Source organism: Phocoena phocoena, chromosome 5 (genome assembly GCF_963924675.1).
Source record: "Phocoena phocoena chromosome 5, mPhoPho1.1, whole genome shotgun sequence".
Classification (NCBI taxonomy): Eukaryota; Metazoa; Chordata; class Mammalia; order Artiodactyla; family Phocoenidae; genus Phocoena; species Phocoena phocoena.
The window spans coordinates 117,168,314-117,306,574 of record NC_089223.1 but is presented as its reverse complement, the minus strand read 5'-3'; the positions used below and the strand labels follow the sequence as shown (position 1 = coordinate 117,306,574).

The following is a 138,261-nucleotide window of genomic DNA, read 5'->3' as shown; positions in this document are numbered from 1 at the left end:
GACTCTGAAAAGTAGGACTTTAAGAGGAACTCTTTTTGAAAGAATGAAAAGTCATACGTAAAGGCTTAGAAACAGGAAAGCATCTGTTATTCTCAGGAAATAATGAGTTCAGTTGGCTGAAATATAAGGAAGGCACCATTCTCTCCTGCTTCTCTTGTTAACTCTCCCTCTCCCTCTCCCTTTCTGACTTTTCTTTCTCTCCCACTCCATAAATCTTGATGCTTCCAACAGTTTTGTCTTTGGATCTGTCTTCTCACTCTATATGTCTCCCTCAACAATCATGTCCATCTTCAAGATTGGAACTTCACTTCTTGGCTGCAGAATCCCAGATGTTTATCTCACATTCCTTCCTGAGCTCTAGAATTATATGTTCTGGACATCTTGAAAGCAACAAACCAAAAATGGAATAAATGTTTTCCCAGAAGCCACTCCCCCTCCTATATCCCCTTTCTTGGCATCCCCCCATATTCAGAAATAACTCAGGTGAAAAACAACAGAGTCACTTTAATCTTCACTCTCACCTTCCTCCCCTATCTTCTTTCAATTTCATCCCCTTCCATCACCACTCTTCCTTGTTTTTCTTTTCTGTACTATTATGGTATTTTCTTAGTTCTATTCTGCCACTAGTCTCACAACCTTCCATTTTATCCTCCTTATTACTACTAAAGCCAATAGTACAAAAGCAACAAATCTAATCATGTTTCCCTGTCTTGAAACCCTTTGATGCCCGCCCCCCTCCAAGGATTCCCTAACACCTTGGTGGAACATAAAATGTCATCCATTACCTGGCCCTTGATTACTTCTCCATCCTTAATGCTTGGCAGGTACCCTCCACAGCCCATAGCAAACCTATTTCTTGATTCTGCCATATTAAAGAACTTGTAGCTCTCAAAATGACTCCAGGTTGTTTTACTTTTCCATGACCTTGTTCAGGTGTTTTCTCATCCAGGAATGTCTTTTTCTGTCCCCTCAACAAAGGATACCAATTCACCTTTCATCATTATTCTAGAGATACATTTCCTCTAAGAATTTTTCTCTTCACATTGGCTTAAGTAACATATTTACTTTCCTCTTTTAATAACAACATTTAAAGTGATTATTAGCATGTGAAATCTGTTTCTGAAGCTGTTCTTAATTGATTTCCCCTCTTCACAGCACAAAACACTGAATAAAGCATTTTGCAAGGGCTCATCTTGTTTTAAGTAAAAAGCAAAGAAAATTTAAATATCTAGCAGAAAGTACCCAAATCCATATTTCTTCTAATATTTCTACATATAAACTGGCAAAAAAAAGAGCCAAGGTTTACAAAACACATGTCCAATAGCCATGTGTGTATTATGTCCTTTCAAAACTTTTTTTCACAAATAATTTTATATTTCTGGAATTCCTTGAATATTTTGCAAATTTAATTTTTGATAGACTTGACATTCTTTTATATCAGAGGTATTTTGTTTTGAGAGGTTTTTTCCTCAAACTGAGTCACATTTCTAGTCTTTAATATTAATATAGCTGGTTATTCACAGCTCATTTTAAAAAGGATTAAAATTCTTAAGCAGAAACATCATAGCTGTATTTGGCATCCCCTGAATTCAAGTGATATCAGAGGTACAGATATGCCTGCCAGAGACTTGCTTCATTACTGAGGTCAAGTCCCCAAAATCAGTGAGCATCCAATCCAGCAGATAGAAAGAAGCTCTGAGCAGCTGCACAAAATGAAAGGCTTTTATAGGTAGAAGGGAGTGGGAACAAGGAAGTTTTATCAGGCAAAAAGCAAATTGGTTACTGCAAGGTTATTTTCCTTTAGGGGATGGCACGGGTCTATCAGGCAGCACGGGTCTATCAGGCAGATTACCTCACTACTCCTGATCAGGCAACTCCTGATTGACTGGTGTGAGATTCCATTTCTGGGAGAGCCCAAACTGTAATTAAGTCTTGGTTTGGTGATGTGGGGCTTAGTATGAGTGACCCCATTTGAGGCCTGTTGTCTTATCTTAAAAAAAACAAATTTGGATGGAGATATACCGAGGAAATGCAAAATGTTCAAAGCTTTTATGCCTAATTACATGAGGAAGACATTATCCCAGTTATAGAAACGGCGGGTCACACATTTACACAGGAGCCTAGACTTCAGTCTATCACACTCATGCAAAAAGCAGAAACAATGATTATAAAGACAGGGAAGTGCCACTCATTTGCTAACTCAGGTGATTCAGTGATAAGAGATTTTTTTCATCAGTCTGTAATTGCAGCGATGTTTTTCAGGGCCTTGTAAGCACCTGATGCATGGGAGGAGAGAGCTGGTTCTTTTCAAAGGGCTTAACAGAGGTAGGCAAGAAATAAGGAAGCAAGGCAGTGACGAATTAGAAAAAAAAAAAAGGTTGTGTGAGAACCATCTGAGAAATTAGCCAACATTTGTGGAGAGAATATAGAATGTAGAAGTTAGGGTTCTTTATGTAGATAATGAGACTATCAAGATTTAGTGAAGCCAAAGTTTTAAGACAGAGTGGTGAGATCTAACAAATCAGATTTTCCCTCATTTATATTACCATTTAAAAGATTTTGTTTCATTGTAAACTGTATGGTTAATTTAGTGGGGCAATAAATGGTTTAAAACCATAGTAGAAACAGTAGATACATTAGTGATACATTTAAACAGGACAGAAAGTTCAACCTCAGAAATAGGAAAGAGGAGGCGGTTCCTCCTCTCCAAGAGAGTACATGGAAGGTCATCCTATCTAAGGAGAAGGTTTTGATTTCCCACTTTCTGCTTCCCACTCAGTGACACTTTGCACCTGCTTTCTGTAAAGATGAGATCTTAAAGCTGAAATTTGGAGGCAGAAGAATTGGCTTTTAGAGTTAAAGCATTGTGCTACAGAAACAGATTTGTATCTTCCCTTGGACGGCTTGGAAACTGTCAGTGCAATCCAGGGTAAGAAGGTGTGGAACCTAGAAAGACAGAAGTTAAGAGCCAAATTCCCAGGAACTCAAGGACTGTGTACAGTGTTGGGTTAAAGTGAGCCATAAATGGATGACCTCCCTTCCCCTCCCCTCCCTTCTCCCCTCCCCCTTTCTATTTGTTACACATTTTAATGTGTATGTGTGTGTGTGTGTGTGTATATATATATATATATATATAGAGAGAGAGAGAGAGAGAGAGAGAGAGAGAATTCTTTTATAAAATTTTGCTTCAAAGTATTCTCTTGGGGTTTCCCTGGTGGCGCAGTGGTTGAGAGTCTGCCTGCTGATGCAGGGGACACGGGTTCGTGCCCCGGTCCGGGAAGATCCCACATGCCGCGGAGCGGCTGGGCCCGTGAGCCATGGTTACTGAGCCCGTGCGTCCGGAGCCTGTGCTCTGCAACTGGAGAGGCCACAACAGTGAGAGGCCCGCGTACAGCAAAAAAAAAAAAAAAAAAAAAAAGTATTCTCTTGAAATGTAGTTATAATTCAAATTTGCTTAACTCTTAAAATAGGCTTTTTTTTTTTGGCTGTGTTGGGTCTTCGTTTCTGTGCGAGGGCTTTCTCTAGTTGCTGCGAGCGGGGGCCACTCTTCATCGCGGTGCACGGTGCGCGGTGCGCAGTAGTTGTGGCTCACGGGCCTAGTAGCTCCGCGGCATGTGGGATCTCCCCAGACCAGGGCTCGAACCCGTGTCCCCTGCATTGGCAGGCAGATTCTCAACCACTGCGCCACCAGGGAAGCCCAAAATAGGCTTTTTGACGAAAATATAGGAAATGTGAAGGGAGTTTGGAATCATGGAAAAGGCACTGGAGTGCAGATTGACAGTTCTGGATTCTATTCCTAGCTTTTCAGAATCCATGTGACTCTGAGCTTGACTATCTGAACCTCAGCCTTCCCGTCTGGAGAATGAAAATACTGGATAGACTGGAATGATTTTTTTTTTTGTGGTATGCGGGCCTCTCACTGTTGTGGCCTCTCCCGTTGCGGAGCACAGGCTGCAGACGCGCAGGCTCAGCGGCCATGGCTCACGGGCCTAGCCGCTCCGCGGCATGTGGAATCTTCCCAGACTGGGGCACGAACCCGTGTCCCCAGCATCGGCAGGTGGACTCTCAACCACTGCGCCACCAGGGAAGCCCAGACTAGAATGATTTTTAAGGCTTCTTCCAACTCTGACATTTGATTATCCTATGAAATCTGGGTTAAGTAGAGAGGCACCTTCGTATAGCACATTAACATCTGGTAGAGGCACACCTGAAGTGTAAGAGCAGAGAGGGACAAAATCAGCTTCTGAAATATTGAAATTGCCCCTCCTCAACAAATGAGTAGCTTGCTTTGTAACAAAGTAAGAACAAAAAGGATCACATTATAGCAACAAGTAGAATTTGTTACAAGTGAACAGGGCTAAAAGCAGCAAAGACAAAGAATACATAGGTGAGATCACCAAAAGACAAGTGCCCACATGTATGCTGGGCTGTTCTTATTCAATCTTCCAAGTGAGATAGATAATGCAAATAAAATTTAGATAACAAATAATGCAATTACAATACAATAATAAATCCAATGAGAAGCAATCATGCTCATTGGGACAGTGTTTTGACCGATATACTTGTGTATATTTATTTGGCTTGACCACTTACCAGCTATGTGTACTTGGGTTAAGTTATGTGTTCATTGTAGAAAATTTGAAAAATATAGAAAATATCAAAGAACGAAAAAAATCCTCAATGCAAGGAATTCTGGAAAATATTATTTTAGCTTTCCAACCTTTATACTTAAGGAAAGCAAACCAGAACAGGTGTTTCTGTATTTATGATGTTTATCACTTTTACCTAAAACATCATTTGAATACATGTGCTAAAGCCATTTCCTTTAAGAGCGCAAACAGAAATGTTCACCATCGTTTTTTGTTTTTATTTAAATTTATGTATTTTATTTATTTTATTTTTGGCTGCGTTGGGTCTTAGTTGCTGCACATGGGCTTTCTCTAGTTGCGGCAAGCAGGGGCTACTCTTCTTTGCAGTGCGCGGGCTTCTCACTGCGGTGGCTTCTCTTGTTGAGGAGCATAGGCCCTACGTGCGTGGGCTTCAGTAGTTGTGGCTCATGGGCTCTAGAGCGCAGGCTCAGTAGCTCTGGTGCATGGGCTTAGTTGCTCCACATGTGGGCTCTTCCCAGACCACGGCTCGAACCCGTGTCCCCTGCATTGGCAGGCAGATTCTTAAGCACTGTGCCACCAGGGAAGCCCACCATCATTTATTAATCAACATTATTTTAGAAGTTTCAATGAGAGCAATAAAAAATGTTAAATGAAATAATTTGTAAAACCACTGGTATAAAAAATATATAGAGCTGATGATGTAGTTGTACACCTAAAAAAATCAGTTTTAAAGTAATAAAAAAGAGAATTTGATAATTTGATCCCATATATATTTAAAAATCAATAGCTTTTCTTTCCCTTACTGTCAATAAACAGACACAGAAATGAGAAAAAGCAAACACACATAAAACAGATAGCAATAAAGAATTAAGCTAAAAAGAAAAATAAAGGACCAATATTAAAAAAAAAACCAACAAGAAACAAAAACCAAAAAAATCTATACTAACTTATTGAAGGGCCCAAAGGCAAAGCAATCAACTGAGTATGGTCTGGGTTGGAAAATCTTAATATCACAAAAATATCAAGCCTGTAGAAAAAACAATAAATTCAATTAAAAGTATGTAATTAAAATACAGTTAACTCTACATAATTAAATACGCAATTTGAGATACACAGACACGCACACCACACACACACACACCTGTAAAACCATCATCACAATCAAGATAATGAACATATCCATCAACCTCAAAAGTATCCATTGCCCCTCTATAATCCCCCACTCTGCCCCCTCCCCATTTCTAGCAACTACTGATCTACTTTCTGTCACTATACATTAGTTTTCATTTTTTGGAAATTTATGAAAATGGAATCTTCTGTTCTCCTTTTTGTTTGGCTTTTTTCACTCAACATAATTATTTTGAGATTCATTCATTTGTTGCATGTAGTTCATTCCTCTTTATTGTTGAGTATTTTACTGTATGGATATACCACAGTTTGTATACCTATTCACCTGTTCATAGAAATTTGGGTTAATTTCAGCTTTGAACCTTTACAAATAATGCTGTTATGAACATTTGTGTACAGACATGTGTTTTTGTTCTTGGAACTTTAAAGTCTCTAGAAGAAAACAGGAGAAAAGTATTTGTGATCTAGATTTTAAAGTTTTAGGTTTTTCATTAAGATCTATGTTCCATTTTGAATTAATTTTTTTTTTTTTTTTTTTTTTTTTTTTGCAGTACACGGGCCTCTCACTGCTGTGGCCTCTCCTGTTGCGGAGCACAGCCTCTGGACACTCAGGCTCAGTGGCCATGGCTCACAGGCCCAGCCGCTCCACGGCATGTGGGATCCTCCCAGACCGGGGCATGAGCCCACGTCCCCTGCATCGGCAGGTGGACTCTCAACCACTGCACCACCAGGGAAGCCCTTGAATTAATTTTTAAATATGATGCGAGGTAGGAGGTACAGATTGAAGTTCATTTTTTTGCATGTGAATATCAAATTGTTCCAGTACCATTTATTGGAATGACAAGAAAAGCCTGTTCTCCTTTTTTAACTTTGTTGAAAATCAATTGAATATAAATATATATATTTCTATATAAATATATCCAGAATCTCTAATCTGTTTCCTTAATGTTTTTGTCTATTTTGTTGCTAATACCATACTGATTTGATTATTGTAGCTTTATAATAAGTCTTAAAGTCAGATGATATAAGTTCCCCAACTCTGTTCTTTTTCAAAGTTGTTTTGATTTTTTTTTAAATAAATCTTATTTATTTATTTATTTATGGCTGTGTTGGGTCTTCACTGCTGTGGGAGGGCTTTCTCTAGTTGCAGCGAGCAGGGGCTACCCTTCTTGTGCAGGCTTCTCATTGCGGTTGTTTCTCTTGTTGCGGAGCATGGGCTCTAGGCGCACGGGCTTCAGTAGTTGTGGCATGTGGGTTCAGTAGTTGTGGCTCGTGGGCTTAGTTGCTTCGTGGCATATGGGATCTTCCTGGACCAGGGCTCGAACCTGTGTCCCCTATACTGGCAGGTGGATTCCTAACCACTGTGCCACCAGGGAAGTCCCTCAAAGTTGTTTTGATTAATATGGGTATTTCATATTTCCATATGAATTTTTGAATAGCTAGTCATTTCCTCAAGAAAAAACCCTTGCTGGGATTTTGATTCAGATTGCATAGAATCTACAGATGAATTTGGGAAGAATTGACTTCTTAACAATATTAAGGCTTCCAATTCATCAGAGCCAAAGTGAGAAAGAACCCTGCCCTACTCACCTCTAAACAATTGCTCTCAATGCCTGTTTGTGGAGATGAATGGGACTCAGAAGTGCTCGTAGAGGCTGCAGGGTGCTCCAGAGGAAATGGGCTTCTGCTCTTACTGTTGCCACCAACACAGGACATTTGTGGCCAGGATGAGCTCTCCAGACCTACTCCCCAACTGGCATAGTGGCAGACTTCTCTGTGTCTCTAAGTCTAGACTGAACTTTTAGACCTAGGAGAAAGGGAGAGGGAACCCTCTCCTTCCTCAGTCCAGAAAATCACCTTAGTTCTTGGCCAATAAAACACTATCCACTTTGATTAATGATAGAAACATCTGCTCCCTTCAAAAGAAAACTCCACCCTTACCCATCAGGGTATGGTTTTAATGCTAGACTCCATCAAAGCAATAGAATCACCAAACTGTCTCTACATTTTCTCATATTTGGTTAATTCAGTCTTATCCATAGTACCCTTGTTATTCTAGTATATATGCTGATCTGTTGTTTTTGACAAATTTACTCTGACTAGTATAATTATATATTTTAAATTAGTATATTCAATGTACAATTGACAGGTATTACTTTTTTTTTTAATATACTAATTTAAAATATATAATTATTTGTTGTAAGAGGTCCCTCCTCCACCCAAAATCACTGGCTCAAACTAGAGTTTATTTTTCTGTCATATAACAGCTCAGAGGTAGACATGAGTTTCATGGAGATATCCAGGGACCAGAGTTCCTTTCATCTTATTTCTTGTCATCACCCCTAGAGAATTGTCCTCATCTAGATGGCTAATTTGCCTTGATCGCTACCATGTCTACATCTCAGCTTGCAGGAAGGTGAGAGAATTGGGATGGAAACTCTAAAGATGAGACAAAGAAGTTGCATACATAATTTCCACTCTGGTCAGTGCATCACAGAATGAAAACCAGTTGTAAAGAAGGCTAGGGCTGCGGTCTTTGGCTGAGTAATCAATCACACACCAGCTGAAACTCAGAAGAATGGATAGTATCCCAGAAAAATTAGCAGTCTCTGTCACAAATATAATATTCCAAAATCTAAATTTCTGATATTTTAATTTATAATTAACAATATAGAATTGCATTATTTTTCTAGGTAATCAAGTAAGTGGATTCAAGGAAGGAATCAAAGGAAAATCATTTCTTCTTGTTAATGATCATACATTCAAGCACTGACTTCAATTAAGTTGTGAGTACCATTTCTACTTCTTCCTATTTTAGTGAATTATCACCTGCTTTTTATTTCTCAATTCAATGTTAATAGCAAGATTGTGATATCTTGCTATCACATAATAAGCTTTCAATATTATGAAGGTGAGAGTACCTTCCTTATAAGCCCTTTGTTACATAAAAATTCGGTTTCATTCACCTCTTAAGTGCCTGTTCTCCTGACTTTTTTGCTTAGATCAAGAAAGTCAGTGCAAGAAAAACACTGTCTTATCTCATTTACTTCATCAATTGGAAAACCTTTCAAGTCACCAGGAATATGGTATAAGGGGTGAGCTATGAATACAGAACTATGGCCATGCAGCCGTCATGACTCAAGTTTTCCTCCTACTTTTATAGTAGATCCTAAAGCTACATTTCCTGTTCCTCCTCAAACCTTAGCCAGCACTGAGAAAACATGGGAAACCAAATGACTGAAGGATAAATTTCTGAGGCCTAAAATCTCACTGAGACTTTGTAAAATAAATGTTTTCTGAACACCAGATTCTCTATGAAGAGATGCCACCTCACATATAAGTAAAAAAAAAAAATTGAAAAGCAAATCAGATCCTACCATTCCTCAGTTCAAAACTTGAAATGACCCCTTTAAAAAATCAGAATAAAAATCAAACTCTTTTAAAATGGCCTAAAGTATCGTATACCATCTCCTTCCCCACTTTGCCCTTCTATCCTACAATTTTCCCTCATTCCCTCAGCTCCTCCCTTGCTGGTCTCCTCCTCCTGGAGCATGCCAGGCACCCTCCTTCTTAACATGGGGACTCTGGAGGCTCTCCCTTCTGCGTGGAATGCCAGGCCCCCAGGTAACCTGCATGGGGGCCTCCATGACCTCCTTCAAGGCTTTGTTCAGATCACACCTTGCGATGCTGTATCAATTCAGGCCCCCTGAAAAGCAGTCACCAATGTGGAATTAGATGTACAAGAGAGTTATTGGGGAAAACACATGTGAAGGATGTAAAAGAGGGAACAGGAGGCAGGTGGCATGCAGATCTGACACCTGTGAAAAGCAGTGGAGGAGGTGGGAGGATTGGGTAGGATGAGCCTCAAATTGTACTGCAGCTCTCTGAGGAAGTCTTGGCCAGGGCAATAGGAACCCCAGAGAAAAGGTTTCTTACAGAGGGGTCCCATGTTGGACAGAAATACTGTGACTTTAGTATTCCACCATACTCAGCCATTGGCCTGGAACTGCTGAGAGGGCATTTGCTTTGGGATGAATGCCCTAGCAAGCCCAAAGGCATGACAACTGAAGGCTGTCAGTCCCTTACATTCCTTGAAGCAAGTTATCTTGAAAGGAGATCTGAGTGAACTGCCTCCAGGGCCCCCTCAGAACCCTACCCTAACTACCCTATGTAATACTATAATCACTTAATTACACCATTTAATACTCTCCACTGCCAACTCAGCATTCCCAATCCTCCTTACCCTGCTCTATTTCACCTTATTCCATAGCACTTCATTTATTTTATATCCTTTAATGTTCATGATCGCAATGAGAAGAATGTATCCGACATGTACAAGTGAGCCAAGATTCGTAAGCTTAGAAACTGCACCCATTGTAGGGTTCCCTGGGGTTTCATCCTTAGACTTTATCTACTTACATTCAATTGTCACAAATATGCTATTAATAATGAAGGTTATGACAATGGCACCAAAACATCATTGAGCACTTATTATGTGCCAAACACTGTACTAAGTGCTTTATCTGCATTATCTCATTTAATACCCAGAACAATCTTTGAGGTTACTATTATTATTACTCCCACTTTTATAGATGAGGATACTGAGGTTTAGACAGGGAACACACTCCCTCTACTGGGAGATAGCTCTCACGTTTCAAGTCTGGGCTAAGTGTCCCTTCTTACATTTTCCTGTGGCGACCTGGATCTTCTCACAGAATGCTAATCCACTGAACTAGAATTGTAGGTCCCACCAGACCAGGGGTTGGCAAGCTTTTTCTGTAAAGGGCCAGGTAGTATATATTTCAGATTTTGTGGGCTTTGTGGTCTCTGTCACAACTACTCAACTCTGCGATTGCAGTGCAAAAGCAACCACAGAGCATGTTAATGAAAAGTATGGCTGTGTTCCAATAAAACTTTATTTATGGACACTGAAATTTGAATTTCATGTAATTTGCATGTGTCACAAAGTATTATTCTTCTTTTGATTTTTTCAACCACTTAAAAATGTAAAAATCATTCTCAGCTCACAGGCTTTACAAAAACAGGCAGGTTGGCCAGGTTTTGTAGTTTGCCCATCCCTATACTATTCCATGAACTTTTAACAGCCAGAGCGGTATCACATCTGACTTTGTATCCACGGCACTTAGAATAGCATCCAGCTTATAGTGGGTGCTTAATAAATACTTGTTACATAAATAAAACTCACATAGCTGGTAGTGAGTGATAGTGTCAGGATTCGAACCTGAGTCAACTGGTTTGGCAGATGCAACATCATACTGCCCACTCTGTGGCCAAAGCCATAAGTGATGTAGCACACTCAGAGCAAGATACTGAGATACTCAGAAAGTAATTCTACCTAGGAGTGAAAGTACTGGGTCATATGGTAGCTCTGTGTTTAACTTCTTTTCTGTTTCTTCTTGAATCAGCTTTGGTGAGTTATATTCTCAACTGATTTCAATTTTAATTTGTTTTTTTTTTTTGTGGTTTGACATTGCATATTTTATTTTAAAAATAAAATTTCATACAGAGTGACAATATTGCATAGTTGCTAAGAGCACAACCTTTGGAGCCAGACTGTCTGGTTTTTTTTTTTAAGTACATTTTTAATTTGATTTGGGAATTAAATTCCTGAGAGAAATGAAAACATATATCCAAACAAAAACTTGTACATAAATGTTCATGGCAGCATTATTCATAATAGCCAGAAGGGTGAAGCAACCTAAATGCCCATCAACTGATGAGTAGATAAATAAAATGTGCTATATCCACATAATGGAATATTATTTGGCAATAAAAAGGAGAGAAATACTGATACATATTACAACATGAACTTGTAAAAGGATCATCACAAAGGGCCACGTATTATATGAAATGTACAGAATAAGCAAATCTATAGACAGAAAGTAAATCAGTGGTTGCCTAGGACTGTGGAATGAGGAAGGTAGGGGGGAAAGGGGAGTTACTATACCAATGGATGGAGTTTATTGAGGAGGGATGAAAATGTTCTAAAATTGATTGTGGTGATGGCTATACAACTCTGTGAACATACTAAAAACCATTGGATTGTATATTTTAAATGGGTGATTGTTAATTATATCTCAATAAAGCTGTTATTTGTAAAAAAGTAATTCCAGAAACACCTTGGTGTTGGACCTTATAGAACACCTGAACTCTATTGTTACTGTTATTGGTTGCTACTCAGCCTACCATGTACCCTTTCCCCTAGCCCCACTTAACTTGGCCTAATTTACTGTGCTTCCATGTATTTAACATAGTCCAAATCTTGGCCATTTCAGTTGTTTTTTTAAATATAAAGCTGCTTCAAACTGTAGCTTTGTAATTAGAAACCTCTTAAGTTACATAAATGCTTAGAGCATCATAATTCTGACTTTCCAAAGACCACCTGAGTATTGTCAGGAAATTCCTTCTTTCTGTATAGTCTTTGCAGAGTTGACTCTCTTCTTTCTTTTCCTTTTAAAGTTAGAACAGAAAGACCCTAAGAACACAGAACCCCAGCACATGGGCATTCCCTGTGACCTCACCTTTCAATTAGGATATGGTTACCAGGGTGACCTGGAATATCAGCAGCTGACCGCAGGTGGAAAGAGCTCAGGTCAGACCCAGGAGGGCTGGGAATCCAGGCTGACCCTCAGGTCTAATGAAGTTCAGGGACCCAACCACAGGAATAAGGTAAGAAGTTAGTCACTTAAGGGATGGGTACTGGGGGCCACGAGAAGGGAAGCAGGACTGAAACCAGAATTCCACGTCATCAGAAAAAGAGATTTCTGATTAGTAACTCCAATCACTGGTGGAATTGTGTGGTTAATTAATATTTTAGTTATTTGAAAGCTTGAATATAAAGCAGTAACAGGAGAAAAAGGCAGAACTAGTTAATAGAGAATAACAAATCAGAGTAATATCAAAAAGAAAAAAAATATGAGGTGAAAAGAACTTTGGAATTAGAATCAGAAGGCATGGCTTCCAACTGACTCTAAGCCTAGTAAGTCATTTTAATTTCCTGAACCTCAGTTTATTAAACTATAAAATGATTGGGTTGAACTCAGACCTTACTGAATATTGAGTTGAATATCCATCTCTCTAAAATCCCTCCCAGCTTTAAACATTAAGGAATTAAAAATGGTCTTAGAACTGAAACCACAAGTTGTTTGTCCTGGTGCCCTGAGTAAGGAGAGAGAACAAATGTACTAATTCAAATTTAATGGTTTTACAGGAGCTGCAAGCTAACGAAGTCATCACTTCCTATTTCCAAGTGACTCTACTCTCTCCTACATTGTGTCATGGCTGTGATATGAAAAATTTTTTTAATTGCTCTTACAAGTTGTACTGCTTCAACAAGGCAAAGCTTCCTAAACTCTATCAAATATTTTCCATCATATTGAGAATATAAGAAACAAATTTAAAACCAAATTTTCATTGCAGATTTTCAAACCTGACCAGTGTTGAACTGGACGTGGGCAGGGCATCACACCTTAACATCTTACAAAAGTAACATGCGGAAAGGGACCATTAGTCTTCACTACCCTGGAACAACACATAAAATGCCTGCAAAACTCATGGAGCATTTCAGCAGAAGCATCATACTCATGTAAGTTTTTACTAATACCTAGGCATTTCATCACTAAAGGAATCTGTCAAGTAGCTTCCACTTTCTTGTACCCCAGAAGAAAGTGTTTTGAAAACAAAACACTGGTCTGGTTTTACTTTTCTAAGTTTGAACAAAGTGGTAGTTACACCAAATATCGGGTTGTCTGAAGGTCTTTCTATTTAGCAGTGGGGGTTGTGAGAAAGCAGCCGGATGGTCCTGATTTGTAAGTCTAGAGAGAGAGGTCAAGTTCCAGGTCCCACATAGGTCGCCTTTCTTTCTCAGCTGTTTCTCACAGTACAGTGACCTAAACGTTGGGTGCTTATACATGTAGCGAGCCCTATTTTGGGGTGGGATCAGTCATCCTGCTTCACAGACAACGAATATGTAGACATTCGTTGAAGGAATACACAGAAATCTAGCAATCCTAGCTTCAGTGAAGACACGTCTTCCCATACTTTTCAGTTGGGACATCCTTTCCTCCCTTTCTGCGCCGCGCTGACAGCTGCCTTGGGAGTTCCTTCCTCTCTAGTGCATCGCACGAGTACGTCATCAAGTTGCCCGTGTACACGTGCCAGATTCGCCTTTAGACTGTAATCTCTTCGAGATCCGGGAAGCGTGTACCTTCCGGTATCGGCAGTGCAGTACCTGAAATATCCTAGTTACTCAAGTAATATGTAATGAATGAACAGCCGAATCTGCAACCTGTTGAATGAAAGAATGAATGAACCCTCAATACAAACTCCCTCCTTCCTACGGGGCTCCACGGTAAAAATGTTGCTCTGATTCAGCAACAGCATTAAAGTCTTTGACCTGTTGGAGGGAAAGGAACAGGCAAACATGACGGACAGGAAGGGGCAAAAAGACAAAAAAAAGGGAGGACGCGCGGCCAATACGTGTGCCGCGCTGGGTGGCGGGCGCCGCCGCAGGCCCCGCCCTGCCGGCGTTTGTGCGCGTGCGCCGGCTGGAGCGCGGCCGCTGGTCAGATCCCGGGCGCCGGGGGCGCGCAGCCGGGAGAGTGTTTGACGTGGCAGTTCTCAGCCCAGCTGCAACTCCGCGAGCGAAACCAGCCTGTGGGGACACCGGCCCGAGGCGAGGCACGGCAGGAGAAGCGGCCGCTGCGGGACCTGGGTCACCGGGGGCAACCGGCACTGGGAGCAGAGCGCAGGCTCTCGGAAGCCCGGCGGCGTGCGGCAGCCGACCAGGTAATGCCTCGCCCAGCCGAGCTGCGCTCCGGCGGGACCCTCCCCAGGCACAGTTGGAGTGGGGTGCGGTGCCCGGACGCGGGTCTGGGGTGGGCAGAGGCTGGATGCTCACCTGTGGCAGGGCAGCGGAGGAGACCTCCTACTTTGCTCCTTTAGCCCCTTCGTGCAGTTTAATAATTGGGGGTGGGGTGGGTGGGCGTGGGCATTTTTTACCCGCCCCCATCTTTGTGTCTGGGGATGCTGGAACTAACTCCCTGATTACGGCCCTCAGTAGCCACGGTGTTCCAGCGTCGCTGCCAGTGGTTTTCTGATCTCCGTATCAACTTAATTTCCCCTTCTTTGGAGGAAGGGAATGTTGTAAATTCTCATGGTAATATTGGTAGCTGTACCTTCAAGCTTTGGGACAGCCTGATAGTGAAACTGATTTGTCCAAATCCGAACTTGGCCCAGGGTGAGATTCCATCTTGGCTGGAATGGTTGAGTGACAGCGGACTGGGGGTTGTCCTGGGCTTGAAGCTCCCCAGATTTTGAGCCTCGGTCTGCTCGTGGCAAGTGGCTTTCTGCCATGTTGCCTCTTGAAGCTGAGTCAGGTTTCTGTTAACTTGGGGCTCCGTGTGAGGAAGTTTGACGTGGCAAACTGGATTGCGTGGGGAAGCAAATTCCTGCCAGGACCAGTTAAGAGGGACCCGACTGCTTCCTGCTCTTTGGAGTGAACATCCCTGCCTTTCCTTTCTGTCAGTCAGCAACAGGCTGCTACGTAGGTGTGTTCCTGCTGACTTCCTAAATGCGCTTGGTTGGATGAGCTTGACCAAAGCTCAGGCTGCCACGTCTCTCTCCGCTAAGTGGGAGGAGGGAAAATATATTGTCAGTAACACAGTGGACCAGCAGGCCTATCTCTCCTTTCTTTAGATCTCCCTTTCCAAGGAGAAGAAAGTGATCTTATAATATTTTTACTTCGTTGCTTTAATTTTGGAGTCTTTAGAGTTTAATATGAAAACGAAACCAAATGAAGAATGCAGTTTCCTGAATATAGATTTCAGACCTTAGCAGGTTGCACTGAACTTTTAGCGTAAAAGGTAGCATCATAAAATAACAAAAGGAAGAATATTCCTATGCTGGGTGAAAAAACTGGAGAGAAATCATAGAATCATTGTTTTATATCTGGAGAGGCTTTTAGAAGCTTTATTTTGTAAGAGGGACCTGATGCCCAGAGAGGTTCTTCAGCTTATTCCATGTCACACAGCCAAGTATTGGCAGATTTGTAGTGTAAACCCACTTCTCTTGCGAGGATTCAGAGCTTTTTCTATTATAATTTTTTTTTAAGAATAGTTCTATGAAATGTCTCTTATTTATGAAACTTGGAGAAAATGACAAATTTAAAACAAATTGATGTTTGGGTTCTGAGTAGAATCAAGATAGATCTGTTGTATTTGTGAGTTGTGTGTGTATGTGTGTGCCTAAACACATATGCAATTGGACTTTTTTCCTTAGTTTCTTAAATATATGTGCATATGTTCTTAGAGGTATGATATTTAAATCAGAAAGGAAGTCTGTCATCTTTGACCGAGAAACCACTGACAACTCTCAAATAGTTGTAGGCTGCCACCTGGCTTCATCAATATATGACTCATAAAGTCAGTCCATTATCACCTTACCTTCTGCAATATTTGTTGGACTTTTTTTTTTTTTTTTTTTGGACTTTTGATTTCTCTTTATCCTAACTGCCTGGTTAAAATGACTAATTAGGATAGCACTAAACTGACACAAGTCAAAACATCTGATTGCAGACTACCAGCAGTTCTGCTGGTCAGTCGATTGAATGACAAGGTGAACATTGGCAGTGACAAGCTCTGTGCTGTAATGGGGCTGTGGAAACCAAAGGCACCAAAAGAGTAGATACGTTTATGAGAGACTCTCTGTGAAACAGTTTAGTCTTACAATGAAAAAGTGGTTGGCAGCTGTTATTCAGGATTTCATGCCTGAGAATTTGCCTAGGGCTATAGAAGTGAGTTGCTGAGTTCCACAGAGCTATGGTTAGAGCCTTTTTAGGGGGTAATGATATGATATATTGTATGATATGAAGCTGTCTCATGCACCTGATAATTGTACCTTTCCTCAAACCATCATAAACATTTATTAACAGTGTTTATATTTTTAATAACGTTAAGTGACTCAAACCCTCTTGTTAACAATTTCTTTTATCTGTTGCAGGGTTCTTTTATAGAACTGTTCCTTGGAATGATATTTTCATAATGAGTCAACAAGGCTATGTGGCTACACCTCCTTATTCTCAGTCCCAGCCTGGAATAGGCCTTTCTCCACCGCATTATGGGCACTATGGGGACCCATCTCACACAGGTTCTCCACCAGGTAAAGTGCATTATTTTGACCCCTATGTGATTATCGAATTGCAGCCTCAGAGACATAAGATGTTCTGAAAGAGCTTTGGAAGAGTTGAATGGTCATGGCTTGAGATTATAGGATTATTTGGAAAAGCCTACCTCATTAGTTTGGTTATTGCATGGACCAGAATGAGTTTGTTTTTTAAATATAGATGAAAACAAAGACACTTGCTGAGTGTTTTGTTTTTACTGTTAGACTTGCTTTTGCTATTAATCAGTGGTGTAAGGTTATTATAAACACTAAAAACCCCCACAAATTATGTATGTATATATATATATATATATATACACACACACACACACACGCTATATACTAAATATATATATATTAAATATATACATATGTTGATATTGGAAAAATATCATTAGATTTGTATGCAGAAGATTACTCAGTGATGATAATAACAAGAAAAACATGGCCTTGTTTTGAAATCATTATTGAATAATATTGGTTGCCTTAAAATATGGTACCCAGCAGGGAATCTTGGCTTTGGAGCAGAGGTGGGAGAAAAAGGAGTAATGGAGTGGGATTGCTATTGCCCTGATGGCAGCTGACACGATGAAGTCACCTCCTGTTATCAAGGGGCTGCTCTGAGGGACCAAGTTTCAGTCAGAAGTGAGGCTAATACCAGCTTGTTTCAGTTCTGATGATCCTAGATTCCCTAAAAATACTTGTGTAAGACAGTTCTTGGGACTTCTGAGGGAATTCTGAGGAATTCAGTTCAAATCCTTGGTGGAAATGGGCTGTGTATAAATCAATGAGTGTCTCTTGGGGTTCACCAAGACTGACTCAGGTGTGTAGGATCGAGGCTGAGTAGCATGTATGGGTGCAGAGTCAGCCAGGGGTGAGGAAAGCCTCTGGGGAGGCTTGGTGGTAGCAGCCATGCACAGTTTGCTGTAGAAGATGCTGTGAGACTGTGAATTTCCTGTGGGAAGTCACTCTGGTGACTTAGTCTGCCCATAATTTTTAAAAACCTCCAAATGAGGCATCCTCCTCTTGTCCAGGACCAGTCCTCCCCATGACATTTCTAGGTCTGGATCCTGTAGGAACCATTTAATCCATCTTTCTCTGGTTTCTTTCTGTCCGGTGGTTCATTCCCGCTCAGCATTTATATATAATGATAATTATAAATTTCTGTTTGCATGCTTTCCATGTATCAAAAGCTGGTCCTAAAAGATTTACGTGGATTATTTTCTTTAATCCTCATGCAGTGCTACTCAGGACGTTATTAGCCCTATTTTGCAGCTAAGAAAACTGAATGTCTGGTATACAATGATTTATCCAAGGTCACAGAGCTGGTGGTGTAGCCAAGATTCATGCCCCGGTCCCTCAAGAAAACAAACAACAAACTCCAATACACACCTAAGTATAATATTCAGTATTATTCACTTTTCCTACCTGTCTTCACAGCCATCTTCTTAAACAAGTACTCACTTCACTCACTCACTCTCCATCCTTGCCTTGCAGCCCCTCCATGGCTCAGTGTGGTCTCTGCTCCATAGCTTGGACCCCATCCACCCTTCCCCTTCTCCCACCGGGGTCGTTGGTGGCCTCCTATTACCAAATGCAGTAGATGCTCTCCTGTCCTCTTTTGAATTTGACACCGTTTATTGCTCTTGTTTGTACAAAACTCTTTTCTCCTTTGGTTTCAGTGACACTATCCTTTTGTTATTTTTCTTGGTGGGTTTCTGGACATCTTCTAAGGAGTTCCCACCCCTCTACATGACCCTTAAGCAGTGCTGTTTTTCCTTCTTTCTTCTGTCTCCACCCGTCGTTTCCTCTCACTCTGTAGATTTTTTCCCTTAACTGTATCGTTCCATATAAAGTACTAGTCTCTCAGATCTATTTCTCCAGTTCACATGTCTCTCCTAAACTCAAATCTGTATTTTCAATTGCCCACCTGTTTACATAGGTATATCAAACTCATCGTGTCCAAAATAATTCCGTATTTTTTTATAAAACCTATTTTTTTCTGATATTCTGTATCTCACCCGGCAGCTATCATTCATTCAGCTACCCAAATTAGAAAGTTTCACTGTTTAAAAAAAATCTCTTCCTTTTACCTTCTCTAATCCAAATTCTTCTGGGGTAATCGTAAGTGTCTTTTCTACCTATTTCCTCCTTTTTATCCTGTTGTCACTATTCTTGTTCCAGCCATCCACCTCTCACCTGGATTACTAACATGGTCTCTTAACCCTCTCTGCCTTTCTCCAAACATTCAGCCCTGTGCTGGAGGGACTCTTATAGCCTGCAAATCTAATTCTGACTTTCCTTTGCTTCAGACCTTTCCGGGACCACCAGAAAGCCAACCCGTGCCTGTATGTTCTTCCTCCCAGCAGGGCGTACCTCACACTCCTCCTTCAGACTCAGTTCACGTGTGGTGCTTGCAGGCATTTCTGACCATTATTCGTCCTCAAGCTATTTGTAAATCCTCTTCTCCTGTGTTCTCTAACACCTGTGCAGCCTCACTACAATTTACCATACTGTGTATAATAGATGTGCCTGAGCAGAGAAGGTCTTCATTCAATGTATGTTCGACGAATGAGTGAATGACCAGCTGCTGCATTCTTCAGCAAAGCACTCAGGTGTTTACCAATAATTAAAAAAAAAACTGTCTTTGTTGGATTAAATCCTTCATGCTTTAATTTAAACCTCTTTCTCCTTATTCAATTCTCAGATGGATACCAGGCTATCCGACTCTGTATACGTACCTTTCTGTAAATTATGGTGTCTTTGTTTAATGATTCAAGGAGGTCACTAGATTACACTGGCCTCTATTTCTCTGTGCTGAATGACCCTAGATCTCTTAGTCTTTGGTCATCACGTGCCTTCTTTTCTAGCCTTTTGGTGATCCTTTTGTTATTTTTTGTGTGTGTGTGACAGACACAGGCAACTTAGCTGTGGTTCCTTGAAATATCTATTTTACTGTAGATCTGGCCAGTGCTAAGTCTTGGTTTGAATTTCCTACCTACCATATTGCCATTTGTGCCTGTTGTGTAATGCTAGTGCTATATAATAACAAATATAACAGATTTATTGAGTGAGCAAAATACCTGTGGAGATACGACAGTGAATAAAATGAAGCTAATCTCTGTCCTTATAGTACTTACTTGTCTGGCAGGACATGCATTAAGGAAATTGACAATGACAGTGCGGGGGAAGCACCATCTTGAGGAGGTAGAGGTGGGCTGGAAGCACACAGTGGGTGCACCTAACCAAGGCTTACAGGTGAAGGGAGTCTTCCTGGAAGGAAAGACCTGAAAGATGAGTGAGAGTTGGCCAGGTAGGGAGGCAGCTGGCTGGGGTTGGGGAGGTGCCACTTTTGAGGACCCGCAAGAGGTTTACCACGGCTGAGGTGTAGAGTATGAGCAGTGAGAGGTGCCTGAAGTGGAAAGTGGGGCCACTAAGGCTTTATTTAGGCTTTATTCTAAGGGCCGTGGGGTGCTGCTGAAGCATTGTAGGCTGGGAAGGGTCACGATCCCGTGTATATTTTTCAGTTACACTCCACATTAGGAAGAGTGTGGAGAAGGAATCAGAGTGGGCACACTGCTTTCTGGAGCAAGGTTTCTTGTCCTCAGCACTGGTGACATTTGGGGCCAGCTAGTTCTTTGTTGTGGCTGTGCTATGCATTGTAGGGCCTTTAGCAGCGTCTGTGGCTTCTGCCCATTAGTATTAGATACCAGTTCTCCCGCTCCTCCCCGAGCCCCTGGCCCCAAGCCCTGGCAACCAAAAGCCCTAGACATTGCCTGTTGTCCCTTCAGGTGCAACATCGCCCTTGGTTGAGGACCACTGGTCTGGAAGCTGAGGGGCAAGAACTGTTGATGTCCTGGAACTGGGGCTGGGGGCTCTGGGGGTGGTGAGGCTTCTGATAAATAGTGAGCTTATGTAGGTACAGCCCCAGGCACAGTGCCTCAGGAACAATAGTCATTACAGTTCTGCCCATATAATAGAGAGTTTATCTTTGTTTATTTTAGATAAACTTTTTTAAACAAATAGTTTTTAATTTTGGTTTTAGTTTGTCAGATCCAGGGCCAAATCCAAGATGTGCTTCTCTGCGATGTTGTTTTGGTCGGGGTTCTTTTGCCAATAACAGAAGCCAGTCTAGCAGAAAGAGATTTGTAAAAGGGTATCAGGAAGCTAAGAGAATATTAGAGAGTCAGAGAACCAGGCTTGGGACTCTGCGGTCCATAGAGTGTGCACCCTACATGGGGCTATTCCGTCAGCAGCCACTGCCTGTCTAACCTGGAGCCACCATCTCTGCCCCTTGGCCAGGGTCTCCCAAAGGTGTTTGGCTTTGCTGAATTTAGAGCACATGGCAGCCCAGTTTATAAGGGAGTCTAGGAAATGGAGATTCCATCTTTCCAGCTCAGGACCATACAGAAAGGCAAGCCAGAAAGGAATTGAAATTGGTATTGAATAAGCTGGTCTATAAAATCTGTCACTGCATTAAAGACCAGTTTATGATTTTAGATATTTTTCTTTGAGCATAAGCATAGTTAGATCTTTCTCTTGGTATGGTTTTGCTTTCCTATTACAATTCTCATACTGCTCTATAAAGAACCTGATTTCTCTTTATCTCTGATCACTTATGAAAATGCCAGTGATGTGGCCAGGCAAAGACTATGACTTTGCAGATAACAGTGATACTGACTTCCCTTTGCCCTGAGTATAGAGTCCACGTGGCACCCAGGACTTTGCAGTCTGACCCCAGCCAACCTGGGCAACCTCTGCTCCAGCCACTTTCACCACCATCTGTTCACACCGCACCTTTTGCCAGTCCCTGATCACACCATGCTCTCTCAGGTCTTCACTTGAGCTTTGCCTTCTGCCTGGAATCCCCTATCCTGTCTCTGTACTAAGACAACTCCTGCCTGTCCTTCAAGATTCAGCTCAAGTAGTCCTTCCTCTTTGAACTTTTCTTGATTCCCCTAGGAAGAGTTAGGTAGTCCCTCTGCATATTACAACACTCGTCACAGGGCACTGTCATTGTTTACATGTTATCTCTTCCCTAAGAGCTCTTAGTGCCTCAGAGGCACGTTGAATGTATGTTGAACAAGAATGAGTTTGAATCATTGCTATAGAGTTAATTTCCAAAAATAAAAGGGACTGACATGTACACACTACTATATTTAAAATAGATAACCAACGAGGACCTACTGTATAGCACAGGGAACTCTGCTCAATATTATGCAACAGCCTAAATGGGAAAAGAATTTGAAAAAGAATAGATTCATGTATACGTATAATTGGATCACTTTGCTGTACACCTGAAGCTAACACAACATTGTTAATCAACCGTACTCCAATATAAAATAAAAAGTTAAAAAAATAAAAGGGAAAGAACATTTTAGTAAGATTGGTGTATGACATTTCTGCTTGAGTAAGAGCTGTGTTTTGTTTTTTGTTTCGGTTTTGTTTTTAGAAACAAGTTAATATGTGCATCTCATGTACACATGACATGAGTAACTCCGAGGACAGTTTTTTGATTTTCTAGACATATATATGAGGGTTGTTGATGAAATTGCTGTTTACCTACTTATTTAAGAAACGAGAATATCTTGTAGTCTGTCACTGCATAGTGCATGTGATTGTTTACTGCTTTAGTGCTAGTATTGTAGATTTTCTACTTTGTCCAAAATAATGTTTTAAAAATGAAAATACTAGTGTGCATATAATTATGGTATATATGTCTTGTTAGAATATAAATCCTTGAAAAAAAGGGCAAGGGATATGGCCAGGGAGAGAAACTAAGATTTCTTGAGAGATTACCTTGATTTACTGGGCATTGTTCTGGATGCTTTTATACCCATCGCCTGATTTAATTCTCAGAACAATCCACAGAGACAGGGGACATTATTGCCATGGTACAGTGTTAAAAGCTTAGGTTTCGAAAGAACAACGTATCTTGTCAGGGTCACAGGTGTTTAATGGTAGGGGAGGAATACAAACTCCAGTCTGTGTGACTGCAAGTCTCATGTTTTTCTAACTTTGCTGGATTTGGGGTCTAAACTCTATGTAAAAATAAGAGTAATATTTGTTGTCTTTGTTCTTGGTATATGGAAAATGGCTAAATATACTGTGACTGTAAAGGTAATATAAAATTTTTCTTAAGTTTGAGGAATCCTGTTTTAAGAAAAGAAACCTTTGTAAAAGTTTCAATAATATTATTCACGAATACTGCCACCTCACTGGTTATATTTCATTCTGCATTACCCAGGCATCTGAGAGCATGCGCTCCAAAGAATTGGCCAAAAAGTTTGTTCGGTTTTAAGTAAAAATGCACATTTTTCGTTTCACCAAGAACTTTATTGAACAATATATTCATTAACGTATTCACTAACCAAACGAACTTTTTGGCAAACCCAGTGTGACAATGTAAGAAATTCTTTTGGGGCTACTGCAAGGTCATCCAGTCACTTCCCTTACTGTCTGAGTGAATAAACTTTCTAGAAGAAGATAAAAGCAGAAAGGAGATGTTGAGTATGAAATACCATCATGAGGTCAAATGGAGGAGTGCACAGAAGCCAGCCAGGAGGTCATTGGTGATGGTGCCAGAGAGGAAAATGGGATCAAAAGTAAATTGAATGGTAGAAAACAAACTTATGGTTACCAGGGGGTAAGGGAGGGAGGGATAAATTGGGAGATTGGGATTGACATATACACGCTACTACATATAAAACAGATAACTAATAAGGACCTACTGTATAGCACAGGGAGCCCTACTCAATACTCTATAATGGCCTATATGGGAAAAGAATCTAAAAAAGAGTGGATATATGTATATATGTAACAGATTCACTGCTGTACAGCAGAAACTAACACAACATTGTAAACCAACTATACTCCAATAAAAATTAAAAAAAAAAAAAAAAGTAAATTGAATGGCCTGGAGCAAAAACAAGCAGGATGGAAGTAGAGAGAGCAAATAGAAGAAATATACTTTTTCTCTTTTTTTTTTTCCTTTTAAAAGACCGAAAGAGGTGTCGCAAGTAATCTAGTCTAAGCCTCTCCTTTTCCAGTAAGGGAAAACTGAGGTCCACAAAGATAAACTTCTTTCCCAGAGCCATCCATCTGCTAGTAAGTGGCCAGATGGGGCGTCGAACTGCTCTAACCCAAGCTCAATGATTTTTCTCCTCTACCATGATTTCTCTAGAAGAAGGAGAGAAAAATGTCTGAGAATGGTTTTAAAGAGAAACCTTTAAAGATCTCTGTTGGAGAAGAGCTGCTTATAAATTAAAATGCCGGCACTGCCAAGAGCATCTCTTAATCACGTGTGATTCCGTATTTTGTGTTTTTTTTGTTTTTTTTGTTTTTTTGTTTGTTTGTTTGTTTGTTTTTTGGTACACGGGCCTCTCACTGTTGTGGGCTCTCCTGTTGCGGAGCACAGGCTCCGGACGCGCAGGCTCAGCGGCCATGGCTCACGGGCCCAGCCGCTCCGTGGCATGTGGGATCTTCCCGGACTGGGGCACGAACCCGTGTCCCCTGCATCGGCAGGTGGACTCTCAACCACTGCGCCACCAGGGAAGCCCTGATTCCGTATTTTGTATGAGTGACCGTGATGACTTGAGAAGTCCCTCAACTCTTGAGAATCCTGGAAAAATTATTAACTCTGAAGGCCGTGCTCTGGATTCATTGGAGAAACAGATGCTATTCTCCGTTCGTGTTCCTCCTGCTGTAACTCAAATAAAGGCATTTTCAGAGGTCTTTTTCCCCCCCATAATTAGAGTTAGGATGTTTTGTGATGCCTCATACTGTTTTTTTTTTTTCCAGATTTGTATTCTGATATCCAATGGACATTTTTCACTGTGTATTCTAGCATTCTTTGTGTGATAGTGTGTTCCATCAAGTTGCCTCTCTACCAAATGCAAATATTTATTTCTTCTATTTTAGTTTCTGTTTAGTGTCAAAAGGATTTCTGCTCTTCTATCATTGTGATGGTCAAATAGTGATGCCACAGCCTGGCATTGGTAAGCAAGATGGTTAAAGCAAGTGTGAAGGAGAACTTGTTCTAAACTGTTTTTCCTCCTCCCCCTCCTATTTTGCATTTTTAACCTAATATCTTTGTGTCCTCTCTCTTTGCACTTTCATACTCTTCTAAACTCATGTCCTTCCCTTGCAGGTATGATGAAGCCAGCAGGGCCTTTGGGGGCTGCTGCCCCTGGGGGGATGTTGCCTCAGGGCCATCCGCCTCATGGACCCCATCAGTTTGGCCAGAATGGAGCTCATGCCCAAGGTCCTCCTCTTCAAAGGTGAGCGAGATTCCAGCCCTCATTTGTATAATCTACTAAAATGATCTTACAAGTCCCTTCTACACTTGCATGTTGGTTGATTGAAACTTTGACCTCCTGATACTGCCCACATCCTCGAAAGGATCTACTGGAAAAGTGCCAGGAAACAAAGCATTTAGAGAATTTAGGCCAATGGTAAAGCCTGTGGATTTGATGTGGAAGGCGCACGGATGCCAGTGAGGGACTCTTGAAAGGCAGGGTGATAGTAAAAACAACACGGGGGATAAATCATCTGTGTTTATAAATTAAGGAAGGGAGAAGTTGGAGGCAGGCCTGGAGAAGCCAAGGTATGAGATGGGGGAGATGCTGGGACCATGCAACCCCTCAGGACTGTGCCCTGGGAAGGGAGTCCGCAACATACCTTCCCTGCTGGAATCCCATTGTTGTTTGTCCTGTGAGGTGTTGCTGGTGAGAATCCCAGTGCCAAGCTGTACACAGTGTTTACGTTGGAATTTCTCCCAGGATCACCCAGAGGCTTCATTTCCCAGGTTCCTTTCTCAGGTTGTCAGGCTGCAAGGTTGGGGTTGGTGGAGGAGTAACCCTTCTGGAGGGTTCTGGCCCTTGCTGATGGGGAGGCCATTTCGTTACCCTCTGAAGGAGCCTGTAGTCCCTGCTAGTGGGAGAACTCCCTCTGGAATGTTTTAAATTATCAAGTTCATTCACTGACAGGGCATTTGTGAGGTTGACATTCCCTGGCTCTTGTCTGTTGTGATAACATTTGCCATTGACGTGGTAGCTCTGAGATGCAGAGTGAAGGTTGATGTAGGAATCACTGGCTGAGTGAGACTGAGTAATTGGGTTTACATGGGATTGTGGTTTGAACAAGGAGCACGAAGTCAAAGGGCCTGACTCAGGACCTGCCCCTCCTGTCTCTAGCCTCAATAGCATGGTGGGGAGGCACGAGGGGAGGGCAGAAAGCCTGAACCAAGATGCTGCCTCTGGTTCAAGCAATTCACTAGCCTTGTAATGCTGGTGATGTTCCTGGGCCTCTAGACCTCATTTTCCTCACTTGTAAAATAAGGAAGTAGAATTCTCAGTCCAGAGTATGGAGGAGAAAATCTGTAGAAGTACATTGTTGTGAACTGCCAAGCAAGTCAGATTTTTTTTTTTTAAAGAAATGCAAAAATTGAACAGCCACTTTGAAGTTAAGAAAAGATTTGAGTCACTGGTATTAGCCTAGATTGGATTGATCTTTTTGGTTATTTCTACTTGTTTCACTTGAATTAGGTTGCTTAGGAGTAGGTAAATCACAGACGTTGCCATCAGACCGATCTAAGCTGTGTGATTGTGAGCTCAGCACAGCGTCTGGCACAGTGATGAATAGAGGCTCTGGGGTTGGGCACGTTTGATACCCTTGGCTCAGGGAGCTTTGGCTGGGTAAGTTACTCTGCCTCTATGTGCCTTGGTTTCCTCATCACAGTTGTAGCAATAATAGTGTGGTGGTGAGGATTTTGATCACTAATCCATGCAAAAAACCTTGCACAGTGCACAGCACCCATGAAAGACAATGCATGTTAACAGTTATCAGCACTGTTTCCACGGGATATGGAAAGTCTACGGTCTCTTACTTGCCCTTCCTACTAGCTCAGTGTTGCTACCCACCTCGGCTTGGTTTAGGAATCTACCTTATTGTGATTCCCAGGGAAGCACTGGCAGATTTTGCCCCATCTCTTCCTCCTCGACTGTTCACTTGCCTCAACTTGAACTGTGAATTAAAGGTTGGAAATGGGATTTAAAGATGGAAAAGTCTAGTATTCAGGCTAAGCCTCCATGGTGAGGCTACCTAGCCTCATGGGACATATTTCTGTGTATACAGTTCAGTGCAAGCACAAAGGGCTCAGTGACTCTGCAGGTGAATCACACCAGTCTGATAACAGGGGTTGTCGGAGAGCATAGATCCCATATGACCTGGCTGTGCTTATAGCACTGCAGGGAGTCATTTGTACTTAGAGGACCCATCATGGACCCATCATAGAAATCTTTTGATTTTTACCATATCTAAACTGTCGAATAAAAGCGTGATTAATTCAGAGTCATTATGTTGATTTAAATTTAAAAATTATAAGTTTTATTTTTAAATGTTGCTACTTCAAAGGTAATGTTTCCTAAAACTTAAAAATCATACCTAATCACTTGTCTTTTGATGTTGGCTAAAGCGGAATAAATGTCTTAAACTTGTAGGTGGTACTAAAGGTATCTACAAAGTGTTACTGCTGGGTGGGATTAATCTTCTAAATAAATTCTATAACCTAAAGTTCCTTTTTTTAATTATAGGGGGAAAAATCAATTGTAAGTGTTCTATTTTGACCAAGAAATGGCAAATTGGGTGGGAAGGAAGGTTGGAAGGAGACTCGTCTTCCCAAATCGAAGTTATTATTAGGGTGAATCTAATAAGAAATTGGTTGCAATGGAAAAGGAGAAAACAAGAAAAATAAGACAAATACATACTTGTTTTCTCATCCATTTGTGTGTGTATGTGTAAAGCAATGACACGATTGAGCAGAGCTTTTGTTTTTCTCTAGTCTATGGGCTAAGTATTTAAAAATCTAGATTTTGTATCAGTCAAATCTTGAAAAATTTGGTACCTTATCTCCAAATTCTCACAAACTTCAGCATACAGCTCACTTCTTATGCAATTTGAGAATGAAACTTGAAAATGAAAAGTATTTGAGGTTGAGCAGGCCACAGACAACTGAGTCAACTCTCTAGAGGTTTAGGGTTAAACTGAGGCTAACTTTTCATGTTTTGTTAATCCTCTGGTTATGATCCTTTATGGTTCTTTTTGGTTCTTTTTGATGGTGAATCTGCCCTCTTCTGACAGTCAATGAAACAGTTAATTAAAATATGTAATTGAATGTTTCTCAGCCCAGAAATATGTTAAATGAAGTAATCAATGAGAAATATTTAAATCTATATGATTGTTAATTCTAACCACGTTATATTTACAGCAGGGAAAGGGATTGTTCCATTTTTATGGATTGAAAGCTGAAAGCTACAGAGAACTAAGTGGCTTGTCCGTGCTCACACACCAGCTCTCCAGGCTAGGGTCAGGGGCCTGGATTCTCATCTAAGCTCTGACACCCACATGCTGTGTGGTGTTGGGTAAACTAAGTTAGTAAAGTAATGAAATTGAAAAATATTAAACCACTCTGTATGTTTAATATGTTTTGTTAATCTCTTTTTTCATATGTATGTCAGAGTTCTTTTAATTTTTTTTCTTTTTTTTTTTTTTTTTATTTGCGGTACGCGGGCCTCTCACTGTTGTGGCCTCTCCCGTTGTGGAGCACAGGCTCCGGATGCGCAGGCTCAGCGGCCATGGCTCACGGGCCCAGCTGCTCTGCGGCATGTGGGATCTTCCCGGACTGGGGCACGAACCCGTGTCCCCTGCATCGGCAGGCGGACTCTCAACCACTGTGCCACCAGGGAAGCCCTACAAAACGTATCTTTAAGACAGTTCTCAAAATCATTTCTAAGTGATCATAAAGATACAGTCACAAAGCATTTTAGTTTTCTTGACTTCTGGTCTATTGATCATTAGCCCTAGCATAGTTTAGGCTGTGATGGACTCAACTTCCCAAATTGATTTCCAAAACTTGTTCTTTGTTTATGTTAGAATTTTTTTTTTTTTTGGCTAGGTGTCTTGATATGTTTAGCATGTAAGCATAGATATGGGATGATGCTACATGATTCATTTTGAGATCACACTGAGGTTAATTAAAGATTTAGTGTATAACTGCTATATTTAAAATGGATAACCAACAGGGACCTACTGTTTAGCACAGAGACCTCTGCTCAATGTTATGTGGCAGCCTGGATGGGAGGTGAGTTTGGGGGAGAATGGATACATATATATGTATGGCTGTGTCCCTTTGCTGTGCACCTAAAACGATCACAACGTTGTTAATCGGCTATACTCCAATATAAAATAAAGAGTTAAACAATAAATAAATAAAAGATTTAGTGTATAATATCAGTCATTTTCCTAGTGCCACTAGATGGGCTGATTTAATTTTACAAGTTACTGACATTTGTTGTATGTCATTTGCATATGAGACTATGATATTTTGCATATGAGACTATATGATATTAACACCCCTTTTCTCTCTCAGATTTCCTGGCCCTCCACCTGTCAACAGTGCGGCCCCCTCCTATGCACCATACTCACCCTCTACACAATCGTCTTACCCAAGTCCAGTGTCCACTTCTCCTGTTGCCCAGCTGGGCACTCAGCTCACTGCTATGCACGTCAACAGCTATGGTAACAATTTCATTATTCATGCTCATTGACTGTCTTGTCTCATGAGTATTTTTACTAAGAAAGGTTTTCTTCAAGTTCAAAATAGACATACCTCTGGCATACCATATTGAAGTAGTATTTGGACGTTTTCATATAAATCATCTGTATTACGTAAGGCAATAATTAGTTTTTTTCCAAATCATGCTGCCATTTATTTCAAGATAATTGAAGGGCCCTCAGAATACCTTATGTTCAACACCAGATCAGTAAAGAACAAAAAATGCTGACTTCACAAATAAACATTAGACCAGTGAAATTATTTTAAGAAATGTGAGGATAGTTTAACCCTGTATTTATTATGAGGCCCCCAAATCAAAAATATAGTACTCTTTGTTTCACAGTGCTTTTTTTGTTGTTGTTGTTGTTTTTAATATAAATTTACTTATTTATTTATTTTGGCTGTGTTGGGTCTTTGTTGCTGTGCACGTGGGCTTTCTCTTGTTGTGGCGAGCGGGGGCTACTCTTCGTTGCAGTGCGTGGGCTTCTCGTTGCAGTGGCTTCTCTTGTTGCAGAGCACGGCTCTAGGCGCACGGGCTTCAGTAGTTGCAGCACGTGGGCTCAGTAGTTGTGGCTCGCGGGCTCTAGAGCGCAGGCTCAGTAGTTGTGGCGCACGGGCTTAGTTGCTCTGCAGCATGTGGGATCTTCCCGGACCAGGGCTCGAATCCGTGTCCCCTGCATTGGCAGGTGGATTCTTAGCTACTGCACCACCAGGGAAGCCCCACAGTGCATTTTAATTCTGCATTTAGATGATGGGAAGAATGGAAGCTCAGATGCTGTGGGACAGAAAAGAGAACACTAGGAGAGAAAACAGTTACAGTACTGAGATTAACATCAATAGCAATGCTGTATAAGAGCCATAGAAATTTTCTCTGGAACAACAGCATAGTCAGCCATTTATCTTGATGACAGATGTTTTCATTACTTAAAGTTAGTTTCTTAAAAGTATCAGTAAAAAAAAACCCTCAGAGTATTTCTTTTTACTGGTTTCAAAATGGCTAAGTCTCCAAAGCAGCAGCAGTGCAGTTTCACATAATCAAAGAAAGGAAAAAATAATCTGGTTTTATGATTTCCAGTATAATTCGGTAGAATTTTAGTGGCCCATCCCGTCTCCTTGGTTATTTCTACCTACTTCCTAAATCCATTCGATCAAGTCAAGCACAGGATGCAAATAATTTATTGACTTGAGTGAATAATGCTTGTCACGCAAAAAAATTTTTTTCTTCTGTATGATTTTCTATATTCTGTACCAGATAAAATTCCTGAATTAATGCCATGTATCATGAAAAGTGAATGCAACTGAGTTAAAATTTATCCTACTAATTTTCTCACTATCATTATAAATGTTGCTGCACTTGTATGCAGTACTCCAAATAGCATTTGTGTCACTTTCTGAATGATGATTTCATCTTTGGGGGAAAAAAATTGACTTGTACGGGTGCCTTCTTGCTTTATTCTGAAAAAGAAGTGTCCCTGTTGTATACGTGGTAGAAGTCAGAGTGTTGAGAAGTGTGGCATTTAGGTGGGCTGGTCTTTTTCTGGCCTAGGTTCGGGCATGGCTCCCCCCGGCCAGGGCCCCCCTGGCCCTCCATCAGCAGCAGCAGCATTCCAGGGTCCATCACGGTCTCCGCAGCCATCCATCTTGCAGCCTGGATCTCAGGTTCTCCCACCACCACCCACTGCACTAAACGGCCCCGGTGCCTCACCCTTGCCTCCATCAACGCACAGACAAGATGGGCTCCCCGGGCCTGCTCCTCCGAACGCCCAGTACCAGCCCCCGCCTCTTCCAGGACAGACCCTAGGCCCTGGATATCCTCTGCAGCAGGGTAAGGTGGGCAGGGCTCAGAGGAAGGCCTTGGGTCCCCTGGGGGTACCCTTAATTGGGAATTATCAGATTTGTTCCTACGTTACTAGGCATCTATCACTTACTGTTTTTGAATAGTGTGGCAAGTGCAAAGTAAAGGGGAACTGTAAATATTCACGTTTAACCCCCTGCCTTATTTAATATGAAAAATGCAAGGTGCTTGACTGAACAGTACAGTATTGTCAATGAGCCCTACATCTGGGTTTGGGGATTATAATAATTTCTTTTTAAAATTTTTTCTAAGCAGCCAACTATGGCCCCCAGATGGCAGGTGCACAGCTCTCCTACCCAGGAGGCTTCCCCGGAGGTCCTGCACAGATGGCTGGTCCACCGCAGCCCCAGAAGAAGCTGGATCCTGACTCTATCCCCAGCCCAGTAAGTGCTCTTTTCACTCTCACAGTCTACCTAACAAAAAACCATTCTTCATTCATTGTTCTCAGAAACTCTTCAGTTTGTTAGCATTTATCCTGTCCTTTATTGTCAAAGCACAATACCCATCACATGGATAAGGCTTGCTTCCTTCTGTGTATGTATGGGGGTGGTGAGGGTGGGTTATGGCATACCAGAGGTCTCCATGAGAGAAACAGCCTGTGCAGATTTTTTTTTGGTATCACGTAAACTTGGCAGTATCTATTGATGTTTATATTCACATATATTGGCAGTATGTATTGATATTCAATGAGTAATTAGTAGTAAGAGTATAGTCTATATAAAAATGCTATTTTAAGAAACTAAAGGACCCTTTTCAGGATACTCAGAGGAGTACAAAGTATTTGGCATATTTAAAAAAACTGTTTTAAATAAAATTAGAGCTGTAACTTAATTCTCCTCCACCCAAGTGATTTTCTTTGGAGAATTACTTTTTAGTAACTGTATCAGTTGGCTTTTATTAGGTTAATCTGCATAACAAACAGTCCCCAACTTGGCTTACATCCACAAAGATTTATTTATCACTTAGGTTACATGTACACTGCAGTAGCTGCAGTTTGGTTTTAGGTTTTGCTCCATGTGCCCTTATCACTCCAGAATCTAAGGTGAAAGGGTACCCCTTATCGGGGACATGTATTCTCATGGCAAAGAGAGGAAAGGAGGAAAACTGGTCAAAAGGTGCAATAGCTGTTAAAGCTTCCAGTCAGATGCGGGACATGTCACAACCACACACATGCCCTTGGCTGAAACAAGTCATATAACAAAGTCTGATGTCAATGGGGGAGGGATATAAACACTTCCCTCAGAAGAAACTGCGAGTCTTATGGCTTTGAGCAGGGATATAAAGTCCTTTGGAATAAGAATGAAATTGTCTACAGTTAACTTGCATCTTTGAAGTGGTTCTATATACATGAGTAGAAAAAGTTAGAAAGAGACTAAGGAGCACTAAGAGGTATTATATTTTATATATATATATATATATATATATATATATATATATATATATATATAGCCTAACTTTTGCATGTAACAAACCACCAGCAAACTTAGTAGCTTATAACCACTATTTATTATGCTCATGAGTCAGTAGGTCCTCTGGGCTGGGCTTGACTGATTTTGGCTGGGCTTGCTTTGTGCATCTGGGGTCCACTAGAGGCTTGACTGGAGCCCAAATGGTCTAGGATGGTCTATGAGTTTTCTGCGGTTGCTATAATCCAAGTACCATAACCTGTGACTTTCCAGCGTCTGGTGGCTCCAGGCATTCCTTGGCTTGTGGCCGCATCATTCCAATCTTTGCCTCTGTTGTCATATCACCTCCCCCTCTTCTCTGTGTCTTTTCTTCCGGGTGTTGACCTCAGAACTCCCTGTGCCCCTCTCATAAGTTTCATGTGATTCCATTTGGGGCCCACCCAGATAATCTAGGATAAGCACTATCTTTCAAGATCCTTAATTTAATCAATTCTTTTGCTATATGCAGTGTTAGTCACAGGTTTCAGGGATTAGGACATGGATGTATCTTTTTGGGGGGCTATATATTCAGCCCACTATAAATGGTATCATTCATGCATTTGGTATTTGTTACCCATCTGTTAGCTGGGGATGATTGAGTCCTGTCACCAAGCAGGATAGCCTAGGTTTGGTGGTGGCCAGAGATCCAAGAGGGAAAGTAGGAATATGCAAGGCCTGCTGAGGATGGTCTGCGGTGTTCTCTCATCCAAAGCAAGTCCCAAGACCACCCCAGAGTCAAGGGGCAGAAAAATAGACCCTGCCTCTGCATGGGAGGAGCAACAAAGTCCTTAAAAATGGCATAGGTATAGGTAGGGGTGGAGGATTTTGGCTATTTTTGTACTCTACCACTTATTCCATATTTTTTAAAATATAAACTTGAAGACTTGTGATAAAGTATCTGATGCTATGTTAGAAATTAATTTTTTTTTTTTTTTGCGGTACGTGTGCCTCTCGCTGTTGTGGCCTCTCCCGCTGTGGAGCACAGGCTCCGGACACGCAGGCTCAGCGGCCATGGCTCACGGGCCCAGCTGCTCCGCGGCATATGGGATCTTCCCGGACCGGGGCACGAACCCGTGTCCCCTGCATCGGCAGGCGGACTCTCAACCACTGCACCACCAGGGAAGCCCAGAAATTAAATTTTAATAACTCTTAGTGCCCTTATTGATGATCATGTTACCAGCCATTACTTTTCTAGTTTAATGTTATTTGATTATTCCAGTTGAAGAAGTATCATGTATTTACATGACTTACATTTTGACTTCCCGTTTCTCTGCTTGTATACAACATCTACAGACCCTTTGGGTTGTTCCATTTCATTCTCTGATGTTTCTAGCTCCTGGTTCATTGTTAGTTAATCTCTCCAGTACTGTTTCTGTTACAGTTATTGGCAATTTTACTATCCATCTGTAGAAACTTCCATTTCTCTGGCCTCTCAATTCTTGATCTTATTTTCTTCCAATGTTCTTTGTATCTACCCCACTTACTCCTATCGTTACCAGTGACTGTACACCTTCAAAGTCTCAGTTGAAAGCATCCCATCCTCCAACCACTGCCTTCTATCTTTTCAGCTCATTCCCTTTAGGACTCAAACTTCAATAATAATTCACCTACCAGGATTTACAGCCTACCACTTTTTCTTGACTCACGCCACCTTCATCTTCGCACTTATCCTCTGCAGCTTATATTATGTGATCCATGACTATAAATCTGTCCCTTGCATCTTCTACCCTGAACTCCTTTGCCCCCTCCCTCCACTGCATTCACCTAGAAAATTCCCATTTGTTTTTAAACCAACTCTCCACCTACGCCGTGCCTGCACCCCAGATGCTGAAGGCAACTTGAGAAAGATGCACACCACGCTTACTGGTCTCACTTTGAATTCATAACCACTAAACTAAAGTGAACCTTTAGTTGTGTGTTTCTAAAACCTAACTGCACAGAATAATAACTGGTAGAGCATTTAAAATTATTGATGCCTTGCTCCCAGCCCCCCAAATTACAATTTAATTGTACTGGGCATTGGAGTTTTTCAAAGTTCCTCTGTTAATTCTAACGTGTAGCAAGTTTGGAGACCATCACCCAACTCCGCTGACCCTCCCGTTTTCCTGGATGACTATCATTTCTTCTCTCTTGAAACTCCTAACACTACCTTTTCCTTTTCTGACTCTTTAATGATAACCTGCTCCTTATTACACTGAGAAAATAGAAGAAATCCAAAGAGGACCTCTGCATGTTTCATTTCCACATCTCGCTGCATCTGTGTTCATTTATCCCTCTTCCTCCTGTTAGTGTGGATAAGCTTGTCCATACTCCTGACCAAGGCCATCACCTCACTTGTGCCCTAGAATCCACCTCTACGGCCTTTCAAGAGTAGCCCTCCAGAAAATGTCCCCTGTATTAGAGTTCTCCAAAAAACAGAACCAATAGGATATATGTCTATATATGGAAATAAATTTATTTTAAAGAATTGGTTTACTCAGTAGTTGGAGACTGGCAAGGCCAAAATCTGCTGGGCTGGCCAGTGCTCTGGAGACACAGGAAGAGCTGCTGTTGCAGCTTGACTCTGAAGGCATCTGAAGCAGAATTCCCTCTTCCTCAGGGAGACCTCGGTATTTTTCTCATAATCCTTCAACAGGTCACAAGAGGCCTACCCACACTGCGGAGGGTACTCTGCTTCACTCAAGGTCTACAGATTAAATGTTAATCGCATTTTAAAAAATACCTTCACAGCAAGATCTAGACTGGTATTTGAAACTGGGTACCATGGCCTAGCCAAGTTGACACATAAAATTAACCATCACATCCCCTCTCTGCTGCATTATCTTTACTTATTTGAAGATAAACTTAAGTTTTTCTCTGTCTAGATCATTCTCATCAGAATATAAACCTCCCGAAATACCTCTTATTGTTAATGAAAGAAGCCTCCTTTGTCCCTTCCCCATATCTATCCAGTTTCCTCCCCAATTTGTGTCTCTCTTTTACAGCAAGAAATCTCTAGAAGGGTTGCCTTTACCCACTGTCTTGGTTCATCTCCTCCTATTCCCTCCTGAACCTGTTCCAGTTTAGATCTTATCACTACAACCCTACTAATACTATGCTTGTTCAGGTCTCCAGTGACCTCCCATTTCCAAATCTTGTGGCCAATTCTCAGATCTCCTCTGTCTTGACCTGTCAGCAACAGATTTGACACATCTGTTCATTCCATCCTCCTTGAAACACCTTTTCAGTGGGGTTACTGTGTCCCCAGCACATAGAACAGTGCCCAGTACATAGTATGCACTCATATTTGTTGAACGAATGAATGTTAACAACAAAAGCAATGAGCAGTATATTGTATCATCCATCCAAGACCCTTAAAATACACGCATACAAATCAGTCCAATATTATTTTATCTTAAGAGTAATGTCAACACCACCCACTCCTTTACATCTCTGCTTGTTTCACTGGTGGCTCTTTCCTGTCTCCTTTGTTGGTTTCACCTCATCTTTGCAACCTCCTCGTGTTAAAAGTGTCCCAGAGTCTTTGGACCCGTCCCCTTCTCCATCGACATTTACTCTCTAGTCAGCTCTACTCGAAGTGTGCTCCTAGGACGGCACATGAATATTGGCTGGAGCAACCAAAATGTCCATCAGCAGATGACTAGATAAGGAAGATGTGGTACATATATACAGTGGAATACTACTCAGCCATAGAAAGCATAAAATAATGCCATTTGTAGCAATATGGATGGACCTAGAGATTATCATACTAAGTGAAGTAAGTCAGACAAAGACAAATATCATATGCTATTACTTATATGTGGAATCTAAAATATGACACAAATGAACTTATTTATGAAACAGAAATAGACTCACAGACATAGAAAACAAGTTTGTGGTTACCAAAGGGGAAACGGGATGGGGGAGATAAATTAGGAGTTTGGGATTAGCAGATACAAACTAATATATATAAAATAGATGAACAACAAGGTCCTACCGTATAGCACAGGGAACTATATTCAATATCCTGTAATAAACCGTAATGGAAAAGAATATAAAAAAGAATATATATATATGTATAACTGAATCACTTTACTGTACACCAAAACGAATACAACATTGTAAATCTACTATACTTCAATAAAAAATTAAAAACAAAGCAAAACAAAAAAAACATTGGCTTGGAGCTTAATAGGAATGCATGTTCTCAGGCTCCACCCCAGACCTGAATCAGAATCTCTAGTAATGGGGCCCTGGAACCTGTTTTAACAAGCTCTTCAGATGTTTCTTAGGCACGCTAAGGCTTGAGAAAGTACCACTTTAGGGAATTCCCTGATGGTCCAGTAGTTAGGACTCCACACTGTCACTGCTGAGGGGCTGGGTTCAATCCCTGGTCAGGGAACTACCATCCCACAAGCCACACAGCACGGCCAAAAAACACATTAAAAAAAATAATAATAATAACAAAAAAAACCCAAAACGTGGCCCGAGAAGTACTGCTTTCGATGATTCATTCTCATGGCTTTAAATGAGAATGTAGATACTCCTAGTCAAGACCTTTTCCTTGAAATCTAGATTAAAACCCCATTCTTCCAGGTCCTCTGGCCAAAAAACTTGGAGTCATCCTTGATTCTCTCTTTCTCGCATTTAGTCCTTTAGCTAATTCCATTGCTTCTGCCTTTTGTGCTCATCCTGGTCCAAGCCTCTATACCCACCTGGATTATCATAAGAGCATCCTAACTGGTCTCCCTGCTATTCTGGTCTGCACAGCAGCCAGGGTGATCCTTTCACATTCTAAGTCAGATGATGTCACGGCTCATAACACACCCTCCAATACTCCTCTAGTTAGAAACCAAAGTTCTTACAAAGGCCTGCAAGACCCTACCGTATTTGCCACCCCTGACACCGCCCACCCCCTGCCACACACACACACACACACACACGCACGCACGCACGCACGCACGCACGCCACTCTGACCTGGTCTCTTACCACTCTTCTCCGTCACTGCTTTGCATCACACCAGCCTCCTTGTTATGCCTCAGCCACGCCAAGCGTACTCCTGCCTCAAGGCCTTTGCATTTGCAGTTTCCTGTGCCTAGATTCTCCTCCCCTACATACATACAGGGCATGGCTCAATCCTGCATTTCCTTCACGTCCTCATTGCTCATCCCCCATCTCACTGGCAGCCCATCCATATCACTTCATATCCACAGCACTTATTACCTGACATAGGATGTATCTTACTTACGCATTTATATATCGCTTGTCTTCCATACTAGAATGCCAGCTCCAAGAGGTCAAGGATTTGGTATTGTTCACTACTCTGCCCCTAACACATAGAACAGGGCCTGGTACAGAGTATGTGCTCACATATTTGTTCAATGAATGAATGTTAACAACAAAAGCAATAAGCAGTATGCGATGTGATTTATTCAAGACCCTTAAAATATGCACATATAAGTCAGTCCAATATTATTTTTATCTTAAAAGTAATAAAACAGCAATACCAGATGGAGCCTGTTTTTATATTCTTAACACCAGAGTAGGATGCGTTTGCTAACTAAATTAATTCTTCCTTCTGGAAGGAAAGATATGAAATCATGTTTACCGAACTCCTGTTGCATTCCAGCCCTGAGCTAAGTGCTCACTACAACTCTTTCGGATGGTGGTCTTAGCCATATTTTGGAAGTGAGGACACTGGTATCACCATCAAACTCTTCCTCACTCTTTGTATCAGCAGGAGGATTATTCAGCAGTTGAGATCTTCCTGTTCTCCTCTTTCTCTCACTGTGCCCAAGTGCAAATAATTCTGCTTTAGGCAGCCTGCCTTAGATGTGTACATGCATCTTATTATCTTGTCTCTCCCTTATCCTTTTTGTTCATTTATCTCAAGAGAATCACTTTCTTTTTTTCTCTTTCCTGATTCTATTTTGTGAAACTAGAATACTCTGTTCATAGCAGATATGTGTGAAAGTAATTCTAGTGGCAGAAAAAGAAATCTGTACATTTTGAAGTAGCATTGGCATTATTAGGAGTCACTGTCACCAAATTTGAAACCCTTTAAGAACTGAGACACAGTCACAATCTCTATTGAAATTTCTGTGTTTTATCTCTAAGCTGTTTTCCGAGAATATGGATTTGAGGTAAAAAACAACCACCAAAAAAACCCTTGTATTTTTAGAAATTACTAGAACTGTTATATTTCTCACTCCCTTTGTAGTATTCTAGCCAAGATGTGACTTAATTTAGAAATGTAGGGACTTCCCTGGTGGCGCAGTGGTTGAGAGTCTGCCTGCCAATGCAGGGGACACAGGTTCGAGCCCTGGTCTGGGAGGATCTCACATGCCGTGGAGCAGCTAAGCCCATGCGCCATGACTACAGGGCCTGCGCTCTAGAGCCTGCGAGCCACAACTACTGAGCCTGCATGCTGCAACTACTGAAGTCCAGGAGCCTAGAGCCCGTGCTCCGCAACAAGAGAAGCCACCACAGTGAGAAGCCTGTGTACCGCAACAAGAGTGGCCCCTGCTTGCTGCAACTAGAGAAAGCCTGCACGCAGCAACAAAGACCCAACGCAGCCAAAATAAATGAATAAATAAATTTAAAAAAAAAAAAAAAAAAAAAAGAAATGTAATTACCACCAATGACATTGTTTCTTTGGAGGCAGTGCTTTGTGAGTTGCAAATGGCTAATTTAAAATAAACTTTTTAGAAGTAGAGTCTATCTGAAGACTGAGAGCTATCTATGTTCAATATATACATTATTATGACTTTTACCTCGCTTTCGTATTTGACACTTCATTGGTTGAAATGATGACAGTAAATGTAAACTACTCCAGTTTTGAATGAACCAGATGAACCTTGTGGTTGAAATGTAGAGTGTAATTACAGTGTTTTGATTTTTCTGTTTGCTTCTTGTCTCTGCCCATGGTAGCTTTTAGTCTCGTTTGTATCTTAACAGTAGTTGTGTTTGGAGCATATTCTATATCCTTAATTTAATAAAAATTCAAATCCTATGAAATTAAAAAGACAGAAATGCATGGATTTAAAAGCAGGCTAAATCTGTCTCTGATATGCTGTAAAAACCAATGATATCAATGCCAGGTGGGGCCTGGATTGGATGAGATGGGAAGGGAAAATGGAGCAGGTAACGTTTCAGAGCTTGGGGGAAGACAATTTTTATATTAGTAGTAGTTTCTTTTTTTTTAATCGAAATACAGTTGATTTACAATATTGTGTATGTACAGTAAAGTGATTCAGTTATACATACATATATTTTTTTCAGATTCTTTCCCATTATAGGTTATTATAAGGTATTGAATATAGTTCCCTGTGCTATAAACACAACAGTAAATCCTTGTTGTTTGTCAGTTTTATGTATAGTGGTGTGTATATGTTAACCTCAAACTCCTAGTTTATCTCCTGCCCCTTCCCCTTTGGGAATTTGTTTTCTATGTCTGTGAGTCTGTTTCTGTTTTTTTTTTTTTTTTGCGGTACGTGGGCCTCTCACTGCTGTGGCCTCTCCCGTTGCGGAGCACAAGCTCCAGACACGCAGGCTCAACGGCCATGGCTCACGGGCCCAGCCGCTCCATGGCATGTGGGATCTTCCCGGACCGGGGCACGAACCCGTGTCCCCTGCATCGGCAGGCGGACTCTCAACCACTGCGCCACCAGGGAAGCCCCTGTTTCTGTTTTGTAAATAAATTCATTTGTATTATTTTTTAGATTCCATGTATAAGTGATATCATGTATTTGTCTTTATCTTACTTTGCTTAGTATGATAATCTCTAAGTCCATTCACATTGCTGCAAATGGCAATATTTCATTCTTTTTTATGGTTGAGTAATATTCCATGGTGTATATACGTGTGTGTGTGTGTGTGTGTGTGTGTGTATGTATACACGCACCACATCTTCTTTATCCACTCATCTGTTGATAGACACTTAGATTGCTTCCAAGTCTTAGCTGTTGTAAATAGTGCTGCTATGAACGTTGGGGTGCATGTATCTTTTTGAATTAGTTTTCATCTTTTCCAGGTATATACTCAGGAGTAGCATCACTAGATCATGCGGTAGCTCTATTTTTGTTTTTTTGAGGAAACTCCGTACTGTCTTCCATAGTGGCTGCACCAATTATATTCCCACCAACAGTGTAGGAGTGTTCCTTTTTCCACACCCTCTCCTGCATTTATTATTTGTAGACTTTTTGATGATAGTAATTCTGACCAGTGATACCTCACTGTAGTTGTGATTTGCATTTCTCTAATAATTAGTGATGTTGAGCATCTTTTCATGGGCCTTTTGGCCATCTGTATGTCTTCTTTGGAGAAATATCAATTTAGGTCTTCTGCCCATTTTTTGATTGGGTTGTTTTTTTCTTTGATATTGAGCTGTATGAGCTGTTTGTATATTTTGGAAATTAACCCCTTGTCAGTCTCATCGTTGGCAAACATTTTCTCCCAGTCAGTGGGTTGTCTTTTTGTTTTGTTTATGGTTTCCTTTGTTGTGCAAAAGCTTTTAAGTTTGATTAGACCCCATTTGTTAATTTTTTATTTTATTTCTTTTGCCTTGGGAGACTGATCTAAGAAAATATTGCTATGATTTATGTTGGAGAATGTTTTGCCTATGTTCTCTTCTAGGAGTTTTATGGTGTCATGTCTTATATTTAAGTCTTTAAACCATTTTGAGTTTATTTTTGTATATGGTGTGAGGGAGGGTTCTTACTTCACTGATTTACATGAGGCTATCCACCTTTCTCAGCACCACTTTCTGAAGAGACTGACTGTTTTCCATTGTATATTCTTGCCTGCTTTGTTGAAGATTAATTGACCATGGGTGTGTGGGTTTATGTCTGGCCTCTCTACTCTGTTCCATTGAGCTGTGTTTGGTTTTGTGCCAGTACCATACTGTTTTGATTACAGTAGCTTTGTAGTGTTGGCCGAAGTCTGGGAGGGTTATGCCTCCAGCTTTGTTCTTTTTCCTCAGGATTGCTTTGGTAATTCTGGGTTGTTTGTGGTTCCATATAAATTTTAGGATTATTTGTTCTAGTTCTGTGAAAAATGTCTTAGGTAATTTGATAGGATCACATTAAATCTGTAGATTGTTTTGGGTAGTATGGCCGTTTTAACAATACTAATTCTTCCAATCCAAGAGATGGGATATCTTTCCATTTTACTTTCTCTTTCTGATATTTCATTATTAGTATAAAGAAGTGCAACAGATTTCTGTATATTAATCTTGTATCCTGCTACCTTCCTGAATTCATTTATTAGTTCTCATAGTGTTGGTGTGGAGTGTTTAGGGTTTTCTGTATAGAGTATCATGTCATCTGCATATAATGACAATTTTACCTCGTCCTTCTAATTTGGATACCTTTTACTTCTTTTTCCTGTCTGATTGCTGTGGCTAGGGCTTCCAGTACTATTTGAATAGAAGTGATGAGAGAGGGCATCCATGTCTTCTTTCAGAATTTAGCAGGAAGCCTTTCAGCTTTTCACTGTTGAGTATTATAATAGCTATGGGTTTGTCGTAAATGGCTTTTATTATGTTGACATATGTTCCCTCTGTACCCACTTTGGTGAAAGTTTTTATCATGAATGGATGTTGAATTTATCAAATGCTTTTTCTGCATCAGTTGAGATGACCATGTGGTTTTTGTCTTTTGTTGATATGGTCTGTCTCACTGATTGATTTGCATATTTTGAACCATCCTTGTGACCCTGGAATGAATCCAACTTGATCATGGTGCATAATCCTTATTATGTGCTGGATTCAGTTTGCTAATATTTTGTTGAGGATTTTCACATTTATATTTATCAAAGATATTAGCCTGTAATTTTCTTTTTTTGTAGTGTCTGTCTGGTTTTGGTATCAGGGTGATGATGGCTTCATAGAATGACTTTGGGAGTGTTCCTTCCTCTTCAGTCTTTTGGAAGAGTTTGAGAAGGATAGGTGTAAGTTCTTTGTATGTTTGGTAGAATTCCCCAGTGAAGCCATCCATTCCTGGAGTTTTGTTTGCAGGGAGTTTTTTTAAAAGTTACAGATTCTGTTTCACTTCTAGTGATTGGTCTGTTCATATCATCTATTTCTGCTTGACTCAGTTTTGGCAGGCGGTATGTTTCTCGATATTTGTCCATTTATTCTAGGTTGTCCAATTTGTTCACATATAACTTCATAGTATTTTCTTATGATTTTTCGTATTTCTGTGGTATCGGTTGTTATTTTTCCTCTTTCATTTTTTGTTTATTTTTTAAATTTATTTATTTTTCTTCTTGGTGAGCCTGGCTAGAGGGTTGTCAATTTTGTTTGTCCTTTCAAAAAGCGAGCTCTGGTTTTATTGATTTTTTTCTTTTTCTTTTTTTTCTTCTTTGGATCTCTAGTTTATTTATTTCCTCTTTGATCTTTATTCTTTCCTTCCTTCTGCTCACTTTGGGTTTTGTTTGTTCTTTTTCTGATTCTTTTAATTGGTAGTTTAAGTTTTTGAGATTTTTCTTGTTTTTTGAGGAAGGCTTGTATTGCTATGAACTTTCCTCTTAGAACTGCTTTTGCTGCATCCCATAGGTTTTGTATGGTTGTGTTTTCATTGTTGTTTGTCTCAAGGTATTTTCTGATTTCCCCCTTGATTTTATTGTTGACCCATTGGTTATTTTAGTAGCATATTGTTTAGTTTCCATGTAATCATTTTTTTTCTCACTTTTCTTTCTGTGGTTGATTTCTAGTTTCATACCATTGTCGTCAGAAAAAAATGCTTGAAATAATTTCTATCCTCTTAAATTTGTCCTAGTATGTGGTCTGTCCTAGAGAATGTTCCATGCATGCTTGAAAAGAATGTGCATTCTGGGTTTTTTGGATGTAGTGTCCTGTAGATATCATTGAAGTTCAACGATTCTATTGTGTGATTTAGGATCTCTGTTGCCTTATTGGTTTTCTTTCTGGAAGATCTGTCCATTGATGTCAGTGGAGTGTTAAAATCTCCTGCTGTTATTGTATTCCCCTCAGTTTCTCCCTTTATGTCTGTTAGTATTTGTTTTATGTATTTAGGTGCTCCTATATTGGGTGCATATATGTTAACCAGTGTAATATCCTCTTCTTGTATTGATCCTTTTATCATTATATAGTGTCCTTCTTTATCTTTCTTTATGGCCTTTGTTTTAAAGTCTATTTTGTCTGATATGAGTATTGCTACCCTTGCTTTCTTGTCGTTTCCATTTGCATGAAATATCTTTTTCCATCTCCTCACTTTCAATCTATGTATGTCTTTCACCCTAAAGTGGGTCTCTTGTAGGCAGCATATTATAGGTTCTTGGTTTTTTTTAATCCAGTCTTCCACTCTATGTCTTTTGATCAGAGCATTTAGTCCATTGACATTTAAAGTAATTATTGATAAGCATGTATTTATTGGCATTTTAAACCTTGTTTTGCAGTTTATTGTGTAGTTCTTCTTTGTTCCTTTCTTCTTTTTGCTTTTCTTTTGTGATTTGATGGTTTTCTTTTGTATTATGTTTAAGCTCCTTTTTGTTTTTTGTGAATCTATTGTATGTTTTTGATTTGTGGTTACCCTGTTTTTCAAGTATGTTAACCCATAACTATTTCTACCTTCTTTAGACTCATAGTCATATAAGTTCAAATACATTCTAAAATATCTACATTTTTTATGCCCCTCCCCCACATTTTGTGATTTTGATGTCCTATTTTACATCTTCATGTTTATTTTATTTGCTGTTCATTATAGTTATAACTGCTTTTATAAAAATTTTCTTACTGGCTTATTTAAGTGATCTTCAATCTTTTTATATATTTGCCTCTCCTATTGTGTTTTCCCCTTTCCTATAGATTATTGCTTCTTTTCTGCTTAGAGAAGACCCTACAATATTTCTTTTAGGTTAGGTTTAGTATTGCTATCTTCTTTTAGTTTTTGCTTATCTGAGAAATTCTTAGTTTCTCCTTCTATTCTAAAGGATAATCTTCCTGTGTAGAGCATCCTAGGTTGCAGGTTTTTCCCTTTCAGGACTTTGAATGTATAATGCTACTCCCTTCTGGCCTGCAACATTTCTGCAGAGAAATCAGCTGATAACCTTATGGGGGTTCCCTTGTACTGACTGTTTGTTTTTCTCTTGCTGCCTTTAGAATCCTCTCTTTATCTTTAACTTTTGCCATTTTAATTATGTTATGTCTCATTGTGGGTCCGTTTAAGTTCATCTTGTTTGGGACCCTCTCTACTTCCTGTACCTGGATATCTGTTTCCTTCTTAGGTTTGGGAAGCTTTCAGCCATAAATTCTTCAAATACGTTTTTGATCCTCTTTTCTCTCTCTTCTCCTTCTGGAACCCCTATTGTATGTACGTTGGCATGCTTTCTTTGTATTATCCGGTAGATCTTGTATGTTCCTTTAATTTTTTCTTTCTTCTTTCTTTTTTACATTTGTCTTCCTGTCTGCTGTTCTGATTGGGTGATTTCTATTATTTATCTTCCAGATCACTTATTTGTTCTTCTGCATTATTTGGTCTGCTATTCATTGCCTTTAACTTGGTGTTTATCTTGGCAGTTGAGTTGTCTAATTTTGATTGGTTCCTCTTTATAGTTTCTAGTTCCTTGTTACAGTGACCTGCATTTCTATAGATAAATTTTCTTAATTCCTTCAGCATTTTTATTACCTCATTTTTGAACTTGGGATCTGGTAGACTGGAGTTGTCTTTTTCATTGTTTATTCTTTCAGGGGGTTTCTCCAGTACTTTTAATTGGGAGTAGTTCCTCTGCTTTTTCATTTTACTTAAATTTCTCTGACTCTATGAATTTAGGAGAAACAGTTATCTACTGTGGTCTTGAAGGGCTTTTTTTATGTGCGAGTGTCCTTGTGTAGACTGTGTGAGTCCAGTATTTTTGATATAAGGGCTGTTTTTAGTATGGATGTCTGCCACGTCTTTCCTCAGAGTGTTCTGGCTGTTGTCCCCTTGATATGGGGTGTGTTCGGTGTTGTGGTGACCAGAGCCTGCACTGGATGTTGGGTGGGGCCTCCTCTTTGCTATGTGGTTGTCACAGCCCTGTCATGGGCAGGGTCAGCTCCCCAGTTGTTGTAGTAGAAGCCCCTAGATCTAGTTCTAAGCTGTGATGTGAGATCGGTGGGACTGGAGTGCTCCCACTGGGAAAGGAGGCACTGTATATTCCTCCCCAGGGGCTTTCCACTGCAGACATGCAATTCTGTGAGGATTCTGGGACGCCACTCACCACCTGGTGTGCTTGCCCACAAAGTCCACCACTGCTGGTGTGCCCCCTGGACCTTCCCCCACTGTGGGAGCACTGATAATTGACTGGGATGTCAGCCCCACCTCTGGTGTGTGCCTGCTGCCAAAGCCCACTGCCACCAGAGGCATGACCTGCCAGGAGCATGCTGATAATGGGGCTTGTGTGGTGGACCTGTGCTCCATCTTGCACGCACCAACAGTGGCGTCCCCAACCACACTCCGGGCCTCTCGGGCTGCCTCTGTGCAGCCAAACTGAGTCCCCTTCCTGGGTCTGTCCACTGAAGCTTATGTTTCAAGACCCAGTCACTGTGCACACCAGGAGGCACATGTCTCGAGCTAGGAAGTGGGCCAGCATGGCAGCCCTCAGAGCTGGTCCCTCTCTGTGCTGCCTACCAGCAAGCCAGAACCTACACACTCCTCCCGAGCAAAGTCCAGGCCTCTCCAACTCCCTCTCTGTCCCAGCACACCTCCCAGCAGGGGAAGGAGGTTCCCAGGGTGAGAGAACCTTTCCTCCTTCACAGCTCCCTCCCAGGGGCACAGGTCTCATCCCGATTCCTCCTTCCTTTTGTTTCTTCCCTTTTGTACTACCTGGTTACATGGGGATCCTTCTTTCAGCTTTGATCTTGTGCCAGCTTTCAGTTGGTATTCTCTGAGAATTCTTCCACATGTAGATGTATTTTTGATGTGTTTGTGGGAGGAGGTGAGCTCCACATCCTTCTACTCTGCCATCTTGATCTACCCTCACATTGTTTCTTTAGGACCACAAAAACTTCGTATCCTCCAAGGCTACGTGTTGCAGTCTGGGCACTCATCTCATTTCTCCTCTTTTTTCCCTCCTTTTACTGCCTCCTTTTTTTTTTTTTTTTTTTAAACTCCCTTATCTCTTGTCACTTTTATCCTATAAAGAAAGAAGTGAGGACAGGGAGAAGATAAAGAGGAAGAGAAAGATCCTTTTATTATTAGAATTCCTTCTTAACTCCATGCAACTAGATTTTGCTCATTATTTTAATCCCTAGACAGTTACAACAGAAAGACAATGTTTTGTCTCTATAGTCGTCATCAATAAATGTTTCAGTAGAGAAATATAAGATGTTTCCAAATTAAAGGACAAAACTTAAGGGGACTTCCCTCGAGGTCCAGTGGTTAAGACTCTGAGCTTCCAATGCAGGGGACGCCGGTTCAATCCCTGGTTGGGGAACTAAGATCCCATGTGCCGTGCGGCACAGCCAAAAAAAATAGGGACTTTTGTTCTCATTTCTATATGATAGGCAAAAATCATATGGGAACACGATATTGTTTGTTTCTTTTGTCTCAAGGAGCAGGAGTGTGGTGGAGGAAACTTGAAAGCAAACTGAACATCAAGAGGGATTTGAGGAGAAAAGTCTTCAGCTTATATATTTTAAATCATTTCTTCTGAATTTATTTTTAGCCTTTTAGAGTTTTCTTTAACTTCAAAAAATATTTTCTTTGGGCTTCCCTGGTGGCACAGTGGTTGAGAGTCCGCCTGCCAATGCAGAGGACACGGGTTCGTGCCCCGATCCGGAAAGATCCCCCATGCCGCGGAGCGGCTGGGCCCGTGAGCCATGGCCGCAGGGCCTGCGCGTCCAGAGCCTGTGCTCCGCAACGGGAGAGGCCGCAGCAGTGAGAGGCCCGCTTACCGCAAAAAAAAAAAAAAAAAAGTATTTTCTTTTAAAAAAAAGGTATTTTCAGTTTCTTATCCTATGAGAATCTTTTCCCAAAAAACTCTTATCTACGGGCCCAAGAAACAAATCGAATAAAAATAAAAAGATCAGGTCAGAGCTCAAGAGCATTACAGAATAGAATTTGGAAGCTACTGGCATAAAGTTGTGAAAGTAAGCAAAAGTGGGACTGAAGACAAGACATGGAGGGTTCTCAACGAGAGTTTGATCTGAAATGAGCTGAAAGGATTTAGAAAATGCCTTTGTGTGTGCGTGTGTGAATAGTGTGAGGGGAAGGTTGGGAAGTCTTAACTTACTTTAACGTGCTCTTGATCTCTTATTTATCAGATCCAGGTGATCGAGAATGACAGAGCCACCAGAGGGGGACAGGTTTATACCACCAACACCAGAGGCCAGATCCCTCCCCTGGTCACTACAGATTGTACGATACAAGACCAAGGTATCTCTTTTCAGTTATGGTTTTGACTGAGGTCTTAGTATTTCTCACATTTTTTAAGCAAATACATTGATACCCTTCAATAATGCTGTCACTGATGGGCAACCCCTTTATAGCTGGTTAACAGGAACTAATTTGCCATTAGTCAAGTAAAGAGAAGGTACTGTCGTCTGAGTTCTACTGTATTCTCTGCTTGTAAAAATCTAGAGAGTTTCTGGTGAGGTACAGTGCAATGTATCAATTTAAGAAAAATTTAATTTATGTGTTTAAAATTGTTCATGCCCTACTTTGGTTTAATTTACTTACTACAGTGGAAACCTGGCAGTATGACATGAGCAGAGCAGTAGGGGATTGAGTACTTGAGTCAGCAGACCTGGTTCTAATCCCAATGACATTTTTTTCAGCAGGTCCCTGAACATTTGGGGTTCTGGTTTCCTACTTTTAAACTGGGATGAGGAGAGGCTGAGCTCTGTCTCTACTGACTCTGTCCCATGTCTCCTATCAGCTTCATATATCTGTCAAGCCTCATGCAGGTTTGATCTTTCTGGGAATATATTATTCTGTTATTTATGGCAAGTTGAAATATAGCCTGATGAGATGTGGCGTCTCAGATTCTGAATAAACCCTTTTAATGGGTCATATACTCAATCCTGGAAATATAACATTGGTATACAGGCAATCGTGTTGTCTCATCTGAAAGTTGTCAAGCCACCAGTTTCCAGATGGGGCTCCCCTCCCTTCAGTCCATCCTCTGTGCTGCCTTCGGCACTGTCCTTATAGGGCAGGCAGCACAGTGAGGCAGAAAGAGCTCCGACTGGGAGCCTCACACACCTGCACGCAAATCCAGGGTCTCTTCCTTAGTGTCCTGAGCTCTGCTTATCCCACCTCTCTGAACCTCAGTGTCGCCCTCTGTAAGATGTTAGGACTAAGACCTGCCCTGAAGGGGCAATGTATGGGTTAGAGATGACTCGTGTGTGCGTGTGTGCACACGTATGTATGTTTATATGTATATGGGAGCTCGACATGTAGAAGGGGTTGATGTAAGTCACAGATGATGTTACTGTTATAGGTATTAATATTAAAACACACTTCAGATTACTTCATTTTCTATTCTAAAAATAATTTGTTCCTGACTACTTACAGAATCCTTCCAAACTTGTCAAATGAATTCACATTTGTTAAGCACTTAGGACCTAGTATATAATAGGTTGAGGTATATGAAATTACTGATTTTTTTCTATTGTTGACCTACAAGAATGGCAATTTCATTTCAACCTAATAGTAAGTGTTATGTTCATGTTTTTAATATTTATTTATTTATTTAATATTTTCGTTTGAGGCACTTTGCAGACCTAAAGAATATTCCTTACCAGCCTCATCTCTCATCTGTTTCTTCCTCTGCATCTGCCTCAGCCATACCAAACTCACCCCCTTTCCCTCCTGTCTCTGATTCTCACTTTGTACTGCTTTCTCTGCAACAGACTGGGGACTGTTTTCTGTCCACTGTTGTACCCCTAGAAATTCACCTGGTATCTAGAATATAATGGTTGCCCAACAAATATCTGTTGAATAACTGTATTTGGTATATATAAGTCTCACCTTTCTAGTTGGGAAATTCTTAGTTCTTCTAAACTCAATTTAATTTTTTCTTCGAAATCTCCTACAGTTTCTTCCCCCACAGTGCTTTGTATTCACTTCTTTCATAGCTCTTGTTCCATTAAATTTTACTGTGCTTTGGGTCTGTCTTTCCCACGAGCCTATGAGCTACTTAGGAGCAGGATCATACTTGTTCATTCATTCGTTCACTTATTCAGCAAATATTTATTCAGTACCTATTACCAACGTGGTTAATATTGATTAAGTGCTTGCTATGCATTACGATGGTCTTCTAAACACTTTATGTGGCTTAATCCCCCCTGTAACTTAATGAGATAAGCATTAACATCATTCTCATTTTACAGAATGTGAAACGGAGGCGCAGAATGCTTACGTAACTTACACTAGATACGCAGCTAATGGGAAGCAAAGCTAGAATTTGACCCCCAGCATTCTGATGCTAGAGCCCACGCTCTTAACCACTCACGTACTGCCTCTATTCAGAAATAAAAGTCACGGTTCTATCCTTAAATGGGTGTACAATCTGGCAGGGAAAAAGAGATAACTTAGTATTAATTAAACTGTTATAATAGCAGGATAAAAGGAATATTGCTGTGGGAACTTATATGTCAGGTAACTAACCCAGCCTGTCCTGCTAGAGTGGGGACAACTAAGCTGAGTCTCAAGTGAGCAGGTGTAAACCAGAACAAAAGTGGAGACGTCGGGAGAGGAAAATGTTGCCCGGCCACAGAGTGGATGTGCTAAGGTCTGGCAGTGGGAGAGAGTGTACGTGTTAAGGAGCACCATGTGCAGAGTTTTTTTTTTTTTTTTTTTTTTTATGTGCAGAGTTTTTTGTTTTCTGTTTTATTTTTGAACGTAGAGGTGATTTTATTATTGTGGTTAAATACACATAAAATAAAATTTGCTGTGTTAATAATTTTTAAGTGTACAATTCAGTGACATTAATTACATTCACAGCGTTGTGCACCATCATGATTATGCATTTCCAGAAGGTTTTCATCAGCCTGCACTGACGCTCAGTACTCAATAAACAATCACTGCCCACTCCTCCACTCCACCAGCCCCTGGTATCTCGTATTCTACTTTCTGTCTCTATGAATTGGCCTGGTCTAGGTGCCTCACATAAGTGGATTCATACAATATGTGTCCTTCTGTGTCTGGCTTATTTCACTTAGCATAATATTTTCGAAGTTCGTCCATGTTGTAGCATGTATCAGAATTTCATTCCTTTTTAGGGCTGAATGATATTCACTTTTATGTATATGCTGCATTTTGTTTATCCATTTATCTTTTGAAGGACATTTGGGTTGTTTCCATCTTTTGACTACAGTGAATAGCCATAGCTATGAACATTGGTGTACAGGTATCTCTTTGAGTTCCTGCTTTCAGTTCTCTTGGGTGTATACCTAGGAGTGGAACTGCTGGGTCATATGGTACATGTAGGGAAAGAGTATGAGGAAGAAGCAGAAAGAGAAGGAAAGACTAGGATGGCAGGGTCCACATCATTATCTTCTCTCTATAGCCTGCAGCCCAGCCTTTGGCAAAAAGAAAGACCTGCCTGCCATGGAGGGAGCCCCGAAGTTGGCCCAGTCACATCCCATTTGCTGTAAAGCCCCTTCCTTTAGCCTGGGTTATTTGTTAATACTTATTAGTAGGCTTTTAAAAAAAAGTTTTTTTAATTGAAGTATAGTTGATTTACAATATCATGTTAGTTTCAAACGTACAGCAGAATGATTCAGTTTTATATAGATTCTTTTTCAGATTCTTTTCCTTTATAGGTTATTACAAAATATTGAGCAGAGTTCCCTGTGCTATGCAGTAGGTCGTTGCTGATTATCTATTTTATACACGGTAGTGTGTATATGTTAATCCCAACCTCCTAATTTATCCCTCCCCCACCCTCCTTTCCCGTTTGGTAACCGTAAGTTTCTTTTCTATGTCTGTGTGAGTCTCTTTCTGTTTTGGAAATAAGTTCATTCCTGTCTTTTTTTTTTTTTTTTAGATTCCACATGTAAGAGATATATCACATGATATTTGTCTTTGTCTGGCTTACTTCACTTAGTATGATAATCTCTAGGTCCATCCATGTTGCTGCAAATGGCATTAGTTCATTCTTTTTTATGGCTGAGTAATATTCCATTGTATAAATATACCACATCTTTACCCATTCATCTGTCGATGGACATTTAGGTTGCTTCCATGTCTTGGCTAATGTAAATAGTGCTGCAGTGAACACTGAGGTGCACGTATCTTTTCAAATTATGGTTTCCTCCAGATACATCCCCTGGAGTGGAATTGCAGGATCATATGGTAGCTCTATTTTTTTTTTTTTTTTTTTTTTTTGCGGTACGCGGGCCTCTCACTGTTGTGGCCTCTCCCGTTGCGGAGCAACAGGCTCCGGACGCACAGGCTCAGCGGCCATGGCTCACGGGCCCAGCCGCTCTGCGGCATGTGGGATCTTCCTGGACCGGGGCACGAACCCGTGTCCCCTGCATCGGCAGGTGGACTCTCAACCACTGCGCCACCAGGGAAGCCCGGTAGTTCTATTTTTAGTTTTTTGAGGAACCTCCATACTGTTCTCCATAGTGGCTGCACCAATTTACATTCCCACCAACGTAGGAGGGTTTCCCTTCTCTCCACACCCTCTCCAGCATTTATTATTTGTAGACTTTTTGATGATGGCCATTCTGACTGGTGTGAGATGATACCTCACTGTAGTTTTGATTTGCATTTCTCTAATAACTAGGGATGTTAAGCATCTTTTCATGTACCTTTTGGCCATCTGTAGGTCTTTGGAGAAATCTCCATTGAGATCTTCTGCCCATTTTTTTGATTGGATTGTTTGTTTGTTTTTGATATTGAACTGCATGAGCTGTTTGTATATTTTGGAAATTAATCTCTTGTTGGTAACATCATTTGCAAATATATTTTCTCCCATTCTGTAGGTTGTCTTTTCATCTTGTTGATGGTTTCCTTTGCTGTGCAAAAGCTTTTAAGTTTAATTAGCTCCCATTTGTTTATTTTTGTTTTTATTTCCATTATTCTAGGAGATGGGTTGAAAAAGATATTGCTGCAGTTTGTCAAAGAGTGTTCTGCCTGTGTTTTCCTCTAGGAGATTTATAGTATTCGGTCTTACATTTAGGTCTTTAACCCATTTTGAGTTTTTTTTTGTATATGGAGTTAGAGAATGTTCTAATTTCATTCTTTTACATGTAGCTGTCCAGTTTTCCCAGCACCACTTATTGAAGAGACTGTCTTTTCTCCATTGTATATTCTTGCCTCCTTTGTCGTAGATTAATTGACCGTAGGTATGTGGGTTTATTTCTGGGCATTAGTAGACTTTTTAGGATGTAGCCCAAGGATCTCAGACACACACAGAAATTCACAGATATAAATAAAGTATAGAAACAGAAGGAGCCTTGGACTTCATTTAGTGTGCTCTCACTTTACAGACGTGAGGGCACTAAGGCCCAGAGAGGTTAAGTGATTCGCCCAGGGCCACACAGCTGATTAGTGACAAAGCCAGTGAAGAGAAACACCTACTTCAAGAATATTACTTGGCTGCAGGATCTAATTTAAGACTCAACTTGTCCTTTGTTTCTGTGCTTCTGCCCATCCTACAAGACCCTGTTCAAGCACTGCATCCTTTGTGTAGTCACCTCTGATCCACATGGCAGACTCATTGCCTCCCTTGGGCCACTTCATAATTGATTTGCTCTTCTGTGATACTTACCAGCCATGTTGTAATTATCTGTTTTTTTATTATTCTCTTCTACCAGACATTGAAGCCAGAAGCTTCATTCTGTCCTATCTCTAAGCTTCTAGCATGGGGATTGGCTTCATAAATATTTGTTGAATGAATAACTTATTGAATGTTTTTAGTCAGATTATCCCATAAGTTTCTTTATTAAGCATATTAGGAATTTTGGCTCTTAATTACCAAGGTTGCTAAATTATCTACTATAACCTTACCTTTCACGCCCCACTTCTGTATACTGGCTTAAAAAACAAATTCTTCATTGCTTTTTAAAAATTTTATTCTTTGTGTGCATTATCGTCTTGTAACAAGTTTGTTTAGTCACCTTCACGAGCTCATTCATATGCATATTTCACTGTAAAAGATAAGTGTTTTAAAGATAAATAATTTCAATATATTATTGGAAATGTTGAGTAATGAAAATTGAGTACAATGAAAAAATATACTTTAAAGTATTCAAAAATTCTTGTTTCCCACTATGTGTAACTTTGTGTGATGATGAGAATGAGGAAGATTTTATCTAAGTTATATGAAATATACAATAATAAGGGTTCAAGCATATTTACTACCTAATATTGGATTGGCCAAAAAGTTCCTTCGGGTTTTTCTGTACCATCTTACAGAAAAACCCGAACGAACTTTTTGGCCAACCCAATATTTCTTCTTCTATTCCGGTTGCCAAAACTCTTGTTTTACCCTGTGTTAGTATTCACCTGGATTCTTACAGCAATGGACCCATCTACCTGTCTCTGATCTTTTTTCCTGCTCCCAGAAGCTATCCAGTACATTCTGAATAGATTAATTTTCTTCAGGTATTTATTTGATCATATTGCTAAAAAATGTCCCATCATTGCCCCTGGGCAAACAGGATTGGTCTTAACTCCTCATCCAGGATTCAAGACCTGGACCCAACTTATCTGGGATGTTGTAGAGAATTGTGATAGGTTCTAATACCACTTTTGCCATTTACTAACCCTTTGATTAAGTTAAGTCCCTTAACCTCACAGTGTCTCAGTTTTCTCCTCTGTAAAATCGGGTCATAGGGTATCAACCTCATAGGCGACTGTGAGATGAAAGTGAATTTGCATATAACAGTCTTAGAATAATGCGTAACCCACTGGCAATTATCGTTATTATTATTATCCTTTTTGTTAGTACCACATTTCTCCCTTTTCTCAGACCCTCGGCAGCAGAGCCCCCGAACTGGATTCAGCCTACAGTCATGTTAATTAATCATACAGAATAATTTGTTTCAATTTGAATTAGTTACCATTATATAAAAATCAGAATATTTTATGTAAAGATCCATATTTCTAGCTGGTCCCCCCCAAAATGTAAAATGTGGCAATAATAGATTGAAGATGAAAAGAAACTCAGCTTTCTTAGGTCCAGCCTTCCCCTCTTTCTGGACCCACCTGTGCAGTGAAACATGGCCAGAGAAAGGCTCACAGCCACACTGCACGGTCTGTTTAAACTCAGGACCATGAACTTCCCAGCACATTGTCCTTCCCAAGTCCTTTCACTTTTCCACTCTCCTTAGTAACTGTTTCACAATCCCTTCTGAAACCCATAACCTCCCATCCTTTCTTTCAGCTGCTCTTACTTCCTCCTTTCTGAGAAAAGTGCACAATCAGAAGAGAGTTCTCACCATCATATCAACCCCCTGTTGTAATGTGTCCTCAGGCTCTGCCTTCCTGATTTGGCCATAAATGTGCTCTAGTTGTAAGCCAGCCTCTCCTGCTGTGCACTACTCAAGTGTATTGCTACCGTAAGTTTCCCTTCTTTATTCTATGTCCTCAGTATTTCCCCTTTTACACAAGTATTCCCATCTTTTAAAAAACCTTCTCCTATCTTAAAAAAATAAAAATGTTCTCTTGATCCACTTCTTTTACCAGCTACCCCTCTTTCCTTTGCTCCCCTCCACGATAAAACTTGAAAGGACTATTGCCAATTCCTCGCCTGCCTTTCTCTCTTAAACTCACTCTAGGCAGCCCCCCTACCACACCCCCACTCCTCACTCCCCCATTCCACCAATTCTGTCTTCCAGGTCTCCACCACCCTCCACGTTGATAAATCCAGTGGTCATGTTGATCTGGAGGCACCGCCTGGCACAGATGCTCCTGCCTTTTCCTTGATGTACTTTCTTCACTTCACCTCCAGCACACCCAGACTCCCTTGTTTTTTCCCTTCTCAGTCCTTTAGCTGATTTCTCCTTTTCCTCTGGCTTCTTTATGTTAAGAGGACCAAGGGCTCAGTCCTCGGTCGTCTTCTCTTCTCTGGCCACCGTGATTCCCTGGGTTGTTTTAATCTAGTTTTGTGGTTTCAAATACCGTCTATATGCTAAGAACTCCCAAGTATGTATCTCCAGCTCAGCTTTCAGCCCAACACCAAGACTCGTGTATCTAATTGTTTACTCAGCGTCACTGTTTGATTGCTTAATAGATTTCCCAAATGGACACATCCAAACCCAGATTCCTGATCTCCACCCACACATCTGTTTAAAAAAAAAAAAAAAAAAAAACAAAACCCGTTCCCTTCCTGCAGCATTTCTCTTTTCTGTTGGTGGCAACTTCATGCTTTTGATTCCTCAGAATCCTAACCCTGTCCTTCTGTCATAGCCCCCATCTTCACACCTCATACATCATGCCCATCAACAAGTAAGCCACTGTACCTTCAAAATATGTCCAGAATCTGCTGCTATCAGGCTGGTTCCCGCCGCCACCCTGTTTCTCACCTTGTTACTGCACAGCCTCCAAACTGGTCTTCCTGGTTCTCCTCCCTATTACAGTCCATCCTGAAAACCACAGGTAGAGTCAACCTAAGTCCGATCACAACACTTTTCTGCTCAAAGCTTGGCAGTGTCTCCCCATTTCATTCAGAGTACAAGCCAGAGGGTTGAAAAATGGTATCAAGCATCTAGCTAATCTGGCTTCTGTGACTTCTCTGAACTCCTCAACAGCTGCTGTGCCCCACTTACCCCACTGTCAGGCTCCTGACATTCCTCTACCAGGCCAGGCACGCCCTTGCCCCAGATACCTGCCAGATAAACCCCTTGCCACCTTGGAGTCTTTGCTCAGATGTTGCCTTGTGATGAAGACCAACTCTAACTATTTAAAATTGCGGTCTGCTTTCCACTGTGGCACCCCTTAACCAGAAATGCTTTTTTCATAGCATTTATCATCTTCTAAGGTTCTATATAATTTACTCATTTATTGAGTTTAATACTTATTGTCTGTGTCCTCTGCAAGAACATAAGCTCTGCAAGGAAGCACCTAGTCTAAAACTTAGTAGACACTCAGTAAATATCTGATGTTCTTTTGCCAAAATATAATTTAATTCAAAATTTATTTTAGATAAGTTATTCTGGTGATTTAAAAATATTCGTCATGTCATGGATAGAATTTTAATTCTCATGTATGCCTTGAAAAAAATATTTGGTCAGGAAACCTAATGTGTTTTTTAAATAGATTAGGGTGTTTAAAAAATAATATTTCTATTTATTTATTTTTTGCGGTACACGGGCCTCTCACTGTTGTGGCCTCTCCCGTTTCGGAGCACAGGCTCCAGACGTGCAGGCTCAGCGGCCATGGCTCATGGGCCCAGCCACTTCACGGCACGTGGGATCTTCCTGGACCGGGGCACGAACCCGTGTCCCCTGCATCAGCAGGCGGACTCTCAACCACTGCGCCACCAGGGAAGCCCATATTTCTATTATTTAGAATTTTCATTTCTAAATTGAATTTCAAGTTTAGAAAAAAAAAACTCATAGTCAAATGGAATCATATTTGACAAAGTATAACTTGCTGATGTGAAATGGCATACAAATACTTACCTTTCCCATAGCAGATGTATTGATAAGAAGAGGATGAAGAAGAAGTTTTATTATGTTTTGTACCTTTGCTTTATTTCTCCCATTGAATCTAAACACCTCTCAAGTCTCTGAGCATCTATATTAATACCCGGCTTCTGGAAAATAATAATAAGTTTAAAATCTCTTTTATATTTTTGCAGTAGAATGCAGAGTGTTTTATTTTACAAGAAACTACAGTGTGCTTAGACTATGGATTGTAAAGTTAGACAATACTACCTTTTTTGTAGAAATCATGACGAAGTTTTACAAAGAAGACAATGCATTATCTAGAAGTACCTTTATTTTTTTAATAAATTTTATTTATTTATTTATTTTTGGCTGCGTTGGGTCTTCGTTGCTGCACACGGGCTTTCTCTGGTTGCGGCGAGCAGGGGCTACGCTTCATTGCGGTGCGCATTTTTCATTGTGGTGGCTTCTCTTGTCATGGAGCACAGGCTTCAGTAGTTGTGGCACACGGGCTCAGTAGTTGTGGCTCACAGGCTCAGTAGTTGTGGCTCGCAGGCTGTAGAGCTCAGGCTGAGTAGTTGTGGCACACAGGTGTAGTCGCTCTGCAGCATGTGGGATCTTCCCAGACCAGGGCTTGAACCTGTGTCCCCTGCATTGGCATTTTTAACCACTGTGCCACCAGGGAAGTCCTAGAGGTACCTTTATAAGTATTTAAATATTATAGGGCAGATTTTTTTTCTAAGCTGATTTTAAGTATGCATCCTTGAATATTTCAGGCAATGCAAGTCCTCGATACATCCGTTGCACAACATACTGTTTCCCATGCACGTCAGATATGGCCAAGCAAGCTCAGATTCCATTAGCTGCCATCATCAAACCCTTTGCCACGATTCCCTCAAACGAGGTAAGTGATAAAAAAAAAAATTCAGTAATTTATCAATTCCAGAATTTTTCTTTCATCATTATTTCCCTATGCATTATTCTGTATTGTAAACAGAAAGCAGGAGTATATATAATGTGAAAAACATGTAGTCATTCAATTCATTAAGAAAACAAAAATCTGACAAACTATGTTTTTTGGCATCCTGTATTCCAAACACTGATGGGCTAGGTCACTTTTTGGCTTAGTGTAACAATGCACATATATGGGAAATATAGACTAGCACACAGTGACAAATACCCAAACCTCTTGTGAGACCCTTATGCCCTAGTTCAGGGCCCCAATATCTAGGTGCTCAGGTAAAGGAAGATGATAGAGCCTAAGGTCCTTGGTCTTACTACTACATCTGCTTTAATAATCACTGGGCCAAGATGCTCATAAACTCCTATTTAAAGTCAGCATGATTAGAAAGCATGAGGTAGATAAACCTGTATCTTTCAACTGGGGAAGATGTACCCAATTTATAGTTAATGGGGAAAAAAGACAAGAAGTGGTGTACATTTAAGATTTCTGATATTAGGATGCTGTTAGTGGATATCATGATCAGGGCATCTACTCTATGCAGCTGCCATTCCTCCTTTTGATGCCCCTGAGTGGTGGATACCCACATGCACACGGAGACAGGCACAAGGTACTATAGCAGAGCTGGTCAGATGGGAGGTGAAGAAAAGCCTTACTTCTGGCTGGAATTTGCTTACAGTGGTCCAGTAAGCTAGGCTGAACTGAATTCTTGATTCCTTTCGCTCACTAAAAGGCCGAAGCCTCAGATTCTCTTTGCAATTTAAACCTCAGCTTGGCTTTAGTGATCCTTTGAGGTCGCTGATCTAACTCACACCTAGAAGCACCTGAGCAAGCGGTAGAGCATCTCTAAGAATAGATTTGTACCCTTTCTTGGGCCAGTCACGCCAGCCGGGATGGGGGGTAAAGTGGCCTGGGATGGGGAGGGGGCCTGCTTTGTGTCCCCTCAGGGAGGGAAGAAAGAGTAGAGAGACAGTGTCCACGTGGCAGTGGCCTTTGAGATGTCCACTTACTCGTTTTATGAGTGTAGCAGAATGCTGCCATCTCTTCTTTTTGAGAGTATAGTGAACTGGGTTAGAGCTGGGCATAGAAGACAGACTGGGCTATTCCTAAAATCCAGTCTTACATGCAGTGTGGTCTCATAGTTGTAAATCAAGAATTACATTCAGTATTTACTTATTTTAGGCATGGTGTCTTCTATGATGGTCCCAGAAATTTAATGTAATGCTCATAAACTTCTCTTTAAAATCTCTGTACTTAATAAAGTGGACCCATATATAATGACAAAAAGATCCATGCTAAATAAGATATATGTGTTTTGAATACTAACTAGCTACTTTAACCAGATATTTTTCAATATTTTATTATGAAAGTGTTTGAACATACAGAAAATTTAAAAGAATTTTACAGTGAACGCCTATATACCTGCCACCTAGATTCTACCATTAACATTTAACTACACTTGTTTTATCACACATTGACCCATCTGTCCATCAATTCATCTTTTTTATGCATTTCAAAATGAATTGCAGTTATAAGTATACTTCCCCATAAATACTGCAGCATGCATATCATTAGCCAGGGTTTAATATTTGGTTATATATTATTTTTCCTTTTGCGACAAAATTCATTTACAGTAAAATGCACATATCTTAAACATTTTACTGAGTTTTGACAAATGCGTTCACCTGTGTAATCCAAACCCCTGTCAAGATATGGCACATTACTGTCACCCTAGAAAGTTATCTCATGCCCCTTCCTCAGTCAGCCTCCCAGCCCTTCTCCTAACCTCCCCTTCTCTGACAACCATTGTTCTGATTTTTTTTTCCCCCACCATAGATTTGTTTTGCTTGTTCTAGGTCTTCATATAAATAGACTTACAGAGTCCACATTCTTTGGTGTAAGTTTCTCTCACCCAGCATCATGTTTTAAGGAGCCATCACGTTGTTGCCAGTTTCAGTGGTTTGTTCCTTTTTTATTGCTGAGCAGTATGTCATTGTGTGGATATGCCAGTTTGCTTATCTACTCTTTTACTGATGAACAGCTGGGCTATTTCTCCTTTTTGGCTTTTGTGAATAAAGCAGCTTCTATAAATATTCTAATACAAGTCTTCCTGTGGATATGTATTCATTTCTCCTGGATTAATACCTGTGAGTAGATTGCTGGCTAATGGGGTACATGTTTATTTAGTTTTATAAGAAGCTGCCGGATCATTTTCCAAAGTGGTTATATGATTTTACAGTCCTTTCAACATGGTATCTGAGTTCCAGTTGCTCTACATCCTCTCCAACCTTTGGTATTGTCTTTTTAATTTTGGCAGTTCTGATGGCTGTGTAGTAGTATCCATGAGAGGTTTTTTTTTTTTAATCTTGATCCTTTGAACAAAATTTAAAGTACTGGTGAATAGTATCACACCCACGTACATACCACCATCGTTAACAAATATTAATATTTTGTCATATTTGCTTGAGATCATTTTCTGAGAATTAAAACTTCATAGCTACATAGGATGTCTCCTCTAATCAGGCCATTCTTCTCTTCCCCCCCAATCCAGACACAAACACTAATGAATTTGATGTGTAATCCTTCCTACATGTGGATTTTATATATTGACTTCATATGCATGTATCCATAACAATATGTAGTATTTTTTGCTTTTTAATGAATCAGTTACTTTTAAATAAGTAAAATATAAACATTCAAAAGATGAAAAGAGTATACAATGAAAAAGGTCCATTCCTGGGCTTCCCTGGTGACGCAGTGGTTGGGAGTCCACCTGCTGATGCAGGGGACACAGGTTCATGCCCCGGTCTGGGAAGATCCCACATGCCGCAGAGCGGCTGGGCCCGTGAGCCACGGCCGCTGAGCCTGCGCGTCCGGAGCCTGTGCTCTGCAGCGGGAGAGGCCACAGCAGTGAGAGGCCCGTGTACCGCAAAAAAAAAAAAAAAAAAAAGGTCCATTCCTACTCCACTCCCCACCCTTACAGACAATTTTTACCCATTCTTTGTGATTCCTCCTAGAAATAAATATGCATATACCAGCATATCAATATCCATCCTTAAAAATATATATATATATATAAATGATAGTATAGCACACACACCGTTTGGCCCTGTTCTTTTTTCAGTTAATATGACTGGCACTTCATTCATGTTGCTACCTACAGAGCGGCCTCATCCTTTGCAACAGCTGTGTAGTATGATATATTAGTAAGACAAACACTGTTGTAACTGTAGGTGTCAATTTTAAGTTACCTACAGATTTCAGAAATGTGAAAATTTAAGAACATGAATCCTAAAATTGAAGGAAATATGTTAACATAATGTACATGGGATTGCAGCAGATGTGCACGCTGTCTTACTCATTCCCACACTGTCTGAATCTTTCTACAGTGATCTTCTGTTATTTTCATAATCAGGAGAAGATGACAGTTCTACCCTGAAAGAAATCTAGGCAGCAACTTTATTGTTTATCAATATGGGATGTATGCTCCCCAGCAGGGTTAGCTTGAGTGCATCTTGTTCATGGCAATGAGTTTGCAGTTTTCATTACATGCTAGCAAAAAACCTCTCCTCCCTGCCCCCTCCCCACTAGGCAGCTGACCTGGGTCATGCATGCAAGGAACAGAACAAAATTCAACGTTCTCCAGACCCCAAACCAGAGTGTGTAACCACCCTCTTGTTATCACCATTTCATATTAACAATGAAATTATTCAGTAACGTTTCCTGAAAATGAAACCTTGTATTTAGTTTTTTGGTTGAAAAAAGGTTTCAAACATTAGTCCAAACCTCCCCCTAGACGTATATACACATTCCATACACACACTGAATGTGTGTGCTTTCTATTTTCTGAAGTTGTTTGATCTAACCAAATAGCACCTTCTCACCAGCATAAGGTTTTCCCTTAGTGAAATTTATGCTGTATTTTAGTTTCTGTGCTTTCCAAAGTAATAAGTAGATGAGTTTAGAGTGATGGCTTATTTTCAGAATCTGACTTAGGCTGAAACTCTGCTTAAGCAAATAACACACTCTAGTCTTTCCATGTTGCTATAGACCCTGTGTGCTGACCAGGTAAACGTATTTTCTCTATTCAGGCTCTCTCTACAGAAGCCTTTCCTTTTTTCTTAGACCTTCAAGAACAGGATTACTTAAAGATATATTTATGTATTATACCTATGAATATATATATATATTTATGTATAATTAGTTTATATATATTATATATATAATTGAGGTAAAATCAATGAACAAAATTGTAAGCTATTTAATGGATATACTGTATTTGAGAAGGATTACTATTTCTTATATAGCAGTGTGTCCTGGGTTGAATGAAGACATTCTCTATTTTAAAGAATACTTTACTTTTATTTGTTGAAATAGACTTAAAGGTGAAAAAAAAGAAATGTAAAAGGGATGCTAAAACACCAGGAAGAAGTTCCTAAAGGTTGTGCCCTCAAGAAAGTTGTCTCCCTCTTTGGGCATTTAACTGGACCTGAACGTGGAGAGGCGCTAGCGTTAGGCAACCATCACTGCTCCTCTCTGCCACTGCCTGGATCAAAGCCTAGGTCACCAAGCATCTGGGCCTTCTTGACAGCTTCCCCTCTTGTGGTTTCCATGACACCTTTCTGGTGTATTTTTTTCCTGCTTCACAAGCAGGGAACATTTTAGTTCCCTTTGTTGTCTTCCTGACATCTAATATTGGGGTTCATTAAGGCTTGGGGTCTCCTCTTTTCTCTCGCATACTCCCTATCCCCCCAAGGACTAAGTATCATCTATAACAGCTACTAGAGTAGCTAGAGAGAATAATAGTAGTCAAAACTTATAGAGTACTCATTGAGCACGATTATAAGTTTTTAACTGTATTTTATTTATTTCATCCTCACATACACCTATTTATTGTTCCATTTTAGATATAAGGAAACAGGCACAGAGTTAGATAACTCATTAAGGCCAATGGCTGCTAAGTAACAGAGCTAGGATTCCAAGCCAGGCAGTCAGAACCCGAGTCCCTAACTCTAAATCACTATGCTGTTGCTCCCTTATTCATTCATCCCTGTATCTGTAACCCCACATTCACATATCCAAATGCCTTTCTGAAATCTCTCCTTGGGTAACTCATAGACCCCTCAAACTTAACATGCTCAAAAGTGAATTTCTGATCTCTAGACCCTAAGCCTGTTCATACTTCCACATATCCATAAACGGCATTATCATTTATTTAATTGTTCAAGCCCGAAGCTAAACAATTAGCGCTAATAATAGAAAATAAGGGGCATGCTGATTTTTGATATTTATAATCTATAATCAAGGTAATAAGTTTTAAAGTATGTTTCTTGAAGGTAAATGAATTACATGAATACTGCTATTCTCCCTGTGAGTAGCATTTTAATTTATTTTCCTCTAGAATAAATGGCTTGCTTATTTTTAGATATAGTAAAACTTTTCCTATAAGGAAAATCCAGATAAGGGTTTTATTCCTTATCTGACTAATATTACCATCATTACTGCAATTTAAAAAAAGATATCCTTCAAGATATCCTGATATGGCATTGATCAAAAGGATTTATTTAGTACAGTTTTGTGTGTTTTTTTAAAGTCAGTTCTGTTGTTTGACAGAACCTTTAAAGCATGTCATGGTGTTAGCAACGGACTATAAAAATAAACCGAGCCCAGGCAGTTACCATCTGAGAATGTTCCCTGTGAGCGTTTGCTTTGGAGATGTATGCTATTTCCAAGGGCATATCTGTGTCATCTTTGTTTAATATTTCATATTCCTTACCATAAATTTTAACTTTTTTTGGTATGTGTTTTATGTGAAACCCATTGCCATATTTAATATAATTAACTATGAGGTATTTATTCAGCAAAAGTAATCAGTTATCTTGTAAGCTCTTTTGCTTGGTAACCTGTGATTTTATTTTTGATGCCGTCTTTTAAGACTGAGGTAGAAATGGTATAGATTTCCAGCACAAAGGATTGAAGATTATACTTAATTTTGCATTTTCTTCAAAATAGGAAATCTTTAGATTTTGGGCAAGTACATACATCATCTAATTATACATGAAATTAAATAATTTCACCTATAAACCAGATGGCAGAAGCTTTTACTCCATCTGTGAATAGATTCAGGAATATCTGTGTATTTTTTTTTTAGATTATAAACGGATATAACAGTCAAAGTAATTTCCTTCCTTATTGAATTAATTTAATCAGATAAATTTTTATCCAAGACTTTAAACTTCACTTGATTTATAATCCCCTACTTATTTTATAGGAACTGAGCTGGACTTTAGGAACATGGGGAAAAACAAGACCAGTTATTCTTGTCTAGAACGTATAGAAAATCTGCTGGGACAGAGCTAATTTTTGTACAGTGTGAAGAAGGCTGTAATGGAAATAATCTCATTCTTTGGAGTTTAGGTTCAGGGAAATTTTACATTAGTTATGACTTAATGAATAAAGAAGTTTGTACTGTTATTAAATACTGTTTAAATTATTTTTCTTTATGATTACTCATATTCTGATAGATTCGGTAGGTATGAAGAAGATGCCATTGGAAAGAAAAAGGGATGGATGTCAGTGAACTGACAAATGAGGTTAACAAAAAGGGAAAAGACTGTAAGAGAATATACTAAACACCAACACATTATGTCCACATCCATCACCTGCAGAGAGCGTTGCTTGGTCACACACTTGACTTAGCCAATCTTGCTGGCATGAGTTGGCAGAGTTTAGGCAGAGTTTCCACTGCTGTTTAATGCATCAAAGGAAAAAAATTCTGCCTCACTGTAGTATTTTGTTTGTGTGTCAGCAACTTTTTTAAAGGAAGATAGCTTGTGAAATGGTTGTTATCCGAGTTTTATAGGTATAGAAGTTCTACAGGTTCTGGGGCAATGAAAGTCACACAGCTAATAAGTAATGCTGCTGAAACTCAAGTTTCCAAATTCCGAGTTCTTTCAGCAACATCTATCTTGTTGAGGTTTTATTTGGTTAAACACATAAAATAGCATTCCTTTCTCTTGCTGGCAGTTGTTTTAGCAATGGGCCTCCTGTTTCTGCAAGCTTGTGAGTTATCTTGACATGTCCATCTTAGACCTCTTTTCTTGAAGTCTTTTGACTTCAAGCTGCTGCTTAGTGCTCCTTGAAGGCAAAGACCATCCAGAATCTGGCAGTGGGCTGGGCATACAGTAGAGGTTCTAGGTGAGTAAATGCATTCTTCTGAGGATTGGGTAGACATGACATTTAAAAGACAAAGACAAATCAAACTACAAAACAGTGGTTGATTTCTAGGTATTTTAGGCTTCTGACAAACTCTGTGGATAAAGAAAAAAATCATTTGAGAGATCACGGATATATTCTATCACATTAATGAGAGAGGTTATATTTCATTATAGAGCAGAACAGCTAAACAAGTAGGAAGAATTTTTGACCATATAAAGATATTTCAGAAACCAATAAAAATTGACTACTTTCTCCAAAGCACCATAGATAGTAATCAATAGGTGGAACACCTGTTGGGTCAGGAGCCAGGAAATGACTGTAGGTCTCCGCTGTGCCTTGTATTGTGACCTTGGGCGCCATTCCCAAGAGGGAGAAGCCTGGCTCAGATGTTTTATAAATCTAGAAGGCTGCTAGTGTCTACTTTACTTTTCCACTCTTTATTGGACTTTCAGCGTGGATTACCATGTGTTTGTCACACATCCTATGTGTTATTAGAAATATATGTGAATATGTTGTACAACCCAACCCAAAGGGGTTTCATTTATATTTGCTTTTATTATAAGAAATCTGTAGTATATTATTCACTTTAAAAAGCACATGAAGATTGTGAGACTATGCATTTTTTATATATAGCCCCAATTTAGCTAGCTTTAGAGATAAGTACGCTCTGAAATGAAACTGATTACTGCATAATATCGTGTCCTTTGAAGAACTTAAAGAAGACTTATATCTTAAATTATTTTAAAATGAAAGCTTCAAAAACCTGAATCTGTTTTTTAATATGTACATTGTAGTCTTAAATTGTTTGCTTTAATGCAATATCTTAAAAGTATTAATATAAAAACTTGGAAAAATAAAATCTACGTACTCGTGTAGAAATAGAATTACGAATATAACACTTAAAATACTTAACGTATAGGGCTTCCCTGGTGGCGCAGTGGTTGAGAGTCCGCCTGCCGATGCAGGGGACACGGGTTCGTGCCCCAGTCCGGGAAGATCCCACATGCCGCGGAGCGGAGCGGCTGGGCCTGTGAGCCATGGCCGCTGAGCCTGCGCGTCCGGAGCCTGTGCTCCGCAGCGGGAGAGGCCACAACAGTGAGAGGCCCACGTACCGCAAAAAAAAAAAAAAAAAAAAAAAATGTATAAAGTTACTTTAGAAACTAAATCTTATCCCTTAAGGATTTTGGCCACTGTTTGTACAGTGCTATGAAAAAGTACTATGAAAAAGCTAGGCAGCTGAAGAACAGAATGTAATCCCTTTTTAGAATGGTGTTATAGCAGGCATACAGGGAGAGTCACATTTGTCAGGTCAAAGGTTGTTAGAATTCTATTTTAAGTTACAATTTAGAAGTTTAAATATACCAAGCTTATGTTTTCAATCACAGAATTATTCATGTAACTCTTTAGTTTTATTTTTTTAATTAAATGGAGAGTAACATCAGGAGAAACAAGAATGAAAAAGAAAGCATTCTTCCTTGGTTTAACTTTCAGTGAATCCAGGTGTGGGTTTTATGACCTTCACTGCCTGGCAATTGAGTATACAGCATCCATCACATAGGAGCCGAGAAGACCAGGCTCCCTGGATGTAGAATGCTGGGCATCTGTGAGGAGCCACCACAGGAGAGGAAGTATTTTAGAGCCTCTCACTATCATTTTCATCAATTCTAAGGCCCACATTTTCTCACATTTTAACATTTCTAAAAGAGAAATATATCTTCCTAACAGTGACTTCTTAGCATTGTGTCATGTTGAGTTGGAAGCTTTGATGAGATCTTAGAATCAGTGAAGTACACTATTTCTACACTGCTTCGTTATTACTAACTTCAGTCACATTTTATGGATATTTAGGTAATACAAGAACTTAACATTTCTGCAGTTGATGTGTCTCCTCAGTGCTCAAGTATACGAAAGTCAAAATTTTAAAGGTTTTTATTTGAAAGTTTCCTAAGCAACAAGTTCTCACTGAATAAAAGGCTAAAAAAAATTAATAAAGTCATATTTTTAAGGATGGAAGGAAGAGAAAGCCCTATGCAAACCTGTAATTTGAAATTGTTTCATGAAATGTTTGAAAATAGCACCCAAGTTTGTCTGATGCACAAGTGATTTGGGGACCATCTCTTTGTCAGGAATTGAACGTCGTGTGGGTAAGGTGGTACAGGCAGGAATTTGAGCGTCAATTGAAGTTCGGTGCACAAATTGACTACCACTTCTAGCAGTATGACCTTGAAAATTTTTACTTAACTTTTTTGAACCTCATTTCTCATAAAATTATAACACCACTTAACTCTTAGTTGTTTAAAAATAAAATAAACTGGATGAGAAATGATATCTTTATCATTAGTTATGATTATTTGCTGTACCGTATAAATTCCTGTTAGGAAAATTTAATTTGATCCAACAATCATTGATTTGGGGTTTCTACTATGTGCAAGGAAGAGAAGTATGAAAACTACAGTAATTTAAATTTACCGGAAGTGTATACATCTAAGAGACATATTATCATACCCCTTCAGTGATTCTAGCTACATATCTTACATAAGAAGAAGGAGGAAACTGATGTGGATGCCACAATTTATATCCATATAAAAGGGAAAGAGCTACTCATTTACGTTTTTTAAAAAATGTTGCATGGTCTCTGTCATTTGATATTACATCACTATTTTCTATTTTTACTATTCAAATGATAAACACCCACCGTTATATAAACATTTCTATAGCTTTTGTTTTTTCATAAGGTGCTTCATGGACATTTGCTGGAATAATCTTCTCTCCATCTCCCACACAGTGTCCTGTCCTTTTAGCCTAGTTAATTACTATTCACCTTTTAGATTTCAGTTCAAGGTCACCTCCTCCGGATAGCTTTCCAGGATACCCCACATTATACTCCCTGGAGCTCTCCTAATACTATGTATCACCGTTTGCAATTTTGTATTGGTGTATTTGATTCCTGTCTTTCTCCCACTAGGTTCTATGAGGGTAAGGACCACCTGTAATTTTTCCTCACTATTTTATTCCCAAGACCTAAAACAGTTCCTGGAAAACCTTTGTGTTAAATCAATATTTAACATGATAGTTTCATTCCACAATATCATTTGTATTTGGAAGTAAATTAGACTTTTGAGGCCAAGTAATCTGATGAGATTTTCACATAGAGATCTATGCTGAAACACTTATTGAGCATGTACTTTATGTAAAAATGCTGCATTTGCTACTGAACAGGTTCCAAGGTAATTTATAAAGGAACTGACAGGGCTTCCCTGGTGGCGCAGTGGTTGAGAGTCCGCCTGCCGATGCAGGGGACACGGGTTCGTGCCCCGGTCCAGGAGGATCCCACATGCCGCGGAGCGGCTGGGCCCGTGAGCCATGGCCACCGAGCCTGTGCTCCACAGCGGGAGAGGCCGCAACAGTGAGAGGCCCGCGTACTGCAAAAAAAAAAAAAAGGAACTGACAATCCAGGAGCCAAGTTGTGCTGACTAGGACAATAGTTGCTTAAAGAATTTCCTGGACAGTAAAATTCTTCATACGTTTAGCTTAGGTTTCACTTTATTCTCCCGCCCAGTATTTGTTTCTTTCCATATCATCTCACTATAAAGTGAAGATATACTGTGTGTGTGTGTGTGTGTGTGTGTGTGTGTGTGTGTGTGTGTGTGTGTATTTATGAGAGAGGGGGGAGGATATATGGACATACATGTTTAAAAAAAGATTAAAATCTTTAAAATATTATTTGGGAAAATAAGAGCATCTTTGACTTTCTTGAACAATATGTCTGCAAAATACAGGTAAAACAGAAGAGCCATAATGATGAACTCTAGTGTATGTAGATATCATGGAACTCATCCACCACAGAGTTCACTCTTTTAAAAAAAATAATTAAGTAGTTAATTTTTGGCTGCGTTGGGCCTTCGTTGCTGCGCGTGGGCTTTCTCTAGTTGCAGCGAACGGGGGCTACCCTTCATTGAAGTTTGTGGGCTTCTCACTGCAGTGGCTTCTCTTGTTGCGGAGCACGGGCTCTAGGTGCGCAGGCTTCAGTAGTTGCAGCACGTGGGCTCAGTAGTTGTGGCTCGTGGGTTCTAGAGCGCAGGCTCAGTAGTTGTGGCGCACGGGCTTAGTTGCTCCACGGCATGTGGGATCTTCCCGGACCAGGGCTCAAACCCGTGTCCCCTGCATTGGCAGGCAGATTCTTAACCACGGCGCCACCAGGGAAGTCCCAAGTTCACTCTTCTTAATCCAGAACTGAACTACCAAGGTAAATTGATGTATATCATAGTCTTTAACGTGAGCATGAGATTTAAGTTTCTTTTTGTTTACTATATTCCATACTCTCTTCTCCACAGTTTAAAAAGTTTTGAAAAACTCTTTTATATAAGTACTTCAAACATTAGTTTTGTCTGCATTTCTCCTTTTCCTGTAGAAAAAGGATAGAAAATTTATTAGCTCATATTTATCAATTTTTATTATTCATTTGATAAATTAAAAAGTCATCTTTCCTCTCCTTCCAGCTCATTATTGATATATAATAAATATATAAATGTGTTGATTTCTCTAGATGCTTTCAAATTGGTCACACACATTTTTTAAATTAAAAATTTCTTCTCAACTTTTTTTAAAACCCTGTTTTCAAGTCTTACCTCCCAATGTCTTTGGTCTATTTGCCAAGATCAAATTAACTCACAAAAGATAATTTGCTGCATTACTTGGAAGTGGCCTGGCCAGTGCATGGGGCTGTCCACCAGGGATGGTGACCTTGATAGCACATCGGACTGCATGAATCTTAGAGTCCTGTATTTTTTTCCCACTCTAAAAGCAATTCATATAAAAAGCTTGGATAAATGTGTAGCTTCTGTAGGTGTCAACTCTGAAAAGGGAAATAGTAATTTGACTTTTCTGATATCCTTATTTACAGAATCAGTTTTATAATCACATGCATTTTTAGGAATTTTTCAATTGTTTTGTACAACATAATCTGGGCAATAATACATTGTTTTGTGATATGATGAGCAGTGTCCATTTTTATGAAGGATTACTAATTTACTTACTCTATTTCAACAAGAATTTTTTTTCTTTTTTTATTGAAGTATAGTTGATTTACAACGTAGTGTTAATTTGAGGTGTACAGCAAAGTGATTCAGTTATACATACACACATATATACATATATATATATATTTTTTAGATTCCTTTCCCTTACAGGTTATTACAAAATATTGAGTATAGTTCCTTGTGCTAAACAGTAGGTCCTTATTGGTTATCTGTTTTATATATAGTAGTGTATGTATGTTAGTCCCAAACTCCTAATTTATCCCTCCCCCCCTTTTCCCCTTGGTAAACATGTTTCTTTTCTATGGCTCTATTTCTGTTTTGTATATAAGTTCATCATGTCATTTTTTTCCCTAGATTTCACATATAAGGGGTATCATATGATATTTGTCTTTCTGTGTCTGGCTTACTTCACTTAGTATGACAATCCATGAAATAATGGAAAAGAATAGAAAATTTATTAGCTCATATTTATAATGCAAATGGCATTATTTCATTCTTTTTTATGGCTAAGTAATATTCCATTGTGTAAATATACCACATCTTCTTTATCCATTCATCTGTTGGTGGACATTTAGGTTGCTTCCATGTCTTGGCTATTGTAAATAGTGCTGCTGTGAACATTGGGGTGCAAGTATTTTTTCGAATTAGAGTTTTGTCCAGATATGTGCCCAGGAGTGGGAATGCAGGATCATACGGTAGCCCTATTTTCAGTTTTTGAAGGAACCTCCATACTGTTCTCCACAGTCACTGTACCAACTTGTATTCCCACCAACAGTGTAGGAGGGTTCCCTTCTCTCCACACCCTCTCCAGCATTTATAATGTATAGACTTCTTGATGATGGCCATTCTGACTGGTGTGAGGTGATATTACATTGTAGTTTTGATTTACATTTCTCTAATAATTAGTGATGTTGAGCATCTTTTCATGTGCCTTTTGGCCATCTGTGTGTCTTCTTTGGAGAAATCTCTATTTAGATCTTCTGCTCATTTTTTGATTGGGTTGTTTGGATTTTTTGATATTGAGCTGTATGAGCTGTTTATATATTTTGGAGATTAATCCCTTGTCGGTCATATCATTTGCAAATGTTTTCTCCCATCCTGCATGTTGTCTTTTTGTTTTCTTTATGGTTTCCTTTGCTGTGCAAAAGCTTTTAAGTTTAATTAGGTCCCATTTGTTTGTTTTTGTTTTTATTTCCATTACTCTAGGAGACGGATCCAAAAAGATATTGCTGCAATTTATGTCAAAGAGTGTTCTGCCTGTGTTTTCCTCTAGGAGTTTTATAGTATCAGGTCTTACATTTAAGTTTCTCATCCATTTTTAGTTTATTTTTGTATACGGTATTAGAGAATGTTCTAATTTCATTCTTCTCCCTGTATCTGTCCAGTTTTCTCAGCACCACTTATTGAAGAGACTGTCTTTTCTCCATTGTATATTCTTGCCTCCTTTGTCATAGATCAATTGACCGTAGGTGCGTGGGTTTATTTCTTTCTATGCTATTCAACGGGTATTGAATTCAACAAACATTTACTCTTTACCCAGTATGTGCCAGGTACTCTTCTTGGTCCTGGGATATGTCAGTGAACAAAACAGACAAAGACCTCTGACCTCATCGAGCTCACATTTTAACAGAAAGAGGCAAGACAATGGACCTGATAATGAGAAAATTATTGAACAAATGGAGGAGGGAAAAAGTAGAGCAGATTGTGGGATGAGAACTGCCCGCGGGAGGGAGTAGAGTGCAGGTTTCTGATTGAATAGGTTAGACAGGTATGCCTGATTGAGAGGGTGTCATTTAAATAATAGACTTGACTCATGCATAGGGGGGAACATTTTGAAGGTGTTTTCATGGCCATAAAGAAGTGAGATAAATGGAGGGAAAACATCTGACTTGTAATTCTGTCAGAGAGACAAAGGAAGTTTGCCTCTAGGCTTATTATCTTTAACGCTTTCATCTTTAAAGTGGAGTATTTTACAACTTTCCTTTGAGGAACAAAATACTGCCAATCATTTTGTTATGGAAGAAAGAAACTTGATTCATAGAGTTTTTAAGTCTACAATATATTTTCATCATCTGCGGAACGTGCGTTCTTATAGCAGTTGAACATGGCTTCTGCAAGTGGTCTATAATTAGACAACAAAATGTAATTCTTCCTTAGGGACCAAAGATAAACTGTAATAGGTCAAAGTTTAAAAGAAATGTGGGAAAATGTCTCTCAGCTATAGAATTCCTGAATATCATAGCTCCTTGAGAGGGAATGTCTTACTCAAATTGCCAACACGTGTTCCAGGAAGAAAAATGAGGCTGATCTTTGCAAATATACCCGTAACTTGAAAGACTGCATCAGCATAACCCAATCCAAACAGAGCAGTTTTTGGTTAAGAATCATTTCTCACGGTTTATAATTTAGTCATGAACTATGACTTCCATTCAGGAAAACTGATATTATGGTGCTCTCCGAACTGCACTGGTATTTATTTTCCCTTTCGAAACTCTGGATGCCCCGTCACGAGGAGCAGCCCTTTCATAGACTTGAGCGTATAGTCCAATTTGACCTTCCCACTAAAAAGTCCCCCTGGCATTCGAGGGCCTGGGGAGAAAGATCCCAGCTGTGTTTGCTTTAAGACGCTATTGGCCATTGCAAGAGAAGAGTCTCCCGGTGTAGTAGTTTGTTGGGATGAACTTATTTAACATATTAAGGTTTTTCTCACCCACACCCAATCTTCTGTGATAAAAGAACTGGCAAATATCCTCATGTCCAAACGTGACTTCTGTATTTTCCTTCTTCCTTCATTTTTTTTGTTTTCATTCAGACTTCAGTTTTTCCTTTTCCCCTCCCTTCCTCCCTCCTTTTCTTATCATTTATTCAGTAAATATTTATTGAGCATATACTCTGAAATACAGGCCCTGGGGATCAGTGGTGAACCTGAGGTTTATCTAAGCTGTTGAGGAATGAATTTTTTTATAGTTAGAAATTTACCTTAAAAATTAGATCTAATAAACATCTTTTGAGTTTATTTTTAAAAGAGTTTTTAGGAATTGAATAAAATACAGGGGATGATGAGACAAACAGAAATTCTAAAGATCCCTCATGGTAATTGTAAAGCATACGATAGAATTTACTAATTGGTAGGCAGGTTTCAAAACCTATACCAACCATTCTTCTAAAGACATGATTTTTGTTTCGTGAACGGTGAAATCTCTTAACTATGTCCTCTCAGAATTGTTACTATGCAGCAACAACTGATTTGAGATGAGAGAGAGAGAAACCTGGCCAGTGAGGACATACTACTCTACCTGGCTTTGACAACTCTCCATAAATTCACTCCATCCTTCCTCTTTATCTTCCTTCTTCTCAGCTGGACTAGGCTACTTGCATGCTAACCACCAACAGACGCCAAGCTCAGGCTTTTCTTCCCGAGTTGTGCTGTTCTCACTCTTCCCTCTCTGTCAGTCAGGGGAATTGTATCTCTGCGTAACTACCCACCTTGAAAGAATGCTTGATTGACCACTCCCCCGTGCCCAGCCCCGCCCCCCACCACCACAAGTGATTTCTTCTTTTGTCTGTGCCTTTTGCTTAGTGCCTATCATGAACTGCCCCTGGTAGTCATGGTGGTATATTTGTGGGTACCTGGTGGATAGTTCGTTTGTTCATTCAAAAACTATCACTGCCCACTCTCTCAGGTATTGTGCCACAGGAGACACGCGATAAAACAAATGGTAGACATGTGAGGCGTGGGTCTGAGAATTTAGCAGTGATGCTGAAAAGTAAAGCATTGTGATGAGTGCTGTTGGGCGCAAGGTCGTATGGTAACACACAGCTGAAATGCCTAAGCCAGTCCTGAGGGGCCAGATTGAGACTTGGTCCCAGTTTAGACAAGGTCACTGACAACAAGTCAGGAGGAGGGAGGGATACCCCTTCTGTTGTAGCAGGAGGGAGAAAGGAAGACCTTAGGTAGGTGCTGGTAAATCCGTGGGGAAAAGTCAAGGGAGTTCCTCTCTGAGGTTTTTTGTTTTTCCTTAAGAGCAACGCGGCAAAGTTACCTGTTAAGGGCGGTGGGAGGAAAGCTTATTTGAAGGATAAAATGGAGTTAAAAAGATATAAAACAGCTCCTGTAGAGAAAGAGAGAGAGAAATGGCAGGAGACACTTCATGGGTACCAGGGACCACCAAGGGCTTGGTTCAATTCACAGACCGTGTGTGATGGCAGCTTTCTCTGAAACTATGTGCTTTTTCTACAGAAGCGAGCTGCAAGCTGTTTCTGAATGTTTCACACAGAAAATGAATGGGGATTCAAGCTATAGCTCTGCAGTTTATTGGACAAGTCACTGCCCCTCACATGTCCATTCCCTTCTGAACAGCATGGATGATAATTCCCACTGCCAGGGTTGTCAGCATCTCAACATCACGATTAGATTTTATATACATGAAAGCATTTTAAACTATTGAATATAAATCATACAGATGACAGTTATGATCTTTCATATATTATAAATTTGAATCAGTAACATTTTCCAGGATTTTTCAATGCTGGATAGACCAAAACAAAAAATAAAAACACCCCCCCCAAACCAAAAAAGACCAATTTCCAAATAAAATACATGTTCAAATCCAATATAAGCTCTAGATATAGTTATAATAAGAATAAACAGACTTAACAGGGATTTCCTTGGCAGTCCAGTGGTTAGGACTTCACCTTCCAATGCAGGGGGTACAGGTTCAATTCCTAATTGGGGAGCTAAGATCCCACATGCCTCACAGCCAAAAAGCCAAAACATAAAAACAGAAGCAGTACTGTAACAAATTCAATAAAGACTTAAAAAAAATAAAAATAGATTTAACAGCATTGTTGAAGAGGAAAAAGTTGAAAATAATCTCTCAAGTGCCACAAATACCAAAACTAGCAAGAGGTTAATTTTCTGGAAATATGAAAATGCCAAGTTTTAGGGCCAACTGAAAACATCTTTTAAAAGTCTAAATAATTTTCCTAATTATTACAGTACATTGAGTATTTTATTATCAGGTTCGGTTTCTTTTTAAAGGTTGCATAACGTGGTTTTTAAAAGGCATTCAGAAAATATTATTCTTTCATGCCATACTTGTTATTTTAAAGAGTCCGACAAAATAGAACTGCTGTTGAGAAAACGTGTGTACAGTAAACAGCCTACTGTCCTGTACTTTTTCTGCCCACGTAGGCTGACTGAATGTCATACATGGTGAAGACAAAAATAGAAAACACACACAAGCTGCTTCTCATTTCTCTTTCCTATGGAAATATCTTTAATAAGTGCAGTTGATACAGACTCTCTTTTCATTTTCGCTGCTGGGCATAATCCTCTGGGAATCCGACTCTGCTTGTCCTCCAGCGTGCCTAACAGTCTGAATGTTTAACATTTTTAGAGGGTAGTTGTTTGTCACAGGTTCTGGATTATCTTTTCACATACCATTTTCATGCTTCTACTTATACCCCCTGATTATCCAAATTACCAACTGACCTCTCTTGAGACAGATCCAAAAAATAAGATGCACTCCAGTTCCAAAGAAGTAGCTGTGTGCCAGAATCACATTTGACACAAAACCTTTGCTGACCATTGTAAAGATCAAATCTATTGGGGAATATAATCTGATGTTGAATACGATCCTTTATCGAGCTGGAGGACCGTGTCACATTTTGGCAGGTCTTCTTGCTGTAAATCTTCTGATCTGATTTAGGAACCACTGTAGGCAAAAATGTCTCTCCCATTACTAGTAATTATTTAGCTGAGATATTTCCTTCAGGCACTTAGTAAAGTAGAACATTGGTCATGTGGGAACAACTATATAATCCCAGGACACTGATTACTTTCCTGGAGACGTCTAACGCAGGAAATAGAAGGAGAGGAAAAAAAGGAAGAGAAGTATACATTGAAAATGGGAAATGTGTATATTTTCAAAATCAGTAAACAAGTGTTAGAAGACAGGGGAAAGTAGGTGGTTAAAGTGTGAGCATGTGTGTGCGTGCGTTAGAACTTAGGTGAACCCTCGTCCTGAAAAAATGAGGTGAACAGTGGAGCAATGGAAGAAGAAAGAGGAGAGGGGGACGGTTTTCACCCAGGAATATCCTGGAGATAGGCAGGAATACCTTCCCAAGCCAGGGTGTCCCTGAAATCTCCGATTTGGCCACTCTGTCTCCTCTCTCCCCTCAGCCACACTGTTGCCTGTGATTTGATGTTCCAACAGGAAGAAAATCATTTCTCCATCACAGTGCATTGCTGAGCACCATGATGCAAGCCTCCTTGTCTTTGCTTTGTTATTTTGCACCTCGAGTGCGAACGCAGAGAGCGGGGGCTGGGCGCTGGCAGCAGGAGCGCTGGCTTCCTCACCTCCCAGGCTGCTGTCGGCGGCCTACTGTGCCTGCTGTGCTCGGGGCTGCCTATCCCATCACTGTGTCCGTTTTCCTCCATGCAGACAAGGAAAAGTTGGAAGAGGATTAGAAACTTTTAAAATAAGTTTTTCTTGGCTATTATCTTCAGTTAATTTGGCACACTCTGTAATTTCTATGTCATTCATGCTTAAAATAGCCTGTATTTCATGTTTAATCACGTTTTGTTTCACCCACAATATTTTTTAACCATTATCAGAGGATTTTTCAAGAAAAGTATAAGTTTCTTCATTTTGTGATGGTAATAACTGATGTCAGTCAGGTCAATGTTATTATAGTTATATAAAATGAATGTAGCATAATTGAATATTTTATTACCTACTGAGGAAATTATAGTTTTAATTTTTAGTTGTACAGTGCCACCTAGTGGATCTGTGCTATAAGAACACCTTCATATTTTCTTCAGCTTTCCAGATTTAGTATAATCAGCTTGTAATATTTAGCTGCCTTCTGTTATTCATCACTTTGCTAGGACAAAGACTATATAGCAAGACTTGGGTATTCAGACTTTTCTTAGCTATAGAGATGCCAAAACAAAGATACAGAGGCTATAAACTTTACCAGAATTCTTCATGTTGGATCTTTCTAGGTTGTGCTTCATTTCTGTTTTTGTTTTGGATTACAATCTGTGAATGGTTTAGCGGTACTTTTTATTAATGATGATTTCGCAACTGTTCTTTCTACTCTGGCCTTGCTCTTTTAATCGCATGTTTGCCTGCTTGTTTGTTTAATGTCTTTCTATCCCGCTGGACTGTATGCCCCACCAAGGCACACAGCATACCCAGCACCGAATGCACAGATGTTAAAGAGAATGGCAGTAATACTTAGACAACTGGTAATATGTAAATACAGGAAAACTTTAAAAATTGTATTAGTAGTGCCGAGGAGTTGTTGATTGATACATTTTGTTATCTACTCCTTTTACGCGGAATAATAACCAAAAGTTTTACCACTGAACCTAATTTCTCAATGAATTATATTCTTCCTTGTTCTCCAGAATCGACCATGGTGTTACATATGCACAAAAGAGAGATACATTTTATTCAATTAAAGCATCTTAATTAAAACTACTACCAATAAAGTATTTGGCATAACCCTGGTAGTCCCAAAATACAAGCCAAAGATTCAAATATTATTCTCCTCCCTCTTCTTTCCCCAGCATCCCCATCACTTACATGTTATATAAACTCATGCCACACAGGACCAGAGCCAAGAATAGGCAGATGAAGGTTTTAGAGCAAGGCTCTCCATCCTTTTACTTTTTCCATTTAAGAGAAGCACAGAAAAGAAAGAGCAGGCAGGAATATACCAGAGGCCAAAAGATTAAAACACACTTATAAACAAAATTGCAAAGTCTGAAAATAGCTCCGAGGTAAGTATAATATAATGCCCTTGGTAAGAAGAAGAAAAAAAACGTAGGCAACTTTTTGGAAAGTAATGTGATTTTTTTTTTTAAAGCCGTATCTACACTGAAGTTGAACTCAGAAGAAAAGTGAGATTAGCTATTTAAGAGCTCATGCACGCTACTGTAGAGCAGATAACAGACATCTGGAGACAGCAAAGAAAAATCTCTGATGGCCTTCAGCATAGCCTAAGAGAGATGAAACAAGACAGCGTAATTTGGAAACCCTTGTCCTGTTGCCCAAAAAGAAAATACAAACAGTTAAAAAGCTTTTAACATTCTTTACTGTCACCTCAGTTGTCTGAGAACCTTCCTTACCTATCCATCATCCAGTTTCCAGAAGAGTGAAAATAGAAAAAATGCAGGCGTATTTCACAGCCTCGATACAGTCATTACTGGACTCCAGTTTGTTACTAGACATTCATTTTCCGTTCTGCAAGTTTGAATCTGCCAGGACTGGAATGCTTAGGTGGTAGCTGCCGACAATTTCACAGTCATTTTAGGCTGGGCCTGTCTTTCAGTAAATCATATCAGTAAAAATAAGGTTAATTTTCCTTCCATTACCTCTGCTTTGTCTAGCAAATAATTGCATCAGATTTTGTTTCTAAAGTGTCTCAGGGAATTAATTATAGCCTTTGAACTCTTTGAAAATAAAAGGATGAGAGAAGTAAACTTGGCTGGAGTTCATGCACATTGCAGGCTTTAACCCTAGTTTAACTCTCTTGAAATCATCTCCTCAGCTGCGAGGTTGAAGCTGTAGAACAGAGCAGCAACCAAAGTCATGACCGATGTCTGGATTTCTGACCCAGAAAAAGCTACCTTATTGTTACATTTTTTGTTGTCTTTCACTTCTTATTCTGATTCTCTGTTCACTGTCCTAAGAATCTCTTGTCGGTACCAGTATCTTTCTGTTTGCTTCCCTTTTGTCCCCTCAGGTTATTTCTTATTATTACCAGTTGAAGAAGATACACAGTCATCACTTTATGCTTTTCAAACAAAAAATTTATATTAAAAAAGTATTGCATATGTCAATATTTGAATATATATATGTATTTAAATCAAACTCCTAGAATGGCTTTAAAATCTGCTCTACCTGTCAACTTTTGTAACCATCAGATACTATCAAAAGCTCCAGCAAGGTAGATTCCCTGTCTTCTAGATCATTTTTTGCAGTAACATTTTACAGTAACAAGGTAGCTAATTTGAAAGTTTATATAAATAAATGCCTTTAGAAACTCAAGCCTATCTCACACTTATCAGACTGTAACTGTCCTATTAAATATACACTCTCTCCTGAGCTGAGTGGTTTGGAGGAAAGGCTGTTCAGTACAGATGTGGTAACAACAGTTAGTTATGCCAGGCTTAGTAGTCTGTCCTGCACATGGCTTCCTCATTTAATCCTGTCACAACCCTGTCCATGGGACACCAGAGCTACGCCATGTGTACAGATCAGAAGAGACCAGAAATAAGAAAGTCCAATCCATCTTCTGGCTTCCTTGAGGCAAGAGATGGGGGAGAGGGCAGTGCAGAGAGAGTGATTCTGAATGTATTTTTTTTTTATCCTTTTCCTGATTCTTTTATGTATTCTACTATCTATGTTTTCCTACTCTTGAGATCTCACAACTCATTTCTGAAACCTCAGCAATGGATTAGTTTTCACACTGAACATCTGGGCAGCGACAGACAGTAGATCTCTCTCTCTTATTTCTTTTTTTTTCCCCCAAGAAAATGGCAGAAAATGGCCTTATGACCCCACTTCATCGACACCTTCCTCCTGCTCTTCAAGTCTCCATGAAACAGCAATCTGCTTTATTTACATTTTTTTCTTTAAAGAAAAACTTGGTTGATGTGCCAAACCCTGTAATTGTCAAGCTTTTCCAGAAATGTTATCTTTAAGGAGATTTATAAAAGCAAAAAGAATCTATGTGGTTTTATTCTGAAAGCTGGAAGTGTTGAGGAACAAGGCAGACTTCTAATGCTGAGTTTTTTCACTTTCAAGCTGTAAAAAGATGTGTTTCTATGCATGTTTGTGAGGAAGAAGCAATTGAAATATTTATTTTGTTGTTCTGGCAAAGCATGACCAGCCACGTTGAAAGTACTTCATGAGGCGTTTTGTCCTGGGATTAAAGAAACAGAAAAGGCAGAATCAGCCTCCTTGCCTAAATAAGTGAACATTATTGCATATTTCTTCAGAGAGTTGCATTTTTGAAGAAACATTTTATATACTGTGATGGAATTAGCTAAGTGGCATACCACTATGCAAACTAGAGCTTTTATTTGTTTGTTTATTTATTTATAAATATTTTGGGTGCTCTTTGTGACATGTGGGATCTTAGTTCCCTGACCAGGGATCAAACCCACGCCCCCTGCAGTGGAAGCACAGAGTTTTAACTGCTGGACCACCAAGGAAGTCCTGCTCTGTTTTTTTTTCTTTCAAACCAGAGCTTTTAAAATCAGACCCAGTTCCTCCTTCTTTATTTATAGCTAATGAACAAACTTAGCAAAATATGTGATACACGGTGTCCGGGACGTTTCCAACATAAGCTTTATTAACTGTTACTACCATCATGGTATTTTTTCTCTGTCTTCACACACGTGGGTAAATACACATATACATAAATGTACACATATGCTTATTAATTACATGTACATTTAAATTAATTTTTGTTTGGGTAGTGCCTTGAGTTCCACAAGGTACCAAGAGAGGCAACCTTACTCCCCGGGTGAACACTAAGAGTTGAATTCCTTAATGAGTCCAGAGTTTTCAAATTACAATTAATACGTAGGACTTCTGAAATAACCTTGGTTATTTAGAATAACCTAGAAATCCTGTACCCACATGTCTCTTACTTGTGCTTGCTTCCTGTAGACGCCCCTCTACTTGGTAAATCATGGGGAGACTGGACCAGTCAGATGCAACAGGTGCAAAGCCTACATGTGCCCATTCATGCAGTTCATTGAAGGAGGAAGGAGGTACCAGTGTGGATTTTGCAGCTGCGTGAATGACGGTAAGTGGCGCCAGCACGTGCCCCCAGGGAAAGTTCTGTAGTAAATGGAACATATTGTACTTCTTAGCTTAGGAAAAAATGTATGTCTGTTAAGGCTCTTAGTTAGACCTGAGCTTTTCCTAAACACCCTCAAGAATAACTCAAAGGAATCATGAGACAGGGAACAATCTCTGAGGTTTATCTTCTGTAAACATAAGAGGTAAAATTTCATTTTGCCTCCAACTGAGGCTTTGTGGAAAGGAATTGAGAAATTAAGTGACTTCCCTATTTTTGAGTTTTATAAGAAACATAGCAACTTCCCTGTGAGACTCACGCATTTATATGAGAGTAGGAGGGGCTTGGATATGATGTCCTAAGCTGAGGGTGTTCTGGTTGGCTTCCCTTCAGGGAAATTACACAGAACTGTCTTTTATCTACGTTTACAGATGATAAACTTGAGAGATTGTTCCATCTTTCACCATTCCTCCGAATTATTCTTGAATAAGTTCATCAGTATTTAGGAAAAGCTCAGGTATAGCTAAGGGCTTTAACACCTATATGGGTTTTTTCCTCCAATATGAATGTCAGATTGTTTAAAAAAGAAAAAAAACTTTATTATGAAGGGCTTTCCCAGATTCACTGTATTTTCAATTTCATCCTGGTATGAATTCATAGATGTTGGAAAAAACTGCAAGCTTGCCAAAAGTGTTTACATTCATTATATCTATAACATGTCTCTCTTTTTAATTCTTTGGTGTCAAATGAAGCACATTCTCAGGCTGAGAACATTCCCGGATTCGTTTACATTTGTAGAGTTTTTCTAGAACCACATGATTATGAGAGCATGAGTCTTTTATGTGTTTTCCTCTGTTTCTTACCTTTGTAGACATCCTTCCCTCCAGGGCACTAGATCTGAGGAACGTACAGCACTCTGCCCAGGAGCCTGTGGCTGCTGGCTGCTCCTTGATGAAAAGGGAGCTCAGGCAGTTTTCTGCCTGTGTCACGGCGTTCTTGGCCCCTCGGTTCCTGTGTGTGCTCTGGTGGGAGAGCAATGCTGGTCTCCTTGTTTACCCGCCCCCTTATCACAGTCCATGGCTTTGCCCAACTCCCAGTGCCAGAGACTGACATGGTGAGGCTTACTCACAAAGACCTTTAAAAATGCCTTGCTGTGGGGTGGATTCATTGGTTTCCAGCCTCATCTCAAAGACTGGGTCGTGGTCCTCTTGGGAGGTCTGTTTCCTTGCTCCACCTGTGGCACCTACTCAGTGCAAATTGGATACACTAGTGAGACCAGACCTTGTTCGTTCTCCACCCTTACTTTTCTTTCTAAGGAAGATCTTACTCCATCTCTCATCCTGGATGAAATCTACAACCAAATCCTTGGCTGCCACACAATCTTGGGACCTGGATTTCAGGAACCCTGTGACCGTGCACTTCCCGGGGCTTTAGTTTTGGAGGAAAAAAGTCACGAGACGGCAGAGGCCTCTCCTGAAGCATTTTGATAAATGCCTCCACCAAGGTCACCAGATTTCCACTGTCTTCACTCAAGCCTTCAACCTTCTTAGCAAGTTGATCAGAAATTTGTTCAGCATCTATCCACTTAGAGCATCTAGGATCTTCAATTTGGGGTGACCCTCTGGCTTAACGCCCAAAGTGTCAGCTCAGAACCTTAAAAGGCCCTGCCACTTCCTAGTAGAGAAAAACCACACAGAGTTCCTGTGTTTCTACACAGTAAATTCCCCTCCCTTGATATCCACGCCTAGGAAGCTGCCATGTTCATTTTCTCCAATATTAGTTCCTGCAAGAAAGCCAGACTCCCTTAGATTGACACAGATGCCTGCATTCGTCATTTAGGTTGAAAGAAGACAGAGGTTTGTTGGAGTTAGAAAGAACCCACCGGCCTTGGTCACAGGGCTCCACTCTGTTTCCCTTCGAAGTGTCCAGAGATTACACAGTGGGAAGCACATGAGGCCAAAAGACACGCTGGAAGACGAGTATCGTGTGGCTGTGCGTGATACTTGTAATACTCGTGATACTCGTGGTACTCGATACTCGTGATACTCGATACTCGTGATACTCGTGATACTCGGGGGAGACTTGAATTCTGGTTTATAAAACATGGCAGATAATATTAAATGCTAAAATTAAATTGAGTTGATTTGATTGATTTGATTCCCCCTAAAATTAATTGATTTTAAGGGGGAATTTTTTCACATCTTACATGCAGATGTGTGAAAATAAATTACAGGAGCTGTAGAAAGTACCACCCATACATCCTGGAACAGCCAGTGCAGCGTCCTCCATCGCATCTAAATGTAATAAAGTAGCAGTTTAAGGCCCCCATAGCTTTCTTAGCTTAGTCAAGACTATCAGTTTCCCACTTCCATAATCTTTTCAAGACATTGAATTTTCCTAATTCAGAGATCCATATGTACATATGAATCTTATAAAACTTGTTTAAAAAGAAGTGGCCATGATATGCTAAGAAAATAGAAAAAAAATCAAGCCTTGGTGATTATTTTCTTAAGGCAAAACTAAGAAAACAGTCCTATTGTAACCCATGTGTTAGTTCACAACTGAAAATAAAGAATACTGAGTTATTGGTTTTAAAACAGGTCATTACTTCTGTGGTTTTACAAATGAAAATGTTCCTTACGAAACACTTAAAACCAGAGCATTACTGCTTATTCTAAATACTTCTATTGTCAGTGGTTTAACAGCCAGCTGTATTAATCTCAAGGCAACAGGAGTTCATTTTCACAGAGATACCAGGCCATATTTGTCCAAGTGTTCGGTGTGTGACTCATAAGTGTTCCTATGCTATTGGATGACTTCCAGCGCTTTGCCAGAACTAACCTTCTTAGACATTTGAGTCAAATTAAGAGTTCCTCAGCTGAGGTCTTAGTGGTGTATTCTTTCCCAAATACAGTAATCCTTTCCACTCTGAAGCCCAAACATTAAAGATTACCATGCAAACTACCCATGGCTGAAGACATCTCTTAACTAAAGGATAATAAACATTATTGTTAATAATACGGTCCAAATAAGAAGATAGTAAACCAGTCTTTCTTTTCTCTGTGTGTGTAGACTTCTGTTTCTAATATTCTGAGGAAAATTCTGGACCAATTACCTGCTTATTGTTAAATAGTTAGAAAAGTCAAAATTCCTTTTAAAAGAGGTAATTAAATAGGGACAATTAAATTTTGGTTGTGACAATTTTAAAACGCCAGTACTTGTATCCACTATTTCTCTGTAACGATCCAAGTCATTAATGATTCTTTGTCATCAATAATTTGCAGAAGGGTCAAGAAGATATTTTAGAAAACCCTTATTCTTTCTAAGACATGCTTTTTAGTAGTGGATATTTAGAATATACTAAAATATTTTTTTTCTTATACTAACTCCTTTCTTCCCATAATAAATTTTGAGAACTTACTAAATTGTCTGTGTTGTAAAAATAAAAGATTTCCTTTCCTATTTTGTTTTTATTAGTTCCACCATTCTATTTCCAACATCTGGACCACATCGGAAGAAGACTGGACCACTATGAGAAGCCAGAACTATCTCTAGGATCATATGAATATGTTGCTACTTTGGATTACTGCAGAGTAAGTGTTCCCAGGACTTCAAGTGTTTATATATGGATGTCAGATACAAGTGAATTACTTTTATATGTCATGAACTGACCTTTGATTCACAGACAAACCATTCGGGTGGTGCCACAGGGATGTAGAAATGTCTTAAGACACAGATCAATCCTCCTAGGCTGTTAACATGATTAAGTAGCCAGACCATCCACTGCAGTGATCATCTTTAAAAACTAAAAAATGGTGGCAGAAAGAAAAAATAGGGACTTCCCTGGTGGTGCAGTGGTTGGGAGTACACCTGCCAACGGAAGGGACATGGGTTCGAGCCCTGGTCCAGGAAGATCCCACATGCCGTGGAGCAACTGAGCTTGTGCGCCACAACTACTGAGCCTGCGCTCTAGAGCCCGCGAGCTGCAACTATGGAAGCCCGTGTGCACTAGGGCCCATGTGCTGCAACTACTGAGCCCACGTGCCACAACTACTGAAGCCTGTGCACCTAGAGCCCGTGCTTCACAGCAAGAGAAGCCACTGCAGTGAGAAACCCACGCACCGCAACGAAGAGTAGCTCCTGCTCACCGCTGCTAGAGAAAGCCCGTGCACAGCAATGAAGACCCAACACAGCCAAAAAATATATATATAATAATGATAATTTCATTTGTATGTCCCTTTCAGATAGAATGTGATGCTAGGTTCTTTTTCTTTCTTTCTTTCTTTTTTTAAGTTTTTTTTGTTGTGGACCATTTTTTTATAAAATAAATTTATTCATTCATTTATTTTTGGTTGCGTTGGGTCTTCGTTCCTGTGCACGGGCTTTCTCTAGTTGCAGTGAGCGGGGGCTACTCTTCGTTGCGGTGTGCGGGCTTCTCATTGCAGTGGCTTCTCTTGTTGTGGAGCACGGGCTCTAGGAGCGCGGGCTTCAGTAGTTGTGGCCCACGGGCCCTAGAGCGCAGGCTCAGTAGTTGTGGCGCACAGACTTAGTTGCTCCATGGCATGTGGGATCTTCCTGGACCAGGGCTTGAACCTGTTTCCCCTGCATTGGCAGGCAGATTCCCAACCACTGTGCCACCAGGGAAGTCCCTTGATGTGGACCATTTTTAAAGTCTTTATTGAATTTGTTACAGTATTGCTTCTGTTTTATGTTTTTTGGTTTTTTTTGGATGCGAGGCACGTGGGATCGTAACTCCCCGACCAGGGATTGAACCCACACCCCCTGCATCGGAAGGCCAAGTCTTAACCACCGGATTGCCAGGGAAGTCCCTCCGCTAGGTTCTTAATGCAGCAGTTTCATATAGTGCCTCTGCCTTATTTGTTCTGTCAATCATCTCAGAAAAATTTCCCTTCCAAGGCAGAAGCTCAGCTGATACGGTCAGTAAGACTATTGACGTGTTTCTGTAGCTCCTTCTCCACTCCAGCTGTCATCGCAGTGATTTAGGCTCTCAGAGTCTCCCTGAGACTGTTTCAGCAGCCTGGGATCCTGGCCTCTGGTTTCCTTGCTTTAAAACGTAACCATGAGACTCCCCCCACTACCTTAATCTAAAAAACTAAATTCAAAAATTTAAGTTTCTTTATAAGACCATTAGCTACCACCTTAGCTACGTCTTCAATTGTAGAAAATTCTGGTTCATGTACTCTGAACACATCACTCCCCTGTACAACTCCATGCTTTTATCTAAGATGCTTTTTTGACCCAACTACCTTTCCATCCTCCTGTTACATCTATACGTACCCCACCTAGCAAACTCCTACTTATTCTCTAATCCCTGGCTGGAATTTTGTTTTATGTGAGTGTGTGTGAATGTGCACACACCTTTCTCTGACTTCATCGTGGTTGGTATTTACTAAATCTTCTGATTTTTTCCCCCATATAATTTGGTCCATATGTCTGTTTTAGCAGTTATCCCCATAGAATTTAAATCTTCCTATATTTTCCCTCTTCCTAGATTCTGATATCCTTGGGGACGAGAATCTTGTCCTAGCTGTCTTTACAGCATCTATCATAGTGCCTGCCACAGCATAGGCAGCTGATCAATGCATGTGGATGAATGAATGAGCGAGTGAATGAGTGAATGAATTTGCAGGTGGGTCGCTATTCCCAGGGCTGGCTGTTTCCCTTCTCCAGCGTCATCGTGATAGTGACATCATTATGGATACCTTGAATATCTTTCAAATTCTTCAGTGATTTGAAAATATCTTCGTGAGGATTGGTTCAGATTTCAGCTTGTATCTGAAGTACCTGTGTAGACTTGAAGAAACAATCATTCTGACTTACTTCCTTTTCCACAAATGAATGCCTCCTAGTGCCCAGTCCTCAGAAAATAGCCTCTGACCCACAGATTTCTTTCCTAGATATTTGCTAGGGGACCAGTCCATGTTGTATTGAATATAAATTACAAAGAACATTATTCCTAACTAGTTTTTTCAACTGAGTGAGTTTTAAAATGTTTTCCAGTTAACATACGTTTTGCATTTATTTTAGTATTTTGCATGAGTTTTTCAACTAGTTATTAAAGAAGTATTAACACTTTATTAGTTTTAACTGTAACATTTGAACATACTTTGGGAAACATAAGAACATTTTTGGTACAAATGATTTATTTCAGGCACAGAAAAAAACAAAACAACAAAAAGATGTCCTAAAATGCCAGTTACTTTTGGACAGTTTATTTGTCCTTTACTGTTGTGGACTGAAGGAGAATGGTCAGGCAGAACATAAACATCTGCAGTTCTAGTTAAATGTAATGAAGCCATTGTATCTAGTTCTAGTTAAATGTAATGAAGCCGTTGTATCTAGTTCTAGTTAAATGTAATGAAGCCGTTGTATCTAGTTCTAGTTAAATGTAATGAAGCCGTTGTATCTAGTTCTAGTTAAATGTAATGAAGCCGTTGTATCTAGTTCTAGTTAAATGTAATGAAGCCGTTGTATCTAGTTCTAGTTAAATGTAATGAAGCCGTTGTATCTAGTTCTAGTTAAATGTAATGAAGCCGTTGTATCTAGTTCTAGTTAAATGTAATGAAGCCGTTGTATCTAGTGATGGAAAATTTATTCACTCATTTTTGCAACCGTAGTGTAAATCTAACTATGCTCTGACTTTCCAGTTCTCTGCCAAAAAGGCTATATTATCTTGATTTTATGCTTTTCTTAGCAGAAACTTAGGCAGGGAGTCAAATCTATTTCTGGGAACAAAAGTCTCAGTATCTTCAAACTCTTTTATCTGGAAATGTTCCAGATGTCTAATTGATGGGAAAGCTCACAGAGCAGGCCAGGAACCAAATAAAAACTGTACATTTTGGAGAGTTTTTTGTAAGGTTAATCTTCCTTTTATTATTCCAAATAAGGTTCATAATAAAAGAACTCTTAATATCTTCAAATTTAATTATACCTTAAAATGTAAATGAAGAATAATAATGAATTGCCTTAGGGATTTGGGTGATGAATAAGAGCTTAGATAATTGGTATGTGTATTTTTTAATACCATACAAACTTAAAGGAGAATTACAAAATAACATTTTTCCTGTTCATTTTAGATAATCTTAATGCCAATTTTAGATAATAGAATTAACATTCATTAAACATTCACTATGTGTGATGCTCTGTGCTAAGTGCTTTCTATGTATTGTATCATTTAGTTCTCATAGTGACCTCATGTGGTGAGTATCACCATGATGTGGGGAAACTGAGGCTTAGAGAGGTTAAGTACCAACCTCAGGCCATACATGTAGAAAATGACCACAGAACCCCTATTTCTCTATCACTATGGATATGTAGGCATGTATTTACAAAATCACCATGGAGTTCCCCTGGAAAAAAAGACCCAGCTCTGTCTAATAACTGACAGTTTTTCACTTAGAAGTTTATAGAAAATATCTATCTACATATAAAGTGTACCTGAAAGGTAAAATCTCATTCCAAGCCAGCCTGCTTTTTTTTTCCTAGATAAAAATGTAGTTTCTCCACTTAATTTTAGTTCACTTTGACATTTATTATATGCCTAGCATGTCCAAGGCACTTTGGCTGTGTTTGTGAGTGATAATAAGATGAGCAAGAATATGAACCTGATCTCAAAGTCCTTACCATGCATAGACCTGATAACTAAAGTATATAATTATGATATAAATAATATGATAAATGCTGTAAGAATAGAATAGTCAGAGTGCCATAAGAAAACAGATGAGCAATAATTTATGATTTGGTGAATCAGGTAAGGGTTCTAAGAGTAAGTGACATTTGAGTTGGTTAAACCACGAGCAGAGACGTGGAAACTAAATGGTAAGCAGAAACAGTTTCTCAGAGGTATTTGCAACTTACTCCAATTTCTTCAGGGGCTATGGGGGGCTTTGTAGATGAGTGATGGGGACCTAGTATAGAGACTAGGATAGTTGGAGCGTATATTCCCCCTTCCCCCAAAGCACATTCAAATTCAAATATTTTTTAAAACACTATGCCAAATGAAATACTTTTCCAGCCAAGGAAATACTTTTCTTGGCCCACACCCACTAGATTGGGACTTGTGGATAGAAAATGTTTTGAAAATGGCAAACACTTAAATTAGTTGGAGGAATGTGTATTGGGGCATAATAGGAAGTAAAGCTGGGAAATTGTTTTGAAACACAGACTATCCTTTTATTGTCCACTAGGCTTGGCATCAGAGCTTTGATCTCTTAGGCTTTTATACGTGTTTGCTAAATGAGTATTATGGGGAGTCTCAAATGCCAGGCCATTGAAGGATTGTACTAATTCAGTAGGCCTTGAGGACAATTAAAGGCAAAGTGGGAGTTGTTTCCATTAATTCATCCATCCATCTACACATTCATTCACTCAGCTAACAGTATTGAGGGCTCTCTTGAGCCATGCTCTGTGCTTGGCTCTGGGGACTCAGTAAACTTCCTGTCCTCAGAGGCAGTAGTAGCCTTGGGATCTATCTTGTGCCTTGGATAGTTTATTCTGATAGCAGTCTGTATAATGAGAGGAGGGAGATTGGAGGTAGGGAGGTAGGTATTGGAAGTTATTAATCTCCAAAATTTACAAGCAGCTCATGCAGCTCAATAACAAAAAAACAAACAACCCAATCCAAAAATGGGCAGAAGACCTAAATAGAAATTTCTCCAAAGAAGATATACAGATTGCCAACAAACACATGAAAGAATGCTCAACATCATTAATCATTAGAGAAATGCAAATCAAAACTACAATGAGATATCATCTCACACTGGTCAGAATGGGCATCATCAAAAAATCTAGAAACAATAAATGCTGGAGAGGGTGTGGAGAAAAGGGAAAACTCTTGCACTGCTGGTGGGAATGTGAATTGGTACAGCCACTGTGGAGAACAGTATGGAGGTTCCTTAAAAAACTAAAAATAGAACTACCATACGACCCAGCAATGCCACTACTGGGCATATACCCTGAGAAAACCAAAATTTAAAAAGAGTCATGTACCAAAATGTTCATTGCAGCTCTATTTACAATAACCAGGAGATGGAAATAACCTAAGTGTCCATCATCGGATGAATGGGTAAAGAAGATGTGGCACATACATACAATGGAATATTACTCAGCCATAAAAAGAAATGAAATTGAGTTATTTGTAGTGAGGTGGATGGACCTAGAGTCTGTCATACAGAGTGAAGTAAGTCAGAAAGAGAAAGACAAATACCATATGCTAACACATATATAAAATCTAAGAAAAAAATTAAAATGTCATGAAGAACCTAGGGGTAAGGCGGGAATAAAGACACAGACCTACTAGAGAATGGACTTGAGGATATGGGGAGGGGGAAGGGTAAGCTGGGACAAAGTGAGAGAGTGGCATGGACATATATACACTACCAAACGTAAAATAGATAGCTAGTGGGAAGCAGCCGCATAGCACAGGGAGATCAGCTTGGTGCTTTGTGCCCACCTAGAGGGGAATAGGGAGGGTGGGAGAGAGCGAGACGCAAGAGGGAAGAGATATGGGAACATATGTATATGTATAACTGATTCACTTTGTTATAAAGCAGAAACTAACACACCATTGTAAAGCAATTATACTCCAATAAAGATGTTAAAAAAAAAAAAGTTAATGTAGTAGTCGAAACAAGAGAAAATGAGGGTAATATAACAATTCCTCAAAAAATTAAAGACTGAATTTCCAAATGATCCAGCAATTCTCCTTCTAGGTATATACTCAAAATAATTGAAAAGAGAGTCTCAAAGAGAGATTTTCACACCCATGTTCATAATAGCATTAGTCACAATAGCCAAAAGGTAGAAGCAACCCAAATATCCATAGATGGATGAACGCATAAACAAAATGTGGAATATACATACCATGCAATATTATTAAGCCTTAAAAAGGAAGGAAATTCTGACATATGCCACAACACGGATGAATGTTCAGGACGTTATGCTAAGAGAAATAAGCCAATCACATAAACGACAAATACTGTATGATTTTACTTTTATGAAGTACCTAGAGTAGTCCAATTCATAGAGACAGAAAGTAGAAATGTAGAAAGATGGTTCCCAGGGCTGGAGAGGGGGGGAAATGGTAAATGATTGTTTAAAGGGTACAAAGTTTCCGTTTCCGCAGGATAGAAAGAGTTCTAGAAATGGATGGTGGTGACGGTTGCACAACAACGTAAATGTGCTTGAAACCAGTGAACTGTACACTTAAAAATGGTTAAGATGGTGAATTATGTTCTGTGTATTTTACCACAGTTGAAAATAGTTTTTAAAAAGGATGAAAATGAGGGTCTGAATTTGGGTACTGGAGCAAGAAGGAGCCGCTGAGGGCTTCACAATTAACTAGGTGTGGATAGCAAGGGGCATGAACAATTCCACAGAGGAGATGAGGCGTCAAGCCCACAGCATTCTGGAGGATCATACTTTCTGTAAGTTCCTTGTAGAATAGGCCAGCATAGTGGGAGAAATGTTGTCTTCACTTCTAAGATTTTGAGTGTAAGGTGCTGGCGGGACCTTGCTGTGGAGGTGTGCTGTGGTTGATGGGAATGCTGGTCGGGAGCTCAGAAGACCCACCATGCGGAGAGAATCTGAGGGGTCGCCTACAGAGAGGTGCTGGTTAAAAATGAGCAAATGAGATTCTGTGATGGAGCATGTGGTAAGGAAAGAGAAGAGGGTATCCTTTGGAGAAAGATAACAAAATGAAAAACAGAAGCAGCAGTCAGAAAAGTGGGAGAGGAAATGGCACCACGGTGCCTCGGCAGCTGAAAAAGGGAAAGTGGTCTGCCAGGCCGAAAATTGCAGAGAGAAGAGAGATTGAGGATGAGAGCCGGGTTTTATTTCAGATCACTGTAGTTTTCGGCCAGGAGATCTGTGAGCTTCAAGATGTCACGGCAAACCAGGTTATAGAGTTCATGCGTGCTGAGGTTGGCCGGACAAAGCCAGCTGGATTGAATGGGTAGAGTGATCGATTAAGGCAGCCAGGGATAAAGCCAGTACAGTTGTCTAGGTGCAGGATGACAGACTTCCGGGTGGTTAAGAGTGGGGATGGGGTAAAACATGTGAAAGAAGCATTTTGAAAGAATAAATCAGTGTGACTTGGTGATGGAAAGAAAAGGAATAGTCAAATCTAATTTCATGTTTTCAAGCCTTTGGGTTGACATGTAGTGATGTTATTGATAGAGATATTGGAAGAGAATGTTATTTATAGAGGAGTGATGTATTAGTTTTGCATGCATAGAAAACAAGTTACGGTGAAGCATTCTGTAGAAACGTGTAGGTTGGAGATATCAAAAATATTCAGTGGGGAACTGGTGATGCTGCACTTAGGAGAGAATGTAAGAATGGTATGCCACATTTGGATTGGTCACAGGTTTTGGTTTAATTAGTGGAAACGATTGTTACTTTCATTCTATGTAAATCAGCATAAGTGTCTGTTATGAATTAGATTAGGTGGGAATCAGGAATGGTTTGCAATAAAAATCATTGCTCACGGGACTTCCCTGGTGGTGCAGTGGTTAAGAATCCGCCTGCCAGTGCAGGGGACACAGGTTCAAGCCCTGGTCCGGGAAGATCCCACATGCCATGAAGCAACTAAGCCCCTGCGCCACAACTACTGAGCCTGTGCTCTAGAGCCCGCGAGCCACAACTACTGAACCCGCGCACCTAGGGCCCGTGCTCTGCAACAAGAGAAGCCACTGCAGTGAGAAGCCCGCGCACCACAACGAAGAGTAACCCGCACTGGCCGCAACTAGAGAAAGCCCACGTGCGGCAACAAAGACCCAGCACAGCCAAAAATGAATACATTAATTAATTGATTTTAAAAAATCATTGCTCATGTAGACAGCAACAGAGTTCTTATGTTTCTTCGTTGGTCTGATTTTGGATGTGGCAAAGCAATGAAGTTTTCAGGTTAATAATTTTCAAGTCCTACAATTTTTTTCCTTTTTTCAAATGAAAGACTTTTATTAGAGGAACGTTACATCTAGCCCTATAGTGGACATAGGATGAATTAGTAACTTAATTTGGAGATAGTGTCATCTCATTTTATAATTGTAACAATTAAAATTTAATCTAGAATGTTTTTTTCATTTATCACAAAGATTAGCCTTAATTCTTTACTCTCTAGTGTGAGTCACTAAAGTTGTTTGCCTGTGGTTCTATTTTCTAAATATCTTGTAAGATCCAACTGAAGAATTGCTTCCTAAGAGCTGTTTGAACACCAGCCAGTAAAGGGACCAAAAGCTACAAAACATTTATGTAGCAGCTGCCTTATGTTGTAGTGATTGTTTTAAACAGAGAAAAGGCCCAGTATTCAATTTTTTTTTACCATAAATATGTAAGGAACAGGTACATATTTAATAATACAGCACAATTTTTTAAGTATACAATTATATTTTAGTATTTAATTTCATATCTTTGAAGAGCTTATAAAGGAAGAGAGTTGAAAATGGTGACATCAAGTTAATGAAGTTTTACTTCAGTTTCAAAAACAAACACTAATTATAGTTTTGTACTATTTGGGGCCACAGTTTGCCAGGGTTCCAGACATATTTCTTCCCCTAAGGCAGAATGTTCTAAGCGAGGTTGCCACAAGACCGTACTCACCTTTGGGGAATTGTGGTAATAAGGTCTTCTGAGCCTTTCTCTGCTAGCTGTCATAATCCTGTCTAACTCAATAGTGGGACCCAGGTCATAGCCTGGAAAATAAACAGCTTTTATCTTTTTTACAGCATCAGAGACTGTTCCAGAAAATGATTTAATTCCACACGTTATATTAAATGAGATGTCTGATGACCTTAAAGAGTTTCTGGGGGTTTTAATTTGATTATGAAATGTATGTACATTATAATTATATGTGTGTGACTTGTTTGCTTTCTTGTAGAAGAATAAGCCTCCCAACCCACCAGCCTTTATCTTCATGATTGATGTTTCTTATAGTAACATTAAGAATGGACTTGTGAAGCTCATATGTGAAGAACTGAAGACTGTGCTGGAAAAACTTCCGAAGTAAGGGAACTGCCATTCTTTTTGTAACTCATACGATATTGCTGAATTAGTATATTGGCCAGAAAACAAGTGCTGAATGGCCCGTTGGTCTCTTTTGCTAATGGGGACATCGGATAATTGTTTATAATTTATAAACAATTATAAACAGCATCAAACCTTAAAAAATCAGAGTGATCTTTTGTACAAAGCAAAAGAAACACAACTGATAAGAAATAATGCCACGGTAAACAACATTCAAAAAATCCATTCTAGATTATAAGGAGAATCCCAGCAGTGTGGTGGAAAAGGCCTTGGAAGTCTGTTATTCACTTTTCAAAAACATTGATTTTCCAGCAGAAACGGGTAGGTTGCTGGGCGTGGTAGAGAGTTCTAAGGGATGCCAGGAAACTGAACTGTTGTCTCATGGCAGGCCCCGTGGCTTTTTGGCCAAATTCCCTTTTGCCCTTATAGTACCCTGTCTAACCCCTCTGCAGCTTTCCTGCCTCTATGTCCTGTAACTTAAGGGCACAGGGTACATCATTTGTCCTGCTGTTGCAGGGGGCAGCACATAAAAAGAAAGGTGGAAAGGTATATTAGAAAACATGACTATGTTTTATCGTGTATAAACTAGTTGTTTAGGCTGGGAACTAGCTTCTAGTAAGGAGACTTGTGAGCAGGGAGAAAGCTTTCCTTTATGAGCAGATGACATGCTTAAGAAAATAAAAGAGGTTAGAAAAGATTGTCTGTCTGAAACCTAGTGTCTGCACCAGTCTCAGCATCTTCCACCCCTCCCTATGTTCTGAACATAAGCAACCTCTGTTCTGGACGGGGATGCTTTGAGGGGCGAGTTGTCCGCAGCCCCTAGGTCTCCTCAGGTCCTCGGGTGCCCACTCCTCTGTATTTGTTCCACACGTGGCTGGTGCTTGGGTTGCCTGTGAGGCTCAGTTGAGCGAACTCTGGACCTCCCAGGAGTAGTTTTGTTTGTATCCATGAAGCTGAAGTCATAATATTCTCAAGGATGGTTTGGAAAAGCAGTGGGGATGTTTAAAAAACATTGAGGTGATTTCAAACTGAATTCTACAATGAAGAATGAGCTGGGAGCAAGTTGAAGCTGGGGCAAAAGAAAGGCCTCTGACGCCTGCCGACTATTGTGACTATAGTTTCTGTGACCTCATTCTCAGGGACACTTGACAAGTATGGACTTTCTGCCTAAAATGGCATATTTGATCACAGACCTCCCCCAGGGCTGCTTTAACACTACATCTGAATTTTGAACTTGAGTTGTATGAAAGCAAACTACTCTAATTTCTGGAAGTGCGCTCTCTCTCTCTCTCTCTCTTTTCAAGCTGGTTCAAATTAGCTTCTCATAACCTATTTTCATAGTCACTTCACCAACCCCTTGTTTCTTTTCAACACACTGATGATATGAAGCTTGTAACCTATTGATACAAGTTATGAAATCACACTGTTAGGTGTCATCATGACCTTTATATCCCATTGGAGCAGAAGTGTGGCTTTGGCAAGAGATGGCGAGTTGGGGGGGAGAATACTGCTGGCCATTCCCCGCCACTTTTCAAGTAACTCTCTTGAAAGTTCTTATTCAAACCAAAATACCTTCTCTTTCTTTATCTTTTAAAACAAATCTGTTTTTTCTTTTCTCCCCTGAAGTTTATTTTGGGCTGCGTGTATGTATAACTTTATATTTTCGATGGTAAGATTGCCATCAATTTGATTTACTTCTGTGAACTAAAGCAGTGTTTTTAAAGCATAGTATATAAGTCTTGATTAATATCTAAGGTATGTTCATCTCTCAGCTAATCTTTTGAAAAGGGAAAGCCCATTCCTACTCTTTAACTTTGAATTTGCATCTTTGATATTGCCAGGTTGCCAGACTTTTCTGTCTGACTTCTCTGGAACAGGAAAGAAAAGATTTGAAGTGCTTCACTCGTTACTCAGATCAAACTCTCGGACTTTTTTCTGGTTGTTTGTTTTTAATGCTGCTGTAGCTAAGATGTTGAAAATGCTTGATTTTGGAATATTCTGGTTCTTCCAGTTACTAATATCTTCAGTGTTGCTCTGTCAGATTCATTCCATTATAATAATAGGGGCAAATGTTGAGGGAAGGGTCATTGAAAAATGGAACAAAACATGGTCTTTATTAAGATATCCCTTATATAACTTTACAAAATTTGTGTAGAATCAAATGAAGGAGGGACTGAGGTTTTGTTTTCTCGTGGATATGACGTAACAGTGCAGCTATACTGTTGAAAAAGAACATTTTAGGATAGTTCTTTGTTTCTCAAATTTAAAAAGAGTTGTTCCAATGGAAACACTACTACTATTTTGTAATAATGTGAGCTGTCCTGATTAGATGTTTATAAAAAATGTTAATTAGATTTTAAGTGAACCCTATGAATCCCAGGATACTCTTTTCCCATCACTAAAAATGTCCAAATCCAATGGGGAATAGCAATCCAGATTCTTCTCTTTAATTTTTCTTTTGTGTCTTTTGCCTTGGTTGACTCCAAATTAACTATTAAAAGGAATAAATCCCCTTCGTGATTTGCTGGGCATTTTTCACCCTATGTAGTAAAAGGTTTACTGGGAAATAGGAGCTTAACCAGTGGTGTGCTGGAAAACTGGCTCTCAAATAAATAAAGCCTTGATTTGTAGTGTTTGCTCATTCCTGTGGTATAAATACTTCCAGCTGGGCTGATTTTAAACTACCAAGGCGACATCACTCCACGGGAGCTGAGAAGGGATACAGACAAATCAGTTTATCACTTTGGTTTCTAACTTGCCCTCTCAGACAGTGTCCCACATCATGACAGTCATCCATCCTCAAGGAGACCTCTGTTCTTCTCCACGTTGTGCTTGACCCTCCAGGAGCAGAGGGTGTAAGCCTTGAGCCCTGCCCTTTATTGGTTTATTGTCAGGGATTCCTGAAATGTTAACTAAAAGGCACTTTCTACCAAGAGCCAAATGTGAATGAGTTGTAGAAATTTAGGAAGAGGAAATAACTTCTGGTTGGTAGCATCAGAGGAGGCTTCACAGAAGGAGGATTTGTGCTTGGCCTTGAAGAGTAAAATTCTAATAAATAGGGAGGGGGAAGGGGAACACGGATACAATATAGTATAGTCGTTGGTTGCATAAAGTCATACAGTTTAGATTGTGGAGGGTGTGTGTGTGTGTGTGTATGTGTGTCAAGTCTGTGTATGTGTAGCTACAAGGGATAAGGATTCCCATTTCTAAAAATTTTGCAAGAGTCCAAAATGTAAACATTTACCAAGGGATTTTGGGATTATGAGGATCTATTTAAACTGCCCGGCCATTTATCAAGGCCACAATGAAGAGCAAATGTCCTCAGTTAGCAAAGTAAGTAGAGAAGAACTAGAACAGAGTTTAAAGTGAATAGTTTGTCAGCCTGTACTCTGCTGAAACATCAAGGAAATTGGGAAGTCTTCGGTGGGAACTTCGGACACTTCCATTGTCCTTTCTCTTGTACTCAAGTAACTCTTTAGGCTATGTGCAAAATGTAGAAACTGAGCAAACTAGGTTCTTTTTCACAACAGTTGTCCCCGAAGCAGAATAAGTTTTACCGATGTCTAAGGGTCAAAGAAAATGGCTTTCATGTAGCCGCTGAGCACTATGTTATATCCACTGCTGAAAATGAGTAAGAATATCAGTGGTGTCGAGGTGTGTTTTTTTAGCAGGGGGTGTGGAAGGAGGGAGGGGGACGAGAGACAGAATAAAAACGAGTCTAGACCACTCAATTCTGAATATACTCAGTATAGACTTTAACAGCAATATTCATGCCTTTGTACTCCTTTCAGGAAGATTAAGGCCTTGTCCTGGAATTCCTCAAAAAAATTTTTACTAAAAAAAAAAATTTTTTTTTTACGTTTTGTTACAGTTTTGGAGATGTTATTGCTTTTATTCTCTAGCCATGACCATCACAAATGGTTACCTAATAAGAATTACATTGATTACACTGTCAATTCGTATATGTGATTTATTTTAGTATTTACACTATATGTTTATATGGTATATAGCTTTCAAAATCTAGCCCATTTTCTATTGAGAGTCTTGAGAATGTGTAAAAAAAAATCACACAGGAGGAGCAAGTCCTTTCTTGATAAAAATAGCTGTCCTGTTTGTAATCTGAATATGCCTTTCTCTTGCTTCAGATATGCCGTTTGTTACTCTGACCTTCTGGTGACTTCTGAGAGCTTTGTTTCTAAAGACTGTAGTAATCCTAGCCTGTTTGTGAGGGGGAAAAAAAAAGCACCTTGTAATTGCTATGGTTAGAATAAATAGTAGAAAATATGAGCACATGTTTTCATAATATCTATTTGGTTTTTTACCTAGATTTTTGAGAATTTTTTTTAAAATCAGCTTAAGTTAGTTTTGTAGTATCTCCCATCCCCTACCACTGTGACTCAGTATTATCTATATCCTGTAAATGATAATTAAGACCAAACCTTTACACATGTCTTCTGTATATTTTATAGAATGTGTTCTTACTGAATTTCTCATAGAAGCCACTCTCTCAGGAATTCATGGAAGAACGTCAAACCCTTTTTTCCTCTCTCACAGGGAAGATCAGGAAGAGACTTCCTCACTTCGAGTAGGTTTCATCACGTACAACAAAGTCCTCCATTTCTTTAACGTAAAGAGCACTTTGGCACGGCCCCAGATGATGGTGGTGACTGACGTCAGCGAGGTCTTTGTTCCTCTGTTGGATGGTTTCCTTGTCAGCTATCAAGAATCCCAATCTGTGATTCACAAGTAAGTATCGAGTGCTTTATAATTTAGATCCTAATCAGTTGTCTGTTTTTTAAAAATTAATCTTTATTGGGGTAGAGTTGGTTTACAACGGTGTGTTAGTTTCTGCCGTACAGCAGAGGGAATCAGTTATACGTATCCCTGTATCCACTCTCTTTTAGATTCTGTTCCCATGTAGGTCATTACAGAGCACTGAGTAGAGGTCCCTGTGCTATGCAGTAGGTTCTTATTAGCTATCTGTTTTATACATAGTAGTGTGTATGTGTCCATCCCAATCTCCAAGTTACCCCTCCCCACCTCTTTCTCCCCTTGGTAACCATAAGTTTGTTTTCTACATCTGTGACCATTTCTGTTTTGTAAATAGGTTCATTTGTACCATTTTTTTAGATTCCACATGCAAGTGATATCATATGATAATCTGTCTTTCTCTTTTTTAATGTTTTGATTCAATCACACATATTTTGTTTTGTCATTAGCAAGGGGGCTTTAACACATGGATTATAAAACTCTGTTATTTGTGTTAGTTCTGTCTCTTTTCATTGCAGACTGGTATCTAAAAGGAGGAATTTTTTTAGTACACATACTCAGCCCTACCAGTCCCTTCTCTTTGCTGGAAGGCAATGCAAGGGAGTTATTTCCTGAGTGTGCATGAGAGTACTTGGTGATGATATAGCCACTGTTCCATAATCTATAGCCTAAGAGATCAGAAATGTAGTAAGTAGAAAAAAAATCTATAGAGTGTGATTTTGTAAATGTTCCAACCAAATCATAAATTTTGGTGCCAAATCATGCCAGGATATCATTCCTTGAGGAATAACCTCTGAAAGTCACCCACAGGTGTTCAGTGTAAAAAAAACACCATATGTACTTAGGCCTGAAGTGTTCATGATTTATTTCCTGATGTTTATTACAAATATGCTAAATATTTAAAACCTTTTGCTCATTCATTTCTTGCAGTTTATTGGACCAGATTCCAGAGATGTTTGCAGACTCTAATGAAAATGAGACCGTCTTTGCTCCTGTCATCCAGGCTGGCATGGAAGCACTAAAGGTGAGAAGAAGGCCCTTTTAGTTACTAGTAAATAAATTTTAAAAACACACACACACACAGGAATTTTCATCCATGAAAGATGATACAGCCTTCATTAAAACACGCAGGTTGCTGGAGGCTGTTCAAACTTCCCTACAAATCTCAGGAGGAAACGGCCCAAACCACAGCTTGCTCCCAGCGTTTACATTCCAGCACTGTTAGCATCTGAACACCTGATTTTGTCGGGGTTTCCCGTTTAGCTCCTCCTTTTGGCTTCTATGTGAACTTTATATGATCTATTTTTAAATTATTTCAACAATATCTGAACTACCAGATATGAAAAGAAAAATCTCCATCTCTCTCCTTCCTTGGGATTTTCAAACATGCAAGGGCAAGGTCGTCACATTCAGTGACAGAAGTGAATGCTGCCTGGGGCCTTGCTGAATGCCAGAAGCAGAGTGGGGTTGGCTGACTCTCTGGTTGGGAAGCTGAGCCCAAGGGACTCTGGTCGTTTTCATAGTAATAAAGACATTAATCTGAGGAAGGCAGAATGGTTGGGAAGTGCTTACTCTTAATCATTATTACCTTAGCACAAGAGTCAAACCACTTTGGCCCAGACAGCTAGTTCCTAAAATTGATTTTTAAATTTTATTATTAAAGTTACATTTGAATTATTTTTTGAGATAAAATGGCTAGCAGTAGTAACAAACAGCAACAACACCCCTACAGAATTAAGTTTATGAAATACTTACACATAAGTTTTATGACCAAACGTTATAGTCTGGGTCCAGCACAGTGATTCTTGCCTGGGTTCTTTGGTGTTCAGAGTATTCACTTATGGGATCAAAGACTCGTAGATATCCCTCAAAAAGCCTCAATACAAGTTAATTTAACATAAAATTAAAGATAAATTTTACATCAGAAAGCGATTTGGAGATGTTAAGTTTCATCCCGTGGAAGCCAGCAGTGATCATTGTTTGGACTACAGAAAGACTTGGGAATTCCTATTTTATTCCACATTGCTAAAGACTAATATCTTCTGTTTCAATTTGAAAGAGTTTTGCAATTGTTGTTGTTCTCTCCTCCAATAAGGTGTCTAGAAATTCATATGTAAGTTTCCTGATACGTGGTAAGTTATACATGATGCTACAAGTCTTTCTACTCTGAGAAGTTAGTACTGGGAGTAACATTGTATTCACGTGCTCATGCCTGAAAGATGAGTGGATATTCATAAGCCAATAAATCATTAGTTAAGACAGTAGAGTGGAAAGAAGAGTGCGGCACGGCTCTTCTTTAGTTGCTAGTAAATAAATTTTAAAGAAGACAGGCACATGCGTGCATGCACGCACACACACACACACACACACACACACACACAGAGGAAGCTTCATCCATGAAAGAATATACAGGCTTCATTAAAACACGCATCCAGAATCCCAGCTCAAACGAATATATCGTTTCTAAAAGGGAGCAAATACTGTCTTGTCACAGTGGGCTCCACACTGGCAGTCCGCAAGAGTCTAGAGGTTGCTTAGCAGCCTTGAAAGAAAAAATATATAAAGCACCTTGTGTACATGCATTCCACGTATCTAAAATGTGATATTATGATACATGACTGAAAACCACTGTGTTCTTATTAAGCATGATGTACTTCGAGGTTGCTCAGTACTATAACTGCGCTCTCAGTGTTCTCAGCTGCCTGTCGTTTGCCAGAGGCCAGTGCATTTCAGTCAATCTACTTTCATGTCTTTTGCATGTTATTTTTTGTTATACTTGCAATTTTTAATGTTAGAGTAGCATGTACTTTTTTTTTTTTTTTTTTTTAAACATCTTTATTGGGGTATAATTGCTTTACAATGGTGTGTTAGTTTCTGCTTTACAACAAAGTGAATCAGCTATACATATACATATGTTCCCATATGTCTTCCCTCTTGCGTCTCCCTCCCTCCCACTCTCCCCATCCCACCCTTCCAGGCTGTCACAAAGCACCGAGCTAATATCCCTGTGCCTTGCGGCTGCTTCCCCCCAGCTATCTACCTTACTACGTTTGTTAGTGTGTATATGTCCATGACTCTCTCTCGCCCTGTCAAAACTCACCCTTCCCCCTCCCCATATCCTTAAGTCCGTTCTCCAGTAGGTCTGCGTCTTTATTCCTATCTTACCCCTAGGTTCTTCATGACATTTTTTTCCCTTAAATTCCATATATATGTGTTAGCATACGGTATTTGTCTTTTTCTTTCTGACTTACTTCACTCTGTATGACAGATTCTAGGTCTATCCATCTCATTACAAATAGCTCAATTTCATTTCTTTTTAAGGCTGAGTAATATTCCATTGTGTATATGTGCCACATCTTCTTTATCCATTCATCCGATGATGGGCGCTTAGGTTGTTTCCATGTCCTGGCTATTGTAAATAGAGCTGCAATGAACATTTTGGTACATGACTCTCTTTGAATTTTGGTTTTCTCAGGGTATATGCCAAGTAGTGGGATTGCTGGGTCATATGGTAATTCTATTTGTAGTTTTTTAAGGAACCTCCATACTGTTCTCCACAGTGGCTGAACCAATTCACATTCCCACCAGCAGTGCAAGAGTGTCCCCTTTTCTCCACACCCTCTCCAGCATTTATTGTTTCTAGATTTTTTGATGATGGCCATTCTGACTGGTGTGAGATGATATCTCATTGTAGTTTTGATTTGCATTTCTCTAATGATTAATGATGTTGAGCATTCTTTCATGTGTTTGTTGGCATTCTGTATATCTTCTTTGGAGAAATGTCTATTTAGGTCTTCTGCCCATTTTTGGATGGGGTTGTTTGTTTTTTTGTTATTGAGCTGCATGAGCTGCTTGTAAATTTTGGAGATTAATCCTTTGTCAGTTGCTTCATTTGCAAATGTTTTCTCCCATTCTGAGGGTTGTCTTTTGGTCTTGGTTATCGTTTCCTTTGCTGTGCAAAAGCTTTGAAGTTTCATTAGGTCCCATTTGTTTATTTTTGTTTTTATTTCCATTACTCTAGGAGGTGGGTCAGAAAGGATCTTGCTGTGATTTATGTCATAGAGTGTTCTTCCTATGTTTTCTTCTAAGAGTTTGATAGTTTCTGGCCTTACATTTAGGTCTTTAATCCATTTTGAGCTTATTTTTGTGTATGGTGTTAGGGAGTGATCTAATCTCATACTTTTACATGTACCTGTCCAGTTTTCCCAGCACCATTTATTGAAGAGGCTGTCCTTTCTCCACTGTACATTCCTGCCTCCTTTATCAAAGATGAGGTGTCCATATGTGCGTGGGTTTATCTCTGGGCTTTCTATCCTGTTCCACTGATCTATCTTTCTGTTTTTGTGCCAGTACCATACTGTCTTGATTACTGTTGCTTTGTAATATAGTCTGAAGTCAGGGAGCCTTATTCCTCCAGCTCCTTTTTTCGTTCTCAAGATTGCTTTGGCTATTCGGGGTCTTTTGTGTTTCCATACAAATTGTGAAATTTTTTGTTCTAGTTCTGTGAAAAATGCCAGTGGTAGTTTGATAGGGATTGCATTGAATCTGTAGATTGCTTTGGGTAGTAGAGTCATTTTCACAATGTTGATTCTTCCCATCCAAGAACATGGTATATCTCTCCATCTATTTGTATCATCTTTAATTTCTTTCATCAGTGTCTTATAATTTTCTGCATACAGGTCTTTCGTATCCTTAGGTAGGTTTATTCCTAGATATTTTATTCTTTTTGTTGCAATGGTAAATGGGAGTGTTTTCTTGATTTCACTTTCAGATTTTTCATCATTAGTATATAGGAATGCCAGAGATTTCTGTGCATTAATTTTGTATCCTGCTACTTTACCAAATTCATTGATTAGCTCTAGTAGTTTTCTGGTAGCATCTTTAGGATTCTCTATGTATAGTATCATGTCATCTGCAAACAGTGACAGCTTTACTTCTTCTTTTCCGATTTGGATTCCTTTTATTTCCTTTTCTTCTCTGATTGCTGTGGCTAAAACTTCCAAAACTATGTTGAATAAGAGTGGTGAGAGTGGGCAACCTTGTCTTGTTCCTGATCTTAGTGGAAATGCTTTCAGTTTTTCACCATTGAGGATGATGTTTGCTGTGGGCTTGTCATATATGGCTTTTATTATGTTTAGGAAAGTTCCCTCTATGCCTACTTTCTGGAGGGTTTTTATCATAAATGGGTGTTGAATTTTGTCGAAAGCTTTCTCTGCATCTATTGAGATGATCATATGGTTTTTCTCCTTCAATTTGTTAATATGGTTTATCACATTGATAGATTGTAGCATGTACTTTTACAGGGAAGTTTAAAGATGAGAAGAAACTAATATCTAAATATAATCAGAATAACTTTACAAATATCAAAGTAAATAAGTAGCATTATTCTTACAAAGTAGAATGAACTCCCTTTAGAGAAGGTAAAGAACTTTTTTTCTTTTATAAATTTATTTTATTTATTTATTTTTGGCTGCGTTGGGTCCTTGTTGCTGCGCGCGGGCTTTCTCTAGTTGCGGATAGCGGGGGCTACTCTTTATTGCAGTGTGCAGGCTTCTCATTGCGGTGGCTTCTCTTGTTGTGGAGCACGGGCTCTAGGTGTGCGGGCTTCAGTAGTTGTGTTACACGTGTTCAGTAGTTGTGGCTCGCAGGCTCTAGAGTGCAGGCTCAGTAGTTGTGGCGCACGGGCTTAGTTGCTCCGCGGCATGTGGGATCTTCCCAGACCAGGGCTCAAACCCGTGTCCCCTGCATTGGCAGGCGGATTCTTAACCACTGCGCCACCAGGGAAGTCCCAAGAACTGTCTTTATATGAAGGTAAGAAGCTACCTTTATAAAATGACACTGTTGGACATAATGTTAGTGGTGCTTACTGCCCTGTGCCTGCTGGCAGATCGCTCTCCCAGCCCGTCTTCACACAGACTCCACGGCTGCAGAAGACCGGGAAGGCAGGCATGCCCCAAGTCGTGGAGTCACGTATTAAAGGGCGGGTACTTTTTTCAAATGCAGATCTCTGGCCCCACTTCCAGAGATCCTGCCTGATTCATTATCTCCCCAGCTTGCTCTGCTGATTATCCATATTTGGGAACCACCAGCATAAAGAATTGTTATTCGTTCTGCCATCTCTTGGAATATCCTTACATTAAGTTAACTCACGAGAAAATGGCATACCTGACCCGTACAACTTCACATTACACTTGCGCTAAGAACGCTTGTGTTTAACTATGATTTAATGTCTTGCCCTAAGCTGTTAATTAATGGTTAAATTAAGAAAGAGCACTATGAAGAAAGTTCTTTCTTGTGTAGAACATTAACTGGAGACCTTATTGCATGATTCAATCTCTTACATGTAGAAAGATTCGCTAGCTGGTTTCCTAGAGTCGGTTGCTATAAGCAGTCTAACGCATAATGTTTCTTTTAGCTTTAACTACTAAGATACTACTTAGGGTAGATATTCTAATATAACGATTTCTTTTCCCTGACCTTCTTAGTGATTTCCAGTTTTTTACATTTGCCTTAGCATTTCTATTATATATGTACCTTTAATCATCTGTTTCCTCAAAACTTTTTTGTATAAATAGACCATTGCCATAAATAACCTTAATGAAAAAGGTTTCTTCTGCATCTTCCAAGAAGATTCTGGGTGATTATAATTCGTTGTATAAGAGCAGACACTGCTGTAGTACAATTCGATACTTTCTCCCTCGTAGCAACTTTATCAGGTTTGGATGAAGGAAAAAAAATTCGAAGTAAGATAAAAGTGTGTGTGTGTGTGTAAATGTCTGATGTGTGTAAATGTCTGATGTGTGTATGATAGCTTAGCTGCCTGTGACCGTCACATCATCTCATCATCTTTTCAGGTCCCGTGTGGCTAAAAATCAGTAAGACTTAAATTTGTATAACGTATACAGGGTACTAAAATTCTTGCCTGAAGTCATTATTAGGTAAGAGCTAACATTTTTGAGAATTTGCAGGGTAATATCTAAATATTGAAGAGACCACATCATTCATTCACTTATTCTTTCAATCAACAAAGATTGATTAAATGCCTGTGTTTTGTTAAGACAATGTAAGGACTACTGTCCCTGCTTCTAAGTTGCTCATAGTGTAGAAGAGATGTAACTCTGTAATACCATGTGTGATGTTCATTGCTTATGTTCGCAAAAAATAAAGGGGGTGGGGGAGGAGAGCAACGAGTAACTTTGGGAAGTCCGGGACCGCAGCAGGTCAGCCGAGTAGCTCAGGGTGTTCTGCACGAGAGGCCGGAGCTGAGAGTCTCATTCTCTGTGGAGGGGAGGAGAAACTGAGAGAGCATCAGAGTGCATTGTTTCTCATTTGTGTCCAAGTGGACTCCCCCATTTGAATTATAGCTCTACTTTCTATCAGCGAGATGCCAAGTAAAATCTATATATAATTAGTTGTAATAAACTTTTTGGAGCAGAGAAAGAGAGTAGACAAAAACTAACATAAAACATGTGCTAATTTGTCACAAAGATAAAGAGGGACTGTTTGGTAACTTCTGATGCATACTTTCTCAAAAGCCCTTGAACTATCCAACTAAAGGTTTCCATTCCCTATTTTCTGTTGTACATGCTTCCGTGTCCGCAGCCTCTTGTACTCTTAGTGTCTTTTTTTCCATATAGTCTTCCAAAATCTGCATCTCTTTCAAAATCTGACACTCATAACTCAACTATATGTGAATTTCTGGCATTGTCTTTTAAGTTGGCCTCAGAACAGTTTTCTGAGTTAGCTCTTACTTCCCCCATAAAACTAGATGAATAGAGTTTGGCAAAATGTTGGAGGGAAATGGCCTTTAGTGGTTATGCTTCAAATATATCATTAGGTGGGGGGAATTTATCTTTCAGTTGTCTTAATATATGCTTAAATTTGGTTTCAAGATGATACATCACAACATTCCTTCCACAAAAATTTATGGAGCATCTATAGAGCGAAAGGCACCAGACCCTGGGCAGGGGGCTTGGAGAAACACATTGTAGAAAAATCAAGGTCCTTCCTTTTTCATGGAGCCTGTGATCCATGGAAGACAGTAGAATACCTAAAGTTGTAACACAGTGTCATTAATTCTAGAAAAGTCTTATTTACAAAGCAGAGTAGGGACATAGAGGTAGAGGCAACCAGCTCTGCTGAGGGGGATTAATAACACATCTCTCAGAGGAAAGGACCTCGGAGCTGAATTTCGAACTATGGGTTCTCCAGGCCAGCCTTTCTCAACCTGTTTCCACCATAATAAGAATGACGTCATTCATCTAACCCTACACGATGCACGTATGTGGGCACAATCAGATTTTGGTAAAAACATAAATTTTGTAGGGATTATAAAGGATATAATGCCATAGGAGCTCTTTCTTTTATTGCTACTCATAAAAGATTTTATAAGGATGTGATTAATGAAATAATAAATCTGAAATTAATAGCCATTATATAAGGAAAAAAGATAAATATGGCTTCTTTATTTTTTTCAATATTGTACTTTTTTTTTTTCCTTCAGAGTTTTACTCCATAGGTAATATTGACTAGGCAATCATGTATGTGTAATTATGATTAACACCATGTCCTGGGCCATTGAATTCTCTCAACAATATTTTGTAGTTACTGTGTTTCCTGTGTCATATAATTAGGTAGCTGAGGCTTAGAGAAGTTAAATATTTTGCCCAGTGTCACTTAGCTGATAAAATGGCTGGGATTCTAACCCATGCAGTTAGGAACTAGGACCCATGCTTTTAACTACTGTGGTATAAAGTTACCGTGCATCTGTGAGTACAGAAGATCTAGATGATGGAAGAATTTTTTATTTTTTTGCGGTACGCGGGCCTCTCACTGTTGTGGCCTCTCCCGTTGCGGAGCACAGGCTCCGGACGCTCAGGCTCAGCGGCCATGGCTCACGGGCCCAGCTGCTCCGCGGCATGTGGGATCTTCCCGGACCCGGGCACGAACCCGTGTCCCCTGCATCGGCAGGCGGACTCTCAACCACTGCGCCACCAGGGAAGCCCGATAGAAGAGTTTTTGACAATGAATTCTTTAGGGGAATTGGGCAGGCGAGGCATGAAAAGTCAGGGAAAAGATAGACTTTTAAGAAAAGTTTTATACCTTTTCTGCTACTTGGATTAAAATTAAAAGTACTTTTATAAAAGTGATAGAAATGAAAAAAATTTAGTCATAGAATTGCAAAGTATTTAACGTGTTATTATCAGTATTACTGGAAATTCTACTTGGATTTGGTCATTGGAACTACTGTCTTTGTTGGCCAAAGTGTTGAAAACATCTTTCTCCTATGTGGTGTGTATACACATGGAGGGTCAGTCACTGTCCGTGCTCTTCATTCAGCCTTGCCTTCCTTCTTATTAATGCTGTTATGTATCAGTAATTTGCGGTAAAAGACTTGGGCAACAATAAAGTCACTGCTCACTACTGGCCACACAGCAAAGACAAGATGGGGCATGGGTCACACACCCTCCCCAGGGTGTCAGCTGGGACCCAGTCCACAAAGCATATCACAGTGTCACTCGATGAGACACATTAAGAAAGGGCTAGCCTTGAATTCTCTTCATTTGTTTTTTTAAGGAACTTACTCACAAACCCAAGTACCTTATTAGTAGTAGCAAATGACTTCACATCTTGCAGCTGACCCAGGCACACAAGTGTGCAAACAACAGCTCCAGGCCAAGGAAAAGGCAAGATGGATTCCAGGCAGAGGGAACAAATACGGAGGTGTGTAAAGCACGTGGTGTGTTCCAGGAAAGCAAGAAGGTTGTGTGGCTGCAACTTCAGTGCAGGGGATGGTCAGGGGCGAGATTAGACTGGAAAGACAGATTCAGACGAAACTCCAAAGGGCCTCAAAACTGTTGTTCACAGGCTGTGTGACCTCGCCAGACTGGATGAGCCTCAGTTTTCCTATCCTTAACATGCAGACAATACTACCTTTGTCACCAGGTTGTATTACATAAGAAATGTGCGCGAAGGGTCTGGTGCAGGGCTGCACACGGCGAACGAACGAACGTTGGTAGCAACACATCTCACTGTTTCCCGGCCTTCCTGCTCCCACCAGATAGAGGAATGTGGACTTTATCCTGTAATGGAAAGCCTTCAGGAGTCTTGAGGAGAAAAGTCACCTATGTGATCAGAACAGTTGCCTTGAAATTATTTCAAGGCAACAGTGTGCCTGGATGGTTTGGAGAGAGGCAAGATGGGAGAGGAGCAATATACTGAATCATTTAATTTCAGTAAATTTTCCTTGTACGTTACTTCTTAGCTCCCTAAATAAGATTTTTAATATTTTTAATGCTGATTTGACTTTCAGTGGAGCCTCCCTGGGCTTTTTGTTGCTTCCCAGGGACTACAGATAGTGTGATGTTGATCCCGCGTTTTTTCCTTTTGTCATCTTGCCTGATAGCCGATTCCTTGTGTCTGCTGTTGCCACACCGCCGCTGCATTCTTGTCCATTCTTCCTTGAAGTACCCCTTCAGGTTTAATCTGTTTACTAATGATTTCAAAGAAGAGCTTGTATTACATCATGATCCTGGGAATCCTATCATCAGAGGATTTACCTGGTCCTGAAAGACTACTGTTGGCTAAATGAGAAAGTATTTTTACCTGGACACATCATTTTAATAGGTGTTTAAAGCATCATGGTATAGAGACCTACATTTATACATTGACTCTTTGGGGAATTCCCTGGTGGTCCAGTGGTTAGGACCTGGTGCTTTCACTGCTGTGGGCCCAGGTGCGATTCCCTGATCAGGGAACGAAGATCCTGCAAGCCGCACAGTGTGGCCCCCCCCAAAAAAATTGGCCCCTTCGTTTATAACTTGTGTGACTTTAGGCAAATCACTTAGCCTCCCTGAGCCTCAGTTTCCCAATCTATAGAAGACACAAGGTTACTGTGAGTCTTAATGAGATGTATACAGTGCTTGGCTCCTAGAAAGTACTTATTTACTTTCCTGAGTCCCTTAAAATAAAACTTCCCACCCAAGACTCTTTTTTTCCCCCCCCAGGCAGCTGACTGTCCCGGGAAGCTGTTCATCTTCCATTCCTCCTTGCCAACTGCGGAAGCACCAGGGAAGCTCAAAAACAGAGATGACAAAAAACTGATTAATACGGACAAAGAGAAGGTATTTGTAAACAGTTGCCCTTTGAAGTCCATATGTCAGTTCTTAAGATGGAATAAAGGGGGAGGGAGCGTGTGCTTTGTATAGGAAAGGGGGAGAAGCTACGTATAATGTATAAATCCAGGACATTGTATTTTGTAGGAAAATTTTGAATTGTAAATAATTTAGGAAATTGTATATTCCTAGAAAAACTGATGTCTGAAATAAGATAAGGTCTCAGACTTTTTTCATGTATAATCTGTGTAAGAGACTGAGTAATAAGACTACTAGGGGAATGGAAGAAATGGGGGGAAATGCAGAAAGAAGATCAAGGTAGAGGGCGAATGCAGTGGACGGTCCTGTATGACAGCACTCCCGAGGCACGAAGTAGACGTGCCTGGGGCTCAAAATATGCTTAAAGGCTCAGACCCTCTCTGGCAGTGTAGCCGTGGGGACAAGTCGGGGGAAAGGATAAACCATGAGGTAAGCATCCAGCCGCGGCCACGTGACACCAACCAAGTTGCCTCACCTCAGTCTGTCAAAGGGAGGACTAAACATCAGCTTCCTTAGAGCTGTCGAAAGATCAGATAACATTGCGCACATGTGTGTATTAAACACGGCACACGCCTGGCGCACAGGGTGCTCGACACATGGCCTCTGCACTGATGATTATCACGGCTCACTTCTTCTGCACTTAACTAGGAAAAATAATTCATTTAAAAAACTTCAGTGAGGGGCTTCCCTGGTGGCGCAGTGGTTGAGAGTCCGCCTGCCGATGCAGGGGACACAGGTTTGTGCCCCGGTCCAGGAAGATCCCACATGCCGCGGAGCGGCTGGGCCCGTGAGCCATGGCCGCTGAGCCTGCGCATCCGGAGCCTGTGCTCCGCAACGCGAGAGGCCACAACAGTGCGAGGACCGTGTACCGCAAAATAAAAAAACAAAACAAAAACGACAACTTCAGTGAGAATTCAATAGAAATTAAAAACAGAAACCAGAAACATTACGTGGTTTTCTTTTTTCCCTTTGTGTATCTTTTTCTTCAGATCCTTTTCCAGCCCCAGACAAATGTCTACGACCCTCTAGCCAAGGACTGCGTGGCTCACGGCTGCTGCGTGACGCTCTTCCTCTTCCCCAGTCAGTACGTGGACGTGGCCTCCTTGGGTCTCGTGCCTCTGCTCACGGGAGGAACCCTTTACAAGTACAACAATTTCCAGGTAAAGGCCAGCAATTTGTTTGCCTCGGTTTTCCACTGCTGGTTTACTTTTGGTGCTTAGATCTGTGAGAAAGCTGTGCCCCCTTGTGGGCAGCCGACAAATGTAAATTCTAGGTCCGATGGAAAAGGATGGACAGATGGTTAGGAATTGCTTGCCTGCTCCCTAGGGTATGGCCACAGCTTGACTCATTCAGCCTCAGAGTTGAATGTCAATGTTAAGCTTCCATGTTGGGGGGAAATATATTTAATATAAAATCTTGGTATTTTATATTAAATATATTTAAGGTGTTGTTTTTAAAAGTGACTATGTATTTGTTTTAAAGTGTTATGATATGGGGCGGGTCAGTTCATGATACTCCCCCCGCCCCCTCCAGGCCTGAACTGAGAGACAGAGTCAAGAGACGATCAGAACGCCAGCCCTGGAACGGACCTAGGTCTGTGGGCAAGTGGGCTTGCTAGCGCTTTCCCCAGTGAGACAAACTTTACACGAGGCCGCACAGACAAAAGCGTCTTCTGCGGACTCCTGCCTCCTGCTACTGTACTGAGGGCCAGGAAGCGTGTGCTTCCTGCAGGCAGGCTGCTTCCCCAAAAGGAAGATGTGGAAGAGGCCAAGCTACACCTGCCCAGTTCCTTTTCCCAAGCTTAGAAATTGGATAAGTCACCTGTCCTCCCCTGAGGAGAAGAGGTTGGGGGGCGCCTCTAAGTTATGTACCTCCAGAGGGAAACGTGGAGGGGGAACGAGTGTTCCCCCAACATAAATGACAGTGTTCATCATCTAGTTGTATTTTGATGAAAGCAGTTATTTTTCATTGCCTAGCTACATACATATTTATATTAGGAACTAGATGAGGGATTTGATAAGACCAAAGATTATAAATGAAATGACACTGAAAAAGCTTTCAGAACCCTTTCTGAGATTTCTGGATAAAGTAGGTTTTAATCAAGATTTGTTTAAAAAAGAATTGTTATTTTAAGTATTTTGCTGCCACCTGGTGGGCATGATCATACTTTATTTTTTTAGGTGCACTTGGACAGCCAACAATTTTTGAATGACCTCAGAAATGATATTGAGAAGAAAATAGGATTTGATGCTATTATGAGGGTTCGTACCAGCACAGGTACTTCTCGTTTTTATTATTTTTCAGGTCTCTGTTGTATAATTGTTTCCTCTTCAAGCTCATTGACAGGCCAACAAAGTAAATAACAGTAAAATAAGGAGAAGCAAAATTTCCCTTTTCCCTCATCCTTAGGTTTCAGAGCCACTGACTTCTTTGGTGGCATCTATATGAACAACACCACCGATGTAGAGATGGCAGCCATTGACTGTGACAAGGCAGTGACTGTGGAGTTCAAGCATGATGACAAACTCAGTGAAGACAGTGGAGCCTTAATCCAGGTGATCTAAAATGTCTTCCCATCTTTTGCTTTGTAGTTTGTTACTGACAGTGATCAGTGGGGGAGACTCCAGGGCCATCAACTGTGTTAGTCTCTCCATAAAGAAATTCAACTCCATTTCTCCAAAGGCAGAAGTCACTAGATTAGAGCACTCTGTGGTATATTCTCCGTACTGATTCACATATGCTATTTATGTGAAGTAACCATTATGTATGTCTTTGCATGAGAGCCCCGCAGACTTGAGGTCAGAATGACAGGCATCAGTACCCACTCACTCACTGGTTTGCTGCATTCCTGACTGCCGTGTGCGGGACACCATTGCTGAGACGTGTTGTAACAGAAGCAAGTAACGATAGGATTTGGCTTTGTAGCAAATAAGATTAACTAGAAGCCATGGAGACTTTGAATTAAAACAGGAGAGATTCTAATGGTCATAGTTTTCAGACACGAGCGTCACCCTCAAAGAAAGGAGAGAGTCTGGCATCAAGTTGAGGAAAAACTGTTTATTTTAAAATCACACCTATTTGGGGAAATGGTGACTTGTTTGCATTTTTGCAATGTATGCATATATTATTAGTATAAAACCTAAGTACCTCACCAAAGCTAGTTGTCCATTTTTAATCGAAGTGAGCCTTGAGGAGGACTATGAGAACATGAAGGTATTATTTCTGGACCTGGATCCCTGGTAATAAAATCTGAGCTAGGAAATGTAGACTAGTTGTGGAAATGCACAGTTATTTGCACGTGAATAGCCCCATTAAGTTTAAACCAGTGAAATGCTACATGAGAACCCAGTGTATGACTGGTCATTATTCCTCCCTTATGTGTTGTTGTTCAGTCTTTAGCAATAATAGAAAAAACCCTGTAGGAAAGTTCAGAGGTCTTTTGGCTGTACACACTGTTCTGTAAATGTAAATGTCAGGCTAGCTTGGGTGAAATATGTTAACCAGAAAAACATGTGCCCTCCATGTTGCCTCTGCAGTGTGCCGTGCTTTACACGACTGTCAGCGGGCAGAGAAGACTTCGGATTCACAATCTGGGCTTGAACTGCAGCTCCCAGCTGGCTGATCTCTATAAGAGCTGCGAGACTGATGCCCTTATCAACTTCTTTGCCAAGTCAGGTAACACTTTGCTAATTCTGGGGTGCAGTGTACCTTGCCTGGTAGTGCAGGCAGGCCTCGTTGGTTAATCGAGTTAGTAGCTGACAGGTCCTGCAGTTGTGCAGCCTTTCGGTGGGTAAATTCAGAATTTGTAAAAGCAAAGGGTGACGGAGAATAATCAGCATTTCTAACTCTAGACTAATAAGGAGAGCAGTGAGTCAGGCCCGTGCTATCCAGTTTTGTTTAAAGTTTCTTTCCCAGGGGGACTGAGTTGAAATTGAGGAAGGTGATAACTTAGACTCATTATGGTATGAGTGTGTGCCCTCTAGGACACGAGGATAATAGAAGATGGTCCCTCATGTGAGACTGAATTTGCTTATCCATACCAAGATAATTCGGAAGTGGTAGGGGCCTGAGGTGGAGTTTTCTGGCTTCTTCTCCCCTCCCTGCTCCAAACCCCAATTGAAAGGCTACACTAAGGTTTAGAAGAGCGAGCAGTCCAGCCCATAAGAATTCAGAACATCAGAAGGTAGTAAACTGGTCTTTCTTTTCTGTGTGTGTGCAGAGTTCTCTTTCTAATATTCTGAGGAAAATTCTGGACCAATTACCTGCCTATTGTTGTAGGTAGGCTATTCTTCATTTGCTAAATTATAATTAGTCAAGAGGAGAGCATTAACACATGGCGTGAACATTTTTAAATGCTGTTATCCCTTGCTGAGTGGTGTGAAGAGCAATTTTTTTATTATTACTTGAAGGGATCTATTTCTGAGCTAAACCTTTGATGCCCTTTTCATTGTTTTGTGCAAGTAGCTTTTAAAGCAGTTCTACACCAGCCCTTGAAGGTCATCAGGGAAATTCTGGTTAATCAGACCGCCCACATGTTGGCCTGTTACCGGAAGAATTGTGCTAGTCCGTCTGCAGCCAGCCAGGTAAGTTACCTGCTGTCCTCAGGTGCTGAAGTGTTACAAACACCTACTTGTTCATTCAGCGTTCTGCTAGTAAAGGCTTATGATGTTCCAGGCACTTAGATGCTGTATAGTAAACCATACAGCCAAGATTGACAATGCCATTTTGGGGGGACTGTGGTTTATTTATAGCAACATTAAAATGCTTAGTGGCTTCACAAGATGCATGAACCCAAAAATGTGCTGAGGGTCACTACATTATTTAAAACAAAAGCATGTTACATGTGAGAAATGTCAATATAAATGGGGTTATCTTTTGCATGGATGAAGATGGATATAGAGTTATGAAATGTGGGTGCTTAAATACTTTTTGGACATTTATTAACAATCAAAGTTGACATGAACTAATGGCAGTAATGATTCATTTTTATATATATATATATATATATATATATATATATATATATATTTTTTTTTTTTTTTTGCTGTATGCGGGCCTCTCACTGTTGTGGCCTCTCCCATTGCGGAGCACAGGCTCCAACGCGCAGGCTCAGCGGCCATGGCTCATGGGCCCAGCCGCTCCGCGGCATGTGGGATCTTCCCAGACCGGGGCACGAACCCGTGTGCCCTGCGTCGGCAGGCGGACTCTCAACCACTGCGCCACCAGGGAAGCCCCTCTTTTATAAACAAATAAAATTTATAAATTTTGGAGTTCTTTATATTTAAAAGTTAATAATAGGTATGAAGAGTTTTGAAAAAATTGTCTCTCTCATCTAGTAATTTGAAATTTTAGATCCTTTAAATAAACCTGACTCTTGTGAAAACAAAACACAAAAAAAAGCAAAAAGAAAAGGTAGAACCTCTTGTCCACATTTATTTTTGCATCTGTTTTCTTTTTCATATTCTTCCCCATCAAAGCTAGATGCCATTTTTCATAGTTATGTATTGAATATCTGAGCATAGAATTTGGATTAAAGAGAAGGCAATAAGCAACAGATGGGAAAACTTTCTGGTTAATTCCTTGTGGACAGTGACATCTGAAACCCCACCCAAAGCAACCCTTCAGCAGCAGCGATAGTGCAGATACATCTGGGGGCCAAATTCATAATCTGGGTAAAGAAGGAAATTAAAACAAACGTAGTTATTAGCTTGGACTTCTCACAAAAATTCCTTTCTGTGCTGTCCGGAGAGATTAGAGTAGCCATCCATTCTTTCATCTCCTGTTGATAATCACAAAAGCAACTCTTAAATCTGTGTAAGTCAGTTCTCTTTATTATTCAGAGGACTTGCCACTCCAGTAAATTCCAGTATCAGTCCTGTTTCAGAGCACACGTGTTTACTTTATACAAAGCCCCCCAGGTGCACCTGGATATAGTCCAACCAAGACCACTTTACTCCCCAGTTTTACTACTTGTTTTGGAGGTCTGGAAACATGGAGTGTTTCCATACGCTGTCTCTGGAGTGTCTCATACTTCGGAAGGATTGTTGAAGAAGAACAGGTACAGTTAGTGTCCTCTCAGGAAGTTTATTTGCTCATGTTAAAACAACTGGATTCAGAGACCTTAAGTCAACGATCTGTTGCCTATTAAGGGAAGAAATGAAACTGGTCGGTTGCTGCTGGTTTAAAGTTAAAAGATTTGACTCTAATACTAGATCATCTGTTTGCAGTTGAATTGTTTCTGGAGTAACAACATTATGACGACAGTTTTTTTTCTGAAAAAATTGATAAAGATGATTCCTGTTCTTCTGGAGATTTTTCTTTCTCCATTAGCACATTTCAAGTGCACCTTTAACCTAGGATTATCCATCATGGAGTGGGGAAAATGTAGAGATTATAAAACTGTTAATAAAGATAATATATTAAAATATACCATTATTTAAAAACAGAATGGCTGGACTTAAGGTTCTCCTCAGAGAATGTAACTTCAAATTTGGTCGTTTTCCATAGTTCACGTGCAAGAAATAATTTCCATGGAGAAATTCGTAAAGGAATTCCACTGTTTTACTATAGAGCCCAGTTTCCTTGATCAAAGCAAGACTGTTAAGGACCTATATACTTGGATTATAGGATACTGGACCTCAGGAGATATGCTTTTACTGAATTGCCAGGGCCAGGACTAGGTTGATGCAGAAGAGGTGCTTAAGGTGTAAAATTTAAGGAGACATCCACCTTGGGGGGGTGGGGGTCACAGGATAGATGCTGGGTTAAGACATAGAATTAAAAACAACATTAAAACAAATTTTTAAGTTTACATAAGCAATGTAGATTCTTTTTCATTAATTCTAACAACTTACTGTTCTGAACTTAAATATATTACATCATATGAGAGTACACTGACTTTAAAAGGCAAGTCACATGACCTTAACTGCAAAGTAATAGTTTTTTTCATTACCACATCTGTTACTTCAAAACCCAAAGCGGAGAATTCTCCAAATTCAATTAAACTGTGGATTCATGAATTTCCACTCCTTCCTCACTCACACTTTTTCTCCCTGAGAATAATTTCATTATTTACGGAGAGGATCAAGGAGGTGGGGAAAGGTTTTAATTGCCGATCTGTTGCCACATTTTCTTCCCCACCTCAAAAACACTAAGACTGTCTCTCTGTTTTCTTTCACTCTAACTCCATTTTTCTTCTTTATAATAAAATTTCCTTCTTACCTCCTCTGTTCTCTTCCCCCTGCCCTCTATAATCCAGTCTCCTCTAATCAGATTTTTTAGTCCTGATAGTGTCATCATGGGCCTCTTTGTGGTTTTCAGGACGACAAATTTCTAAACTGTCTTAATGTGACCTGATTAATGAGCAGCAACCAGTGAACTGCAAGACGATATTAAAAAACTGTACATATATGCTTCTCTATGGGAATCTAAGAACATTCTTAATCCATAACATCTAAGATGCCTAACTGGTAATTAGCCCTGAAATAGTATTGGAGCCACATGGCTCTGGAATATGACCATGATCTGTGTCCTATACCTTTGGATAATAATTTTTTTTCTTTTTTTTTTTTTTAATCCTAATTTTCCTTGGCTGAAAACATATTCCAGTACCATACGTTGTCAAATAAAAATACTTTACGCTAAATAAGTGAAAGAAGTCAGACAAAGAAAGACAAATACCATATGATCTCATTTGTATGTAGAATCTAAAAAACAAACAGAAACCAAGCTCACAGATACTGAAATCAGAATGGTGATTGCCAGAGGCCTGGGGGATGGGGGGTGTAGGGTGGGCAAAATGGGTGAAGGGGCTCAAAAGGTACAGACTTCCAGTTATAACATAAATAAGTCCTGGGGAAGTAATGACAGCATGGGGACTGTAGATAATAACACTGAACTGCATATTTGATAGTTGCTAAGAGAGCAGGTGTTAACAGTTCCCATTACAAGAAAAGATTCTGTAATTTTGTACAGTGATATTAACTTGATTTATTGTGGTCACCATTTCACAGTATATACAAACATGAATTATCACGATATATACCTGAAACTAATATAATGTTGAACAGTGATTATTCCTCAACCTAAAAAAAAAAAAAAATTTATGCTAGAGAGCAAATTACAAGAAGAGCTTTTCCTCATATGAGGAAACATAAATTTATCTAACTGTCTTTGGTTCTTTGAAAGGAGATAAAAGTTGAGAGGGAAATCTAACTACAAAGTAGGATTGTTCTGAAATATGTTTTCCTGAACCAGTGAAATAAGTTCTGTTTACACATTCCTTACTTAATAGGTCATGAGAAGAGACCTGTGATAAAGAGATTTAAGTTGAGGAATAAATCCTTACAGAGCCCTGAGGGAAATTTCCTTTTTGGTGTGGATTCTGAAAAGTATATATTCTTTTTCATCATTAAGATAGAAAGCTAAAAAGAAATCATGAATTTATAGACCAGATATTTCTATTTGCAGATTATCATTATCTTCTATATATACTTTTTTTTTTTTTTGGATATTTCGTTGTCCATTGACCTGTTAAATGGAAGGAAGTGACACTCAGATCATTCGATCTTGATTCTTAGCCATATTTATAAAATTGAGTTGGGAAGAAGGTTAAACACACAGGCAAATTACTTGTAGTTTTACAAATTATTTGTAGTTTTTTTATCCATCAAGTTGTGTTTCTAGAACTGTTTAATTGTGTTACTATTTGGAGCGTCACTTTATGGTATGCACTTTGAGGCGGTTAGAATGAAGTCAGAATGAGGTCACATGAGCCAAAGAGAGGATGGAGAGGAAGGTACAGGTGGATTATAAATGTAGAATAGAAAGAATTCATGTACTAATTGAAGGTAAAGAAAAAGTGAAATTAGGGTTCATCTGGTAGTTCTAGTATCTAAAATAGGAACCATAACAGGAAGAACATGTTTGTACGTTTGTGGAATTGTAGGAGTTTGAGTTTCCGTTAGCATACAGTAGTTACACAGCTAATAAATTCATGAAGCACTTCCTGTTTTGTTTTCTGCATATGGTATTGCAATTTCCTTATTATGGTTCATCTTCTATATGTGTATCATCCCCAGTAGACATTAGACATCTTGCATGTGGACTATGCCTCATTCCTCTGTAGATCCTTGATACTTTGATAGAACCTGTGACGTGGTGGCACTCATTCCGTGTCTGATGAGTCTATGACTAACAGATGCATGAAGAGCACAGAGGAAGAGATATCTCGTGGACAGGTGGAAATGCTGTTCTTGAACTCAAGAGGTAGAAGCTGGTAATACAGATTAGGAAATAACTTTTATTTCATTTTATTTAATAAACATGTATATGATACTATCTGTTCGACACTATTGTAAGTGCTTCACAAATTAGAAATAATTTAATCCTCGTAACAACCCCGTGATCATGAAGTAGAGGGGCTATTATTCCTTTTTTAGAAGAGAAAACCGGGGGAAAGAGAGGGTAAGGAATTTGCTCAGTGTCACACAGCAGGTGAGAGGCAGCGCTGGGACGGCACTGCCGGCCGTGAGCTGTGCTGGTAAGCACTACACCAGGCTGCTAGAGCACTAGAGAAAATAAAACCACCTGCCGCGCTCTCAGTACCTACTCTGTGCCAGTTTCTGTGCTCTAGGTGCTTTACGTGGGTTACCATTTAATCCTCTCCACAATCTCAACAGCAAACCTTTCTGTTTTACAGGTAAAGTGCTGCAGGTGTTGATTTTCGGTAAAGACCAAGCATCTGAAACTAATGTCTCTCTCTTCCAGCTTATCTTACCAGATCCCATGAAAGTACTGCCAGTGTACATGAACTGTTTGTTAAAAAACTGTGTGCTGCTCAGCAGACCGGAGATCTCAACGGATGAGCGGGCCTACCAGAGGCAGCTGGTCATGACCATGGGTGTGGCCGACTCTCAGCTCTTCTTCTACCCACAGCTTCGGCCAATAGTAAGCACACTGCGCTGGCTCATTTCCTAGAGGAGTCTGGAAGGGAATCATATTTTGCCATTTCCCGTATGTTGTGTCTGAAATATTTCGTTCTTAACAAGAAACTTACGAGTCACGTATGGCTTCACAACGCGTAGTGTGGGCCTGAGAGCCGGGGCTCTGGGCAAGCTGCGCGTGCGCTTCAACCTGCGCTCGGGGCCCGTGTGGGTGGTGGGCGGACCTGAGGAGTTCTTCACGGAATCCTTCAGATGACTGCTTTTCCTTCCTCATTCCCAAACTGGTAATCTTCAGTGGAATAGGCAGGTTGAAAAGTGAGTCGACAAGTTGTTGAAGAAATCCAGCCTTACGGCATGAAAGGCAACCGATACGTGTGTATACGGATTTCACGTGCACACACGTTATCTGTTTTTTGACAGATTATGAATGTCTAAGTCACCACATTTAATCAGAATGGCTATGATTAGTCTGGAGCAAATGCTATCAGGGGTTTACAAATCAGCATGTATTTGAGGCTACCTACACTGTACACGGAAGGAACTGTCCTTGTCCTCAGAGTTTTTACTTGGCAATGTATTCTACTTATTTAAAGGTAATCCTTGATGTCGTGAATGCCCTTGTACTCCCTGACTAGACTCCTTCCCCTGAGACCTAACAAGTTATAATTGAGGGATAAAAGGGGGGAAGGCTGATGGCTTATTTCTAACTCCTGTATCCAACTCATACCCAGGCTCTCAGTGCAATTAGAGTTAAATTAAGTTGGAAATAAAAAGCTATTGATTCTTTCAATCAATATGAATGTTAGATGTAAATTGTTAACAATTGATTTTCATATAAAATTGGATTATCAACTATGTGCCAGAGAAACTAGAACTCTTAGGGACATGAACATCACCACTCCACTAAAATCACCTTGCCAGTGGGCAGTCCTTCTCTTTTCTGACTTGTCCACAGCATCTGACACAGTTTTCTCCCTCTGGAAACACCCTCTTTACTTGGTTTGTCCCAGTTTCTCTCCTGCTTCCTTTGCTGGTTTACCCTGTTTTCCCTGTTCAAGTACCCCGGAGCTCAGTCCAGGGAAGCTTCTCCTGTCTATCTACACTTAATCCCTTGGGGGTCTTGCCTATGCTCTCAGCAACATTTCTATACTGATGATTCCCAAGTTCCTATCTCCAGCAGTACCGCTGCCCTGAACTGTGGACGTGTCTGTGCCTGTAGCCTCCCGAGCATCTCTCCGTGAGCGTGTTAACGGGCATCTTTAACTGAGTCCTGACTGGGCCTCCCACGCCTGCTTCTCCTACAGTCTTCCCCATCTCCACTTATCACCCCTCCCTCCTTCCAGTTCTTCAGGACCAGCATCCTGCAGTCACCCATGGCTGCTTTCTTCCTCATCCACCCCATCTCATCCATCAGCAAACATGTCAGCTCTCCTTTCCAAGATTATCCAGAGGCTGACCACTTTTCACCCCTGTATGTCACCACCCAGACTCAAGCATAATCACCTCTCCTGTGGACCGCAGCAATCCCTCCTAACAAGCCTCCTTGCTTGCCCCTCCAGTCTGTTTTTGGCACAGAAGTTAGAGTGATCCTGTTAAAATAATTGTCAGTTCACGTCCCTCCGCTACTCAGAACACTCCAGGATTTCGCATTTCAGTAAAAGCCAAAGTTCTTAACTGCCCTGGCCCAGTGCTGCCTGTGCTACTCTGCCCTCCCTTCTGTCTGACTCATCTTATTACTCTCCCCTTTCTCACTCCACTCCAGCCACACTGGCCTCCTTGCTGATCCTTGAACATCCCAGATAAGCTCTTGCCTCAGGACCTCTGCACCAGCTGTTCCCTCCATCTGAATGCTCTTCCCCAGATATCCCCATGGCCCTCCACTCATGCCCTCAGGTCTTTACTCAAAAGTTGTCTTTTCAACAAGCCTTCCTGGGCTCCCCTATTTAAAACTGTAACACTACTACCACTGCCACCATGGACGTGCCCTATCCCACTTTCCTGCTCCTTTTCTTCATAACTCTTAACACCACCTAAATTTCTATATATTTAACTTAGATTATTTGTTGTCTCTTCTTCCCTCCAGAAAATGGTTAGCTGTACAAGGCAGGGATTATTGTCTAATGACTAGTAGGATAGTAGTAGATAGGACTAGTAGAGAGTAGGAACTCATTAAATATGTACTGGAAGGAAGGGAAGAAAGGAGGAAGGGAGGGAGGGGAAAAGAGAGGAAGGAAGGAAGGGAAGAAAGAGGGAGTTTCTAACTCTCTTGCCTTTGCCTGCATAGCACACATTAGATGTCAAGAGTACAACATTACCTGCTGCTATTCGTTGCTCTGAGAGCCGTCTTTCAGAAGAAGGAATATTCCTATTGGCTAATGGTCTGAACATGTTCTTATGGTTGGGAGTAAGTAGCCCACCAGAACTCATCCAAGGAATATTTAACGTGCCATCTTTTGCACATGTCAACACAGATATAGTAAGTATATTTTTTCTTTGTTTTGTAGTAATATACAAATCCTTAAATGTTGCTTTCTTTTTAGAGGCAGTTGGCACTTTGAGACATACATATGAAGTATACTTATTTTATGTGTTTTTTTTAAATTAAAAGATCTTAATAGTCTTAATGTCAAAGAATACACAGAGGGAGTGGAATGGGAATATAAGTAATGAATTTCCTGCTTTTTTTTTTTTAACAACTCCTATGAAAAATATTGGCCATGATCTTTTCCTGAGACCTGTGACTTTGTGGTAAAATGTTCTAATTCACTTTTTCAATGGCTAACTTAACTCAAAGATGATCTATTAGCTCTTGGTGTCTTCTTGCTTAGAAGTAAGCATTAGCATCTTACTGCCTTAATGGAGGAAATCTAAGTCCAGATCTTTCACACCCCCCAGGGGCCACATGCAGCTGGGTAGTTACCTTTTGTTCACCATGAACCAGATTTCAGGGAAATCTAAGAGGCCACGTTCCCTTTGAGAAATCACATTTGGTGGTTTATTTTAATGTTGGAACAGTGGTATTTGGATAGCATTTTCCAAATGGGGTAATGCCTCAGGGTCCTGCAACTGATCCACTGAAGGAATAAAGTGTGTCCTTTTCTCACACAACATAGCCTTGAAATGTCCATCTTGCAAAGGGATTAAAGACATCCTTTGTAAAAAAAAACAACACCCTTTGTGTCATTTCAGTGATATACATGTGTCAAGTTCCAGGGAAGGATTTTTATTTTCAAAAGAGAGTTCATTGGTGGAAATGCATGCTGATACGTATGAATAATTTTTAGTACATTTTTTCATATTTTTGGTTTTTAGGTAAATGAACTAAGCCAAGCGTTCAGTATATGGTTTAGAAAGATGTTTTTTAACATTCTAGTAATCTCATTCTGCTTCTATCTAAATGTCAGAAATTGTACTGAAACTTAAACTTGAATTTCTTAAATTTAGACATTATTGCCTGAGCTGGGAAACCCATACTCACAAACACTCAGAATGATAATGGGTATTATCCAACAAAAGCGGCCATATTCAATGAAGGTAAGAATGAGATTTTATTTTTTTCCTTTTTCAAGTCTTTTTAAAAAAATTTCCTTATAAACTTCTAAAATGCATGTCCTATATTTTTATAACATGATTTTTTGATAGAAAACTCACATTAACCTCCAAGTATATCTACCTACTTGTCAATCACAAACATATAAAGATAAACAGCTATCACCATGGGTTAACCATGGGTCATCTTACGAAGTATTAACTTAGAAACAACTGATAATATTAACAGGCTTTGAAATGATTTTTCTGTCAGTGCTTAAAATTACTCAGAACATTTGTTCTATTTGGACTTTACAATTTTTGATTTATTATCTCTGAAAAATTTTGCTATTCTAGTCCTTCTAAGGACTCAAAATTGAGTTTGAGGAAGAGTTTAAAATGTCTGTATCTCAGGAAAATTATGCCTTGTCGCTAAATCCCATGTACTCGCCTCTGTCTTCCTTCTCAAGCTCAATATTAGAATCTCCTGGAGTTTGGAATGTACAGGTGACAGTGGTCTATTACTGTACTACTTCCTGCAGAGGTATAGGACACTCACCTGAAGGCAGGCCTCTACAGGAACCAGGGTATTATGGGGCTGTTTTTCCCCTGAAACATAAATGTGATATCAGTTTATGTCAACATTCTTTACCATTGATACTCACGCATGCAAACATCAACTTTGGGTAGAACTTAGGAAATTTGAACTAATATAGAGCTTTATAATCTCTATAATCTCTGGAAAGGACAACCTTTCCAGAACTGTTTTTACATCACTACTTGGGTTCAGTTTTAGGACAGGACCTAGAGATGGCAGAGAAGGTTCAAAATAAACATGTTCTTCACTCTCTGGACACCCTGGAGACATGTAATGAAATCTTAGGGTCTTATGAAACACAAATTGAAGACCGCTGGTACTCAGAATGCACAGCAAGGATGATCCACCTTTGTCCCAGCAGCAGCAACTGCATCTCCACAGCTGACCCCATTTGCAGAGAAGAGGCCAGACTAAACATGGGGATCATCCTTGTGCTCAGTAGCCCCTCCTTCCAGGGGGAAAAAAAACCCTTTCCTCTCCTCTGCTTTCTCCCACCTGCTCCAGTAACCCCTTATCAAGGTCATGTCAGCTTTGGTTATTAAAATATCTGGGGTAAGCTCCAAATATGATATGTAAATAAAATATTATATAAATAAAATATTTGTTTTATTTATATAAAATTTTTACTTATATAATTTATATAATTTTTTATTTATATAGATTTATATTAAATTTATATTATATAAATAAAATATAAATTTTATTTATATAAATTTATATTAAATTTATATTATATAAATAAAATGTTTTATTTATTATATAAATAAAATAAGCAATTGTGTAATAAAATAATTTTAGCTTGAATACTTAATCAGATTTTTTTATGTACCAGTGGCAAACTTATCTGTTGTTTGTAAAATCCTTGACATTTTCAGGGTATCATCTGAAAATCCCCTTGAGGAGAAGACCACTAGCGTGTCAAGACAGCATATCCCCCACTGCTATAAATGCAATTCCCTGAGACCTTCCACCAACAAGTGCTGGGTGGTCCAACTTTGTAGAGACTCAAATGGTAGAGCAGGATATTAATTACTTTACCTTATAGTTGAGTTTCCCCCAAGGCCGAAATTCATTCCCCATTCTATTTCCCACTTCACATGATGGCCAGATGCATTCATCAGAGAAGGTTTTACAGTGAGTACCACATGAAAACCAAAATGTTGAGGTTTTGGACCCACAATGAGGCTGGACCCACATTGCTGTTGCCGGTAATGGACAATGGCAGAGGTCTTAGTGTTACCTGGGGAAAGGTGGAGAAAACACAAGAAAAGAGAAAATTGCCTTGGTTTCAGGCTCACCAGGATGCACATCTTAAACTCCTTTGGAGATGTTTCCATGAAGGGGTTCGTTTCTTTCCCCATGTCAGAGTGGAATATGACTATCCACACAGCTGTTCCAGTGTCAGCTCCCAGGGCTTGGCACTGACAGGCCAAGACATCACACGTGTCCATATCCACATGGAATCAGCTGGCTTGTAATGGTAGCAGCAGTTGTTATAATATTATTATTAGTTCAGGGTTGGTTCAGAGTTTATCAGCCTAAGGCCCTGGCCAAAATAACATAACGGAAAAAAAGCAAGCCATGTTGACAACATTATTTTACTTGATTAAAAAAAAAAAAAAACCTATAAAAAGCAGCAGTAGGGAGGGCTGGGCCCTCCCAGCCAATATGTAACAAACCTTCCTTGCTGCAGCTGGCGTGAAGCTAGTAGCTACAGGCCCTTTGGGTGATTCTGCACGTGAAAGGAAATAAGATGATGTCCTGGCTCTTCTGAATTATACAGGAGGCAGGTGGAGACAGTGATTTGCATGTGTGGCTCCATTAACCACGCTCATGGCTCAACAGATATCAAATTCGTTCTGATCATCTGCTCTGAATTCCTGAAACAGCAGTGAGTAAGGAGGCAGTCAGTAAGTAGAAGGGCTCAGAGTATTCATGACGGACCACCCTCTTCTGGGTTTCTTCTCCACGTGCCTCTTCCTCTAGAGCAGCACCATCCAATAATGTAAGGTGCACGTGCAATTCTATACTTGGTAGTAGCCACAATTCAAATGTAAAAAATCCATTTTGATAATGGATTTTATTAACCGAGTATATCCAAAATATTATCATTTCCACATGTAAGCAGTGTAAAAATTGTTTTGAATATTTTTGAAGAATGTATTAATTTTAGTGGTTGAAGAACTTTACATTTTCTCTTTCATCCACTTCCTTTGCACCTACACTGCCTAATTCAGATCCTGATCATCTCCCACCTAGATGCTTCCGACTGCTTCCTGTCTGGTTTCCCTCATCTCCCCAGTGCATTCTAGGCACCATAACCAGTTGTTCTTAAACACCTTCACTGGATCACATTCCCTACAAAAACCCAAAGGCATTACCTCCCATTGCCTTTCAGAAGTGTGGGCTAGTTTACATACCAGGCAGGACTGTGTCTTTTGTATGTGGTCCCCACATGGAATGCTAGCTCGGCCCCCACCTCCTTAAGGAAATCCCACCCTGTCCTTTAAGGTTCGGTACAGTCACTACATTGTGAAGCCTTTCCCGTAGCACTCAGCTTATGTTTCATTGTTGCCACTTATAATTAATTGTATGTCTTGGTTTTTGTGGTTTTGGGGTTATTGCCTCTCTCCACTCTGGATAATAGGCACTTTCCTATCATCCTCCAAGGCCTCACAGACAGTGGACATTATGTAATTTTGGTGAAATTGAAGGATACAAAATTTAGCCACATTCAGAAAATGTTTATAACCAGCTAACTTGTTTTTTTTCTTAGCTCACGATAGTAAAGCAGCGAGAACAGCCAGAAATGGTTTTCCGACAGTTCCTGGTAGAAGACAAAGGACTTTATGGAGGATCATCCTATGTGGATTTCCTTTGCTGTGTTCACAAGGAGATCTGTCAGCTGCTTAATTAATTGAAACTTCTCTATTGTTGATACTGCATTTCTAAGGAGATAATCTCCTTCTTGGTGCCTAATTCTCCTGACAATAACAGGCTAGTTTTGATTTCTTACTCATTTTCAGAATAGCTTTCCAAGACGGCATTTAGAACTACAGCTTTGGTGCTCAGGTATAAAGCCAATGAAGGTACAATTGTACCTTAAAGGGAACAGTCTATTTCTGATTGCACAATTTTTAACTGTTAAAACTGATGCAGTTTGCATTTCTTGAAAGGCATAGTTTACAGAACTGTAAACATTCTCAATTTTCTTTCTTTGTGCTAGACATATAAATTATTTTTCAAAATGTATAGATTTGGAGTAAAAAGTTTTGGTTCCTCTCCCATTTGCAGTGAGGAAAAAAACAACTTAATTTTTACATTATGCTTAAATTTTTTTAAAACCATGTAACCCCATTGAACACAGTTTTCAACTTGAAGTTTGCATAGCGGACTTTTAAATAACCTTGGAATCTATTTGGTAGAACAATTTGTGTTCTATATTTTTTTCATAATTATATGTTATGTATGTTAAAACTATTTTCCAGTTGTCGTTTTATCTGTAAAACTGTCTTTATCAATATTCTTAATGGTTCCCTGTACAATTTTGATGGTTTCTACCTGTATATAATGGATCTTAACCAGTTCAATAAATCACTTCATATGCTCTTACTCAGCAGACAGAATTCATTATTTAGGTATTTTGAGATTTTAAAAAGAAATAAGGGTAGTAGTTAAAGCGTCTTGGAAAACGTTGTTTGGATGGATCAATAAAAACGAAATATTTTGGGGGGGAGTTGAGGAGAATTAGGTAAATAAATAAATATAAGCAATTTCAGAGACAGTGTACTTGAGAAAGGCAATTTAAAAGTTCTCCAATATGTGGGGCTTCCCTGGTGGCCCAGTGGTTAAGAACCCATCTGCCAATGCAGGGGACACGGGTTCGAGCCTTGGTCTGGGAAGATCCCACATGCCACGGAGCAACTATGCCTGTGCACCACAACTACTGAGCCTGTACTCTACAGCCCACGTGCCACAACTACTGAGCCCGCGAGCCACAACTACTGAAGCCCGTACGCCTAGAGCCCGTGCTCCGCAACAAGAGAAGCCACCGCAATGAGAAGCCCACGCACTGCACTGAAGAGTAGCCCCCACTCACCACAACTAGAGAAAAACCCACACGCAGCAACGAAGACCCAATGCAGCCAAAAATAAAAATAAATTTATTTTAAAAAAAAAAGAAATGTAGGTTTGTCAACATGAACGTGCAGTGGGATGAGAGCATATATGATCCCAAGCTACTTTTTTACAAGGACTGCCTGTCAAGTAAGTATAGCAATGATTCCACTCCACTCTGAGGTGAGTGTTCAGTTCTAGGCACCATACAATGTGTGAAACAGAAGCCCAGACCACATTCCTTAATTCACTTGAAGACAGTCTATCTAATGAATCAGATCAGCCAAGATGGCAGAGTAGAAAGATCCTGAACTCACCACCTCTCACATGCACAACAGAAACAGTATTTGCAGAACAACCATTGATGCAAAAAAACAGAATCTACCAGAAAAGATATACAACTAAAGATAAAAAGGAACCACAGGGAGATGGGTAGGAGGGGCGGAGTCATGATACAAACAAGTCTCATAACTGCAGGTGGGCAACCCACAAATGGGAGAATAATTACAATTGCAGAGTTTCTCCCAAAGGAGTGAGAGGTCTGAGCCCCATGTTGGGCTCCCCAGCCCAGGAGTCCTGGACTGGGAAGATGAGCCCCCAGAGCATTTGACTTTGAAGGCCAGTGGGGCTTACTTTCAGGAGTCCCAGAGGGCTGAGGAAATAGTAACTCCACTCTCTAAGAGTGCACACAAAACCTCACCTGCTCCAGGACCCAGGGCAGAAGCAGTAATTTGATAGGAGCCTGGGTTAGGCCTACTTGCTGATCTTGAAAAGTCTCCCAGAGAGGCAGGAGGCATCTGCAGCTCCCCTGGAGACACAGACACTGGTGGCAGTCATTTTGGGGAGCTTGTTCTACCAGGTGGACACTGGTGCTGGCAAGTGCCATTTTGGAACCATCCCTCTAGCTTATCAGCCTCAGGACCCAGCCCTGCCCCACTCAACAGCCTGTGGGTGCCAGTGCTGGGATGCCTCAGGTCAAGTAACTAACTGCATGGGAACACAGGCCCACCCACAGGAAGACAGGCTGATTGAAGACCCTCTGTGCAAAGCCCTGCCACCACAGGGCTCAGGGCCCAGCCCTACACAGCAGACCACAGGCAATAGCCCTGGGACACCCCAGGGCTCTCCAACCAGAGACCCCAGGACCCAGCCCTATCCACCAGAGGGCAGACACCAGCCAAAAGAAAACCGCAGCTCTACATACCTGGCCCACCCACTACCAAGCTAACAGAAGCTTCAGGGTCCCCCAGACCCCACACCCAACTGTGTCAGGAACCAGCCCCAACCCCCAGCCATCTGACACCAGCTCTGGGACACCTGGGCCCTGCATCCAGACTCCAGGACCTGTTTCTGCCCGCCAGTAGGCCAGCACTAGCCCCAGGAGCTGGCTTTACCGACCAGTGGGTGGGCAAATGCACGGGGTCTCCTGGACCCTGACTCCACCCACCAGTAAGCCAGCATTAGCCACAGGGCCCCCGGGGTTCTGCAGTCAGTCACATTGTGACCCAGACCTGAGCTAGGAAAAGGTAAAACAATTGAAATTTCTTTCTCAGACTCATCAAGAAAAAAGAGGGCCCAAATCAATAAAATCAAACAAAAAATTAGTTACAACCAACACCACAGAAATACATAGGATCATAAGAGATTACTAAGGACAACTATATGCCAATACAGTGGACAACTTAGAAGAAATGGACAAATTCCTAAAAACGTACAGTCTCCCAAGGCTGAACTAGGAAGAAACAGAAAACATGAACAGACCAATTACCAGTAATGAAATTGAATCAGTAATATTAAAAAAAAAAAAAAAAAAAACTCCTAACAAAGAAAAGCCCAGGACCAAATGACTTCTCAGGTGAATTCTACCAAACGTTCAGAAAAGAGTTAACGCCTATCCTTCTAAAACTATTCCAAAACGTTGCAGAGGAAGGAACACTTCCAAACTCACTCTATGAGGCCAGCATCACCCTGATACCAAAACCAGATGAAAATATCAAAAAAAGGAAATTACAGGCCAATGTCACAGGTGAACATAGATGCAAAAATCCTCAACAAAATATTGGCGAACCAAATCCAACAATAAATTAAAAGGATAATATACCATGATCAAGTGGGATTTATTCCAAGGATACAAAGATTTTTCAATATCCACAAATCAATCAGTGTGATACTCCACATTAACAAATTGAAGAATAAAAACCATGTGATCATCTCAACAGATGCAGAAAAAGCTTTAGACGAAATTCAACATCCATTTATGATAAAAACTCTCCAGAAAGTGGGCAAAGAGGGAACATACCTCAACAAAATAAAAGCCATATATGACAAGCTTGCAGCTAACATCATACTCAACAATGAAAAGCTGAAAGCATTTCCTCTAGTATCAGAAACTCTTGTATGCCCACTCTTACCACTTTCATTCAACAGTGTTGGAAGTCATAGCCACATCAATCAGACAAGAAAAAGAAATAAAAGAAATCCAAATTGGAAAGGAAGCAGTAAAATTGTCACTGTTTGCAGATATCACACTATAGGAAGAAAATCCTAAAGATGTCACCAAAAAACTACTAGAGCTCATCAATGAATTCAGTAAAGTTGGAGGGTACAAAATTAATACAGAGAAATCTGTTGCATTTCTATATACTAACAACAAACAGAAAGAGAAATTAAGGAAATAATACCATTTATTTACAATCGCATCAAAAAGAATAAAATACCTAGGAATAAACCTACCTAAGACATGTACTTGGAAATCTATAAGACACTGACGAAAGAAATTAAGGACAACACAAACAGATGGAAAGATATACTGTGTTCATGGGTTGGAAGAATTAATATTGTTAAAATGACTATACTACCTGGGGCAATCTACAGGTTCAGTGCAATCCCTATCAAAATACCAAGGGCATTTTTCACAGAAGTAGAGCAAATAATTTTAAAATTTGTATGGACACAAAAAAGACTCCAAAGAGCCCAAACAATCTTGAGAAAGAAGAAAAGAACTGGAGGAATTATGATCCCTGACTTCAGACTATACTACAAAGCTACAGTAGTCAAAACAGTACAGTACTGGCACAAAAACAGACACATAGCAATGGAACAAAGCAGCCCAGAAATAAACCACACACTTATACAATTAATCTATGACAAAGTAGGCAAAAATATACAATGGGGAAAAGACGATCTCTTCAATAATGCTGGGAAAACAAGACAGCTACATGTAAAAGAATGAAATGAGAACATTCTTTAACACCATATACAAAAATAAACTCAAAATGTATTACACAGCTAAATGTAAGACCAGAAACCATAAATCTCCTAGAAGAAAACATAGGCAGAATGCTTTTTGACATAAATTGTAGCAATACATTTTTGTATCTGTCTCCTGAAGTAAAGGAAATAAAAGCAAAAACACAAATGGGACCTAATTAAATTTAAAAGCTTTTGCACAGCAAAGGAAACCATAAACAAAATGAAAAGACAACTACTGAACGGCAGAAAATATTTGCAAATGATATAACCAATAAGGGATTAACATACAAAATGTATAAACAGCTCATACAACATCAAAAAAAACAAACAACCCAGGACTTCCCTGGTGGTACAGTGGTTACAAATCCGCCTGCCAATGCAGGAGACACAGGTTCAACCGCTGGTCTGGGAAGATCCCACATGCCGCGGAGCAACTAAGCCCATGCGCCACAACTACTGAGCCTGCACTCTAGAGCCTGTGAGCCACAACTACTGAGCCCGAGTGTCACAACTACTGAAGCCCACGTGCCTAGAGCCTGTGCTCCACAACAAGAGAAGCCAGCACGATGAGAAGCCTGCACACCTCAACGAAGAGTAGCCCCCACTCGCCACAACTAGAGAAAGCCTCTGCACAGCAACAAAGACCCAACGCAACCAAAAATAAATAAATTAAAAAAAAAAAAAACTAAAAAAATGGGCAGAAAACCTGAACAGACATTTTTCTAAGACATACAGATGGCCAACAGGCACATGAAAAGACACTCAACATCATTAATCGTCAGAGAAATGCAAATCAAAATCAAAACCACAATGAGATATCACACCTGTTAAGAGTGGCTAGCCTCATAAACAAGACAAAAAGACAACTCTCAGAATGGGAGAAAATATTTGCCAATGAAACAACAGACAAAGGATTAATCTCCAAAATATACAAACAGCTCATGTAGCTCAATATCAATAAAACAAACAATCCAGTTAAAAAATGGGTGGAAGACCTAAACAGACATTTCACCAAGGAAGATATACAGATGGCCAAAGGCACATGAAAAGGTGCTCAACATCACTATTAGAGAAATGCAAATCAAAACTACAATGAGGTATCACCTCACACCAGTCAGAATGGCCATTATCAAAAAATCTACAAATAGTAAATACTGGAGAGAGGGTGTGGAGAAAAGGGAACCCTCTTGCACTGTTGGTGGGAATGTAAATTGATACAGCCACTATGGAGAACAGTATGGAGGTTCCTTAAAAAAATAAAAATAGAGCTACCATACGACCCAGTAATCCCACTACTGGGCGTATACCCTGAGAAAACCATAATTCAAAAAGAGTCGTGTACCACAATGTTCATTGAAGCACTATTTACAATAGCCAGGACATGGAAGCAACCTAAGTGTCCATCAACAGATGAATGCATAAAGAAGATGTGGCACATATATACAGTGGAATATTAGCCATAAAAAGGAACGAAATTGAGTTATTTGTAGTGAGGTGGATGGACCTAGAGTCTGTCATACAGAGTGAAGTAAGTCAGAGAAAAACAAATACCATGTGCTAACACATATATATGGAATTAAAAAAAAAAAAAGGTACTGATGAGCCTAGTTGCCAGGCAGGAATAAAGAGGCAGACATAGAGAATAGACTTGAGGACATGGGGTGGGAGGGGGAAGCTTGGGCGAAGTGAGAGTAGCATCGACATATATACACTACCAAATGTAAAACAGTTAGGTGGTGGGAAGCAGCAGCATAGCATAGGGAGATCGGCTCGGTGCTTTGTGATGACCTAGAGGGGTGGGATAGGGAGGATGGGAGGGAGGCTCAAGAGGGAGGGGATATGGGGACATATGTATGCATATGTCTGATTTGCTTTGTTGTGCAACGGAAAATAGCACAGTATTGTGAAGCAATTATACTCCAATAAAGATTAAAAAAAAAAAAGAATGGCTAGCATCGAAAAGGGCACAACAAATGTTGGCGAGGATGTGAAGAAAAGGGAACTCTTGTACACTGCTGGTGGGAATGTAAATTGGTGCAGCCAATGTGGAAAACTAAAACTAAAAATAGAAGTACCATATGACCCAGCAATTCCACTCCTGGGTACTTATCTGGAAAAAAACAAAAACACTAAGTTGAAAAGATACACGCACCCCAATGTACACAGCAACATTATTTACAACAGCCAAGATAAGGAAGCAACCTAAGTGTCCATCAACAGATGAATAGGTAAAGATGTGGAATACATATACGATGAAATACTACTCAGCAATAAAAAGAAAATGAAATTTTGCCATTTACAACAACATAGATGGACTTGGAAGGTATTATGCTCAGTGAAATAAGTCAGAGAAGATAAACACTGTATGTTATCACTTACATGTAGAATCTAAAAATTAAAACAAACTAGTAAATATAACAAAAAAGAAAGACTCACAGATATAGAGAACTAGTGGTTACCAGTGGGTAAAGGGAATGGGGGGGAGAGCAAGGTAGGGGTAGGGCATTAACAGGTACAAACTACTACATATAAAATAAACTACAAGGATATACTGTACAACACAGGGAATATAGCCAATATTTCATAATAACTATAAGTGGGGTACAACTTAAAAAAAAATAAAAAGATAGTCTAATGATTGCCCTGTGTGTTCCCAAGGGTACAGAAATAGAACCAATAAATAGAAGTGACAAGGTGCTGCTCAACTGAAAGAAGAACCTCCTAAGTAATTAGGTGCTCAAAGAATGTGCTGTTCAAAGAGGCAGTATGTTCTCACTTAACAAATATTTATTTCACACCTGCTATGTGCCAGGCACTATGCCCTCTACTGGGGAGACAGACAACAGTAGGCAGCACAAACCAAATCCCTGCCATCTCTACAATTAAAGTTTCATAAACGTCATGACATGCTATATATATATATTGTATGTATATGTATTCCTGACATGCAAATATATATATAGCATATATACTAGGGATCTCTGACCTAGTCTAGCTGGGGGGCAGGGTGTAGTCAGTAAAGATTTCACAGTAGTTACACTGAAGCTGGGACCTGGAAAATTTAGTAGACATTAGCCAGGTCATTGGGAGTATTGGTAAATATTCCAGAAGAGGGAAAAATACGCATGAAGGCCCAGAGTGAGAGAGGGCATATATTACCCTTTCAGTAAACTTAAAGGATTTTAAGTTTAAAGTTGACTGGAACTTACTAAGGAGGAAAAAAGTGGCAAAAGATAAAACTGAGTGAGTCCTAGTCAAGGGGGAGTTTGGACTTAAGCCTAAAGTCAAACTGGAGACATTCAGTGACTTCAGCAAGAGTGAAAATATCACACTCTAGGAAGATCACTTCGGGGGTGTAAGGTGGCAGAACTAGAAGCAGAGGGCCCATTTAGGCGGCTCTCAGAGTAGTCCATTGAGGATACATGTGGTGGCCTGAACTAAAATAAGGGTACCTGACAGAGGGGGACAGGGAGGAAGTGGAGTTAGTGAGGGAAAAGGAAGTGTCTGACAATGATTTCTGCTTTGGGCAGCTAGGCAGACAGTGAGACCATTCCCTGAGAAAGCAAACAGAGGAGTTGAAGCAGATTGTGCATATGTGTGTGTCTCTCTGTGTGTAAGGGGTAAGGGGCAGTAGTTCACATCTGTACATGCTGAGGTCCCTTGTAAGCTATGCAAGTGAGATCAACTATAGCACCTAAATATATGGGGTCTGAGGCTCAGGAGAGAACTCTGGGCTGGAAATTTGCAAGCCACCTACATATAGAGGGGAAAAAAAGCTACACAAATGGATGAAAAAAACAGGGCAATACTGTAGTGAGAGCACAGCAAATCCTTGACAGAGTAAAACAGAAACCTGAAGAGACTGGGGAGGAAGGGCCAGAGAAATAAGAAGGAAAACCTGGCGAGAGGATGTCACAAAGCCAAGGGAAAAGAGGGGTGCAGGGAGGGTGGGCAGCCAAGTTGCAGGCTTCCCAAAGGCAAGCTAAGAAGACTAAAACAGGTTGAAATTAGTAAAAAGGTCATGGGGAACTGGTGAGAGCAGTTTTACTGGGTCAATGAGCTTAAATGCTAGACTGGAATAGCTTGAGAAATGGGGGGCAGAATGGCGGCAACTCAAGAAGGGGATGAGAGAGGGTCACAGACAGAAGGGAGGATTTTGTTGTTTAGGACGGGCAGGGATGATTTGACATTTAAATGCTGGTGGAGAGTCCAGTATTATGCTGGAAAAAAAAATAGTGGCAGTACTATTTCATTCTTCAACTCTAAAGAATGTTGAAGATTGAAAACAGAAAAAAACAAAAAAAAACAAAACCAATCAAACAAACAAAACCCTTAGAAGAGCAATACTTGGAGGACAGAAGGGAATATAATACAGAGTACAAATGGAGAGATTCGATTTCAATGGTAGAAGAACCCAATATATAATGGAACTGCTCCAGTGAATCCTGAATGACCACTTGCCAAAAATGGTGTGAGTGCTGACCCATGGTGTTTTGAAAGTCACCCCTTCCCCCAAACCTTGAGAGGCACTAGAACATAATGGCTAAGAGCATGAGCTCCAGAACCGACCACACAGATTTCTATACCAGCTCTACCACACAGCTGCGTGATACAGGTGAATCAGAAACCTTTCTGTGCCTCGGTTTCCTACTCGGTTGTTCAAGGATTAGGTTAATAAGTGTAAAAGGTTTAGAACAGTCCCTGGCACAGTGTGGCACCCAGGCATCACAGTTCATTGCCATTATTATTTTATTAGGTTTTTAAATTAAACTTGCTAAGGATCATGAAAAGTAGGACTAATCGGACTCCTACATGCCATGAGAATCTTAATTTATATCCTTAAAACCAAGCATCTTTAAATGCTATGGAAGGGTCCAGTTAAAAGATGGTTTCAGAGATTTCACTTCCTAGAAATCTAACCTAATGACAGTAGGTTGAGAATTAGGAACAGTATATTAGTCTTTTTTGTAATGTTGTCAGATGGAAACATGGTTCTCTATTAATGTAATAATGAGGAGTAAGGATCAAAATTTACATCCTGTTCAAGGATAATCTGAAATTGAACTTCAGCTCCTCTAGGAGGCATTACATACTATAGTGTCTGAAAGCTTCCAAAAAGCTTCATCAGTAATCTTCCAGAGAAGACAATTCTTTGGGGAGAATTAAATGTGTGATTTATAATTGCTGAAAACCTCAGATGTAATACTGAATAACCTGGATAAAAAGGAAAAAAAATCTTAATTGAAAAGGTAAGAGAAATCCCCTAGTCATCATCTCTAACAGATGTTTTCTGGCCTCTGCTTGAAAAAAAAATGATGAGAAGCTTACTCCTTCCCAAGCAGCCATTTATAAACAGTTCTGTTAGAAAATCATATTTAGCAGACTGTTTTACTGAAATATCCCCTTTTTGTGCAAACTGTCTTTTGAGGGCATAGGTGAATTCTTCTTCCACTTGATGGCAGTTTTCAGATAGTTCAAAGGCTATCATGTATCCCTATCATGTCCCTTGTCCAGGCCAAACTCTCCCAATTCCCAAAGTATGTCCTCATGAACATAATTTCCAGAGCCATTGTCATCCCAACTTAATACAATAAAATCCAGTTTTAAATCACATAAAGAAGAAAGTCAATTTGGGAAGCAAAATGACTAGTGTCTAGTTTAGGAAACTATCATTATAATAGTGACTGTAGATCCAATCCCACTAGTATGATTTGTGCAAGAATTTCTAGGGTGCACTTTTTATTTTCATGACATTTAAAAATTTGTTACCAGTTATAAACACAAAGCTCTTTTACGATAAGAATTTTCAATTTTAAGACCTTTTACAGAATAAGACTTTGAAATCAGTATTTTTCAAACAGAGGTATCCTTTAGGTCCATGAAAAACTGTTTCTTTGGAAACATATTAATGTTTGAAAAATAGTTTTAGGATACCCCATGGGATTTAGAATAATGTTGCCCAATCAGTGTTTTAGGGACTTAATATGCCTATTTGGCAGAAAGGTTATTACATTTATAAATTCGGGGAAATCAGATTCAGCATACCGAATATAAATTTGCAGCAGTAAACTTTAGTGTACAAAAAAAGGTCATGTTTTAAAAATCAACCTAATTGGGCTTCCCTGGTGACACAGTGGTTGAGAGTCCACCTGCCGATGCAGGGGACACAGGTTTGTGCCCGGGTCTGGGAAGATCCGACATACCGCAGAGCAGCTAGGCCCGTGAACCATGGCCGCTGAGCCTGCGCTTCCAGAGCCTGTGCTCCGCAACGGGAGAGGCCACAACAGTGAGAGGCCCGCGTACCGCAAAAAAAAAAAAAAAAAAAAAATCAACCTAATTGGGGCTTCCCTGGTGGTGTAGTAGATAAGAATCTGCCAATGCAGGGGACACAGGTTTGATCCCTGGTCAGGGAAGATCCCACATGCCGTGGAGCAACTAAG

At 40.0% G+C, this 138,261-nt stretch overlaps 1 protein-coding gene across 2 annotated transcripts; it reads left to right on the top strand.

Moving 5' to 3' along the window:
* Window positions 1-16,798: 16,798 nt before the first annotated feature.
* On the top strand, window positions 16,799-127,750 carry SEC24D (SEC24 homolog D, COPII coat complex component). 2 transcript variants are annotated; one of them, XM_065877528.1, is made up of 22 exons: window positions 16,799-16,916; window positions 25,069-25,198; window positions 29,347-29,495; window positions 31,079-31,357; window positions 31,643-31,770; window positions 48,075-48,186; window positions 58,151-58,278; window positions 81,284-81,422; window positions 84,894-85,009; window positions 94,315-94,439; window positions 99,015-99,206; window positions 100,161-100,254; window positions 110,237-110,353; window positions 111,373-111,543; window positions 112,564-112,660; window positions 112,793-112,938; window positions 113,920-114,058; window positions 114,848-114,966; window positions 120,152-120,331; window positions 122,612-122,803; window positions 123,772-123,861; window positions 127,230-127,750. In XM_065877528.1, the coding sequence occupies exons 1-22, from the start codon at window positions 16,799-16,801 to the stop codon at window positions 127,368-127,370; spliced, it is 3,102 nt and encodes a 1,033-aa protein (XP_065733600.1). In that variant the 3' UTR covers window positions 127,371-127,750. The 2 variants fall into 2 exon arrangements, with proteins under 2 accessions (XP_065733600.1, XP_065733599.1); XM_065877527.1 differs by having other exon boundaries at window positions 31,640-31,770.
* The last annotated feature ends 10,511 nt before the right edge of the window (window positions 127,751-138,261 follow it).

Excerpts from the sequence above, each read along its gene's own strand:
- SEC24D (XM_065877527.1), top strand. The coding sequence starts at position 16,799 with ATGAGTCAACAAGGCTATGTGGCTACACCTCCTTATTCTCAGTCCCAG. Across the intron at positions 112,661-112,792 it reads GAGGGTTCGTACCAGCACAG|GTTTCAGAGCCACTGACTTC; the intron begins GTACTTCTCGTT and ends CCTCATCCTTAG. Across the intron at positions 120,332-122,611 it reads ACCCACAGCTTCGGCCAATA|CACACATTAGATGTCAAGAG; the intron begins GTAAGCACACTG and ends TTGCCTGCATAG.